The sequence below is a fragment of the Chlorocebus sabaeus genome, chromosome 26 (assembly GCF_047675955.1).
Source record: "Chlorocebus sabaeus isolate Y175 chromosome 26, mChlSab1.0.hap1, whole genome shotgun sequence".
Lineage (NCBI taxonomy): Eukaryota > Metazoa > Chordata > Mammalia > Primates > Cercopithecidae > Chlorocebus > Chlorocebus sabaeus.
This window is the reverse complement of record NC_132929.1, coordinates 40,829,485-40,946,062: the sequence shown is the minus strand read 5'-3', so window position 1 is coordinate 40,946,062 and position 116,578 is coordinate 40,829,485. Positions and strand designations below refer to the sequence as shown.

The window sequence follows — 116,578 nt, the reverse complement described above, 5'->3', positions numbered from 1 at the left end:
AATCTGCCGCAACCAAGGCTGCAACCTGTTCCAATCATCTAATGCTCTGCAACAAACAACCCCAAACCTTTTATTTATTTATTTATTTTTCTTTGAGACAGTCTTACTCTGTCACCCAGGCTGTAGTACAGTGGCATGATTTCTGCTCATTGCAACCTCTGCCTCCCGGGTTCAAGCAATTCTCGTGCCTCAGCCTCCCGAGTAACTGGGATTACAGGCCCACGCCACCACACCGGGCTAATTTTTTGTATTTTTAGTAGAGATGGGCTTTTGCTATGTTGCCCAGGCTGGTCTCGAACTTCTGAGCTCAGACGATCTGCCCGCCTCGGCCTTCCAAAATGCTGGGATTACAGGCATAAGCCACCGTGCCCGGCTTTTTTTTTTGACCAAGTCTCACCCTGTCGCCCAGGTTGGAGTGCAGTGGCGTGATCTCCACTCGCTGCAAGCTCCGCCTCCCAGGTTCACGCCATTCTCCTGCCTCAGTCTCCTGAGTAGCTGGGACTACGGGTGCCCGCCACCACACCTGGCTAATTTTTTTGCATTTTTAGTAGAGACGGGGTTTCACTGTGTTAGCCAGGATGGTCTTGATCTCCTGACCTCGTGATCTGCCCACCTTGGCCTCCTAAGGTGCTGGGATTACAGGTGTGAGCCACCGTGCCCAACCTCTTTTTTTTTTTTTTTTTTTTCTTTTTAAGAGACAGGGTCTCACTCTGTTGCCCAGACTGGAGTGCAGTCAAACCTCAGTGGTTTCACATCACATTTATTTGACTTACAAATTTGCAGCCTGGGCAGGGCTCAGGGGCAGCTGTCTCTGCTACACTCTGCATCAGCGTGGGCAGCTTGCAGCCTGGGGGCTGGGATCCTCTGAAGGCTCCCTCCCTCCCGAGTCTGGTGGCTGATGCTGGCTGTGAGCCCAGCATCTCCACGTGGCCTCTCCGTGTGGCCTGGGCTTCCTCACAGCATGGTGGCTGTGTTCCAAGGACAAGCGTCCTGAGAGAGAGAGCCAGGTGGAAACTGCAACATCATTTCTACGCTGGCCCGAGTGACGCATCATCACTTCTGGTATATTCAGTTCTTTAGAACAAGTCGCTAAGGCAAGCCACATTCAGGGAATTTGAGGGGAATTAGAGTCTTCTTTTCAATGGAGGGTCAAAGAATGTATGGACTGTTTTAAAATGACCACAGGGGCAGGGAGCAGTGGCTCACCCGCTGGGGAGAATTGCTTGAGCTCAGGAGGCGGAGGTAGCAGTGAGCCAAGATCATGCCACTGCACTCCAGCTTGGACTACAGAGTGAGCCTCTGCCTCAAATAAATAGGTAGATAAATAAATAAAATGACCACAGGGCCACTCCGGAGGGACAGGTGGGGAACAAATATGAGCCAGGAGGCAGGGAGGGGAGGAAAGCTCTACCCCATGGCCCTGGGACTGTGCGTGAGGTTGGTGGGGACACAGCTGGGGGCGGCAGGAGACAGAGGGTGCCCCCAACTCCTATGGGGACGCTGGGGCTGGACACGGAATGAGTGAGTGGGAGCAGCTAAGGGTGGGGGCCTGCCTTGAATTGAGTTAAGGCTCAAGTCAGGGAGAGGAACAGCTAAACCCAAGGCCCTCCCTCAAAGAGGTATTAGAGGGCTGGGCACAGTAGCTCACTGTGTAATCCCAGCACTTTGGGAGGCCAAGGTGGGAGACAGCTTGAGGCCAGGAATTCGAGACCAGCTGGACAACATGGCAAAATCGTCTCTACACAAAATTTGAAAATTAGCCAGGCATGGTGGCACATGCCTGTAATCCCAGCTACTCAGGAGGATGAGGTGTGAGGATTGCTGGAGCCTGGGAGATCCAGGGTATGAAGGGACTTAAGGGACTGATCTGAGGGCTTTGTTGCTCCCCTGGGCTCCCCCTGTAGCTACCTTGGAACAGGGAGGGAATGGGGAGAATAAGGGGCTAAGAGGAGACCGAGGAGGAGCCTGGTTGGCAGAGAAGGGAAGGGTTCCTTGGGCTCGAGAAGCATGGACACTGGACTCTGAGTTCCCAGAAATGTGAATGACCCCTTGGTCACCGTGCACCACGTGCCACCACCACAAGGCAGGGTTGGCCCTGGCTATTACTCCAAAATAGCCACCCTCTGGCCAGGCTCTGCTCCCCACAGCTTCTCCTCATCGCGGGGTCTCTTCCTGCAGATGTCTCTCCCGCTCTCTGGCAGGGCTTCCTTCCCTAGAGGCCCAGGATTCATACGCTGCGTTTTATCTCATTGCCTCAAAATCTGGCTCCCTGTTATGTGGACTTGTGTTGCCAGCACTTTCTTGGTAAGCACTGAAGGAATCAGAGTGTCTAACTGGGAGTATTGGGGACACTGTCACAAAGCTACCAAGAAAGAACACTTTGGTTCAATCCCTGGCTGCTATAGTAGTGTGTTGGGTCAAGCAATTGGAGAGTTTTGTGCCTGGAAGCTTGGAGTCATCTCTCCTGTGGCCACCAAGTCCCCAGTTATTGGGCTGAGGCTGGGGTGAGGAGAACCGGAGCCTCAGCAGGAGCAGAGAACAGTGAGCTGTCCCCTTCCACACCTAGCTGAGGTGTCACCTTATATAGGGGAACTTTTCCAACTTAGCTGGTGGCTCAGTTGGCCACATGCCTTCAGCCCTTTGCCACCTGGGAGCTACTGCAGAGCTCAGAGCCAGTGCCCTGCTATTGAGAGCAACAAGCTGTCACTGTTCCCTGTCTTCTAGTGAGAAGCATGGCACCCTCTGGAGCTAAGAAGGTGGTGGCCATGGCCCAGGCTGTGGACACTAGAGTCCAACTGATGTGGTTTGAACCCCTGGCTCTGCTATTTCCTAGTTGTGTAAGTGTGAGCAAATGATTTAACTTTTTTTTTTTTTTGAGATGGAGTCTCGCCCTGTCATCCAGGCTGGAGTGCAGTGGTGTGATCTCGGCTCACTGCAAGCTCCACCTCCAGGTTCACACCATTCTCCTGCCTCAGCCTCCCGAGTAGCTGGGACTACAGGCACCCGCCACTGCGCCCGGCTAATTTTTTGTATTTTTAGTAGAGACGGGATTGCACCGTGGTCTTGATCTCCTGACCTCATGATGCACCCACCTCCACCTCCCAAAGTGCTGGGATTACAGGCGTGAGCCACCGTGCCTGGCATGATTTAACTTCTTTACACCTCTGTTTCCTTGCCTGTAATATAGAGATAACATGCCCCTACCTCAAAGGGTTGTCGACCCGGCTGGGTTCTTTGCAGAAACTGATGAGCTGATTCGAAAATTTATATGGAAATGCAAGGGATTCCAAATAGCCAAAACAATCTTGAAAACAAAGAACAAAGTTGGAGGACTCATACTTTCTTGGTTTACTACAAAGCTACAATAATTAAAAAGTGTAGTACTGACATCTGGGTAAACATATATATCAATAAAATAGCACCAAGAGTCCAGAAATAAACTCTCAAATGTATAGTCAATTGGTTTTTGACAAGGGTGCCAAGACAATTCAGTAGAGAAAGAATAGTCTTTTTAACAAATGGTGCTGAGACAACTGGATATTCATATGCAAAGAAATGAATTTGGACCCTTTACACCATACAAAAAAAAAAAAAAAAAAAACAGCTAGCTCAGGCTGGGCGTGGTGGCTCATGCTTGTAGTCCCAGCTACTCAGGAGGCTGAAGCTAGAGGATTACTTGAGCCCAGGAGTTTGAAGTTATAGTGAGCTATGATGGCACCACTGCTCTCCAGCCTGGGTGACAGAGGGAGACCCTGACTCAAAACAAAACAAACAAACAAAACAACAACAATGAAGTCTAAATATGTAGCTACTGGATGACCTAGCAGTTTCATTCCCAGCTATATACTCAGGAGAAATGAAAACATGCTTTCCCGGGCGCAGTGGCTCGGGCCTGTAATCCCAGCACTTTGGGAGGCCGAGGCAGGCAGATCACTTGAGGTCAGGAGTTCAAGACCAGCCTGGCCAACATGGTGAAACCCTGTATCTACTAAAAATACAAAAATTAGTCAGGCATGGTGGTGGGTGCCTGTAGTCCCAGCTACTCAGAAAGCTGAGGCAGGAGAATCGCTTGAACCCAGGAGGCGGAGGTTGCAGTGAACCAAGATCACGCCACTGCAGTCCAGCCTGGGTGATAGAGTGACTCCATCTCAAAAAAAAAAAAAAAAAAAAAAAGGCCGGGCGTGATGGCTCATGCCTGTAATCCCAGTACTTTGGGAGGCCGAGGCGGGCGGATCACAAGGTCAGGAGATCGAGACCATCCTGGCTAACACAGTGAAACCCCATCTCTACTAAAAATACAAAAAATTAGCTGGGCGCGGTGACAGGCACCTGTAGTCCCAGCTACTCGGGAGGCTGAGGCAGGAGAATGGCGGGAACCCGGGAGGCGGAGCTTGCAGTGAGCCGAGATCGCGCCACTGTACTCCAGCCTGGGCGACAGAGCAAGACTCCATCTCAAAAAAAAAAAAAAAAAAAAAAAGGAAAAAAGAAAACAGAAAACATATGCTTGCACAAAAACTTGTACATCAATGTTCACAGCAGCATTAGCCACAGTAGATAAAAGGCAGAAACAACTGTCCATCAGCTGATGAATGCAGAAACAAAATATGGTCAATCCACACAATGAGATATTTAGCAGTTAAAAAAAAAATACTGAAATGAAACGAATATGTGCTGCAACATTGATGAACCTGGAAAACATTACACAGGTGCTAGGTGAAAGAAGCCAGTCTCAAAGGCCCACATATTGTACCATTCCATTTATAGGATATTTCCAGAACTGCAAGTCTATAGACACCGAAAGCAGATTGATGGGGGCTATGGGTTGGGAAAAAATGAGGAGTGACAGCTAATGGGTACAGGGTTTCTTCTGGGGGTGATGAAAATGTCCTAAAATTGTAATGACAGTTGCACAGTCCTGAATATACTGAAAACCATTGAATTGTTCACCTAAACAGCGAATTGCATGGAACATGAATTACACCTTGATAGAGCTGTTATTAAAAAAAAAAAAAAAAAAAAAAGAGTTTGAGAGGATTCACTGAGTTCATGTAAGTGAGGTGCAGAGTTTAAGTGTTCAAAAGATCCCACTGTAATAGGCAGAGAAACTGAAGCAGGCAGGGCAAAGTGACCCTAAGTTGGGGGAAAGTGGGGAGAGGAATGCCAGGGAAAGGGGAGCAGGATAAAAAAGAAAGCGAGCAGCCAGGCGCAGTGACTCACGCCTGTAATCCCAGCACTTTGAGAGGCCGTGGCGGGTGGATCACGAGGTCAGGAGTTTGAGACCAGCTTGGCGAACATGGTGAAAATTCATCTCTATTAAAAATACAAAAATTAGCCGGGCGCAGTGGCGGGCGCCTATAATCCCAGCTACTTGGGAGGCTGAGGCAGAAGAATCGCTTGAACCCAAGAGGCAGAGGTTGCAGTGAGTCGAGATCACGCCACTGTACTCCAGGCTGGGTGACAAGTGCAAAACTCCGTCTCAAAAAAAAGGAGGAGGAGGAGGAAGAAGAGGAGGAGGAAAAGGGGGAGGGAGGAAGAGGAGGAGGAAGAAAGAAGAAAGAAGAAGAAAGAAAGAAAAGTGATCTTGAAGGGCCTCCTGCAGCTGGCCTGACCTCCCTGGAGCCCAGGGAGCCTCTGGTTCAAGCATTGCACCCTGGAAGCTGGGCTCCTGGGAGGGCTGTGACTGGAGGACTTTGCTGCCCCCCAGTGGAATTAACAAAGAATTACAGCCACGGGAACTGAGGCCTGATCCCTGCCAGTGACTAATTGAGCCCAGCAATTAAGATGCGCTGGGCCCCAGAGGAGACAGACAGACCCTCAGTGAGCTGAGAATCTATAGGCTTGAATACAAATAACTGCAATCTATTCAAATACTTACGTGGGTGAGTAGCAGCAGCACACTGTAGAAACGGAAGGAAATGATCCTGAAGTGCTGAATTAAAGAAGGCTTTGAAAAGGAGTGGAAACAGGGAAAGGGCATCCCAGACTGCAGGCACAGCATGAGCAAAGCTTGGGAGGTGCGCAAGTGCACGGGGAACTCACTGAGCAGGCCCAAAGCTTCCATTTGCTGCGTGGGGCCTGCCACCTAACAGATGGTCAATAAATGTATGAATGAATGACCACTAGATTTCTAGGGCATATGCTTTTTGTGGGTTGATGTGTCTGAGGAAAGCCTTACATGGTTTCCAGGTGGACAGGAAGTCATCGAAAGGGTCAGATAGCCTAGAGTTTCCTCAGGGAAGGGAAGGAGCCCCTGTGGAGTCCTCCCAATGATAATGATGCTACTTCTGTTATTACTTTTTTTTTTTGAAACAGGGTCTCCCTCTGTCATGCAGGCTGGAGTGCAGTGGCGCGATCTTGGCTCACTGAAACCTCTGCCCCCACGGCTCAAGCAATTCTCCTACTTCAGCCTCCCAAGTAGCTGGAATTACAGGCGCCCACCAGTATGCCCAGCTAATTTTTATATTTTTAGTAGAGATGGTGTTTCACCATGTTGGCCAGGCTGGTTTCAAACTTCTGACCTCAAGTGATTTGCCCACCTCTCAGAGTGCTGGGATTACAGACGTGAGCCCCTGCAACCGGCCTTTTTTTTTTTTTTTTTTTTTTTGTATTGTACTTTTTTTGTTGTTTTTTTGGTTTTTTCTTCTTTTTTTGGTTTGTTTTGAGATGGAGTCTCACTCCATCTCACAGTACTCAGGCTGGAGTACAGTGGTACAATCTCAGCTCACTGCAACCTCTGCTTTCTGGGTTCAAGCGATTCTCCTGTCTCATCCTCCTGAGTAGCTGGGATTACAGGCACCCACCACCACGCTCGGCTAATTTTTGTATTTTTTTAGTAGAGATGGGGTTTCACCATGTTGGCCAGACTGGTCTCGAACACCTGACCTTAGGTGATCTGCCCACCTCGGCCTTCCAAAGTGCTAGGCTTACAGGCATGAGCCACCGCACCCGGCCTATATTGTATTTTCATTTATTTATTTATTTATTTTTGAGATGGAGTCTTACTCTGTCTCGTCTGGGCTGCAGTGCAGTGGCGCGATCTCAGCTCACTGCATCCTCTGCCTTCCGGGTTCAAGTGATTCTCCTGTCTCAGCCTCCCAAGTAGCTGGAAAAACAGGCATGTGTCACCACACCCGGCTAATTTTGTATTTTTAGTAGAGATGAGGGTTCACCATGTTGGCCAGGCTGGTCTCGAATTCCCAACCTCAGGTGATCCACCCACCTCAGTCTCCCACAGTGCTGCGATTACAGGCATGAGCCACCACGCCTAGACTATTTTATTTTATTTTGAGATAGGGTCTCACTCTGTCACCCAGACTGGGGTGCAGTCGTACAATCTCGGCTCACTGCAACCTCTACCTCCCAGGTTCACACAATTCTTCTGCCTCAGCCTGCTGAGTAGCTGAGACTACAGGTGTGTACCACCACCACACCTGGCTAATTTTGGTATTTTTTGGAATAAATGGAATTTCCCCATGTTGGCCAGGCTGGTCTCAAACTACTGGCCTCGAGTGATCTGCCTGCCTCTGCCTCCCAAAGTTCTGGGATTACAGGCGTGAACCACCGCGCCCAGCCATACTTTTCTGTACTTTTAGTAGAGACGGGATTTCACCATGTTGCCCAGGCTGGTCTCCAACCCCTAAGCTCAAGTGAACCAGCTGCCTTGGCCTCCCAAAATGCTGGGATTACAGGCACAAGTTATGGCATTCAGCTAGTTATTACTTCTTATAGCTTTTGTTTGTTTGTTTGTTTTTAGATGGAGTCTTACCCCATCGCCCAGGCCGGAGTACAATGGTTCAATCTTGGCTCATTGCACCCTCTGCCTCTCGGGTTCAAGCAATTCTCCTGTCTCAGCCTCCTGAGTAGCTGGGACTAGAGGTGCCTGCCACCACACCCAGCTAATTTTTGTATTTTTTGTAGAGACAGAGTTTCTCCTTATTGGTCAGGCCGGTCTCGAACTCCTGACCTCAGATGATCCACCCACCTCAGCCTCCCAAAAGTTCTGGGATTACAGGCATCAGCCACCGTGCCCGGCCTCTTATGGCATTTTGTAGACAGCTCCGTATCACCCCATGTGCATCTCTCATAGCTGTGCAGTGGGCAGAGCTGGGCTTGCAGTCATCCTCCCATCTGAGATAAGGAAACCAAAGCTCCGAGAAGGGAGGTGATGGAGCTGGGGCTCGAACCGCAGACTCCTTGTTCAAAGCCCATGCTGCTAACTTACATCTACGTAGGGAGGAGAAGAGGACGGGGGAGTCCAGTCGGGGGCAGCAGGGGGTGGAGGGGCAGGCAGCGGTCTAAACTAAAAGGGAGATTTTCTTTTTGAAGAGTGAAAAGAGGCCCAGGAATGTCAGGCCCCCTCCCTCCCTGAGTGGGATGGTTGAGGAGGTTGGGTACATCCTAAAATGCAGGCTGCGTCTGTAACCTACCACATCTCCACATTGCTCCCAGAGCAGTCCAGTGCCTTCGGCCTGGCAATCAGGGTCCCCTTACAAGAGGCAGCATAGCCCAGTGGTTAAGAGTGTGGGCTCGGCCAGGCACGGTGGCTCACACCTGTAATCCCAGCACTTTGGGAGGCCGAGGTGGGTGGATCACGAGGTCAGGAGATTGACACCATCCTGGCTAACACGGTGAAACCCCGTCTCTACTAAAAATACAAAAAATTAGCCAGGCGTGGTGGTGGGCGCCTGTAGTCTCAGCTACTCTGGAGGCTGAGGCAGGAGAATGGCGTGAACCCAGGAGGTGGAGCTTGCAGTAAGCCGAAATCGCACCACTGCACTCCAGCCTGGGTGACAGAGCAAGACTCCGTCCCCACCCCCCCAAAAAAAGAAAATAAAAAGAAAACGTAATCCTTGGCTGGGCACAGTGGCTCACGCCTGTAATCCCAGCATTTTGGTAGGCCAAGGTGGGGGAATCACAAGGTCAAGAGATCGAGACCACCCTGGCCAACGTTGTGAAACTCCATCTCTACTAAAAATACAAAAATTAGCTGGGAGTGGTGGCACATGCCTGTAGTCCTAGTTACTTGGGAGGCTGAGGCAGAAGAATCGCTTGAACCTGGGAGGTAGAGGTTGCAGTGAGCCGAGATCGCGCCATTGCACTCCAGCCCGGCGACAAAGTGAGACTCCACCTCAAAAAAAAAAAAAAAAAAAAAGTAATCCTTGGCCCAGTGCACTGGCTCACGCCTGTAATCCCAGCATTTTGGGAGGCTGAGGCGGGTGCATGGCTTGAAACCAGCCTGGGCGACTCTGGTGGGAATTCTCTTATACAGAGCTACTTCCTTCTGCAGCTCATTGTGCATAGTATGTATGTCTGTCACTCTGCTCTGAGAATCTAAGATTATGTTTTATTATTATTATTTTTGAGACAGGGTCTCACTCCATTGTCCAGGCTGGAGTGCCAGGCTACAGTTCACTGCAGCCTCAACCTCCTGGGCTCAAACAGTGTTCCCCACTCAGTCTCCCAAGTCACTGAGATTTCTAACATGCACCACCATGCCGTAATTTTTATATTTTTTTGTAGAGACAGGGTTTCACCATGTTGCCCAGGCTGGTCTGGAACTCCTGAACTCAAATGATCCTCCTGCCTCAGCCTCCCAGGTGTGAGCCTCTGAGCCCTGCCTTGGATTACGTTTTCTAAGGACAGGTGTGGTGTTCTTATGTCTTTATGAACCACAAGTGCTGCCATGGAGTAGCACTAAATTCTCAATAAATATTTGTGGAAAGAAAGCATGAAATCAGGACAGAAAAGAGGAAGACTGAGGCTGGGCACGGTGGCTCACACCTGTAATTCTAGCACTTTGGGAGGCTGAGGCAGGCGGATCTCAAGGTCAAGAGATCAAGACCATCCTGGCCAATATGGCGAAACCCTTCTCTACTAAAAATACAAAAATTAGCTGGGCATGGTGGTGCGCACCTGTAGTCCCAGCTACTTGGGAGGCTGAGGCAGGAGAATCACTTGAAACCAGGAGGCGGAGGTTTTGGTAAGCTGAGATCATGCCATTGCACTCCAGCCTGGCGACAGAGAATCCGTCTCAAAGGAAAAAAAAAAAAAGAAGAGTGAAAGAAGGAAGGAGAAAGAGAAGATGAAGGGAAAGGACAGAAATAGATGAAAGGTGAATAAAGCCAAGGGAGACTTGAAGAGACACCAGCCTGGCACCACTTACCTTCTCACAACTTGAGGGAAAAGAACATGAAGATGGGACCTCTGGAAATGCGCAGCTCTTCCTTGAGCCACGGTATTGAAATGGACTTTGAAAAACCTCAGAGTTGGCTGGGCGCGGTGGCTCACACCTGAAATACCAGCACTTTGGGAGACCAAGGCGGGTGGATTATATGAGGTCAGGAGTTTGAGACCAGCCTGTATAACATGGTGAAACCCTGTCTCCCTGTGTCTGCTAAAAATACAAAAATTAGCTGGACGTGGTGGCAGGCACCTATAACCTCAGCTACTCAGGAGACTGAGGCAGGAGAATCGCTCGAACCCAGGAAGCGGAGGTTACAGTGAGCCAAGATGACACCACTGTACTCCAGCCTGGACAATGGAGTGAGACGCTGCCTAAAAAAAAAAAAAAAAAAAAAAAAAAGAGGGAAAACCTCAGAGTGGCTCTGGATCTTCAGCCACATTTTCTTCGTTGGTAATAGAGATAATAATGGTACTTATCTAATTGGGTTTGTTATGAGGATCAAATGAAAAAATAACTGGAGGCCGGGTGCGGTGGCTCACGCCTGTAATCCCAGCACTTTGGGAGGCCGAGGCAGGCAGATCACAAGGTCAGGAGATCGAGACCATCCTGGCTAACACGGTGAAACCCTGTCTCTACTAAAAATACAAAAAATTAGCCGGGTGTGGTGGCGGGCACCTGTAGTCCCAGCTACTCGGGAGGCTGAGGCAAGAGAATGGCGGGAACCCGGGAGGCGGAGCTTGCAGTGAGCCGAGACTGTGCCACTGCACTCCAGCCTGGGCGACAGAGCGAGACTCCATCTCCAAAAATAAATAAATAAATAACTGGAAAATCCTTCGTACCTGGTGCAAAGTAAGCACTCAATAAATGCTGTGTATTGTGATGGTGATGGCTGGGTGATTCTGAGAATTCCAGACGTCCAGTAAATGACTGCACACTGCTACTGGAGGGAGGTGCTCCCTAGGCTTGAAGAGAAGCCTGTTGTCCTGGAGCCTGGCCCAGTGGTCACTTGGAGGTCACAATGCTGTCTCCAGGCCTCACCCCAACCCCCACAAGATACACAATAAAGACTCCTGATTGCCTGATTAAAGGAAGCGGATACACAATTAATTTCAATTTTAGACCTAAAGCCCCCTCCCACCTTTAAAAAAGCATTGCATAGCCTATTTCAATTTACACACTGAGCCAACATGGAATTTTCCAGCATGTTCTGTGGCCTTTGAAGTGACCAGACCAGACTATTGATTTATTTCCAACTAGCCTCTCTCTTTGAACCCAGAAGGGTCAAGGTTAATTATATAATAAAACATACTGTGCCCAGCTGCCCCTCTAAGGGTGCAGGGAGCCCCCTGACCTTTTTGTGCCGGCGAGTGGTGGATCGTATTTCTGATCCCTTCCCCGCATTAATTTCCTTCATCAGGGCCCATTAAGGAGGAGAAAGGAAAAAAGAAAAAGAAAAAAAAACCCGGCCCCTCATTTCCTCTCTAACAGATAAATTTTATTTTGCTGGAAACCAACAAAGGTGATCTAAGCCATGTTTCCAGGCTGCCCCCTTGGGCTGGAAAATCTTGTGGAGAGCATCTACTCTGGAGCCACTGGGAAATAGGGTGAGCGTGGTAGGGGGCAACAAAGGAGTGCAGATGTCTGCATCTCCCACGAAGGGGAAGTCCCGAGTCCACAGTCAGGTTGCCACTAAGTCTTCCTTGCCTGCTGAGGTGACAGTTAACCAACCGGCCAGGCTTCTCAGGTATGTTATCTCAGTCAGTCCCCAACAGCCACCCGCATGGGCACCAGCACAATCCCTGCTTTCCCTGATGATGAAATAGGCTCTGAGTGGCACCAAAACTGGTTCCAGGTGTCACAGGGAGGAGGTGAAAGTCCCATGGCTTTTTTTCTGCTTTTTAAAATAATGGATTTTCTTCTCCCACAGCCTCCCACCCTAGGGAAACAACATCACACTTTCTTTCCATGGTTAAAAAAAGAGAAAAATGGTTGGATGCAGTGGATCACACCTTCAATCCCAGCACTTTGGGAGGCTGAGGTGGAAGGATCGCTTGAGCCCAGAAGTTTGAGACCAGCCTGGGCAACATAGTGAGACCTCCTTTTCTTTTATTCTTTTCTTTCCTTTTCTTTCCTTTTCCTCCTCCTCCTCCTCCTTCTTCTTCTTCTTCTTCCTCCTCTTCCTCTTCTTCTTTTTTTTGAGACAGGGACTCACTCCATCACCTGGAGTGCAGTGGTGCGAACACGGCTAACTGCAGCCTCAACCTCCCCAGGCTCAGGTGATCTCCCACCTCAGCCTCCTGAGTAGCTGGGACTATAGGGATGCACCATCACATCTGGCTAATTTTTTTTTTTTCTGTTTTGTAGAGACAGGGTTTTGCCATATAGGCTAGTCTCAAACTCCTGGGCTCAGTGATCTGACCACCTTGGGCTCCCAGAGTGCTGAGATTACAGGCGTGAGCCACTTCTTTTCTTTTCTTTTCTTTTTTTCTTTTTTATTTTTTTGAGACAAAGTCTCGCTCTGTCGTCCAGGCTGGAGTACAGTGGCACAGTCTCGGCTCACTGCAACCTCCGCCTCCCAGGTTCAAGCGATTCTCCTGTCTCAGCCTCCTGAGTAGCTGGGATTACAGGCAGGCGCCACCTCGCCTGGCTAATTTTTGTATTTTTAGTAGAGACGGGGTTTCACCATGTTGGGCAGGCTGGTCTCGAACTCCTGACCTCATGATCTGCCTGCCTTAGCCTCCCAGCCTCCCAAAGTGCTGGGATTACAGGCATGAATGAGCCACTGCACCCGACCTAATTTCTTTTTTTCTTTTTTTTTTTTTTTTGAGACAGGTCTCCCTCTGTCACCCAGGCTGGAGTGCAGTGGCATGATCTCAGCTTACTGCAACCTCCACCTCCAGGGCTCCAGCAATCCTCGCGCCTAAGCCTCCCGAGTAACTGGGATTATAGGCACCTGCCACCACGCCTGGCTAATTTTTTATAGAGACAGGGTTTCACCAGGTTACCCAAGCTGGGTCTTGAACTTCTGGACTCAAGAGATCCTCCAGCCTCGATCAGCCTTCCAAAGTGCTGGGGTTACAGGTGCCTGCCACCACCCCGAGCTAATTTTTATACTTTTAGAAGAGACAGGGTTACACCATGTTGGCCTCAGGCTGGGTGCAGTGGGTCACACCTGTAATCCCAGCACTTTGGGAGGCCAAAGTAGGCAGATTACTTGAGGTCAGGATTTTGAAACCAGCATGGCCAACATGGTGAAAACTCGTCTCTACTAAAATACAAAAATTACCCCCAGTATGGAGGGAAGAAGAAGGGAAGGAGTGTGCATAGCTCCTAGGAGAATTAGTGTTAGCCATGGGAGGATGGTGGCCCATGCCTGTGATCCCAGCTACTTGGGAGGCTGAAACACGAGAATTGCTTGAACCGGGGAGGCGAAGGTTGCAGTGAGCCAATGCACTCCAGCCTGGGCGACAGAGTGAGACTCTGCCTCAAAAAGGAAAAAGAAAAGAGAAGAGAAGAGAGAAAAGAAAAGAAAAAGATTAAATACTATTATCTCATATATAACTCATTATCATTTATTGCCAGTTGTCCCAACACTGTCCTCCCCAGCTGTGTTTCCCCGATCTAAGATCCAGCCACAACTCATGCACCTTGGTTGTCACTTCTCTTTGCCCTCCCTTTTCCAGAGCAGGCCCAGCTGCTCTTGTTTCCCATGGTGCTGACGCTTCTGAAAGGGATAAGGCCAGTTATCCTGCAGAGTAAGCCACAGTGTGGATTTGTCTCATGTTTCCTCCCGACTACTTAGTCAGATATGTTTGGTGTAAACAGCTCAGAGTCCACGCTGTGTCCTTTTCAGTGCATTACATCTGGAGGCCCCTGATGCTGGCCTGCCCTGATTTTGGTGAGGGACCTGGATTTTCAGCTGGAAGGCCAGTGCATGTTCTCACCTCCTGCAGGCACCCCCAGCATGGAGGGAAGAAGGGAAGGAGTATGTATAGCTCCTCGGTGAATTAGTGTTAGCCACGAGAGGAGTAGTCTCTGGGACTCATCGATCCCCACAGACGACAACCAGAAAGCTCAGAAGGAAGTCCGTCCATCACAGCTGAGGCGCACTCACCCAGTGCCTCTCCTTGGACCATTTCTCAGTGTGTCAAGGCCTCTGTCATCTCCATGAAGTCTTCATGATTCTCTTGGGCAGAAGCAGTTGCTCCCTCCTCTCTCCTTCTGCAACGCTTTGTCTCATTTGCCTGCTTGCTGCAATGTGTTAGAGTTCACTGTGGGGCTCTTACTGCCCCTGTATATCCAGGCCCAGTAGAAAAGCCCAGGCCCAGGGCCCAGCAGAGAAGCTTCTCCATAAATATTTGTCAAATAAATCGTAATTCAAATGAAATCAGTCTGCCTTGTGGTCAATTTTACATTTTATTTTTTTATTTATTTACAGATGGAGTCTCACTCCGTCGCCAGGCTGGAGTGCAGTGGCAAGATCTCGGCTCACTACAACCTCCGACTCCCTAGTTCAAGCAATTCTCCTGCCTCAGCCTCCCAAGAAGCTGGGACTACAGGCATGTGCCACCACACCCAGCTAATTTTTGTATTTTCAGTAGAGATGGGGTTTTACCATGTTGGCCAGGCTGGTCTTGATCTCCTGACCTCATGATCTGCCCGCCTTGGCTTCCTAAAGTTCTGGGATTACAGGCATGAGCCACCACACTTGGGCTTTTTTTGGTTTTTGAAACAGAGTTTTGCTCTTGTTGCCCAGGTTGGAGTGCAATAGCACGATCTCTGCTCACCACAACCTCCACCTCCCGGGTTCAAGTGATTCTCCTGCCTCAGCCTCCTGAGTAGCTGGGATTACAGGCATGCACCACCACACCTGGCTAATTTTGTATTTTTAGTAGAGATGGGGTTTCTCCATGTCGGTCAGGCTCATCTAGGACTCCTGACCTCAGGCGATCCGCTCACCTTGGCCTCCCAAAGTGCTGGAATTACAGGTGTGAGCCACGGTGCCTGGCCTTATTTATTTATTTATTTATTTATTTATTTATTTATTTATGAGACAGAGCCTCGCTCTGTCACCTAGGTTGGAGTGCAGTGGTGCGATCTTGGCTCACTGCAACCTCTGCATCCCGGGTTCAAGCGATTGTCCTGCCTTAGCCCCTGGAGTAGCTGGGACTACAGGTGCTCACCACCACACCCGGCTACTTTTTGTATTTTTAGTAGAGATGGAGTTTTACCACGTTGGTCAGGCTGGTCTCGAACTACTTTTTTTTTTTTTTTTTTTTTGAGACAGAGTCTCCCTCTGTCACCCAGGCTGGAGTAGAGTGGCACAATATCAGCTCACTGCAACCTCCACCTCCCAATTCTCCCACCTCAGCCTCCCAAGTGGCTGGGATTACAAGCACACACCATCATGCCCAGCTAATTTTTGTATTTTAGTAGAGACAGGATTTCACCATGTTCACTAGGCTGGTCTCAAACTCCTGACCATAAGCAATCCATGTGCCTCAGCCTCCCAAAGTATTGGGATTACAGGTGTGAGCCATCGCACCTGGCCAATTTTGCCATTTTTTAAAGTTATTCTTTTAGAGGCAGGTTCTCACTATTACACCCAGGCTGGTCTCGAACTCCCAGCCTCAAGTGATCCTCTCAATTTGGCCCCCTAACTAGCTGGGATTACAGCCACCACTCCTGGCTCAGTTTCACATGTGAAAGAAAAGTCCAGGTGGGGTATGATGGCTCACGCCTGTAATGCCAGCACTTTGGGAGGCTGAGTCAGTGGGATCGCTTGAGTCCAGGTATTTGAGACCAACCTGTGCAACATGGTGAGACTTCATCTCTACAAAAAACTTCAAAAATAGCTGGGCACGGTGGCACATGCCTGTAGTCCCAGCTACTCAGGGAGCTGAAGTAGGAGAATCACTTGAGCCTGATAGGTAGAAGCTGCAGTCAGCCATGATTACACCACTGTACTCCAGCCTGATTGATAGAGGGAGACCCTGTCTTAAGAAAAAAAAAGGAGGCCGGGCGCGGTGGCTCAAGCCTGTAATCCCAGCACTTTGGGAGGCCGAGACGGGCGGATCACGAGGTCAGGAGATCGAGACCATCCTGGCGAACACGGTGAAACCCCGTCTCTACTAAAAAAAAATACAAAAAATTAGCCGGGCGAGGTGGCGGGCGCCTGTAGTCCCAGCTACTCGGGAGGCTGAGGCAGGAGAATGGCGTAAACCCGGGAGGCGGAGCTTGCAGTGAGCTGAGATCCGGCCACTGCACTCCAGCCTGGGAGACAGAGCGAGACTCCGTCTCAAAAAAAAAAAAAAAAAAAAAAGAAAAAAAAGGAAAAGTCCTACATCAAAAAATGAATTGAGGCTGGGCACGGGGGCTCATGCCTGTAATCCCAACACTTTGGGAGGCTGAAGTAGGCAGATCACTTGAGGTCAGGACTTTGAGACCAGCCTGGTCAACATGGTGAAACCCCGTTTCTACCAAAATACAAAAATTTGTTGGGTGTGATGGGGTGCACCTGTAATCCCAGCTACTCCAGAGTCTGAGGCACGAGAATCCTTGAACCCGGGAGGTGGAGGTTGCATAAGCCGAGATCGCGTCATTGCACTGCAGCCTGGATGACAGAGCAAGACTTCTTCTCAAAATAAATAAATAAATTAATTAATTAATTAAATAAAATTATAAATATTAGAAAGGAAAAATTGAAAAATATCCCCAGATAATAAGGTTATATAGGTAGAAAACTGAAAATAATCTACATATAGAGTTCATAAATCAAGTAAGGTTGCCAGATATAAGATCCCATACAGGTTCACTGAATTTCTATACAACAGCAACGTACAGTTAGGAGAAGTAGTTTTAGAAATTAATAAAAAGTGTGAGATTTTTAGTAGAAAAATTATCACACTTTACTGAAAGATAATGAAGACCTGGGCACGGTGGCTCACGCCTGTAATCCCAGTACTTTGGGAGGCCAAGGCGGGCGAATCACAAGGTCAAGAGTTCGATATCATCGTGGTCAACATGGTGAAACCCCGTTTCTACTAAAAATACAAAAATTAGCTAGGCATGGTGGCAGGCGCCTGTAATCCCAGCTACTTGGGAGGCTGAGGCAGGAGAGTCACTTGAACCCGGGAGGCGGAGGTTGCAGTGAGCCGAGATTGCACCACTGTACTCCAGCCTGGGCGACAGAGTGAGACTCTGCCTCAAAAAAAAAAAAAAAAAAGGAAAAATAATGAATACTCAAACATATGGAGAGACAAATCATGTCCACTAATAAGATAAAGATTCAATTCTCCCTAATCATCTATAGATTTAATTCAGATGCAATAGGGATTTTCATGGAAATTGACAAGAGAATTCTAAACATTTTTGGAAGAAGAAAGAATAGCCAAGTTACTATTAAAAAGAAAACCAAGTAGAGAGATGACACCCACCAGATTTCAAGTCTTATTATAAACTCATAGTAATTAGGATGTGCAATATTGGCTCAAGGTTTAGACAAACAGATCCATGGACACATGTCACTGCATATCCCTAGGGAAAGGAGGTACCAAGTCAATACACAGTGCTGGACAATTGCCAATCATTTCCAGGGGAAAAATAAAACTAGATTCACACTTCACACTATGCATAAAAATTCAATTCCAGAGGAATCAAGGACTTAAATATGAAAGACATCACTTAAAAAGATGTAGAGGCCGGGCGTGGTGGCTCGCACCTGTAATCCCAGCACTTACGGAGGCCGAGGCAGGTGGATCACGAGATCAGGAGTTCAAGACCAGCCTGGCCTACATGGTGAAATCCCATCTCTACTAAAATTACAAAAATTAGCCAGGCGTGGTGGCCCATGCCTGTAATCCCAGCTACTCGGGAAGCTGAGACAGGAGAATCGCTTAAGCCCGGGAGGCCAAGGTTGCAGTGAGCCGAGATCGCACCACTGCACTCCTGGGCGACAAAAGCCAGACTCCGTCTCAAAAAATAATATTAAAATAAAATAAAAAATAACAATAAAAAGAGAATTTATTTAATAATTTGAGGTGGTGAGTTGTTTATTAAACAAAACACACAAAAGTACAAATGAGAATGAAGAAAATAAACCAGATCAATCTGACATTAAAACCAGTCATCAAGAGACTCTGTAAGAGCAAAAAGAGAAGCTGCAAACTGGGAGAAGGTCGTTGCACCATATAACCAACAAAGAATTACTCTTTAAAGTTTCTGAAGTCTAGAAGCTGTGTAAAAAACTACTATATCCACTAAGAAAAAGATTCACCATCTAAGAAAAAAATGGTACAAAAGACATTTTATAGGAGAAACCATGAGTAGCCAAAAAATATTTGAAAAGATGTTCAACCTCATTAGTAATTAGGGAGATGTACATTAAAACTACTATAATGCTGGCAGATTAGACATTTGTAAAGGAAAAAAAAAAAAAAAAAAAGCCAGGCACAATGGCACACATCTGTAATCCCAGCACTTTGAGAGGTCGAGGTGGGAGGATAACCTGAGCTCAAAAGATCCAGAGCAGCCCAGCCTGGGCAACATGGAGAAATTCTGTCTCTACAAAAACATAAAAACAAAATAAAAATTTTAAAAAATCAGCCAGTGTGGTGGTGCACACCTGCAGTCCCAGCTGCCTGGGAGACTGAGGTGGGATCACTCGAACTCAGGAAGTTGAGGCTGCAGTGAGAGGTTATTATGCCACTTCACTCCAGCGTGTGTGATAAAGCAAGACCCTGTCTCAAAAAATAAAATAAAATTTGAAAACCACTATAAGTTACAATTTCATAACTACCAGATGGACAAAGATTAACTTCTGAGCATTTCTTTTTTTCTTTTTTTTTTTGAGACAGAATCTCGCTCCATCACCCAGGCCGGAGTGCAGTGGCGCGATCTCTGCTCACTGCAAGGTCTGTCCCCCGGTTTCATGCTATTCTCCTGCCTCAGCCTCCCGAGTAGTGGGTACTACAGGCACCCGCCACCACATACGGCTATATTTTTTTCTTTTTTAGTAGAGAAGGGGTTTCAGCATGTTGGCCAGAATGGTCTCGATCTCCTGACCTCGTGATCCACCTGCCTCGGCCTCCCAAAGTGCTGGGATTACAGGTGTGAGCCACTGCGCCTGACCACATTTCTTTTTTTCTCTCTTTTTTTTTTTTTTGAGATGGAGTGTCACTCTTGTTGCCCAGGCTGGAGTGCAATGGCACGATCTCGGCTCACTGCAACCTCCGCCTCCCAGGTTCAAGCGACTCTCCTGCCTCAGCCTCCCGAGTAGCTGGGATTACAGGCACCCGCCACCACGCCAGGCTAATTTTTTGTATTTTTAGTAGAGACGGGGTTTTGCCCATGTTGAGCAGGCTGGTCTCGAACTCCTGACCTCAGGTGATCCGCCTGCCTTGGCCTCCCGAAGTGCTGGGATTACAGGGGTGAGCCACCATGCCCGGCAACTTCTGAGCATTTCAAGGCCAGTAAGGGTGAGAAGCAATGGGAATATAATAGGCCATTTGTGGAACTGCAAATAAGTACATAATTTGGGGGAAAACTATTATGCAGTTACCTACCTGCCCTAAGACCCAGCCATTCCATTCCACACTTTAAGGAAATAAAATCTTGCACAGGTTCAAGGAGTTCCAGTGGCCAAAATCTGGCAAAACCCCAAAACCTATAGGAAGGGAGAACGGATCTATACACTGTGCTCTGTTCAAACGTTTTATACCTAACAGAGGTGGCAGGGCAATTATTAGTCATTGGCCACGTGTCCCACGTGCGCTGATTGAGCACTTGAAATGCAGCTAGTCCTAATTGAAATGTGCTAAATGCAAAATATACACAGGACTCAGAAGACTAAGAAAGCAGTGTAGAATCCTTGTTTTTTTGTTTTTTGTTTTTTGGTTTTTTGGTTTTTTTTTTTTAAGATGGAGTCTAGCTCTGTGGCCCAGGGTGGAGTGCAGTGGCACAATCTCGGCTCACTGCAAACTCCAACTCTCGGGTTCAAGCAATTATCCTGTCTCAGCCTCTCGAATAGCTGGGATTACAGGCGCCCGCCACAACGCCCGGCTAGTTTTTGTATTTTTAGTAGAGACGGGGTTTCACCATGTTGGCCCAGGCTGGTCTCGAACTCCTAACCTAAAGTGATTCGCCCACCTCGACCTCCCAATGAGCTGGAATTACCGGTATAAGCCTCCACACCCAGCCAAAACACTTTCTTAAGAATCTTCCGCATTAATGACATTGAAGTAAATACTTCGGAGTTGTAGGAAAGAACTTCACTAGAAAACGACCCTTAACCTTAACACAAACTTCAAAAGCATGAAAGATCAAAGCAGTATCAGAAACGACATAACACCTACAACAGCCAACACCACTTCTAACATTCAGACAATCGTATGTAGCCTTGCCGAAACAAGGCCTCAAAAAATTGGTTTAAGACTCAGAGTTGTTCCTCTCCACGGAAATCTTTAGTAAAAGGCGAAAGATTTATACGATCTGAAGAGAAACCAGAGTATACTGCCCACTTCCACAACCCGCCTCTCGGGTAACAGAAACTCCTAGTTAATTGATGGTGACTAGTCAATGCCAAGGTTCTATATTTAGGAAAAAATTTTCAGAGTACTGTTTAAACAAAAGTCTGATTTTCACAGAATATGCTTAGAATAAAAATGTTTGATTTTGCCGTTTTAAATTTGTACTGTGACCAGTGCATTATGGGTATGCAAATAATCGGATCAATCTTTCGATTCCGGAACGGAGCATTTCACAGAGTGCCTTATGTCACCGTTAGGGGGCGAAGCCGAAGACTGGCTGACTGGAAAATAACGCTTTCCTGGTCAGAGACTCAGGTTTTATCTGTTTTGTGCATTGGTACGTCTGAGTTTGATTTATTTTAAATAAAGACTGCTATTAAATTGAAAGAGAAAAAATTGGCAAGTAAATGATTGAGACAATTCAGGATAGTAGTTCCTCCCTTCGGTGAGGAGCTAGAGGTGTGACTGGGTAAGGGCACACAGGGGTTTGTTTAAAAAGTTTGACAATTTCCGTTTTTTTAAACTGTGTGGTGGGCACAGGGGCGTTCTGATGTTATTTTTAACTGTGCACTCCGGGGATATACTGAATTTTGTATGCCATTTGAGAATTCCTGGCAATGTCCTGTTTAAAATTGGAGCTTGAGTGCTCTGTTTCAGGTTTCCTGCCCCACCGGACGCTGCTGTTGGGGATGCAATCTTGCTATTCCTGTTTCAGACCTCATGTCTCCTTATCCTAGGCGGGAGGATCGCCTGAGGCCCAGAGTTCGAGACCTGCCATCTTTACAAAAAATAATAAGTAAAAAAAAATAGTGCTGTCCTCACGCTACAGCGTGGGCTCTGACCAGCCTACAGGGAATTCCTTTCTAAGGAACGTGCTCACTGGGCAACCAGTGAAAGGAAAGCAGTACAGGCTGGTCTGGAATTCCTGGCCACAAGCAATCCTCTCATTTTAGCCTCCCAAAGAACTGGGATTACAGGCCTGAGCCACCACACCCAGCCAGCTCTAAGACTTTTACAGCCGCTGGTGTGAACATTTCATTTCCCGACTTTCACACCTTCTCTGTACCAACACTTTTTTTTTCACTTTGCTGCTCCTTTGCTAGCAAGTCAATCATATTTGACATGCATGTAATTTAAATTTGCCTAATACATTTAAAAAATAGATTTACTGGATATAATTTAAAAGCCAAGCAATCCATCCATTTAAAGTATACAATTCGGCCGGGCACAGTGGCTCACACCTGTAATCCCAGCACTTTGGGAGGCTGAGGCGGGCGGATCACAAGGTCAGGAGATCAAGACCATCCTGGCTAACACAGTGAAACCCCGTCTCTACTAAAAATACAAAAAGTTAGCCAGGTGTGGTGGCGGGCACCTGTAGTCCCAGCTACTCAGGAGGCTGAGGCAGGAGAATGGCGTGAACCCGGGAGGCGGAGCTTGCGTGAGCCGAGATTGTGCCACTGCACTCCAGCCTGGGCGACAGAGCGAGACTCTGTCTCAAAATAAATAAATAAATAAATAAATAAATAAATAAAGTATACAATTCAATGGTTTTTAGTATATTCACAGTTGTAGGATCATCCCCACAATATAATTTTAGAATTTTTTGTTTGTTTTGGGTCTTTTTGTTATTGTTTTTCTTTTTTTTTTTTTTTGAGACCGAGTCTTGCTCTGCTCCCCAGGCTAGAGTGCTGTGGTGCAATCTTGGCTCACTGCAACCTCTGTCTCCCAGGTTCAAGAGATTCTCCCGCCTCAGCCTCCCGAGTAGTTGGGACTATAGGCATCTGCCACCATGCCCAGATAATTTTTGTATTTTTAGTAGAGACAGGGATTCACCATGTTGGCCAGGCTGGTCATGAACTCCTGGCCTCAAGTGATCTCCCCACCTTGACCTCCCAAAGTGCTGAGATTACAGGTGAGCCACCATGCCCGGTCAGAATGTTTTTGCCACTCAGAAAAATAAAATAGTGCCCATTAGAAGTTACTTCCCACCCGCTCCTTCACCCAGCCTCTGGCAACCACTAATCTACTTTCTGTCTCTAGTAGGCCCATTCTAGACATTTCATATAAAAGGAAGCATACAACATGTGGCCTTTTGTACCGGCTTCTTTTGATATGGCTCTTTGGTGAGCAAACATCCATCTGGTTTTGTTTGTTTGTTTGCTCAGTTTTTCCCTCCCACAACAAGGAAAACGTGATTTAATTCTACAAATTTACACAAAACGAAATGTGGAACACAAAATAAAGATGAGGAGTTCTGAGACTCAAGGCAGCTCAGCTGCAGCAGCTGGCCCCATGGTCCGGGCTGAGTCCTCCCCATGACTTGGATTTGGCTCTGACCTTCAGAACTTGAGGCTGAAGCTGGGCCCGCGACCGAGGCGCCGTGGTTTGTGATGGTGAAGTGGAAGCCAGTCTCCTTCAGGTGGCCATCACCCAGCTGGCTGGCTCCCTGGTGGGGCGCGGGTCGGGTGGGAGTGTGCCGGTGCTTCACTTCACACACTGCTGCTCACTCTTTGCGGGCCACGTGGGGAACATCGAGGGGTCAGTAGGGGAGGGGGCAATCTCGCAGAAATACTCGTGCTTGAGGGGTCAGTAGGGGAGGGGGCAATCTCGCAGAAATACTCGTGCTTGAGGCCATCCTCCGTGCTCCTCCCGGGGAAGTAGGTCAGGAACTTGTTCATACGATCAAAGCCCTGTTTTGAGAGCAAGGCCCCCAAGCCCTTGCAGAGGTTGCTATAGAGGTACTGGCTGAAGGTCACCTTCTTGACTGCTGGAAGGTTATTGTAGCCAGGGCTGTTTGTTTTCGTTTTTATTTTTGTTTTTGTTTTTTTGAGACGGAGCCTCATTCTATTGCCCGGGCTGGAGTGTGGCACGATCTCAGCTCATTGCAAGCTGTGCCTCCCGGGTTCACCCCATTCTCCTGCCTCAGCCTTCCACCATGCCCGGCTAATTTTTTGTATTTTTTTTTTTTTTTTTTTTTTAGAGATGGAGTCTCGCTCCACGCCATTCTCCTGCTTCAGCCTCCCGAGTAGCTGGGACTACAGGCACCCGCCACCACACCCAGCTAATTTTTTTGTATTTTTGGTAGAGACGGGGTTTCACACATGTTAGCCAGGATGGTCTCGATTTCCTGACCTCGTGATCCACCCGCCTCGGCCTCCCGAAGTGCTGGGATTACAAGCGTGAGCCACCGCGCCCGGCCTGTTTTTGTTTTGATACAGGTTCTGTCACCCAGGCTGGAGGGCAGGGTGGCAGTCATAGCTCACTGCAGCCTCAAACTGCTGGGCTTAAGCACTTGCTGCTTCAGCTTTAGCAATCCTCCTGCCTCAGTCACCCGAGTATCTGGGACTATAGTCAGCGAGCCACCACATCGGGCTAATTTTATTTTATTTTTTAATTTTTTGCAGAGATGGGTGGGTCTCCCTATGTTGAAAGACATGTTGCCCATGCTGGTCTCAAATTGGTGGGCTCAGGGGATCCTCCCACCTCTGCCTCTCAAAGTGTTGGGATTAAAGGTGTGAGCCACTGCGCCAGGCAGCATACATCTGTTTTGATAGTCTTGCATGCTTGCTATATTCATAATGTAATAAGAAGTTAAAGAGACCCGTGGAGATGCAAAGTTCTCACCATATGATAATAGCTACACTTCATAGGACTTAGCCAGGGGCTAAGGGGACAGGCTAAGGGGTGGGTTCTCTGAACACTGAGCTCTGCCCTCATTGAGCCTTGGGAGAGAATGTTTCCTTACTCCTGGGTTTTAGGGGACATTCAACTGCTGGCCTTTGCTCCGCTTCACTCTGGAAGGGTCCTGGATAGCTTTCACTGTTTAGAGAACTGAAAGGAAAGTTAACTTGTTTTTAGCCATACCAGTTTCCATAAAGGGTCATGGAGTTTCTAGAACTTGTGAATCCAAAGCCTGGACTCACCCCGATCCATTATTTATGGTGTGGCTTGCACTTCCATTTCCAGCAACAATTCACGCTAATTTAATTTAAGAAATAACTGGCCAGGCACGGCGGCTCACACCTGTAATCCCAGCAGTTTGAAAGGCTGAGGTGGTTGGATCACCTGAGGTCAGGAGTTCAAGACCAGCCTGGCCAACATGGCAAAACCCTGCCTCTACTAAAAATATAAAAATCAGCGGGGTGCAGTGGCATGTGCCTGTAGTCCCAGCTACTCGGGAGGTTGAGGCAGGAGAATTGTTTGAACCCGGGAGGCAGAGGTTGCAGTGAGCCAAGATCGTGCTGCTGTACTCCAGCCTGGGTGACACAGCGAGACTCCGTCTCAAAAAAAAAAAAAAAAAAAAAAAAAATTCCATTGTGTATTTTATACTTACAATATATCTGAATTCAGACTGGCCACATTTCAAATGCTCAATAGCCAGTGGTTACCATATTGAATAATATACTTCCAAATCCTTTTGGATCTTCTATGAATATAATCATATGGACTGAGAATAACAATAATTGTGTTTTTCTTTTTTCATTCCTTATACTTTTCCCTCCCCCTGACTTTTCTTGTTTTACTTTCCTGGCAAGGCCCTTAGTGAAAAATTGAATGGAAGCAGTGATACTGTTATTTTTGTCTTCTTCCAGACTCTAAAAAGTTCACAATACTTTCGGTTATGTGTGATGTTTTTGGTTGTTATTCTACTTTAAGCAGATTCCCATCTATTCCTATTGTAATAAGATTAAGACATAGCTGGGCTTGGTGGCTCATGCCTGTAATCCCAGCACTTTGGGAGGCCAAGGCTGAAGGATGGCTTGAGCCGAGGAGTTCGAGGCCAGCCTGTGGGTGAAATGGCGGAACCCTGTTCCTACAAAGAAATACAAAAATTAGCCAGGTGGGGTGGTGCGAGCCTGTAGTCTCTACTACTTGGGAGGATGAGGTGGTAGGATCACTTGAGCCCGGGAGGTTGAGGTTGCAGTAAACCTAGATTGCACCACTGCACTCCAGCCTGGATGACAGAGCGAGACTCTGTATCAAAAGTAAAATAATATAATATAATATAATATAATATAATATAAATATATTAAATGTATATGTATATGCTATATATAAAATGGATAGATTTTATACTATATATAAATTTTATCAGTATGCTTATGCATTCATAGGATTACCAAATGATTTTGCTTTAATCTCATATAGTGTTGATCAATCTACACTAACAGATTAATGGGGCTTTTGTTTATTTGTTTAATTTAATTTATTTTATATATATATTTTTAGATAGAATTTTGCTCTTGTCACCCAGGCTGGAGTGCAGTGGCATGATCTGGGCTCACAACCTCCGCCTCCTGGGTTCATGCGATTCTCCTGTTTTTTTTTAGATAGAGGCTCACTCTGTCACCCAGGCTGGAGTGCAGTGGTACAATCTCAGCTCACTGCAACCTCTGCCTCCCAGGTTCAAGCGATGCTCCTGACTCACCCTCCTGAGTAGCTGGGATTATTACAGGCGCGCCCCACCACTCCTGGCTAATTTTTGTATTTTTAGTAAAGAAGGGGTTTCACTATGTTGGCCAGGCTGGTCTTGAACTCCTGGCCTCAACTGATCTTCCCGCGTCGCCCTCCCAAAGTGCTGGGATTACAGGCGTGAGCCACTGTGTCCAGGCTACAGTAACAGATTAACATTAAATCATTCTTGTAGATTGTTTTCTGGTTTCTATTTGTTGTGACCAGATGCCCACAGTTACAAGAAGTAGGTTCTCTTGTAGAAGCAACATTCAATCTTTTCAAATTTTTCAGTAAAGAGAGACTCTCCCTATAGGGAAGGTAGTGGGGGGCCTCTAGGTCTTAGCTCCTATTACCAGAGTTACCTCCGTTCTGGAGCTCCTTGCTCATTTCTGCTGCAGCCTCCGCGATGGCCACAAGAGGGCGCAGCTTCCATTTAGTGCTCAGTTCTGACCACACCGCCCACCCGTTATGGTCGTGGGGTCAAATATCTTCTTCCCTTAAATCCGAAAAGAATTTTGAAAATTTATGTTCCTCTTGCACATTTTAAAGATCATGTCTACAGCTTTCTCGTGATAAATTACAATATGTTTAAATAGATGTAAAGGATGAGTATTTTGTGCATTTTAATATTAACATTCAAAACTGTTACATCACTAAAAATTTAGGCCGGTGCTGCTGCCTGTAATCCCAGCACTTTTGGAGGCTGAGGCGGGTGGATCACTTGAGGCCAGGAGTTCAAGACTAGCCTAGCCAACATGGTGAAAACCCGTCTCTACTAAAAATTCAAAAATTAGCCAGGTGTGGTGGCACACGCCTGTAGTCCCAGCTATTCGGGAGGCTTGCTTGAACCCGGGAGGCGGAGGTTGCAGTGAGCCATGATCGCGCCACTGCACCCCAGCCTGAGCAACAGAACAAGGCCCTGTCTTAAAAAAAAAAGGGGGATACCCCAAAAGTCAGGTTAGTGTCTGGCTCTATGGGCTAGAGAAAGGATTGCAGCCAGGAAGGGGCAGGAGTGCATGTGTTGGCAATATCCTGGAGTTTGGTTACCCACAGGCGTTTCGTAAGGGCACTGCATATACAGAACGCTTTAGATGTGGAAAATTTTAAAACATTCTCCAAAATAAGTAGCATAAAAAGCTGAAGATTCATACTAAGCAAAGCAAAGAAACTTCTGGAACAGAAGAGTGATTCCAACAAATAATGGCTTGCAGAAAGGAAACAGCTGATAAGACAAGTGCATCGCTACTAAAAATACAAAAAGTTTGCCGGGCATGGTGGTGGGCGCCTGTAATCCCAGCTACTCGGGAGGCTGAGGCAGGAGAATCACTTGAACCCGGGAGACAGAAGTTGCAGTGAGCCGAGATCGCCCTACTGCACTCCAGCCCGGGAAACAAGAGTGAAACTCCGTCTCAAAAAATAAAAAAAAAAGATTAGCCCGACTTACCAAAGCAAGGACTACAGTATGGGCAAAAAATAATGTAAACTATCTCAATAATTATTATAATTATTACATATGCAAATGATAGTATTTTGGATTACTGGATTTTTCCATTATTTTTAGTTGTTTAATGTGGCTTATTAAAATTAAAAATTCCACCTCTACCTTGCATTGTATTTCAACCGGACAATGCTGCAAAGAAAATGAACTGAATACTGTATATTACAGGTAACAAAAAACATGCATCTACCAAACAGCCTCGAGTAAGAGAAGACCCCAGAGGAGGTACTACTTGTGTGTCAACTGCCTATCACATAAAGTTGAAAAGCATGAATATACAAGACGCATTTCCTTGGAACATAGGTGAGTACACATAGAAATAATTACAAGCAAGATAGAAAAAAAACTAAGTAGATTTCAATGCTTCTACCCTGCAGGATCAGCCAGCCAGTGTTTCAATACACATCACAGCACCCATAAACTCTGTGATAGAAAGCAACAAACACAATAAACTTCCATCCAAAACACTTCTAATATTGAACAACTACATATAGCCTTGTAAAACACAAGGCCTCAAAAAATTGGGTTAAGACTCAGAGTTGTTCCTCTCCACGGAAATCTTTAGTAAAAGGCGAAAGATTTATGCGATCTGAAGAGAAACCAGAGTATACTCCATGATCCTGTAACTCAAGTCTCGGGTAACTGCAATTCCTAGTACACTAATGGTGTCTACTCATCCCAAGAATTACTACCACAGAAAGTTCATACAAAAAAATTCTGCATGTACAATTCTCATACTCGAAATGTCAAGCAATATAGAATTTTTTTTCAGAAAAAAACTGTTTGCAATGTATTATGGGTATGCAAATGACCCTGAATAATCATCTTTAGACTCCGGAAATACCTTAGTAGTCACACGGTGCTCTTGGGGCAACCTTTAGGGGGCAAAGCCGGGGCCTTGCTGCCCAGGATTTTTTTTTTTTTTTTTTTGAGACATGGTCTTTATCATCCAGGCTGGAGTGCGTGGCGCGATCTCGGCTCACTGCAGCCTCTGCCTCCCGGGTTTAAGCGATTCTCCTGCCTCAGCCTCCCAAGTAGGTGGGATTTCAGGCGCAAGACACTGAGCCCAGCTAATTGCCCAGGACTTTTAAGCCCTGACTCTAAAATAAAAATAGAAACATCTTAAAGATTTTTAAGTATATCTCGCACATAATGCATATAGTCTATGTGCATACATAATTCAAAGAAATGTAATAAAACACTGATGTCTCCCATCCAGTTCAAAAAGTATATTGTTAACATCTTTGAAGCCCTCGTTGGCCCATTTCCCCATCATACCCCTCACTCACTATATGGGTAGTCACTATCTGGAATTTGTATTAACCACTCCTTTGCTCTTAACTGCCCCTCCTCGCCCCAACTATTAGAAAACTCCCTCCTAGCAATCCTCCCACCTCAGCCTCTCAGCTGGCTTGGGACCACAGGCACTCGCCACCACACCTGGCTAATTTTTGTATTTTTTGTAGAGACGGGTTCTGGCTTTCTTGCCCAGCCTGATCTCAAACTTCTGGCCTCAAGCAAGCCTCCTGCCTCAGCTTCCGGAGTTGCTGGATTACAGGCGTGAGACACAGCCGTCAGCTCTTCTTTCACTTTCTCTACGAGATTTTGCATCTATATAATATATAAAATAATGTATTACATATAATATATATTACATATATTATATAATTTATAATATATATTATATATTTTATATAGTATATATAATATATAATATATATTATATATAATGTATTTTATATATACACTATATATAGTGTATATATAATATAATATATATTATATATAGTGTATTTTAACATGTTTTCTAGCCTGCATTTAAATTTTTAAAGTTTTTTTTCTTTTTTTAATGGTGATAAAATATACATAAAATTTACCATTTTAACCATTTTTAAGTGTACAGTTCAGTGGCATTAAATATATTCACTGTTCTGCAACCATCATTACTTTTCATTTTTAGAACTTTTCATCATCCCAAAACGCATTAAATAATGACGCCCCATTCTCACTCTCTCAGCCCCTAGCAACCACTATTTTACTTTCTGTCTCTATGATATTGCCTTTTCTGGGTGCCTCATATAAGTGGAATCTGGAATATTCGTCCATTTGTCCTTTTGTCTCTGGTTTATTTCATTTAGCATAATGTCTTTAAGGTTCATCCATGTTGTAGCATGCATTGGAATTTTATTCTTTTTTTTTTTTTTTTTTTTGAGATGGAGTTTTGCTTTTGTTGCCCAGGCTAGAGTGCAATGGTGTGATCTCAGCTCACTGCAACCTCCGCTTCCTGAGTTCAAGTGATTCTTCTGCCTCACCCTCCTGAGTAACTAGGATTACAGGCATGCACCACCACACCTGGCTAATTTTGTATTTTTAGCAGAGATGGGGTTTCACCATGTTGTTCAGGCTGATCTCGAACCCCTGACCTCAGGTGATCTGCCCGCCTTAGCCTCCCAAAGTGCTGGGATTACAGGCGTGAACCACCGTGCCCGCCCAGAATTTTATTCCTTTTTAAGGATGAATAATATTCCATTATATGGGTACACCACATTTTGTTTACCCATTCATTTGTTGATGGACATGTGTTGTTTACACCTCTTGGTTATTGTAAATAATGCTTCCATGCAATTATTTTTAAATTTAAATTAACTATCAGTAAAATTGAATTCTTCAGGTATACAGATCTATGATTTCTTTTTTTTTGTCTTAAAAACAATTTTTTTTTTTTTTTTTTTTTGAGACGGGATCTCACTCTATCACCCAGGCTGGAATGCAGTGGTGCAATCTCGGCTCACTGTAATCTCTACCTCCCTGGCTCAAGCGATCCCACCTCAGCCTCCAGAGTAGCTGGGGCTACAGTTGTGGCCACCATGCCAGGCTAATTTTTGTATTTTTAGTAGAGACAGGGTTTCACCACATTGCCCAGGCTGGTCTAGAACTTCTGGACTCAATGCCATCCGACCATCTCCGCCTTCCAAAGTGCTAGGATTACGGGCTTGAGCCACTGCCTGTTTTGTTTTGTTTCTTTTAGAGACCGGGTTTCCTATGTTGCCCAGGTTGGTCTCGAAATCCTGGCCTTAAGCAATCCCACAACCTCATCCTCCCAAAGTGCTGAGATTACAGGCATGAGCCACTGTAAGAGACACGGTCTCTCTGTTGCCCAGGTCTCAGCCTCCCAAGTAGCTGGGACTCCAGGCGCAAGCCACCATGTCCTGCTACTTTTTGTATTTTCTTTACAGGCGTGACCCACCACCACACCTGACCAGATTTATGATTTTAAATTTATTATTTTTTAATCATAAATTTGATTTGCATAATCACCACCACAATCAAGATACAAAATAGTTGCATCACTCCAAAATTTCCTCATGCTGCTCTTTGTGGTCACACCTTCCTCTACTTGTAATCCTTTACAAACACTGATCTGTCCTCCATCACTTGTTTTGCCATTTCCGACATTTTTTTTTTTTTTTTTGAGACGGAGTCTTGCTCTGTAGCCCGGGCTGGACTGCAGTGGCCGGATCTCAGCTCACTGCAAGCTCCGCCTCCCGGGTTTACGCCATTCTCCTGCCTCAGCCTCCGGAGTAGCTGGGACTACAGGCGCCCGCCACCTCGCCCGGCTAGTTTTTTTGTATTTTTAGTAGAGACGGGGTTTCACCGTGTTAGCCAGGATGGTCTCGATCTCCTGACCTCGTGATCCGCCCGTCTCGGCCTCCCAAAGTGCTGGGATTACAGGCTTGAGCCACCGCGCCCGGCCCATTTCCGACATTTAAATGAAACATTCAGTACATACCCTTTTGAACTGGCTTCTTGTGCTCAGCATGATGCCTTGAGATTCACTCATGTTGTTGCATTCCTTTCTGTTCCTGTATGGCTGTACCATGAGTTGTTTACCCATCCACCTGTCATTTCCAGTTTTTAGTGACTGCTAACAGAGCTGCTGTAAACATTTTTGTACAGATTTTTGTCTGAGCAAGAGTTTTCGCTTCTCTAAACACCTAGAAGTGGGTATTGCTAAGTCTTATGGTAGGTGGATGTTTAACTTTATAAGAACTGTTTTTACAGAGTAGTTAGCAGTTTATATTCCCACCATCAATGTATAAGAGTTTCAGTTACTCCACATCCTCTCCAACATGTAGAATTGTTCGTTTTATTTTTTAAACCACTTCAGCTGAGCGTGGTGGCTCACGCCTGTAATCCCAGCACTTGGGGAGGCCGAGGCGGGCGGATCATGAGGTCAGGAGATCGAGAGCATCCTGGCCAACATGGTGAAACCCAGTCTCTACTAAAAATAGAAAAATTAGCTGGGCCTGGTGGTGTGTGCCTGTAGTCTGAGGCAAGAGAATCACTTGAACCTGGGAGGCAGAGGTTGCAGTGAGCAGAGATCGTGCCATTGCACTTCAGCCTGGCGACAGAGGGAGACTCTGTCTCAAATAAATAAATAAATAAACCACTTCACTGGGTGTGTAGTGGTATCTCTGTGGTTTAATTTGCATTTTCCTAATGACTAATGATGTTGAGCATCTTCTCAAGCGCTTGTCATCCATGTATCTTCTTTGGGAAGTGCCTGTTTAAGGAGCATAAAATATATAAGACACGCATAAAACATAAAGAAAAACACACATAAAACATAAAGAAAAACATTTAAAAAAAACGGGCATGGTGGCTCACGCCGGAAATCCCAGCACTTAGGGAGGCCAAGGTGGAAGATTGAGGCCAGGAGTTCAAGACCAGCCTGGCCAACATGGCAAAACTCCATCTCCACTAAAAATACAAAAATCAGCCAGGCGTGGCAGAGGGCGCCGGTAATCCCAGCAACTCGGGAGCCTGAGGCATGAGAATTGCTTGAACCTGGGAAATGGAGGTTGCAGTGAGCCAACATTACCCCACTGCAATCCAGCCTGGGCAACAGAGAGAGACTCTGTCTCAAAAAGAAAAAAAGGCCAGGCATGGTGCCTCATGCTTGTAATCCCAGCACTTTGGGAAGCTGAGGCGGGCGAATCACGAGGTCAGGAGTTCAAGACCAGCCTGGTCAACACAGTGAAACCGGGTCTCTACTAAAAATACAAAAATTAGCTGGGCATGGCGGTGTGTGCTTGTAATCCCAGCTACTCGGGAGCTGAGGCAGAAGAGTCACTTGAACCCAGGAGGCAGAGGTTGCAGTGAGCCGAGATGACACCACGGCACTCCCACCTGGGCAACAGAGCTAGACTCCGAAGAAAGGGAAGAGGAGGGAAGGGGAGGGAAGGAGAGGGGAGGGGAGGGAAGGGGAGGAAAGGAGAGGGGAGGGGAAGGGGAGGGGAGGGGAAGGGGAGGGGAAGGGGAGGGGAGGGGAAGGGGAGGGGAAAAAAGAAAGGAAGAAGGAAGGAAGGAAAGAAAGGAAGGAAAGAAAGGAAGGAAAGGAAGGAAAGGAAGGGAGGAAGGAAGGGAAGGGAAAGAAAGGCGCTGGGCGCAGTGGCTCACGCCTGTAATCCCAGCACTTTCGGAGGTCAAGGCATGTGGATCACGAGGTCAGGAAATTAAGACCACCCTGACTAACATGGTGAAACCCCGTCTCTACTAAAACTACAATAATTAGCTGGGTGTGGTGGCACACACCTGTAGTCCCAGCTACTCGGGAGGCTGAGGCAGAAAAATGCTTGAACCCGGGAGGCAGAGGTTGCAGTGAGCCAAGATCATGCCACTGCTCTCCAGCCTGGCAACAGAGCGAGACTCCATCTCAAAAAAGAAAAAAAGGCAGGGCGCGGTGGCTCAAGCCTGTAATCTCAGCACTTTGGGAGGCCGAGACGGGTGGATCATGAGGTCAGGAGATCAAGACCAGCCTGGCTAACACGGTGAAACCCCATCTCTACTAAAAAATACAAAAAAAAAAACTAGCCGGGTGAGGTGGTGGGCGCCTGTAGTCCCAGCTACTCGGGAGGCTGAGGCAGGAGAATGGCGTGAACCTGGGAGGCGGAGCTTGCAGTGAGCTGAGAGTGATCCGGCCACTGCACTCCAGCTTGGGTGACAGAGCGAGACTCCGTCTCAAAAAAAAAAAAAAAAAGAAAAGAAAAAAAAAGAAAAACAACATATATACAGTAGACCCTTGAACAACATGGGGGGTTAGAGTTGCTGACCCCTCTCGCAGTTGAAAATTTGCATATAACTTTTTTTTGGTAGGGAGATGGGGTCTCACTGTGGTCCAAGCTGGAATGCAGTGGCTTGATCTCAGCTCACTGCAACCTCCACCTCCTGGGCTCAAGCGATTCTCCTGTCTCAGCCTCCTGAGTAGCTGGGGCTACAGGCATGTGCCACCATGCCCAGCTAATTTTTCTATCTTTAGTAGACGGGGTTTTGCCATGTTGGCCAGGCTGGTCTAGAACTCCTGGCCACAAGTGATCCGCCCGCCTCGGCCTCCCAAAGTGCTGGGATTACAGGTGTGAGCCACCTCGCTGATGCATATAACTTCTGACTCCCCCTAAACTTAACTACAAATAGTCTACTGTTGACTGAAAGCCTTACAGATAATAGTCGATTAACACATATTATGTATGTTAAACATATTATATACTGTATTCTTACTACAAAATGAGGTAGAGGAAGGAAAATGTTATTAAAGAAGAAGAGAAAATAGGCTGGGCATGGTGACTTTCGCCTGTAAACCCAGCACTTTGGGAGGCCAAGGCAGAAGGATCACTTGGGGCCAGGAGTTCAACACCAGCCTGTTCGAGATTTTGTCTCTACTAAAAAAAAAAAAAAAAGAGAGAAAAAGAAAGAAAAAGAAGAAAGGAAAAAAAATTGCCAGAGATGGCATCATGCATCTATATATATAGTCCTAGCTACTCAAGAGGCTGAGACACGAGAATTGCTTGAACCTGGGAGGCACAGGTTGCAGTGAGATCACACCACTGTACTCCAGCCTGGCAACAGAGTGAGACCTTGTCTCAAAAAAAAAAAAAAAAAAAAAAAAGAGAGAGAGAGAAAATATATTTAAATATATTTACTATTTTAAAAAAGCCCACTAAATAAACAAAAAGAACATATATTTACTGTTCATCAAGTGGAAGTGGGTCATCATAAAGATCTTCTTCCTCATTGTCTTCATGTTTGGTACATTGAGGAGGGGGAGGAGAGGTTGGTTTTACTGTCTGAAGAGTGGCAGAGGAGGAAGAGGTAGAGGTAGAAGGGAGGCAGGAGAGGCAGGCATACTCGCTTTAGTTTCAGTGCCCATACCACAGAAGGGTCCATGTTGTAAAAGCGGTCTTGAATACTAGGAACACTTCTACCAGATTGTTTAATGTCAGTTGTTCTCTGGCACTGCATCTTCTACATCTTCTTCATCGTCTTGCACTAGTTTGAAGGCACTCATCTCCACCAACTCATCTTCTATTCGTTCCTCTAGTGTGATATCTATTAGCTCTTGGATTTCTCCAAGATTCGTACCTTGAACCCTTCACCCCACACACACCCCACACAACTCTTCACCCCACACATACCTCTTTCCCACAATGTCTTTCGTGATTTCCTTGACAGTCTCTGTCATAAATCCTGTGAAGTCATGCACAACATCTGGACACAATTTTTCTCCAGTAGGAATTTATTGTTTCAGGTTTGATGGCCTTCACGAGTTTTTCTACAACATCTTCAATGGTGTAATCCTTCTAGACGTTCATGATATTCTCTTGGTCGAGGTCCTCTTCCATAGTGTTGACAATCCCTTCCATAGAGTATGGGGTGTAATAAGCGTTAAAGGTTCTTATGACCCCTTGATCTAGAGGATGAATTACAGAGATCATATTTAGGGGCAAGTAGACCACTTGCACCTTCGGTGTTGAACTCAAGGGTTCCAGGTGGCCAAGATCATTGTCCAATATCAAAAGAACTTGAAAAGGAAGCTCCTGCTGGCCGGGCATGGTGGCTCACACCTGTAATCCCAGCACTTTGGGAGGTTGAGGCAGGTGGATCACTTGAGGTTGGGAGTTCGAGACCAGCCTGGCCGACATGGTGAAACCCCATCTCTACTAAAAATACAAAAATTAGCCAAGCATGGTGGCACACACCTGTAATCCCAGCTACTCGGGAGGCTGAGGCAGGAGAATTGCTTGAACCTGGGAAGCGGAGGTTGCAGTGAGCCAAGATCAAGATCACGCCACTGCACTCCAGCCTGAGCGACAGAGCAAGATTCCGTCTAAAAAAAGAATGAATGAATGAATGAATAAATAAATAAATGGCAGCTCCTTACTGGCAAGATATAATACTTCCTGACTTCAAGGACAAAGCATTCAACCAATCCAGAAAAAGGGTTCTTGTTGTTCAGGCCTTCTTGTTGTACAAAGAGTGGCAGCTTTTGTTTATCTTTTCTCTTCAAAGCTTGGGGGTTAGCAGCTTTACAGATAAGGGAAGTTCTGATAATAAACCTGACCAAATTTGCACAAAACAATAGTTAGACTATCCCTTTCAGCCTTAAATCTTGGTGCTTGATTTTCTTCCTTACTAATAAACATCTTTTGTGGCATATTCTTCCAGAATAGGGCACGTTCATCTGCATTAAAAACCTGTTCAGGTGGATATCTTTGTTGTCAGTGATTTTTTTTTTTTTTTTTTGGAGATGAAGTCTCACTCTGTTACCCAGGCTAGAGTGCAGTGGCATGATCTCCGCTCACTGCAACCTCCACCTCCCGGGTTCAAGCGATTCTTGGGCTTTAGCCTCCTGAGTAGCTGGGGCAACAGGCACGTGCCACTGTGCCTGGCTAATTTTTGCATCTTTATTAGAGACAGGGTTTAACCATATTTGCCAGGCTGGTCTCGAACTCCTGACCTCAGGTGATCCACCCGCTTCGGCCTCCCAAAGTGCTGGGATTACAGGTGTGAGCCACATGCCCGGTCCCCATTTTCAATAATGAATAGAAGAAACAGAAGATCAACAAGAAAATCTAAGATTTGAAAACAATATAAATCAACTAGACCTAACAGACATCCATAGAGCACTTGACCTAACAACAGCAGAATATATATTCACATGAAACATTCTCCAGGATAGGCCTTATGCTAGGAGACAGACAAACCTCAATGAATTTCAAAGGACAGGAGTAAACAAAATGTGTTCTCTAAGCCAGGTGTGGTGGTGTGAGCCTGTAGTCTGAGGTACTCAGGAGGCTGAGCCAGGAGGATCACTTGAGGCCAGAAGTTCTAGGCTGCAATGTGCTATGATCATGCTTGTGAATAGCCACTGTGCTCTAGCTGAGGTAACATAGTAAGGCCCAGTCTCTTAACAAACAAAAAACAAGTATGTTAGTGATTGCTTAGGAGTGGGCGACATGGTGGTGTGGGTAGAGCAGTGATAGCCTAAGTGTAGAGAGTTTCTTTTTGAGGTGATAAAAAGGTTGTAAAATTGATCGTGGTGACAGTTGCACATATCTGTGAATGTACTAAAAACTATTAAATTGTACACTTTAAATGGGTGAATTGTATGGTCTGTGGATTATATCAAATGTATATAAGCAGAGCTGAAACCCCTCCACAAGAAATGTGGTTCTGAGACCACCTTAGCAAATTCTGATAAAATCTAGGTGAATGAAGTAAACATAAAAACATTTAATGTCACTATCAATTAAGTAAATGCAAATTAAAACGATAATGAAATTCAACTTTGTGTCTATGGAATTGACAAGACTTAAAAAGAATTCTAATATTCTGCATGAGGTAAGTCATGAGAATGCTGGCCATCAGAGGCCCTTCCACACCACCCTGTGATGTGAATATTATCACTATGATTCTCATACCATATGTGAGAAATAGCTTCAGATAAGCATATTTTATATATCCACCCAACAAACAATTCTTGAGGCCAAGGAGGTATCAGAGGGTGGCTTTTGTCTAACGGCTGCAATGAAGAAGAGGTGGAATGAGAGATGGTTCCCTGGTCTCCTGCCCCACTCCAAGCTCTCCCTTCCTGGGGTCTGAGCTTCAGAAGCCACCTTAGAGTTCCTGGGTCCCATGAGAACCCCCAGGGCTTTTGAAGCACTAGGGGCCTTGTGGTTCTAGGCCTCAGCGCAAACAGAGATTTGATGTGGGCTCCTGGGAGCAGCCCCCAACCTTTACGGGGCAAAAAAAGATGGGAAGTTCTGTGGTGTCTGGGGGACCAGTCTTCGCCCTACCTCCCGAAGTCATATATGCAATCCAATGGCATGGGACAACCTCTCCTCTGAGCCCAGGGCCCAGTGCAGCCTGGATGCAGAAGGAGAAGTTTCTTCCTCAGAAGATCCTGCAGGGGAGGAGTGTGTGCAGTGTTGGTCTAAGCACAATGGTCTGTGTTTAGATTTGCACGTGACCATGAGGTCACACTTTGGGGTTTTCTTCTAATGAAGGTTCTGAGTAGGGAGTTAAGTCAATGCCCCTCTGCTCTTCCCCAAGCTCCCTGTCAGAGAGGCCTCCCAAGGAGGATCTTGGGGCATTTGAGGCCAGAGACTTAAGCAATTCAGAGAATTCTGGAGGCTGAAAAGCAGAGGAAGTCTTTTGTTTTTCCAAAGACCTCGGTGCGAATCCCAGATTCACCCCTCTGACTGTGGGATCTTGGGCAAGCATTGCAGCACTCGAAGTCTCAGTTTCCCTGGGTGTTAAATGGCTCCTTCTGTTTAGTTTTTGAGGGAAACGATTCAAGAGAGAGACAACAGGTAGCATTAATTCCCCAAGGAAGAGAAGTAGGCTCAGCCCGCCGAGCTGGGACAAAGACAAGTACAGGGGCGGGTCGAGAGGGTGCCCAAATCAGTTTCTGCCAGGCGCTGCTGTGAGGATGGGTAGCAGGGGCGTGGGCGACGTCGCCCGGCACACACTGGCGGCGGCACCTCTCGCAGCTGCGGGTGATTGGGGTCTGGGCGGGGCGGGCACAACCCATACAGAGCAGCTGGCTGGCGCGGGAAGGGGCGGGCCCTCGGCTGGGCCGGGCGGAGCGCTAAGCAGCGTGGGAGCGCGGCGGCGGGAGGGGAGGTAGGCCGGGCTAGGCAAGCGGACGTGCGCTGCAGGCGGAAGACAGGTGGCGCCGAGGGCAGCCGGGCGAGAGGCGGGGCTTCGGCGGCGCGGCTGGAGGCGGGGCAGGAAAGCGCGCGCGGCGCAGAAGCCTCGGCAGTCGCGGAGAGTGGGCTCTGCGCGCCGTCCCCCGGGGGCTGCTTCCCGCCCCAGGCCTCCGCGGAGGACACGTGTCAGCACGTTCCCGCGGTTGTCAGTCCATTGTCATAGCCCCTCCCCCAGGCCGGGAACCCCTCCCAGCCACCAACCCCGGCCCCATTATCCCTGGGCCCAACCTCCCCGCGGACCCGCGGTCTAGGCCTCGGTCTCTCTCCTCGGCAGCGAGCCGCGGCCCAGACCCTGGCAGAGGACCCTCGTCGGCACGTTCTCACCCCTGTCATCTCAGCCCCCTGCCTAGCTCCACCCCAGGCTTGGGAACCCGGCCCCTGACGGCCCATTGTCCGCGGGCCCAGCCCCCGCGCTGAACGCACGCTCGCCCTTGCCCCTAACCAGCGCGTCTCCCCCGGCAACGCGCAGTGATCTGGGATGCAGCCCTCAGGCTGGGCGGCCGCCAGGGAGGCGGCGGGCCGCGACATGCTGGCTGCCGACCTCCGGTGCAGTCTCTTCGCCTCGGCCCTGCAGAGCTACAAGCGCGACTCGGTGCTGCGGCCCTTCCCCGCGTCCTACGCCCGCGGCGACTGTAAGGACTTTGAAGCCCTGGTGAGTGTGCTTTGTCCTGGCGCTGCCCACTGCGTCCTGGACCAAGTGCCCTGTGGAACCAGAGGTAGAGGCAGTTCCATCCGCGTTAGTAAACATGACAGCCCCCAGACTTTTCATTCCCAGCTTGGCATGGCCTTGCCTTGGGGAAGGTTTCCATTAGCTAAGAACACTCCTAACACCCTCATGTCAACTCTCACTCCCAAGGCACTTGGTGGCTGCTTCTCTCCTGTCAATGACAAGTGACTCCGGGGACTGAAGTGAGGAATCAGGACTCGTTGCATAGTCCTCCACAGATTTTCTAGCCTGGCCAGAAATAGGGTTGATGTGAATCAGCTGTTTTGCTTAGCTAGAAAGTTATCCATCCTTTTGCAAATAGACACCAAAAAGTCACCAAAGCCACCCAGACCTTGGTTTTCCGATGAGGTGATCTATGGGCAGTGCTTTTATAAACTGTAACATCCAGTACGTATGTCAGCTGTTATTTCTCTGATTCACCAGGCACTTTTTTTTTTTTTTTTTTGCAGAGTTCACCTCTGGGTCAGCATTCAAGATATCAGTTATCCTTATCCAAATGTTTCGAATTGCCTAGAAAAATATAACTTACCAAAATCGATTCAGTAAAAAGCAGAATATTGAAATAGCCAATAGCTGATATTCATTAAAGATACCAAACTCCATGTATCTTTGGGAACTGTCAAGTGTGGCAGTCTCCCTTCCTAGCCATGGAAGAGCATATTCTTGTTCATCAGCAAAGCTGTCACCATTTAATTGGTGTCAGATTCTGACTTGCACAAGTAACATTCTTCACTGTTAAAAACTTGGAGGGGCCGGGCTTGGTGGGTCATGTCTGTAATCCTAGCACTTTGGGAGGCCAAGGCAGGGGCGGATCACCTGAGGTCTGGAGTTTGAGACCAGCCTCACCAACATGGAGAAACCCCGCCTCTATTAAAAATACAAAAATTCACTGGGCATGGTGGCACATGCCTGTAATCCCAGCTACTTTGGAGGCTGAAACAGGAGAATCGCTTGAACCCAGGAGGCAGACGTTGCGGTGAGCCAAGATTGCGCCATTGCAATCCAGCCTGGGCAACAAGAATGAAACTCCATTTAAAAAAACAAAACAAAACAAAACAAAAAACCTGGAGGGTGCCAGGTTATTGGGCGAACTTTTCTAAACTATTGTAGAAAAAGAAGAAAAAGGCTGGGTGGCTCACGCCTATAATCCCAGGACTTTGGGAAGGCAAAGCAGGAGGATCGTTTGAGACCAGCCTAGGCAGCATGGTGAAACCCTGTCTCTACAAAAAAATAAATTTAAGAATTAGCTGGGTGTGGTGGTGTGTGCCTATAGTCCCAGCTACTTGGGAGGCTGAAGCGGGAGGATGGCTTGAGTCCAAGAGGTTGAGGCTGCGGTGAGCCGTGATCACACCACTGCACTCCAGCCTGGGCAACAGAGCAAGTCTCTCTCCCTCAAACAAAAACAAACAAAACAAAAAACCATTGAATTAGTAGTCAGAGATTTTCCCTCAAAGAAAACTCTGGACGTAACTGGTGTCATTGGTGAGTTCTAGCAATCACTGAGGGGATAAGTAATTCCCAGTGTTACACAGAATATTAAAAAAGAGGCTAGCAAACCTTGACCCTAAATCTAATAAGGTTGATGGAAAAAAAGAAAATTATAGGCTGAGTGTGGTGGCTCACACCTGTAATCCCAACACTTTGGGAGGTTGAGGCGGGTGGAGCACAAGGTCAGGAGTTCAAGATCAGCCTGGCCAATATGGTGAAACCCCATCTCCCCATTATGGTGGCATGTGCCAGTAATCCCAGCTACTTGGGAGACTGAGGCAGGAGAATTGCTTGAACCAGGACTTGGGAGGCAGAGGTAGCAGTGAGCCGAGATTATGCCACTGCACTCCAGCCTGGGCAACACAGCGAGACTCTGTCTTAAAAAAAAAAAAAAGGAAAGAAAATTATAGGCCAATGTCATGAGTATAAATGCAAAAATTATCTTCAAGGTATTAGGATCTTAAAGCTAACAATTTATAAAAAAGGGTAATTCCTTATGACCAGGTTGGGTTCATCCCAGGAATGCAAAATTAGTTCAACATTAGGCAATCAATTAATGACAGGCACCACATTGCTAGATTAAAGGAGGTATTTATAATCAACACGTGTTTAGCGTTATCTCTGATGAAATCATCAGTGTTTGGTTCCTCCTTTGCTATCATTCCTAGGAGGTTGAGGGACAAACAAAGGCTGAGCCTCCTGGCCCCGCCTGGTCCTGGTAGCCCACCTAATGATGTGTTGAGGGCATCTCAAGTGGTGACCATGGTGCACAGGCGTTTCTGGGTACTGGAAGTGTGAGGTTAGAGAAAGGCAAGTTCACTGACTTCCCTTGAGGTTTGTTCTTGCAGGTTCAGATACTCAGTTTTCTGAGTGTGCTATATCTGAGCCTTGGGAACGAAACTTCCTTCGGTTTTGGCAACAGATACTTATGGAGTGTTTGCTATGGGCCAGGTGCTAAGGGTACAGGATTGAACCTTGAAGAGGTTAACAGTGTGCTCAGCTATACTAGGTAAGCGCGGTACAACATGGAAGCCTACAGCAAGGACACCCCCAAGCTCTCAGCTGTGGGCCAGGCTCTGGGAACACCAACTAGGGGTGGAGGCTGATGCTTTGCTGAGTCCCAAGGCAGAACTTCAAGAGCAGAAAAGAGGGAAAGAGTATTCCAGGAGGAGCAGCAGGATGGTCAGAAAGCCAGGAGGTGTGAGCTTACAGAGAAGGACTAGACTGCTTTAGTGTAACTGTTGTGGGGAACAGGAAGAAATGAGGCCAGCCTATGGAGCATGCAGGGCTACACATGTCCTGCTAAGTTGTGGAGATTTTTATCCTTGGGCAGGGGAGGGTATTGGGGTGAGATCCAGAAAGACACCCGTGGTGGCAGGTGAGAGAGGGACCTGTTTGGGAGGAGTGTTTCGGGTCAGAGGGATCAAACTCACAATGCAGCTTTTTAAAAAAATTAGGATGGGGTCTCGCTATGTTGTCCAGGCTGGTCTTGAACTTCTGGGTGCAAGCAGTTCTCCCACCTCATCCTTCCAAAGTGCTGGGATTACAGGCGTGAGCCACTGCACTTGACTGCAGTGCAACTTTAATTTTCACCAAGAAACATACCTCCAAGTGGGACTAGAATGCTCAACTTATTTTCTTTCTGCTGGAAGGTCTTGGCCAACGGAACCAGGTTTGTTTGGTGAATATGGGATACATGCAAAGGGACCTGTGGAGTTGTTTTGATCATGCTTTTTAAAATTTATTTTTAATTTTGAAAGTAATGTTTGAATATATTCTCATTATAAAAAAGTTCAAACGATACCAGTAAAGTAAACGTGCCCCTAATAGATCTGACTCTATCCCTTAGTCCTCTGCAAAGGTATCAATTGCTCTGTTTAGGGCACATCCTCCCCCCTCTCCCCCGCCCCACTTGTAATCCCTTAAGAGAGCATCAGTTGGGCGGGTGCGGTGGCTCATGCCTGTAATCCCAGCACTTTGGGAGGCCGAGGCGGGCGGATCACAAGGTCAGGAGATCGAGACCATCCTGGCTAACATGGTGAAACCCCGTCTCTACTAAAAATACAAAAAAATTAGCCAGGCATGGTGGCAGGCACCTGTAGTCCCAGCTACTCGGGAGGCTGAAGCAGGAGAATGGCATGAACCCTGGAGGTGGAGCTTGCAGTGAGCAGAGATTGTGCCACTGCACTCCAGCCTGGGCGACAGAGTGAGACTCCGTCTCAAAAAAAAAAAAAAAAAAAAGAGCATCAGCAATGTAGGTTACCCCAAAAAGCCACCTCCTCTAAAGAGACAGACTGTCCCTCCCATGGGGCTTATTGTACCAGTCCCAGACAGTTACCCTTTCTCTTGAGGGCTACTGGAGAAACACAGATTCTTACCATCCAGTTCTGTTGCCATATTCCTTATTGGGCACCCACTGTTGAGGAAAATAGCCCAGACCACATAGATTCTTGGCTGGCTGTAGGCATGGCCGTCAGCAGCAAGGCTGCTCACTGGTGGGGCCCGGCACCATCTCTGGGGACATACATACATTCTTAGATAAACACACTTTAGGGCTCCTTTTGCCACATGTTGCATGAGTTACTGAAATGATGCAGAGAAGTGGGCATCTGGACCTGTATCTGAATCAAAGTCTAACTTTTAAAGAAAAGGGAATCAGGTCTGGACTTGACTGACTAGATCATTTTGTAGTTACCTGAAGAAGAAAAGTGTGGAGCTGTTAAAAAATCTCTTGGCCGGGCACGGTGGTTCACACCTGTAATCCCAGCCCTCTGGGATTGGGCGGGTCGGTCATTTGAGTACAGGAGTTCGAAAGTAGCCTGGGCAACATGGCAAAACCCTGTCTATATAAAAAGATTTAAAAAATTAGCCTGTGTGGTGGTGCATGCCTGTAGTCCCAGCTACTCAGGAGGCTGAGGTGGGAGGTTCACCTGAGCCAGGAGGTCAAGGCCGTAGTGGGCCGTGATTGTGCCCCTGCACTCCATTCTGGGTGACAGAGTGGTACCCTGTCTCAAAAAAAGTCTCTCACTTTCATTTGTTTAGTTAAAAGCACTAGGAAGTAATGTGAAAGTTTGCCATTTTCAGTCATTTAAATCTTTCTCCACATGTGAGGTGTTATTACACACCTATAACACAAGGGTTGCAGTTTCCAAAAATTAGAGCAGTGACTTAAATTACTTTATTGATTGGTGATTTCCTGAGAACTCCCCACTGCTGAACCAAGCTCTTGGCTTTAGGTCTGATCTAGTATTATCTTGTCACTGTCCCCAAAGTCCCGGATTATCTCTGAGGTGTCTTGTTTTGAGACCATTTCCGTGCCAATAAGCTCTCTGATTTATTATTATTATTTTTCAGATAGAGTTTCCCTCTTGTTGCCCAGGCTGGAGTGGTGCAATGGTGCAATCTCGGCTTACTGCAACCTCTGCCTCCTGGATTCAAGCGATTCTCCGGCCTGTCTCCCTAGTAGTTGGGATTACAGGCAGATGCCATGATGCCCAGCTAATTTTTTTTTGTAGTTTTAGTAGAGATGGGGTTTCACCATGTTGGTCAAGGCTGGTTTTGAAGTCCTGACCTCAGGTGATTCGCCCTCCTCGGCCTCCCAGACTGCTGGGATTACAGGGATGAGTGACCGCGCCTGGCAAGCTCTCTGATTTTACACTGGGAGCTCTTGGTATTTCCAGTGCCTGGCTTGGGGAGTACTTATCAAACGTTTGAGGAATCACATTGTGTGTGTGCTGAATACCCGGTCTCAGGATTTCTCACCTTGTTTTTTGGGACCGGGGTTGGATGAAAGAACCCATACGTAGCATTCTTGGGATTCCCTGTACCCCTTGACCATTGGCCCCCAAACTTCAGGTTTGTCACTTGACACAGTCGCAGCTGTAAAGTTTTTTGTTTTGTTTCCCCCCCGCCCCCCAAAATAGCATGTTCTGGTTCTCCATTAGCCTGTAGACCCTTTCTGGGGGTGGGAAGTGGGTGGGAAGGGCTTCTTTGTGTTAGCTCCAGGCCCTCGCTGCTTAATGTGGTTGAGGACCAGCAACATGAGCCTCACCTGGGTGCTCATTAGAAAAGTAGGCCTTGGCCGGGTGGAGTGGCTCACGCCTGTAATCCCAGCACTTTGGGAGGCTGAGGCAGGTGGATCACGAGGTCAGGAGATCAAGAGCATCCTGGCTAACATGGTGAAACCCTGTCTCTACTAAATATACAAAAAATTAGCCGAGTGAGGTGGCGGTCGCATGTAGTCCCAGCTACTCAGGAGGCTGAGCCAGGAGAATGGCATGAACCCAGGAGGCAGAGCTTGCAGTGAGCCGAGATCACGCCACTGGACTTCAGCCTGGGTGACAGAGCGAGACTGTCTCAAAAAAAAAAAAAAAAAGAAAAGAAAAGCAGGCCCTGCCCCAGACCTATCCAGTCAGGATCTACATTTTAACAAATCTGGGCAATTTGTACACTTAGTGAAGTCTGAAAAGCACTGCATTAAGCTTACCCTGTTCTTATTTGGGGTGCCAGACTGCTCTAATTGGGTCTCCTGGTCCTGGGGGAGTAAGAAGTCTTTCTCTTTTTTTTTTCCTTCTTCTTTCTGGTTTCTGGCTTGCACTGTCTAGACACAGTGACTCCCCAGTGTCTGGGTTAAAGCACATATAAGCTTGTCTCTGTCCTGACCCCTCCTGATGCCATTCCCATCTTTGTTGAAGCAAACTCCCTCTCGTCCTTTAAGATGCACCTGAAATTTCCACCTTATTCTGTGCCTCCACTCCCTAGCAGTGAGGAGTCCTTCCTTTGGGTTTTTACAATTTAAAAATTTTGCTTTTATAAATAATACTTTGACAAGCATCCTTCTACATTAATCATTGTTTATATCTGTTGTTGTCTTTTTGAGATACATTCTGAGAGGTGAAATTGCTGGTTCATGGCTTTTTCTTTTTTTTTTTTTTTCTGAGACGTGGTCTTGCTCTGTTGCCCAATTTGGAGTGCAGTGGCGTGATCTTGGCTCACTGCAACCTCTGTCTCCTGGTCTCAAGCGATCCTCCCACCTCAGCCTCCCGTGTAGCTGGGACTCCAGGCACATACCAGTATGCCTGGCTAATTTTTGTATTTTTATTTTTATTTATTTTATTTATTTATTTATTTATTTTTTGAGACAGAGTCGCTCTGTCGCCCAGGCTGGAGTGCAGTGGCGCGATCTCCGCTCACTGCAAGCTCCGCCGCCTCCCGGGTTCACGCCATTCTCCTGCCTCAGCCTCCCTAGAAGCTGGGACTACAGGCGCCCGCCACCATGCCCAGCTAATTTTTTTTGCGTTTTTAGTAGAGACGGGGTTTCACCGTGTTCGCCAGGATGGTCTTGATCTCCTGACCTCGTGATCCGCCCGCGTTGGCCTCCCAAAGTGCTGGGATTACAGGTGTGAGCCACTGCGCCTGGCCAATTTTTGTATTTTTAGTAGAGATGGGTTTTCACCACGTTGCCCAGGCTGGTCTCAAACTCCTGGACTCAAGCAATCCGCCTGTCTCAGCCTTCCAGAGTGCTGGGATTACAGGTGTGAGCCACCGCAGCTGGCTTATGGGTAACCTTTCTAAGGAAGGCTTTCAATGTTTATTTCCGTATTGGAAGTTGAATATTGACATTAACTGGCGAAGATCATTATTATTATTATTGTTGTTGGATTAAAAGAAAAAAGGCAGGAGTCTTGCTATGTTGCCTAGGCTGTTCTACAAACTCCTGGTCTCAAGCAGAAGTTGTGTCACTGAGCCCAGTTTGGAAAGATCATTCTTTACAAGCCTCAACCTTGGCTGTCATTGAAATCACGTGGGAAACTAAGGAAAAAAACCCTGACATCCGAGCCCCATCCTCAGAGATTCTGATTTGATTGGTTTGAAGTGCAGCCTGGACATTGAGATTTTTTGTTTGTTTACTTACAGATATTATGTAGCTTTTCTATTTTTCTATTAACTGATTTGATCATTTTAATGAGCACCCATACCTGCTGGATGGTGAGGAAATGATAACAATTAGATTTGTTAATAATAAAAGTGCCTGTTAGGTCTATACTTGATATCTCAAGGTAAGATTCTTGGTCCCTCAGATTACCTTTTTATTTCTCTGCTCCTCTCAAAGATGGCATCTGAAGAGTGGAGGAGAAAAAGTACGCAGGTCTGAAAATATATGAATACAGACATAGATACATGTAATATGATGTGACTGTCAGTGGGTAGGTATGTGTCTAGAAAGATATCAGCTAATGGGATGGTGATATGGAGGATGAAGGGGATCCATCCCTCCAGGACGAGCCATCTCTTTCTTTCCCAACTATCCCAGAAATGCAGACCTTTCCTCAGCAGATCGGTGAGCAGCAGAGAGGGGGCATTTGATTGATAATATAGCAACCAACACCTGTACCCCACTAATAGCACTTACTGTTTGTGTGGCACTGTCCTGAGCTGTTTCTACACATAGCTCATTTAGTCCTCCTAACAACTCAGGGTTGTAGGTTTTATTATTATCTTCATCACCGTCAGCTAATCACTGGATGTGGTGATGGCACACCACTCTTGCTCCCAGGCACTGGGACTTTTAAAAGTTCCTAGGAGAATCCTTTAGGGTCCCCATGCTGGCTTCTCCTGTGAAGAGTTCTTTTGTAGACTGTGTTGCCTAATCTGTTTTGGCAAATCTGCCCTTTCATACTGTAGGTTTGTGCAAAGCAAATTGTACCTGCGGTGTCCACCTCTTCAGCCTTCATCTCATCAGCCTCCCCCCTCCAGTCATCGCACCTGCCCCACTGTTCTGGGTGTCACCGTGGTCCCGAAAATGGTGACCTTGGCAGACTTTTGGTTCATTTCCTTCGCAGCACCTCCACCCACATCTAGTAACTATGGCCTCTGACACTTTCCTAGACAAGTATGTTTTTCAGATGTTTATTCTTTCCTGCTGCCACAACTTTCTTTTCTTTTTTTTTTTTTTTGAGACGGAGTCTTGCTCTGTCGCCCAGGCTGGAGTGCAGTGGCTGGATCTCAGCTCACTGCAAGCTCCGCCTCCCGGGTTTATGCCATTCTCCTGCCTCAGCCTCCCTAGTAGCTGGGACTACAGGCGCCTGCCACCTCGCCCGGCTAGTTTTTTTTGTGTTAGCCAGGATGGTCTCGATCTCCTGACCTCGTGATCCGCCCGTCTCGGCCTCTCAAAGTGCCGGGATTACAGGCTTGAGCCACTGTGCCTGGCCTACCACAACTTTCTAGGACAACATTGTCTAAGATCTAAACCTGAGTATCTCCAGCTTTTCCTGATAAGAATCACTTATACCCACATCTGTAAACACAGATTCCTAGGCCACCTCCTCCCCAGGAGCTTGTGATCGAGGTGATTGCTCCTGCTCAAAGCAAGGAGGTTGAGTTGCCTCTTTGTGGCTCATTGGGCCTCTCTTTCCTCCGTGAGGCCTATTCACCCAAACTACCTCTTTCCTAAGAGGCTTCTCTTCCCAAACCCCTGAAACTCTCAGCTCTGCTCACCATTCAGATTCCCCCAACTATCTCTCCAGCTATATCCTTCCTTATTCCCCATAGCAGAGGCTGCAGATGTGTTGCCTGTGAGCTGATGGGTTTTGTTTGTCCTCTATTTTTTTAGAAATTGGGAAATTAAAAAGACAGCTTGTTGATTTCTTTTTGAAACAAAAATCGGAGGCCTTGCCGCCTTTGGTGGAGGTTGCCCCAGGGCAGGAAGAAGTTGGAGCTGAGGGTTGGTTGGCCTTAGCTATTAATGGAGCCCAGAGTCACGAGTTCAACAGTCTTCACAACTCTTTCCCGGACTCCCCTGTTAACTCATTTTCTTTACCTCTCAGGCCCTGGGGGACATTTGAGCCTAGGAGCACTTTTTGGGACACACTGCTCACTTCTCTGCCCATCTGCCGTGCTCTTTCCCACCTGGAGTGGGAAACCCTCCCCATCCCTGGAAATGCCTGCCTTCCTCTTCAACAGTTATTCTCCTGGACCAGTTGGCAAATGACTTCCACTGCCATGTACTGATGTGTGATTCAGAATGCTTGCCTAGATGGTGATTTCTTCCACATACCCCTATACTACATATCACATACATCTTTCTCCCTACCTTTGGTTTAGGCACAGCCACTAGCTGTCTCAGTTGTATTATTTTGGGATTGGGAGGAATTCCAATATCATATCTGATTAGCTTCCCAAAGCAGCCTCTTAAAAGTTCTGCCGGAATTGTTCCTTTGGGCTAAAATATTCAGTCCACCACTAAATTTCTCCATTCGTTTGGTAGAAGGGTATGGCAGGAGAATAGACTCTAGAGTTGGGCCCCCTGGCTTCATATCCCTGCCCTGCCACTGAATAGCTGTGTGCCACTAGGCAAGGTGCTTAGCGTCTCCAAGCCTCAGTTTCCTCATCTTCAAAATAGGTTGTGAGAATAACATGAGATAACAGAATAAATTCATGCAAAGCATTTATTCTGGTGGCTGGCACCTGTAAGGGTTCAAATAAATAGTTGCTATTACTCTTTGTTCTTAACTTCATGCCAGGTTCCAGGCTGGCATGGGGCTCCAGGGTAAGTAAGATGTGGTTGGCCTCAGGGAGTGTTTGTCCCAATCAGATTTGAGTTGGCCCCAGAGGGTCAGGTACCAACATGGGGCTCTGCTGTAATTGCTGAACATAGAACACAGTTGTTGAGTACAGAGGTTGTAGGTGGTCAGGGAAGGCTTCACATGGGAGGTGATTGCTGGCCTTGAAGACTCAATGGGATGTCATGCTAGGCAGCCACAGAAGCACAGAGGAAGAATGCCATAGGTCACTTGGAATAGCACTGGGGTTGGGGAGGGAGCTGGTGGCAGGAGGTACTATTAGGCTAAGAGGCCAGACTGGATTCCTAAGGGCCTTATTAAGGGTAAGAGTACTAGATTTAGCAAATAAAAATATAGGCCACCTAGTTAAATTTGAATTTCAGCTGAGCAACCACTAAGTTTTTTTTGTTTTTTTTTTTTTAAATGAAGTTTCACTCTTATTGCCCAGGCTGGAGTGCAGTGGCGTGATCTTGGCTCACTGCAACATCCACCTCCCTGGTTCAAGCGATTCTCCTGCCTCAGCCTCCTAAGTAGCTGGGATTAAAGGTGCCCGCCACTACGCCAGGCTAATTTTTTGTATTTTTAGTAGAGACAGGGTTTCACGATGTTGACCAGGCTGGTCTTAAAGTCCTGATCTTAGGTAATCCACCTGCCTCGACTTCCCAAAGTGCTGGGATTTTAAGTATAAATATATCCCAAATATTGCATGGGTTATTTACACTAAAAAAAATTTGTTGACTGAACACAGTGGCTCATGCCTGTAATCCCAGCACTTTGTGAGGCTGAGGCTGGTGGATTGCATGAGCCCAGGAGTTTTGAGACCAGCCTGGGCAACATGATGGAACCCTGTCTCTACAAAAAATTAGCTGGGCATGATGTCACATACCTTTAGTCCCAGCTACTCTGGAGGCTGAGGTGGGAGGATTGCTTGAGCCTGGAAGGTCAACGCTGCTGTGAGCTGTGATCTTGCCACTGCAGTCCAGCCTGGGTGACAATGAGACCCTGTCCCCTGTCTTTTTTTAAAAAAGGAGCTTTTGTTGTTATTGTTGTTGTTTATCTGAAATTCAAATTTAACCGGGCACAGCGTATTTTAAATGGCAACCCTACTTGTGTGCCTGGTTCCCAAAAGGCCCTGCTAAAATGCAGACAGGTTTTGGTCACAAGAGGAAGAATCCTATTAAATTGTTAAAGCAGATTGATTTTTCAGAGTAACATGAAAAGTGAAATGGAACATAAAGAAGGTCAGTTGAGGAGTTAAAGAGTGTGGATTAAAGATAGTGGGGAGCCAGGAGGGCAGGATGCAGCAGGGACCCTGTCTGGGCAGATGCAGTGGGAGGACCTGGAAGAGGCCTGGGTCCAGCTTGAAGCTGGGAGGTGTCTCTCCCCTTTGTCCAGACTGAGTCCCTGAAAGGCGCCTGGCTAGCTGACTGTCCTTTTGTGGGGCTCTCTGGGCCCAGATATGGACTGTTGACAAGGGCTGTGGCTCACAGGTGGGATGTGAAGACAGGAGTGATGGGAATAGTAGTAATCCTGGGAGAGAAGATGACTCAGCTCTGGCTCTGATAACAAGGAATCGAAAAGAAGGAAGGGGGATGAGTGCCCTTTGGACTGTGCAGGCAGCAGTCCTGTATGGGTAGCTAGCTACCTGAGGGTACACCGTTTGGGATGTGTCTTCAGTGACTCCGTATATAACCTACAGAACAAAGCTCGGGGTTCCCAAGTGGAATGCAAGGTCCTTCACAGGATCATTTGAGATGACCTCACTTGAGGTCACCTTCCCACTGTTCCTCTTGGCAACCACTTCCTCACACTCTAGGTTCTAGCCACACAGAATCACCTGTTGTTAATGATGGCAGTCATTGCAGTCACAGTAACTTTAGAGTACGTAACACTTTCCTGTTGGTTTGAGCACTTGTTTAACTTGATTAATCTCCACCGGGACCCTATGAAGTAGCTACTAATATTATCCCAATTATGTATTTGAGAAAACTGAGACACAGGAAGTCAAACATCTCACTCAAGGTCACGCAGCTAGTAGAGGAATAGAGCCCCAGATGCCTGGGAGAACTGCACAATTAACCATATGCCAACACCCATTTCCCCAGCTACACGCTGCGTTTTCATACTTCTGTGGTTTTGTATAGCAAACCCAGATCATACAGTACCTCCTCGGTGAAGCTGGTCCCAACCCCACCCACTTTCCTTTAGCCCCTACCCAACAGAAGTCCCACCTTGTCCTCTTAGTAGTTTGTATCCAACTTTGTTATGACAGTGAATTCTTTTTGTTTTTTTGAGACAGGGTCTCGCTCTGTCACCCAGGCTGGAGTGCAGTGGTGGCTCACTGGCTCACTGCAACCTCTGCCTCCTGAGTTCAAGAGATTCTCCTGCCTCAGTCTCCAGAGTAGCTGGAATTACAGGCGCCTGCCAGCACGCCCATCTAATTTTTATATTTTTAGTAGAGATGGGGTTTTGCCATGTTGGCCAGGCTAGTCTTGAACTCCTGAGCTCAGATGATCCGCCTGCCTCAGCCTCCCGAAGTGCTGGGATTACAGGCGAGAGCCGCCATGCCCGGCGACAATGAATACTTTTAAGTCATGATTATTTACCTTTCTGCCTCCCCACTTGATTAAGGGGCCCATTTTAAATCTAATGTTCCCTCCTAAAAGCACAGGGCCTGGCCCAAAGTAGATGCTTAGTAAATGCTCCCTGAATAATGCAAGGCCATGCAGCCTGGGGGTGAAGCAGGCGGGGTGGAACAGTAAGCAAGGCATAGAAATAGTACCAATACTCATGGAGCATTTACACTCCACACATCCTTTTTTTTTTTTTTTTTTTTGAGACAGGGTTTCACTCTGTCACCCTGGCTGGAGTGCAGTAGGACAATCATGGCTCACTGCATCTGCTACCTCCCAGGCTCTAGCGATCCCCCCACCTCAGCCCAAACAGCCGGGACTACAGGCGTATACCACCATGCCTGGCTAATTATTTTGTTTTGTTTTGTGCAGATGCGGTTTCGCCATGTTGCCCATGCTGGTCTTGAGCTCCTGAGCTGGAGAGTTCTGCCTGCCTCAGCTTCCCAAAGTGCTGGGATTACAGGCGTAAAGCACCATGCCTGGGCTCACACATACATTTAAAAAAAAAAAAAAAAAAAAGGTAGGCTGGGCTTGGTAGCTCATGCCTGTAATCCCAGCACTTTGAGAGGTTGAGGCAGGAGGATCACTTGACATGAGTTTGAGACCAGCCTGGGCAGCATTGCAAGACCTCATCTCTACTAAAAATAAAAAAAATTAGCTGGGCATGGTGGCATGTGCCTATAGTCCCAGCTATGCGGGAGAATCACTTCTGGTGGGGGTGGGATGGATCCTGCAGTGAGCCGTGTTTGTGCCACTGCACTCCAGCCTGGGCAACAGAGCATGACCCTGTCTCCAAAAAATTTTTTTCTTTTAATAAATATTAGATTTTCAATGATACCTCATGAGGCCTATAGAGATAGTTTGTTGTTGTTGTTGTTGTTTTCTTTTTTGGAACTGACTTTTGCTCTTGTTGCCCAGGCTGGAGTGCAATGGCGTGGTCTCGGATCACCACAACCTCCACCTCCTGGGTTCAAGCGACTTTCCTGCCTCAGCCTCCCAAGTAACTGGAATTACAGGCATATGCCACTACGCCCGGCTAATTTTGTATCGTTAGTAGAGACGGGGTTTCTCATGTTGGTCAGGCTGGTTTGAACTCCCGACCTCAGGTGATCCACCCACCCCAGCCTCCCAAAGTGCTGGGATTACAGGCATTAGCCACCGCACCTGACCTGAGATAGTTTCATTACAATATATGAGGCTATTGATTGAATCTTTGGAAACAGAAATAAAGTGGTCCTAAGACGTTTTTAATTTTCTTTTTTTTTATTTATTTTTGGAGCCATCTCACTGTGTTTCCCTGGCTGGTCTCTAACTCCTGGCCTTAAGAAATCCACCCCAGCCTCCTGAATAGCTGAGATTATAGGCATGAGCCCCCACTCCTGGCTCTGCTTCTAGTTTTCAACTGCAGAGCTAAGAAAAACTCCCAAAGTCAGTAACAATTTTCTAGAAAAATGGAAAAGAACCACAGGTATTCTTTTTTTCTTTCTTTCTTTCTTTTTTTTTTTGAGACAGTGTCTCCCTCTGTCACCAGGCTGGAGTGCAGTGGGGCCATCTTGGCTCACTGCTACCTCTGCCTCCCGGGTTCAAGCGATTCTCCTGCCTCAGCCTCCTGAGTAGCTGAGACTACAGGCACCCACCACCACGCCTAGCTAATTTTTGTATTTTTAGTAGAGACGGGGTTTCACCATGTTGGTCAGGATGGTCTCAATCTCTTGACCTTGTGACCCGCACCCCCAAGCCTCCCAAAGTGCTAGGATTACGGGTGTGAGCCACCACGCCTGGCCACCACGGGTATTCTTGAAGTGCCAACTACATCCCTAGCAAAGCAGAAGGAAAGGTTGCCAGGGTTTGGGAGGACTGTGTTGTCTGGGGAGAAATGTAAATGGAAAGAAAAGAAATGGACATATATAGACCAAGCCCTGAGATTCTGTGACCTTCTTCAATTTCCTGACAACCCCATGGGGAGGTAGTGAGGTTCCCTTGTTGGAGAGGAGATAGAAGCTCAACAGAGATTCTAACTGAGATCTGATTCCAGAGTTCATGCTCTTTCCTCTGCATCCAGGAAAGAGGAGAATTGGAAATATATAAGACAGTTCTTGACCTCCAGGAGTCTGGGCATACTCGGAAGGGAGTACTGGGGCAATGGGCTTTAGGGACTTAGAGGAGATAATGGTCTCTTGGGCCAGAAGCGCCCGGGTAGTAGAGGTGGGGGAAGGGATATTCTTGGAACAAGACATGTTCCTGGATAGCACCAGTCTGTGACGGAGGGGATGGTAAGGGGTTGAGATTAGGCTAGAGGTGTTTAAATGTCATGCTGGAGAGGTTTGACCTCTAGTCAGTCATAACTTCTGAGCAAAAGCTATAGATACTTTGTTGCTATCTGTTAGTCCAGGTCCCCAGTCCCTTATCAGAAATCCTGGCACTGAATATGTTTCAGGATTCCGATTCTTCCTGATTTTAGAATGGTAAATAATGTGCTGCAATGACAACTAGGCTGAGTCCTATCACAGGTCCCATGAGGCATCAGCCTAAATCTGAAGGCTCTAAGACTAGTGACAGCTTTCAGCAGACAGCATCAGCCATTCTGTTTCTGTGGAAGTCCTTGCAGCGGTCCACATAGAGGTCCAAGAGCTAGTCTTTGCCCCAGAAGTGAAAACTTGGGAGTAAAGAGATGAAATCTGTCATGCGCATCCGTGTGAAGAGACCACCAAACAGGCTTTGTGTGAGCAACATGGCTGTTTATTTCACCTGGGTGCAGGCAGGCTGAGTCCGAAAAGAGAGTCAGCGAAGGGAGATAAGGGTGGGGCCGTTTTATAGGATTTGGGTAGGTAAAGGAAAATTACAGTCAAAGGGGGGTTGTTCTCTGGCAGGCAGGAGTGGGGGTCACAAGGTGCTCAGTGGGGGAGATTTTTGAGCCTGGATGAGCCAGGAAAATGAATTTCACAAGATAATATCATTGCTTAAGGCAAGGACCGGCCATTTTCACTTCTTTAGTGGTGGAATGTCATCAGTTAAGGCGAGGCAGGGCATTTGCACTTCTTTTGTGATTCTTCAGTTACTTCAGGCCATTGGGGCATATACGTGCAAGTCACAGGGGATGCTTGCAAGTCACAGGGGATGTGATGGCTTGGCTTGGGCTCAGAGGCCTGACAAAATCCACATGGGGTGTGTGCAGGAACTGCTCTGGCCTAAGTGAAGCTCCATTTTCCTCAGAGGCTGGTCTCACTCATGAGAATGTCATCAACAAAGCTGCCAGGGTTCCAACAAAACATTGTCACACTCTGGGAAACCCAAAGTTGTGCATTCCCCATTTACAGTTCCTCCCAGGCCAGATGCCGTGTACCATGCTGGGTCATTTTCATCTTAAGCAGTGTTGCCTGGTTATGTATGTAGTTGTCATACTACCTTTATCCCGACTCCAGGGGGACAAGTTAACAGAAGTTAACTAATTCTCACACAGAAGAGAAAAGGCTTTGTATTGTAGCGCTTTACCCACATGTGCGTATATCATGTATTCAGTCATACCTGCAGTGGGTGGCATGCCATACTCATGGCATGTTAATATTCCTGCAGCAGAATGCATCTATCCTAACAGGAAGGGGATAGGTAAAGATTAAACCTCCATCAGCTCAGGTCAGGTTTGGTACCCAAAGAGTTTTAAAAAAAAAAACCCACCACCACCAAGGCTGGGCATGGTGGTTCAGGCCTGTAATCCCAGCACTTTGGGAGGCCGAGGCAGGCAGATCACTTGAAGTCAGGAGCTCGAGACCCGGCTGGCCAACATGGTGAAACCTCATCTCTACCAAAAAAATATGAAAAGTAGCAGGGCGTGGTGGCACACGCTTGTAGTCCCAGCTACTCAGGAGGCTGAGGTGGGAGAATTGCTTGAACCCAGGAGGTAGAGGCTGCAATGAGCCAAGATCATGCCACTGCTCTCCAGCCTGGGTGACAGAGTGAGACCCTGTCTCAAAAACAAAACAAAACCCCACCAAAAAAAAAAAAAAAACCTTTCAGATTTTAGAGCTTGTAAAGTTTAGTATTATTTGGAAAGGGGATTGTAGACCTGTGAATTTCCTCTCAGGAGATCCCTTGAGATGTGCAACGAGTGAACGTTGCCTGCCTTCCCACTAGAGGGCCCCTGACTATCACTGTGTCTGGGATCCTTGCTAATGGAAGTTCTTCTGTTGCTTCAGCTCGCAGATGCCAGCAAGTTACCTAACCTGAAAGAACTTCTCCAGTCCTCTGGAGACAACCACAAACGGGCCTGGGACCTGGTGAGCTGGATTTTATCCTCAAAGATCCTGACAATCCACAGTGCAGGGAAGGCAGAGGTGAGACTTTGTTTCTGTTAGGATCACAGACTTTAGGGGCCTAAGGGCTCTAGGACAGCACTGAATCCAGTGGCTCTGAGACTTCCCTGTGTACCAGTGACCTGGGCAGCTTGAGAATGCAGATTCCTGGTCCTCACCTTTAGACTTTCTATTTCTGTGTCTGGAGTCAGGCCCAGGAACTTTCCCACTGGCTGTACAAAGCTGAGTTCTGTCTCATCTCAGCTGTGTGACCTTGAGTAGGTACCAGGTGCATTTCAGTACCTCCGCTTCCTCATCTGTAAAATCAGGATGATAATAGTATACTTCCCTCAGGGCACTGACTATGAGAATTGAATGAGTTTTCACACTTTGAATAATGCCTAAGGGCACATACTAAGGGCTTGGTTTGTGTTGGAATTCACTTTATTTAACAAGCACCGCTGGTAATTCTGATAAGGGTGACCCTGACCATACCTTAAGAAACACTGACCTGGGTCAGTTGTCAGGAGACGGTAGAGGCAGAGCTCAAAGGAGTGGAAAACCTCATGCTCTGGGTTCAAATGCCATTTCTATCAAAAAGAGCCTCCTTTTTCCCATTTGTTAATTGAGATACTGATAGTTACCTCCAAGTGGGGCAATGATAAAATGTGTGTCACTGCCCCCGCCAGCAGTTTCTGTCACGAGTCAGACATTCCATAATTTGGTTTACCTTGCCTGGCTGGGGTCTCCCAGGGACAGGCTGGATGACAAGGACCAGGGTGTAGGACTTGATTCCTGCTCTGGTGCTCTTCCCTTACCCATACCGTTCATCACTTAATTCATTTCAATTTAAGAGTATTCAGTTTTACAAGCTCCTGCCAAAGAGACAAATCATCCATATGTGGCGTAGAATTTGGTACCTTGGATTCTGGTATCTAAGGGACATTCTTCTGTGTTAGATGTTAAAATACCATAAAGAGCCCTGGAGTAGGAGTCAGGAGATCTGTATTCAGGTCCAGGCTGGGTGGCTAATTCCTAGTGAATCTCTGGGTTTCACTGTTGTCATCTGTTGAATTCAAATTTATTCTTTCATTTATTCTTACCTCACTCATAATATGGGCATTAAGCACCTACTAGATGTTGGGTGCTAAAGTAGATAAGGCAGTAAATAGCTCCTAGACTTTTGATTGTGGACCGGTTAAATTTCTGTTAAAATGTGGGATATTGGGACCCAGGATTGTCAACTTTTTGTATTGCCCAAGTATGTTAGCCTACCATGTATCATCATTTTATAAAAGGATATTATAGTACTAAGAAAGGAGGATGGCCTTGACTTCAGAATAAAGAACTGTTCTTCAAAAGAAAGATACATGGCAACCTTACATCAATATATCTGTTATATTGCCCTTATTTTGCTCATTCAGTCATAATCCAGAGAAAACTTTGCCATAGACTGGCTTTGGTCTGTGACCTATTTGAAAACCACTGGTGGGCGCGGTGGCTCATGCCTGTAAATCCCTGCACTTTGGGAGGCCGAGGCAGGCGGGTCATGAGGTCAGGAGTTTGAGGCCAGCCTGGCCAACATAGTGGAACCCCATCTCTACTAAAAATACAAAAAATGAGCTGGGCATGGTGGCGGGCGCCTGTAATCCCAGCTACTTGGGAGGCTGAGGCAGGAGAATCGCTTGAAGCCGGGAGGTGGAGGTTGCAGTGAGTCGAGATCGTGCCACTGCACTCCAGCCTGGGTGACAGTGCAAGACTCTATCTCAAAAAAAAAAAAAAAAGAAAAGAAAAGAAAAAAAGAAAACCACTAAAATGGGCCAGGTGTGGCCCATTGTCCTGGCTTGTCTTGAGTAACTGGGACTATAGGTGTAAGCACTATGGAGAGGAAATTCACAGGTCTACAGTCCCCATTCCAAATAATACTAAACTCTACAAGATCACGCCTGTAATTCCAGCACTTTGGGAGGCCGAGGCAGGTGGATCACTTGAGGCCAGGAGTTCGAGACCAGCCTGGCCAACATGTTGAAACCTCGTCTCTAATAAAAATACAAAAATTAGCCAGGCATTGTGGCACATGCCTGTAATTCCAGCTACTTGGGAGGCTGAGGCAGGAGAATCGCTTGAACCTGGGAGGTGGAGGCTGCAGTGAGCCGAGATGGCGCCACTGCACTCTAGGCTGAGAGATAGACTGAGACTCCATCTCAAAAAAAAAAAAAAGAAAAAAACCACTTAAATAGACTAGGGGCAGTGGCTTGCGCCTGTAATCCTAGTACTTTGGGAGGCTGAGGTGGGAGTATTGCTTGAACCTGGGAGTTCAAGACCAGCCTGGGCAACATAGCAAGACCCTCTCTCTATGAAAAAATTAAGAATTAGTTGCACATAATTGTTGTACCTATAGTCCCAGCTACTCAAGAAACTGAAGATAGAGGATTGCTCGAACCCAGGAGTTCAAGGCTACAATGAGCTTTGATCGCACCGCTGCACTCCAGCCTGGGTGACAGAGCCAGATCCTGTCTCAAAAACAACAACAACAAATGCTGATTGCTTCTCATGATTTTGTGGGTTGGTTGGGTGGTTCTGGGCTTGGCTGGATGAGCTAGGGTGGCCTCACTTAGATTTCTGGGGCTTCAGCTGGGATGGCCACCATGCTGGAAGCCTTCCTCTGTGACGCTCATACGCCATAGGAGACAAGCCAGGACAATGGTGAGGGGTTCTCAGCAGCAAACAAGGAAGGACAAGCCCTTCTCAAGTCTGTGTTTGCCATATATATGTTAATGTTCCATTGGCCAAAGCAAGTCACATGGCCAAGCACAGTTTCAAGTGTGGAGAAGTAAGTTCCATCTCTTGATGGGATCTTGATAGAATCCCACCTGCAAAATCACATTGCAGAGGGGTGCATGGACAACGATGAGAGGGAATTTTTACAATAATCATGAGATTATTGTAAAAATGGAATGCAGGAAATAGATGTAAAATTGTTAGGAAAATTAGAAGTGATCTCCACTTAGAAGGAGCAATTCATGCTTCTCAGCCTCCTGTAGGGGAAAATGTTATTATTTATTATTATTTTTTTAGATGGAGTTTCACTTTTGTTGCCCAGTCTGGAGTGCAGTGACGTGATCTCGGCTCACTGCAACCTCCACCTCCTGGGTTCAAGTGATTCTTGTGCCTCAGCCTCCCAAGTAGCTGGCACAAAGGGCTGGGATTAAATAGCTGGGACTATTTGGGACTATAAAGTCCCAAGTAGCTGGGACTAAAATTAGCCACCACACCTGGCTAATTTTGTATTTTTAGCAGAGATGGGGTTCACTATGTTGGTCAGGCTGGTCTCAGACTCCTGACCTCAGATGATCCACCCGCCTCGGCCTCCCAAAGTGTTGGGATTACAGGCATGAGCCACCGCACCCGGCCGAGAAAAATGTTATTAAAGGAAAGCAGTCTTGTGCTATAAGCTCTGAGTTTGCTTATGTCTCTATCCTCATGAAACCTGTTGTTCTCATGAGCAGAGTCTATGGGAGTTAAGCCTGAGGGTTTAGGGGGCTATTTTTGCAGCACATTTACCAGCTCCCCAAATAAAATTTTGACCCTCTTCATGTCTTCAAGTTTGAAAAGATCCAAAAGCTGACTGGGGCTCCTCACACGCCTGTTCCCGCACCGGACTTCCTGTTTGAAATTGAGTACTTTGACCCAGCCAACGCCAAATTTTATGAGACCAAAGGAGAACGAGACCTAATCTATGCCTTTCATGGTAGTCGCCTAGAAAACTTCCATTCCATTATCCACAATGGCCTGCACTGCCATCTGAACAAGGTGGGGCCTAAGGGACACCCTGCTGATGTGGGGAAGTAGGGATGGAGGTGGGAGAGTGGGGAGGGGGAGATTCAGAACCCTAGGAGTTTGCAGGTGGGGTGTAGAGGTGGGGGGATGGGTAGGTTTACTAACACCTTCTGGCTCAAAATGTGGTCTGCAGACCAGCAGTAGCAGCATCACCTGGAAGCCTGTGAAAATGCAAAATCTTGGGCACACTCTAGACCTTCTGAATCAGAACCTGCATTTTAACAAGATCTCTAGGTGATTCCTGCACTGGTTATAGTTTGAGAAGCACCGATTTAAAGATAGTTCCCGACCTTGGCTGCATATTTAGAATCACTCGGGGAGCTTTTAAAAATCCCAGATGCCAGGCTGGGCTTGGTGGCTCACGCCTGTAATCCCAGCACTTTGGGAGGCTGAGGGAGTTCAAGACTAGCCTGGCCAACGTGGTGAAACCCCATCTCTAATAAAAATACAAAAGTTAGCCAGGCATGGTGGTGAGTGCCTGTAGTCCCAGCTACTAAGGAGGCTGAGGCAGGAGAATCACTTGAACCTGAGAGGCAGAGGTGGCAGTGAACTGAGATCGTGGCATTGCATTCCAGCCTAGGTGACAGAGCGAAACTCCATCTCAAAAAAAAATAAAAAATAAAAAATCCCAGATGCCTGGCTGCATCCCAGACTGATTAAATCAGAATCTCCAAGTGGAGCACAGGCATCAGTTGCTTCAAAAGCTCTCCAGGTGATCCCAATGTGTAGCCAACCCTAGCTCCTCTGTGTGTTCCCTGGACTAGCAGCGTCTTCATCACCTGGTAGCTTGTTGGAAATGCAAATCTCAAGCCCCAGACCACCTGAACGGAATCCACACTTTAACAAGGTCCCCAGGTGATTTGTATGCACACTGAAGTTTGAGAAGCACTTTCCTTGGGGGCCACACTCCAGGAAATCAGCCCTTGGAGAAACTGAAGGATATGCCAAGATACACTGAGCAGAGGTCCTTTCCCTCCCGGCTTGAGCTTCTTTTGTCCCATTTTTATGAGTCAAAACAGAGTCACCTACCCACTTCTCTGCAGGCATTTATTTTACCCTTCAGGTATAGGAGGAGCATTACCGACAGACCCTGGAGCTACAGAGACTTATTTAGCAACTCAATGGCCCTGAGGTAAATTAAACTCTCTGAGCCTCAGGTTCTTCATCTGTGAAAAAAGACACCATTACCCTCCTTCTCATATGTCAGAGGATTGAAACAGTTCATGTATGCAAAGGGCTGTTTGTGTACTAAGTACCAAGGAAGAGGTTGCTGCTTTTATATGCTGATGGATGGGCACCTAGGGTAGTTGGAGGAGCTTCAGGCCTTTCCCCTAGTCATGGCAGTATCTGCCTTGTCTGTGATGAGTTGGCTCCATGAGCCATGGGCTCAGTTGTGGCTGCTGCCGCCCTGAGACTGGAGACATTTCCCTGTTGTATCTGATTAATGTCGTTGGGTTTTGCTAAGGATGACGGGCTTGTTAGTGTAAAAGGATGACAGTTAGTCACTGTCTCTCAGTCCACCACTGGCTCTCAGCGTACCATTATGTCCAGGGTACTGGAATCCAGGGGGCTTCCCCTTTACACTGGTGCTGGCCTGGAGAAGTTGCCTGTGGATTACACTCTTGTACACTAAACCTTCATTTCAGTGCCCCAAGGAGTTTGCTGCTTACAGGCATCTTATAAAAATGCTTTGGTAAAACATATCAATCCTCTTATGGCCTCCTCTGCCTGGGTTTTCAATGAAGGGCTTACTTGAGGGAGTCCATCTGCCAGTTGATACTGATACTGTTTTCATGGCAGAGATACACCGAGCTTCCCACTCTTGTGCACCACTGCTCATGGCAGCCTTGCATGGGGTTCTCAAGGAAGGGTGAACACATGATGGCATAAGCAGAGAATGGATGTGGGGTCAGATCAGAGGGCATCCAGTGTCATTGGAGAAGGTCTGTGTCAGCTTTTGAGAGATGGATACCCTGTCTAACTTGGCAAAGAGCTTCCCAAAGGCCAAGCAAAGGTTTGTTTCATTTCTCCTAAGCTTCATTTAACAGATTTAGGATTTTGGAAGCCTGGTGCCACTGAAAAGAACATTTCTCAATTCCAGAGCATAAGATATTCTTCTGTGAGTTATTCAAGTCCGCTTATCATCTTGAGATACTGATCGTGTGGCCCAGGGATAGCAATTGAACTTCAACTTGAGTGTCAGTGTCCATTCATTGGTAGCAGCTACCTGGAATGTTCAGTTGAGGATTCTGGATCATTAGGAATAAGTGCCATGCTTGATATTACTGTGTTGGAGATTGTGGTTGATTACTGGTCATCTACTATGGGCAAAGATGTGTTCACTATGCCTGCTGTAGCCTTAACTTACAGGTCCTTCACCTGGCATGCTTCCTCATGGAGGGCACCACTAGGGAGATGCTGCCTAGATTTTTAGATGTTTTCTTGGTCAATACTAATACAAAGAATAAGACATACCTTGCCCTGCATGTAGGTCTCCCTCATTTGGTTATAGTTTCTGGTCTAAGAGACTAATTTCTTTCTTTTTTTTTTTTTGAGACGGAGCCTTGCTCTGCTGCCTAGGCTGGAGTGCTGTGGCCGGATCTCAGCTCACTGCAAGCTCCGCCTCCCAGGTTTATGCCATTCTCCTGCCTCAGCCTCCCGAGTAGCTGGGACTATAGGCACCCGCCACCTCGCCCGGCTAGTTTTTTGTATTGTTTTAGCAGAGACGGGGTTTCACCATGTTAGCCAGGATGGTCTCGATCTCCTGACCTCGTGATCCACCTGTCTCGGCCTCCCAAAGTGCTGGGATTACAGGCTTGAGCCACCGTGCCCAGCCTGAGACTAATTTCTAATTTATTTATTTTTAATTTTTGTTTTTCTTTATTTGTGAGAGACTCATTTATTTTCCAAGTAATGACTCACATTACCTCCCTTCTCAGGTGGGACCCCTTCCCTGTACCTAAGGGTGTGACTTTGCATTTCAAGCCCATTAGAGTAACCATGCTTACTGCATTCATGTAACAGGAATTACTTTATATACTAGAACATAAAAGCCTGCAATGGAGTACTGGCCCCTCATTTATTTACATGTGCCAGGTATCCCACTCTTTTATGTATATTGCCTCATTTAATCCTCACTGGCAACCTTGTAAAGGAGTTACTAGTAACATTATTTTGTAGATCTAGAAACTGAGACACAAAGAGTTTATATAACTTGCCACTTGCTGGAGGATTCAAACTGAGGTCGGTTTGGATGCTTATACCTATGCTTTTCTCACTCAGCCTTGACCACAAGGAACTGCTAGTTTGCCAGGCCAGATGGCCAAATCCACAATCAGTTAAACTGTTGTCAGGCAGGAATGTGTTTAGTAATAACCCTAAGATGATATCACAGGATTATTTGATCCTGTGTCTTGTTGGGGGACAAAGGGGGGGTTATAAATTCTGTGTTTACAACTCTTGAAGACCTGTGTCGTCTTGCCGTGCCGCTGTACATTCACCCATCTGTGTTTCTTTTCCATTGGCCTTGCTATTGCAGACATCCTTGTTCGGAGAGGGGACCTACCTCACCAGTGACTTGAGCCTGGCCCTCATATACAGCCCCCACGGCCACGGGTGGCAGCACAGCCTCCTTGGCCCCATCCTTAGCTGTGTGGCCGTGTGTGAGGTCATTGACCATCCGGACGTCAAGTGCCAAACCAAGAAGAAGGGTGAGTGAGCACTTGGCCCAGACCTGGGTTACAGGCTTTTGTTGGGTGTGCAGGCTCTTGCTGGCCCAGCTGTTGGGTAGAGCACCCGTTGCATGCCCAAGGGTTGGACTGGATCCAGGGCAGTGCCAGACAGGGTCCTGCCCAGGGAGTGAGCAGTTTTCTTAGAGATTGAACACACAATGGAGACCATTTGCTACAAGGGGGTAGGTAGGGGGTACCACGTAAGGAGGCTGATGAGGTCCACAGAGATAGCTCAGAGGAAGTAGTAATCATGGTGGGTCCAAACAGCCAGGGAAAGCTTTGCGGGAGGAGGAGAGATTTTATGTTTTTAAAAAAGTGAATGATGAGGCCAGAGCATGGGCCCCTTGAAGGTAGGAATGAGGTCTCATTCATTTTTGGACACCTGGTATCAGCAGAAAGCCTTGGTACGTACTTGATATTCAATAAATATTTTGCTAAATGAAGCAAAGGACGCTGGGTCCAGACCCTCTGATCTACACTGGCGCGTGCCAGAGCCCTCCAGGATGTGAAGGGCAGCCAAGGCGCTGGGGAGTCCTGGGCTCTCCAGAGTGATGACTAGCCAGCTACCTCCTCCCGCTCCCCTACTGTGTCCCTGAGACTGTTCGCCTTGTCTCCCCCCCCACTGTATGGCTCTCCTCAAAGGCAGAAGAGTTACAGAACTGTCATTCCAGTCTCCGGAGCTGGCTTGTTGGGGCCGGGCACGGTGGCTCACGCCTGTAATCCCAGCACTTTGAGAGGCCAAGTCGGGCGAATCACCTGAGGTCAGAAGTTCGTGACCAACCTGGCCAACGTGGTGAAACACCCTCTCTACTAAAATAAAAACATGAGCCGGGTGTAGTGGCATGTGCCTGTGGTCCCAGCTACTTGGGAGACTGAGGCATGAGACTCACTTGATCCCAGGAGGCAGAGGTTGCAGTGAGCCAAGATCGTGCCACTGCACTCTAGCCTGGGCAACAGAGCAAGACTTCAAAAAAAAAAAAGAGAAAGATCTGGCTTGTTGGTTCCAAGAGAATTCAGAAAACTGTTCTGGCCTCTAATGTAAAACAACTGGAATTCTGAGATGCAGGCCCAGGTCTGACACCACCCTCCAAACCAGACGGCATGGATATTTGCATTTATAATTCTTAGGAAGTTTGCAAACCGTGACATTAAACAACAAAATCTTCCAACCTCTGCTGTCACGCAGCTTTGGTCTTCTTTGTTTTTTGTAGAGCTTTTTTGTGTTATTAAAACAAAAGGGTTATTTGTTTGTTTTAAAACAAGTCTTGGTACGAAGAGTGGAAGATAAATGTTCTAAGAACCTCAAATCCAGAATGGTTCATTTAAAATGCCTGTTAAGGCCGGGTGCAGTGGCTCACGCCTGTAATCCCAGCACTTTGGGAGGCTGAGGCAGGCCAATCACCTGAGATGTCAGGAGTTTGAGACCAGCCTGGCCAACATGGTGAAACCCCGTTTCTACTGAAAATACAAAAATTAGCCGGGAGTGGTGGCAGGTGCCTGTAATCCCAGCTACTTGGGAGGCTGAGGCACAAGAATTGCTTGAACCTGGGAGGTGGAGGTTGTAGTAAGCCGAGACTGCGATGTTGCACTCCAGCCTGGACAACAAAAGCGAGACTCCATCTCAAAAAGAAAAAAAAAAGATACATATATATATATATATATGTATGTATGTATAAAATGCCTGTTAAGAAGCGTGTTCAGATCAAGTCCTGTTCCTAGCTCCCAGTCCCAGTGTATTTCTTTGCTATGGCCATCAATTTGCTTCTTCCTTCTGCTCTCCCCGCTCAGTTGAGTTTTGTTTTTTCTTCCTTCTTTCTCTTATATTTTCCTACTCCTTTTTTCCGCCTCCTATTTGCCTGCCTGCCAGATTCTCTAGTTTTTTCAGTGCTGCTTTATGCACACACAGATCTGTTCCTCAGCCTGCCAGGCCTTCTTCCCCCTCAGCACCAGGAGGCTTGACTTACTTCTATTCATAATGTGCTTCCTTAGTTCCATTTCCCCCTAGTGAAGGTGTGTTTTACTCTCCTTATTCAGATTCCAAGGAGATAGATCGCAGACGAGCAAGAATCAAACATAGTGAAGGGGGAGACATCCCTCCCAAGTACTTTGTGGTCACCAATAACCAGCTCCTGCGAGTGAAGTATCTCCTGGTGTATTCACAGAAGCCACCCAAGAGGTAAGGTCCAGGAGAACAACTAATGGCTGTATTCAGAGTGCTGACTTTCTTAGTTTTTGTAGGTATCAACCTCCCTTCCCCCAGCCTTAGACTTCTGCTAGGGGTCAAGTTTGTAAAGCACCGTGCTGGACACAGTGAGGGGTGAGAGATAAGAGCTGAAGAAGATGTGGTCTCGACCCTAAGAGGACTATATTCCAGTGAGAAGAGAGAAAGACTGGTAAACACAAATAGCATGAGGGACTGACTGAGTCCAAATTAGCTGCCCTAAACAGTGTGGCCCCTTAGCCACTAGGCCCATGATTGCAGTCTGAGACCCACCGATGAGGTTAAGCTGAGAGGCAGGGCAGTAACTGGACACTGGGTGGGATTGTGCACAGGCTGGCTCAGTAGCTTCCCACAGTGGCTGCTGAACCACCGACTGCCCCTCTCTGGACCTGAGATGCTTCATCTTTATCTCTAAAATGAGAGCATTGAACTCAATAGCAGATGTGGGCCTTCAGACCTTATCAGCTTTGGCGGATGCCTAGTTCCATCTCTGCAGTGTGGGAGTATGTGTGGGGCTCACCAGGGTTTGGGGCCACTCTTGAGATTTTGTTGCATTGTTGGAATCCATGCTGGTGCTTCTTGCAGGGGCTAGCAGCAGGTGAGTAGATATGACAGGAGAAGGGGTCACTTTAAATAATCCCCACTCCTGCTTGTACACACCAGTGGTTTCCATACTTCCAGACTTCATAAACCAGTAAAGTCTCCTCTAGACCCCTGCCCAAATTTGGGAAATCGACATAAGTTGCCTGGGTCCGGATGACATCATGCTTTGGTTTAAAATCATCTGACTTTTTATCCTTGAAAATTCCATTCCTTTCCCACTTCTCCCTGGAGCCTCTCTTTAGTGCACACTTGGGTGGTTTAGATCATCTCCTAGTGGGCCAAAGAGGATTTCCCCAGCTTGGATTTATATCTGCATGTGTCTAAAAGTGAAAAGACTTTAGCTAAATAACCTGCCACCTGCCATCATCTGGGCAGACACCCTGAGCTAGGTCATTGTTATAGATATCAAGATGGGTTGTAAATGGTAAAAAAGGAGCTGCAAACGGGAAGATCAGGATGAGCTCATTGCATAGCTGTCTTTGCGCATTTAGAAAATATCCTGTTGAAAGGCGTGTCAGTGCCCGGGCAAACAGCCCCAGGTTTCTTGAGCAAGGAAGCACGAAGCTTCATTTCATGGCTCAGGCAGAGGATGAAATTCATCATTTTGTCTTCTTTGAGCCAGACTTGTTGTACACACTTAAAAAAAAAAAATGTTTTTCTCTTTTTGCCAACACCACTCTTTTTTCCCTCTTAAACAGGGCTTCGAGCCAGCTCTCCTGGTTTTCTAGCCATTGGTTTACCGTCATGATATCCCTGTATCTGCTGCTGCTGCTCATAGTGAGTGTCATCAACTCCTCTGCTTTCCAACACTTTTGGAATCGTGCAAAAAGATAATCTTTCTGGGCCTGGTGTGGGGGCTACCTCAACTATGTGCCTTATGGTAACTTGTTTTGTACCTCCTATGCCTCATGTCCAGCTGGGTTGAGCCTAGGGGCCAACAGTTGGGGAACCACAGGAGAATTTTCGTATGTCCTAAATGTATCGATTGCCTTTGATGATGTTCCTAGCCACACTCCAGTCAACGGGGACTACTAGTCCCTCACTCTTAGGTTTTAGGGGAGCGCTTCCATCTGCTCCTTCTTAAACTGTCTTAGGGAGTTGGCTTTTCAGCCAGGGCCAAAGGAAAAAGCCCTGCTGCATTTAAAAACAAAGTGTCCAAGCTGTCAGTGGTGTGTTTACAATCTCTGCTGGCGGAGGTTGGCCCTTTCTCTAATGCCTTCTGGAAGGCGGAAAATGTGGGAACTATAAATCACTAGGCGGTTGCCTTGTTTTGACTTGAGACACCCAAGAGGAACAGTCATGTTTCTCATAAAAATCAGTGGGATCATTTTTGAATTCCATCAGCCTTTGTATGTGAGTGCAAAACATTTTAACAGTTTTCTCAAATCAACAAACAACCTTCTCCTAGAGCTGTACCTCCCCGCCTCCCCAAAAAACTATGGATGGGAAAGAAAGGAGTTAGGGGCCTGACAAAAAATACAGACTGAATGAGCAACTCAAGTCATCTTTTTCTAAAAATTACCAACTGCTGATTACAGCTGAAATGGAACCAAATGTTTGTTTTCTGATTTTTTTTTTTTAATAGCTGTTTGACAAATTAGTCTTTGTGAGCTGAGTAAAAGGGGAAATTTCTAAACCTAGTGCACTGTTTGGCCAGTGTCCACAGCCTCTTTCCTGGCTGTGTTTTAGAGAAAGGGATTTGAACTATAGGCTTGCCTCCTGTTCTCACTCTCACAAAGCTGCCTTGACTGTGGCCTGCAACCACGAGTGCCATGCTTTCAGGCCTTCTGTGGCCTACTGGCCTTCAAGATAGAGGCCTGCCTCAGTGTGCCACAGAACCATGTGAATGGAGCCTCCTTCGGAGGGGGTCACAGGTCTTTGGGACTCAACCTGGGCTTTAATGTGTAGGAAAAGCCTTCTGGCCACCCAGAGAGCCAGAGCCCTGCTTGCTGTATTCTCTGCTCCCTTCTTCCTGCTGGGTTTTAGCCATAATAGAGCCCTGTACAATTTGGGAGTGAGATTTCTGCAAAGAAGGTAAAAAATAATTTTTCTATAATTTGTAAAGTTGTAAAAGAGCCACTACCACAGTTTTTACATTGATTATTGGAACATTTCAAAATAAATAAAGATATTTTCTTAATGATTTAAGTTGCCTTTGTGAATGCTTTCAGCCTCAGCATGAGTCTGCCCTGTATGCCTTGTCATTAAAAACCTTATCTTCCATCCTTCCTTGTTCAAACTAGCTTTTTGCTGGAGAGCATATATCACCAGGATATGATATCTAGGAGGTGTTGGATTTCTAGTTAACGACTTAACAAACGTGAGTACCTACTGTATGCTAGGCACTAGGAATATAAGCAGGATCAAAGTCAGAAAGCCCCTGCTTTCACAGAGCTGCCAGCCTGGCAAGGTGGGCAGATGGACAAACATTTCAAGAGTGAAGTTGGGAGTTTATGGTATTATAAAGTTGAGGGAAATACTTGGCAAGAAGTCCTAACATGGGCTAGGGTCAGAAAATACTCAGGTGACACATGTAACATTGCAAGGCACCTTACTATACTGATTAATTTTCACAATAGGCCTTATCCACTTTTTTTTTTTTTTTTTTTTTTTTTTGAGACGGAGTCTCGCTCTGTCACCCAGGCTGAAGTGCAGTGGTGCAATCTTGGCTCACTGCAACCTCTGCCTCCCGGGTTCAAGCAGTTTAGCCTCCCTGTAGCTGGGATTACAGGCACACGCCACCATGCCTGGCTAATTTTTGTATTTTTATTTTCTTTCTTTCTTTCTTTTTTTTTTTTTGAGATGGAATCTCACTCTGTCGCCCAGGCTAGAGTGCAGTGGTGCAATCTCAGCTCACTGCAACCTCCAGCTCACTACAACCTCTGCCTCCTGGGTTCAAGTGATCTCCTGCCTTAGCCTCCTGAGTAGCTGGGATTATAGGCACATGCCACTGCACCCAGCTAATTTTTGTGTTTTTAGTAGAGATAGGGTTTTACCATGTTGGCCAGGCTGGTCATGACCTCCTGGCCTCAAGTGATCTGCTCACCTTGGCCTCCCAAAGTACTGGGATTACAGGTGTGAGCCACCATGCCTGGCCATTTTTATATTTTTAGTAGAGACATGGTTTTGCCTTGTTGACCAGGCTGGTCTCGAACTTCTGACCTCAAGTGATCCACCCTCCTCAGCCTCCCAATTACAGGTGTGAGCTACCATGTCCAGCCAGTCCCAGAGAATTTAATAGCTTGCCCAAGGTTTTATTGCTAGGATGTGGCAGAGCTGGGAGTTGAACCTGGCAGACTGATTTCAGTGTCAATCACATAACCAGTCTCCTTCCCCCAGAGGAATTGGTTCTAGGCTAAACAGTGGAGGAAAAATGTTTCAGGCAGTAGGAACAGCACATGCAAAGACCTGAAATTCTTGGAGAAGCTAAAAGCAGGTGGGTTGTAAAGGAAGAGGCAGTGATGAGAAATCAGGCTGAAGATGTAGGCAGGGACCAGATCTTGAAAGACTTTAAAAACTGTGGGCAGAGGAAAGCCATTAGAAGGTTCTAAGCAAGGAAATGATGAGATACGGTTTTTAGAAGAATCACTGTAGCTGGTGGTTGGAGAACAGATCTAGGATTACTTTGAGGATTAAAAGGATTGATGCTTTTGTAGTGCCCAGTGCAGAGTAAATCACTGATAAGTATCAGTTGCTGCTATTATTATTACTTATTTTTAAGGGCCCAACAGAGCAGAGAGCCTGCAAAGGAGACAGTAGTAGTGACTAGAGAAATAGGAGGAGACTGAGATAGCAAAGTGTCATGGAAGCCAAAGAGGAGGGCTAGATGAGTAGTGTCAAAAGGTGCTGAGAAACCAGGGTTATACCTGAGAAGTGTCTGTTGGATTTACTGGATTGGAGATACTGGCAAACTCAGCAGGAACAGTTTCAGTGGAGTTCAGTATAGGGGATGTGGACAAAGTCAGACTGCATAGATGGGAAGTTTTTGCAGTTTCCAGGAATTCTCTGCTCCCCGAGACCTGGCCATATGTCTCAAGTGAAGAACCCCTGCTTTGGCTTGACTCTGCTGTCACATTGGCTTACTTCTAGAGAGCAGGGCTGAGGAGTGGGCCTCTCATTCTGGCAATATTTGTTTCAAACCTAGCCTTGTCTTTTTTTTTCTGAGTTTTCTGCTCCACCCCATATATCCCACCTCCAACCCTCCTCCCCGCAAAAAGAAGAAATGGTAACGCAATACCTGATATGACTGTGGGCACAGAGGTTACATAATTGTCTTGCCCTCCAGGAGCTCCAGGGTTAGTGGAGGGACACGAGGTAGCAGGTACGTTTTGATATGGGGGAAGGAAAACTCTGGAGTCTAGAGGGTTTGAGTGGGCAGGAGGGAAGACTAGGGCAGGGCCACATTATGATTTCCATGGGCCCTGGGCACTTTTGCCTTTCTGGGCCCCCTTTCCTCCATAAAAAACTCTTTAAAATTATATTTTTCTGCATTGATATAAAGATGAATATATTAATATGTACTAAACCATTTTCTTCCACTTAAAAGTTTTTTTCTTCTAATTTTAAAAGAAGTCAAAACATTTTTGCAATGTGGGCCTTAGGCACTGTGCCTCCTATGTCTAATGGATGAGTTAGCGCTGGACTAGTGTACTAGGGGATAGTGTGAGACCTCTGGTACCTGGGAATGGAGAAGCAGGAAGGAGACAAGCCCTACACAAGACTGAACATTCTATTTAGCACCAACCCTAAATCTCAGGGAGATCCCATAGGCCAAGCCGCTCTGGGAAAGGTAAAAGTGGTTTAGTTGGAGCCACCTCATAGGGGCCCCCAGCTGCCTTAGGTCTTGTGAAAAGCAACCCCATCTGTCCTCTGTCACTAATGCCATTGTAAGGGGGAACCTCTCACAGGTGAGGTCCTCGCTTCTGAAAATGTGCAGCATCCCATGAGCTGTCAGTTTCTACCAGAAAGGGAAAGAGTTTTGCTCTATGGGAATAAGTGCACGTGTGTAAGAGAGAGAGAGTAGGGGAAGTGGTTCCATGTCATTTCTGTTCATTTCATTAAACACTGATTGCCTACAAAACCAGGAGAGAGGTGGAGAGTTTGTGATTTAAACAGCCCGATTCAGATATTTTTCTTGAGAACGTGGCCCCATCGCATCTGAGCCCATTCCTGCTAAGCCCAGGAGGTTTGTGTTGGCATGGAGTCAGCAGCATTCATCCCATTGCCATGGTGATTCTTAGGCCCTGGGGCTGGATTTAGCTCACACAAAAATAGGACCACACCCCTCTAAGCCCCCTCCACGGCCCCCACTTTTTCTCCCCACTACCCTCCTCTCCACTGTGCCCCACCTCATGAGTTTTCCATCTCTTGGCCTTTGTTTATTTTTGCCTTTGTCAATCTCCTGCCTCTGGATGGGTTTCTGTGTGTTTCCAAACTGTCTGGAGCTGTGCACCATGGAGACAGTGTCCTGGGCTGCCTCTAGCCCTGATCTGGTTAGAATAAGCCCCTGTCCTTTGAATGCATCTCCAACCTGACATTTGGAGCATCCAAAACAAATCATGACATTCCCAAGTAAAGATAGAAACCACCATCTCCACCCACTCTGGCTGGTGCCGTTGTCCACCTGGAAAGGGTTTTTTGAAAATTTCCAGTGTTCTGCTGTAGTGCCCACATACTGCAGCCCTGAAAAGGGGAAGCAACATTTATTGAATACTTACTTTATATCAGCCACTGGGCTAGACTTTGCTTGTGTTAAAAATCTGGAAATTAGGCCGGGCACGGTGGCTCACGCCTGTAATCCCAGCACTTTGGAAGGCCGAGGCGGGTGGATCACCTGAGGTCAGGAGATCGAGACCATCCTGGCCAACATGGTGAAACCCCCTATCTACTAAAAATACAAAAATTAGCTGGGTGTGGTGGTGTGCGCCTGTAGTCCCAGCTACTCAGGAGGCTGAGGCAGGAGAATCACTTGAATCCGGGAGGCAGAGGTTGCAGTGAGCCTAGATTGTGCCACTGCACTCCAGCCTGGTGACAGAGAGAGACTCCATCTCAATAAATAAATAAACAAACAAACAAATAGACAAATAAAAAATTTGGTTCCCTGCATTAAAATTCAACTGCAAGCTCCTTGAGGACATTGACTAGGCAGTCTTTGTATACCCAAGTATTTAAGATATGGTGGGTGCTGGAGAAGAGTTTGTTGAGTGAATAAAGGGGTACAAGGATACAAGAAACTTCCCTATCACAGTAGAGGGTAATAGTTGAATGTCAGCAAAAAGAGAATGAAATTAGACTTGAGGAAAAAAAAATGCATTGACAAGACATTGTGGATGAGTGGGGGTTTCAAAGAAGGTTGTGGACATTTGTTGCTTGAATTCAGGGAGTCCCATTTGCTGTTTCCCCAGAAATACCTTTTGAGGTTAGTGGGGTAGAAAGGACAGTGCCTTGCATTGTTGTTGGTTTTTTTTTTTTTTTTTTTGAGACAGAGTTTCGCTCTTGTCTCCCAGGCTGAGGTTCTGTGGTGCAATCTCGGCTCACCGCTACTACATCCACCTCCCAGGTTCAAGTGATTCTCCTGCCTCAGCCTCCCGAGTAGCTGGGATTACAGGCACGCACCACCATGTCCAGCTAATATTTTTGTATTAGTAGTAGAGACAGGGTTTCACCATGTTGGCCAGGCTGGTCTCAAACTCCTGACCTCAGGTGATCCGCCCACCTTGATCTCCCAAAGTGCTAGGATTACAGGTGTGAGCCATCGCGCCCAGCTGCCTTGCGTTTTATTTAAAGTGCAGATGATCCTGAGAGAGTCTAAACTTGAAACTTATTCATACCTATGTGCAAATGACTGATAACAAAGCCTCCCTAAGAGCAGGTTTTAGTAATGAGTTAGGGGAGGGTGGTGAAAGAGAAATCACTAGGGATTCAAGGGCAGGAGCTTTGACCATGTCAAGGGGTGGGGCCACTGGAATCAAACTTTGCTCTAACCCCGTTTGGCCAAAGGAGGACCCCAGTGAAAACAGCATGTGGTGCTGCCAGGCTTTCCAGCCATCGCTGGTGACATTGGTTAGTTTAGTCAAACTGCCCACTGGTGGGTCAGGAAGGCCAGTCTCAATTTATTGTTTATTTTATTTTATTTTTTTTTTGAGACGGAGTCTTGCTCTGTCGCCCAGGCTGGAGTGCAGTGGCGGGATCTCGGCTCACTGCAAGCTCCGCCTCCCGGGTTCACGCCATTCTCCTGCCTCAGCCTCCCGAGTAGCTGGGACTACAGGCGCCTGCCACCTCGCCCGGCTAGTTTTTTTGTATTTTTTTAGTAGAGACGGGGTTTCACCGTGTTAGCCAGGATGGTCTTGATCTGACCTCGTGATCCGTCCGTCTCGGCCTCCGAAAGTGCTGGGATTACAGGCTTGAGCCACCGCGCCCGGCCGCAGTTTTATTCTTGAGCAAGTACAGGCTATCCCAAATGAGCCCATAATATATTGCCTATCAGAGGTCTGTAGGGATTTAAAACTAGCACATCAATTATATTTTTAAAGGGCTAGAAAAATATTTGTCCTATTAGTTCTTTGGCCATCGATTTCCTTTGGATAAGGCCATCTGTTGTTCTTGTCACCCAGGGTTCATTCACCCTCCTGGTACCATACCTCAATTTCCTCTCTGGGGAACCAACTCCCTTTCCCACTCTCATTGGTCTTGGAAAGCTGACTGACTGCCACCCACACACTCTACAAGTAGAGCATTGACTCAGGCCCAAGCCAATTAGTGAGTTACCTTCTCCCAGCCTCAGTGATTGCTTCAGACCTAGGCCTGTGACCCAACTAGTATCTCATCAAAATGAGCCATGAGTTTTGAGATAATAGTATCTCATTTTGATATAATAATAGTATCTCATATATTTTAATGAGATAATAGTATCTCATCAAAATGAACCATAAGTTTTGCTGGGGCTCCTGGAAAAGAGACTTGCATCTCTAGTGGTCCTGAATGTGAGAGGCTGCCATCTTGCTGCCATGCAAAGTCTCAGACTGATGCCAACACAGTGGAAAGCAGAGCTGCTGCCCTGATGATGTTGAGTTCTGAATCTAGTTGTGCTTAAAGCCAGAATTTTCACTTAGGTGACCAATACATTCCTTTTTATTTAACAGAGTAAGTTGGGTCTTAGAGGGAATAAACGTGGGTAGATCTTAACTGACACCCTTTGCCATCCTGGAGCATCATTATTTCTAATGTAAATCCTTTGTTAACTATAGAAAGGTATGAATTCCAAACTTGTGAGTCTGGATTGATGAAGTTTGACTGTCCTGACCCCTGGACTATTCCCACAACGCACTCAAACCTGTGCAAAATAAAAGATGGGAGGCGGGGGCATGGTGACTCACGCCTGTAATCCCAGCACTTGGGGAGGCCGAAGCCTGTGGATCACTTGAGGTCAGGAGTTTGAGACCAGCCTGGGCAACATGGTGAAACCCCGTCTCTACTAAAAATACAAAAATTAGCCAGGCATGGTGGTGCACGTCTGTAATCCCAGCTACTCAGGAGGCTGAGGCACGAGAATCGCTTGAACCTGGGAGGCAGAGGTTGCAGTGAGGCGGAGGTTGAGTGAGCCAAGATCGCACCACTGTACTCCAGCCTGGGCAGCAGAGTGAGACTCCATCTCTAAATAAATAAATAAGAGATGGGAAAAACACACACACAAAAGCCACTGTGTTTTGGGGCCTTCTGCAGCCTCAGTCTCAAGGTGCCTCCTTCGGTCAGCTTGGACTGGCTTCTGGCCTCGGAAACCCCAGGGCACATCAAAGTCCGGAAGCAGCAATGGGTTGGTCTGACCAGGCCTGTGGCTATAAACTACATTGGAGTGACCTGACCCTCAGGAATACCAGAGATGCAGTCTGCAACAGTAGGAGAAGGGAGGAGGGAAAAGGACACTACCGTGTATCAAGTGCCTCCTGCATGATGTGCATATTAAAAGAATTATTTAATCTTCACAATATCCCTGCAAGGCAGATACTATTCTGTTTATTTTACAGAAGAAACAGGTTTGGAGGTGACTCGTGCAAGGTGAAAAGAGGCAGAACCAGGGCTGACTCTAGAGCAGGAATAAGAAAGACAGGCATGGCCAGGTGCAGTAGGTCACGCCTGTAATCCTAGCACTTTGGGAGGCTGAGGTGGGCGGATCACTTGAGGTCAGGAGTTCGAGACCAGCCCGGCCAACATGGTGAAACCCCATCTGTACTAAAAACACAAAAATCGGCCGGGCACAGTGGCTCACGCCTGTAATCCCAGCACTTTGGGAGGCCGAGGTGGGCGGATCACAAGGTCAGGAGATCGAGACCATCCTGGCTAACACGGTGAAACTCTGTCTCTACTAAAAATACAAAAAATTGAGCCAGGAGAATGGTGTGAACCCGGGAGGCGGAGTTTACAGTGAGCCAACATCGTGCCACTGCACTCCAGCCTGGGCGATAGAGCGAGACTCTGTCGCAAAAAAAAAAAAAAAAAACACAAAAATCAGCTGGACATGGTGTGCACCTATAATCCCAGCTACTGGACAGGCTGAGACAGGAGAATCGCTTGAACCTGGGAGGCGGGGGTTCAACCTCAGCGAGTTGAGATCGCGCCATTGCACTCCAGCCTGGGTAACAGAGAGAGACTCTGTCTCAAAAAAAAAAAAAAAAAAAAGGGCAAGCAGGTGCAAGACTGCAGCTAGAGGGGCTGTCTGAGCAAAGACCTAGGCTGGTGGCATAGGAAGACAAGAGTGCTGACACCAGGCCTAGTGAATAGAAAATGAGTTCTCTTTCCAGCCTGGGGTTGTGAGCTCTGCTCCGTTTTGTGAGCAAAAGGCACCTGCAATGTCAGAAGTGGATACCATGGGAAGTCCCCTGACACCCACTCAATCAGAGCTCTGCGCTCATCTCCTGTAACCTTCCCAGCCCCATCATTGCAGACCCAGGAGGTGAGCCCAGAGGCACACATGGCACTGAATGTGGGGCAGGAAGGGGATGGCCCCTCCCTTCCACCCCCACTGCCTGCTCAAGCCATCAGCCTGCTCTGATTAAGTTGAAATTTTTGAGACCTTGCATCCAGGGGCTGCTGGCAGCCAAATCCCCCTGATTGCCTGAGATGTTCCTCACATCAGGGAATAAACAGTCACCCCTGTCTGGCCAGCTGGGCTAAGCAGCATTCCTGTCTCCGGGCCTGCCTGGCTGGGTGGGGCTGCAGCCCTTCGTCCACCTCCAGCAAAGGCCTGGAGACAGGAGGGGGAAGGAGGCAGACAGTGTGGGAGCCAGGGCCAGCCCAGGGATCTCTGTGGACAAATGTCTCACTCCCAGTCTGTTTCGGGCCTACAGCTTTGCCTTTGTCTAGCTGAGCAGATCAGTGTAGGTTTGTGTGACTTCTGGGTTTGTGTGTGAAGGCGGCCGCATTGCTAGTTGCAGCTGGTTCCTCGGTAGAAAGCATGTACTTGTGTGTTTCCCTGTATGTAAGTATTCACATCTGTGTCAGCCCATGTATATGAGTATCTTTGAGTATCTGGTGAGTGGGTACGAGGGAGAAGGAAGGTAGGTGTCTATCTCCAGTTTGAACGGGACATTTCTCCTGAGTCCCCATTTTGCCCCAGTACTGGGCACCTCAGCCTCAAGCCACTCCAGGCACAAGTCCTGTGTTTGTAATATGACTGTCACTTAAGAGGATGCCCCCACTGGGCCACTGTCCCTGAGGTGGGAGCCCCTTAACCCCTGCCCAGGGGTTGCCTGGGGAATTAGATTCCTACACCATTCCAGCTAGATCTGAAGTCATCACACTGAAATGGCTCATTTTACAAAAGTGGATACAGTCCACAGAGTTGAGACAGAAGCAGGACTAGAACCTCAGCCTTTAATTCCTACAGCCTTGAGATGCTGTGGTTAGGATGACACTAGGGGCTTTGAGCAAGAGGAGCTGCCCATGTTTTTGCAGAGAAGCGGTAGTGTTTTCATCCTAGGCCTGTTTTGAAGATCAGGCTGGTGGCCGAGCTGTTTCCTGAGGAAGCAAGGCTTCTGGAAAAGCGCTGTTCACTAGATGCTCCTAAATCATCTATTCGGCAGTAGAGCTGGGGCAGTGCAACCTGAGTGTGCTCTGCCACCGTCCAGAGTCCAGCGTCCAGCAACCAGCCTGGCCTCAGCCAGGCTTTGGGAAGCAACTGGGGACCAAGGGCAGAGTCCTTGGGAAGGCGGAGTTCCCCCCAACATATAACATCTGCTTCCCTGACCTAGGACTCTGGCCTGGGTCTGTGGGGGAGGAGGAAGAGCCGCTTTTTTAGCCAGTCTGCAAAAGGAATTCCTCTAGGAACCCCCTCTGGCCGCAGACAGGAAGGGGAAGGAGGCAGACAGTGTGGGAACCAGGGGCAGCCCAGGGATCTCTGTGGACAAATGTCTCACTCCCACTCTGTTTCGGGCCTACAGCTTTGCGTTTGTCTAGCTGAGCAGATCAGTGTAGGTTTGTGTGACTTCTGGGTTTGTGTGTGAAGGCGGCTGCATTGCTGGTTGCAGCTGGTTCCCCGGTAGAAAGCATGTACTTGTGTGTTTCCCTGTGTGTAAGTATTCACATCTGTGCAAGCCCATGAATGTGAGTATCTCTGAGGGAAGTGTGGGCCTCTGCTGCTTGCATAGTTGAATTGGTTTACCACCTGCCTACGTGTGTTTGTGGGGGTACTCAAGTGAGATTATTTTGGTATAAATAATATGTCAGTGAGCCTCGAAAAGCACATATGCCTATTTGTGCAGAAGCATTCATTCACTCATTCTGGATTTATGATTTACTAATTTACTCAACAAATATTTTTAAAGTGCTTATTCTGGCCGGGCGCGGTGGCTCAAGCCTGTAATCCCAGCACTTTGGGAGGCCGAGACGGGCGGATCACGAGGTCAGGAGATCGAGACCATCCTGGCTAACACGGTGAAACCCCGTCTCTACTAAAAAATACAAAAAACTAGCCGGGCGAGGTGGCGGGCGCCTGTAGTCCCAGCTACTCGGGAGGCTGAGGCAGGAGAATGGCGTGAACCCAGGAGGCGGAGCTTGCAGTGAGCTGAGATCTGGCCACAGCACTCCAGCCTGGGCGACAGAGCGAGACTCTGTCTCAAAAAAAAAAAAAAAAAAAAAAAAAAAAAAAAAAAAAAAAAAAAATAAAGTGCTTATTCTATGACTGTCCCCACACTAGGCACTGGGAATTTGAAGAGGTGTCTGTGGCCAGAGTAGAGCCAGAGTGTGGCCATCTAAAGGGTGGGCCCAGGACAAGGGCCTCATGGAAAGGAACTGTGGAAAGTAGAGAGGTAAGAACGATCCACTGGTCTAAGTGCCTGTGTGTGTTATCGCCTGTGTATACATGTCTCTGTGTGTCTGCGTGATTGTTCATGTGTGTGTTTCCGTAGAACTCACAGCTTTCCAGCCATCCATTCCCTTGCCTGGGTAGACAGGCTGGGGTGGTGAGAGGGCAGTGACCTAAGAGTCCAAGACACTAGCTTATGCTCAGCTTAGACTCACTGTGAGCTGGCCTCAGTTTCCTCATCTGTAGAATGAAAGGGTTAGAGTACCTCATCATTAACTGTATAGGCCTTGTTTGGTTTACAGGAGTATGATTGATTCCTGAGTTAATTAATTACTTTTTAGAGGTCAAATTGGGAGATGCCTAATTGTAGAAGCTCTGAGTTCAGACAGAACTCAGTTTGAATCGCAGCTCTGCCATATGTATTTTGTGTCCTTTGGAGTTCTTTAACCTCATCAGGATTGTTGTGAGGATTAAATAAAATAACGTGTGTAAAGTGTTGAGCATGGGCCAGGCATGGTGGTTCATGCCTGTAATCCCAGCATTTCGGGAGGCCCAGTCAGGAGGATTACTTGAGGTCAGGAGTTCGAGACCAGCCTGGGCAACATAGCCAGACCCCTGTCTCTACAACAAATTTTTTAAAAATTAGCCCAGCATGGTGGCCTGTGCTGGTAGTCCTGGCTACTCAGGAGGCTAAGGCTGGAAGATCACTTGAGCCCAGGAGGTCGAGGCTGCAGTTAGCCATGATCACATCACTGCACTCCAGCCTGGGCAATGGAGCAAGACCCTGTCTTGGAGAAAAAAAAATCGTTGAGCATGATGCCAGGCACACACTAGATGTTCAATAAATAATAGCTTCTATTCTTATCTACAGACTTTCCAGCTTTCATATCTTACAAATGTTGGATTCAGTAGACACATTGACACATTGAATTCATGTAAACCACATGTTTAGGGAATTCTGGCCCTATGGTGGTTGGGAGTGGGGACAGTGGGGGAGAAAATCTGGCCCTTTCTTCGGTACCTTCTAAGAAGTTGCCAGCTGAGATCTGTGTGAGCCACTCCCTCCACCCCATTCTCTGATGTGGATCCTTGACATCTTCTCAGTCTTATGTACAGATAAGTACGATGAAACACAGGTTCAACACCCTCTTCCGACCTGATTCTGCCCCGAGCCCCTACCCAGTGAGGCAGGATGCTGAGCTAAATCAGATCAGGCCACAGGGCAGAGCTGGGTCAGTTAAGTCTTCAAGCTCCCTGACATGTCTGTGCCTGCCTGCCCAGCCCCAGGATGGGCACATCCAGACAGGCGGAGGGCATCTGCCTCCCATGATTGATATTTCTGGGAGGGCATCGCTCTGGTCCTGGCTCAGGTGGCTGAGAATCATAGAACACCTGGCAGACCAAGGAGACCTCCATGACCCCTGTACCCTCAAGGCCTCTGGAATGACTGAGTTCCAGCAGGTACAAGGAGAGTTGGGGGTGGTCTGGAGATAGTGCCTCTCAACCAGCGTTGCTGGGGGTGACTATCTCGGGAATCCCCTAGAGCCTGTTAAAACTGGCAGCTCTTGTGCTCTCTCAAAATATCCCTGACCTGGAGGGACTGAGGGAGGGGTTTAGGGTGCAGCCAGGGTTGCTGAGTTGGGAAATTCTCTGGAAGTGAGCTCAGGGTGGCCGAGGCCCTGAGGGAAGCAGCGAGAGGGTCTGCCTGGAGGTCATGCTGACCACCCCAATGACCGTCCCCAACGTGGGTCACAGAGAGTTGGTTTGATGGTCTCTGAGCTCTAGGGATTACCCTAGAGATGGGAGTAGCTTAAACCGCAAAATGCACCCTGGGGGTCATTGTGATGGCCCCCCACCATATCTGGCTGCTCTGTTTGGGGCCAGAACTAGGAATTTTCCTCTTGAAAAAAATTGAAAGCAAGAGAGCAAGCAATGGGTTGTGGCCAAAGTAATGTGTTTAAGGAAATTTCTGCTTCATGCTGGCCAGGACAGGGAATGTCTGGTCAAATAGCTGTTGATGGCCAGGGTCCCTGTAAGTAAACAGGCTGCCTCTGATGGCTGCCCTGAGCTCATTTCCCTCAGCAGCGTGCGAGGGGATGAGGTCACCATGAGTGGGGCCTCCTGGTCATGCAGTTTGTCAGTGAGCAGGATGGAAGCTCGGTGATTGCTGGCGGCCTGGGTGCTGCAACCCAGTTATTGCAAACAGCTGCTTCCATACAAGCAGCTCTGACACCCTCCTACACATACTCCATGGGACTCTAGCCACATCCATGACCCCACAGCAGGGGTGTTCCTGGCGAGATCTGGGCTTAACTGTCCCATATCCAGCTTCTATCCAAAGCCTCTCCCTCAGCCAGACAGCTGGGCTTCCCCTGGTCTATGAAGGGCACATAGGGTGGGTTCAGTTGTAAGGACTGGCCCCTAGAGGTACAGGCTCATGTTCTGCCCCTGCAGAGAGCAGATAGTGGCAACGTGCCCTACAGCCTGTCTCCTGGGGCTAGGCAGCCAGGTCCAGAGGGGGACTTTCCATGAGCAGAGAGCCCAGGTCAGGGGAGGTAGGAGCTGGGGTGGGGAGGAAGCCACAAAGCCCTCTCTGTGCCTCCTCCACAGGCTCTTCCTGAGCCTTGCAGCCATGAGGTGAGGTTCATGGGGTTTGAAAGCCCTGCAGCAGAATTACTGAGTAGCAGCTGCCAGTTTGGGACAGGCTCTATAGCCTCCTCACTCCCCCAGGCCATCCCCATGTCACCTCCTGGCCAGGGAATGGGAAGCAGTAAGACTCTAAATAGAGAGGTGGGCAAGAATCTTCTTGGGGGTAGGTCTGGGCCTTTTCCTTCTTGTATCCCCCCAGCATCCTGGCCTGGCTTTGCAGTTGACCTGTCAGTCACACAGACCAACCCCACAGAGTAAGTGGCCCACTCCACGGCTGCCTGACCTACTCCAGGCTGACCAAATCCTCAGACCAACCAACAGGCTCACAGGAGACTCACTGCTTCTGTGATGTACAGCCTGATTGACCAATAGGCCATCCTGTTAGTCTATTTATTCCACAAATAGTCATTGAACACTTAGTTTGTGCCAGATCTTGTGCTGGGTGCAAGGGATACAGCCAAAAACAAGACAGACAAGATCCGTGCTCTTAAGGTACTGAGAGTAAGCCATATGGCTTGGCTGTGTCCCCACCCAAATCTCCTCTTGAATTGTAGTTCCCATAATTCCAACGTGTTGTGGGAGGGACCCAGTGGGAGATCACTGAGTCATGGGGGTGGGTCTTTCCTGTGCTGTTCTCATGATAGGAATAAGTCTCACGAGATCTGATGGTTTTATAAAGGGGAGTTCTCCTGCACACGCTCTCTTGCCTGCTGCCATGTAAGATGTGACTTTGCTCTTCCTTCGTCTTACACCATGATTGTAAGGCCTCCAAGCCATGCAGAACTGTGAGTCCATTAAACCTCTTTCCTTTTTAAATTACCCAGTCTTGGGTATGTCTTTATTAGCAGTGTGAGAACAGACTAATATAGTAAGTAAACAATGATAGAGTGTGATCTGTATATTATATATTATGAAGGAAGTAAATGAGATTCTGTGGGAGACAGTATCCAGCAGGCCCTCCCCTGGATATAACCAAAGTCAGGGAAGACCTTCCTGACACGTTATCTGAGACCTAGGGATTAAGAATGAGAAATGACCATGCAAAAAGCCTGTGGAAGAGCTTTCCACATGGAGAAAGGCAATGCCAAGGGCTTGAGGTGGGGAAGAGCTTGGCATAGTCTTGGGATAGCCAGAAGACCCATGTTACTGGAACACGGTGAGGGGAAGGCAGTAAGTATAGAGGTGGGCAAGAAGCTTCTTGGTGGTTCTTGCCTAAGGGGAAGGCAGCATGTGGAAGGGCTACAGAGGAGGGCAGGAGCCTACCAAACAGGAGACGGGGCCTTGGGATCCATAGTAAGGACTTAGGGAGGAGTGAGGGGAAGGCCCTGAGGGTTTATGCAAAAGTGTGACACACATTCAAGAATAAATATATAATGGAATTTATGTAATAGTTAAAAACCTTCCCACAAAAAAATAAAATGAAACCCTCCAGGCCGAAATGCCTTCACTAGTGAACTCTACTAAACATTTAAGGAAGAAATAATACCAACTTTATATAAAATCTTCCAGAATATTGAAAACGAGGGAATACTTACCAACTCATTCTGAGGCCAGCTTTACCCTGATACCAAAACTAGACAGAGATATTCCAAGAAGGCATGGCCGCTCATGTCTATAATCCCAGGACTTTGGGAGGTCAAGGAGAGTGGATCACTTGAGCTCAAGATTTCGAGGCCAGCCTGGGCAACATGGTGAAACCTCATCTCTACAAAAAAGACAAAAATTAGACAGGTATGGTGGTGCATACCTGTAGTCCTGGTGACTTGGGAGGCTGAGGTGGGAGGACCACTTGAACCTGGGGAGGCAGAGGTTGCAGAGCTGAGATCGCGCCACTGCACTCCAGCCTGGGCAATAGAGCCAGACCTACTCTCTAAAAACAACAACAAAATCGTACTTAATGGTTAAAGATTGAATGCTTTCACTCTAAGATTGAGAATGAGGTAGAAAATATCTGTTCTTATCATTTCTATTCTAGATTATACTGGGGGTTCTAGTCAATGCAATATAGGAAGAAAAATATAAACCATATAGTTTGGAAAGAAAAAAGTAAAACTGTCTTTATTTATAAATGGCACCTATATGGAAAATCTTAAGTAATCTGGGAAACCTAAAATGAGTAAGTGAGGGGCCAGGCGCAGTGGCTCACGCCTGTAATCCCAGCACTTTGGGAGGCTGAGGTGGACAGATCACCTGAGGTCAGGAGTTCGAGACCAGCCTGGCCAACATGGTGAAACCCCGTCTCTACTAAAAATACAAAAATTAGCTGGGAGTGGTGGCAGGCACCTGTAATCCCAGCTACTTGGGAGGCTGAGGCAGGAGAATCGCTTGAACCCAGGAGGCAGAGGTTGCAGTGAGCCAAGATCATGCCACTACACTCCAGCCTGGCCAACAGAGCAAGCCTCCATCTCAAAAAATAAATAAATAAATAAAATGAACAAGTGAGGTTAGCAAAGTTGCAGGATGCACAATTAATATATGAAAAGTAATTGTGTTTCTCTATAGGAGCAACAAACACTTGGAAATTGACATTATAAAAACAATCTATAATACCATCAGAACTCCAAAATATTTAGGGATAAATCTGACAAAACATGTGCAAGCAGTTAAAGAAGATCTAAATAAGTGGTGAGAGATACTCTGTTTATGGATCAGAAGACCTGATATTTTCTTTTTTCTTTTCTCTTTTTTTTTTTTTTTTTGAGATGGAGTCTTGCTCTGTTGCCCAGGCTGGAGTGCAGTGGCACAATCTCTGCTCACTGCAAGCTCCGCCTCCCAGGTTCACGCCATTCTCCTGCCTCAGCCTCCTGAGTAGCTGGTACTACAGGCGCCTGCCACCGCGACCGACTACTTTTTTTGTATTTTTTAGTAGAGATGGGGTTTCACCATGTTAGCCAGGATGGTCTCGATCTCCTGACCTTGTGATCTGCCTGCCTCAGCCTCCCAGAGTGCTGGGATTACAAGCGTGAGCCACTGCGCCCGGCCAAACGTGATATTTTCAAGATTACAATTTTCCGAAATTGGCATATAGATTCAAAATAATTCCTATCAAAATTGCAGCAATCTTTTGTGTTTTTTGTAGTAAACAAGAAGCCAATTCTAAATGTATGTGGAAATGCAAAGGACCTTGAATAGCCAAAACAATTTTTTAAAGAATTATAAAATTAGATTACTGGCTCTAATTGACTTCAAGACTACAGATAAAGCTACAATAATCAAGACAGTTGGTATTGATGTAAAGATAAACATATAGATCACTGAAAAAGAAAAGACCATCCAGAAATAGAGATATACACATATGGTCAATTGATTTTTTGTGAAGGTGACAGGGTACTTTGGGGAAAAGATAGTATTTTCAACAAATGGTGCTAGAACAACTGGATATCTTGTGGCAAAAAAAAAAAAATGAACCTCTATCCTTACTTCACACCATACACAAAAATTAATCCAAATAGGCCACAAATCTAAATACAAGAGCAAAAACTATACAACTCCTAGAAGAAGACGTAGGAGAAAATCTTTATAACCTTAGGTTGGGCAAAACACTAATAATCAGTGACAAAGTTTATAAACTTCACTAAAATTTAAAACTTTTGCTCTCTAATGATACCACTAGAAAAATGAAAAGACAGCTATCAGTGGGAGAAAATATATATCCAACAAAGGACTCGTATCTAGAATATATTTTCTAAAAAGCTTCCTTATATACTTAGTATATATGAAGAATAAATGATTTGTATCTAGAATACATAAAAATATACACACTCAATACAAAAGACAAATGTGAAAAAATGAACAAAAGTTTTCAACGGACACTTTGCTAAAGAAGACACACAAATTGCAAATAAACACATGAAAGGATCCTCTTCGGTTATAAGAAATGTAAACTAAAACACAATGAAATACCACTGCACACCCACTTAAAAAGCTAAAATTAAAAGACTGACCATATGAAGTGTTGGCAAGAATGTGAAACAACTATAACCAGTTCTACACTAGTAGTAGGAATGTGTAAGCACTTTAGAAAACTGGCCGGGCATGGTGGCTCATGCTTGTAATCCCAGCACTTTGGGAGGCCAAGGTGGGTGGATCACCTGAGGTCAGGAGTTCGAGACCAGCCTGGCCAACATGGCAAAACCCTGTCTCTACTAAAAACACAAAAATTAGCTGGGTGTGGTGACACATACCTGTAATCCCAGCTACTCAGGAGGCTGAGGCAGGAGAATCACTTGAACCTGGAAGGCGGAGGTTGCAGTGAGCTGAGATCGTGACACCACTGCACTCCAGCCTGGGCAACAGAGCAAGACTCCATCTCAAAAAAAAAAAAAAGTTTGGATGGGCATAATGGTTCATGCCTGTAATCCCAGCACTTTGGAAGGCTGAGGAAGGTAGATCACTTGAGGTCAGGAGTTCAAGACCAGCCTGGCCAACATGGCAAAACCCCATCTCTACTAAAAATATACAAAAATTATCCAGGCGTGGTGGTGTGCACCTGCAGTCCCAGCTACTCGGGAGGCTGAGGCACGAGAATTGCTTGAACCCAGGAGGCTGAAGTTGCAGTGAGCCGAGATTGCACCACTGCACTCCAGGCTGGGCAACAGAGTGAGACTCTGTCTCAAAAAAATAAAAATAGAGGCCGGGCGTGGTGGCTCACACCTGTAAGCACTTTGGGAGGCTGAGGTGGGTGGATCACGAGGTCAGGAGACCAAGACCATTCTGGCTAACATGGTGAAACCCTGTCTCTACTAAAAATACAAAAAAAATTAGCCGGGCATGGTGGCGGGTGCCTGTAGTCCCAGCTACTCAGGAGGCTGAGGCAGGAGAATGTCTTGAACCTGGGAAGCAGAGCTTTCAGTGACCCAAGATGGTGCCACTGCACTCCAGCCTGGGCGAAGAGCGAGACTCCCTCTCAAAAAAAAAAAAAAAAAAAAAAAAATTTGGCAATTTCTCAAAAAAAAACAAAAAACAAAAAAACAAAAAAACACCTACCACATGATCCAGTCACTCCTCTCCTAAGTATTTACCCAAGAAAAACGACAGCAGAAGCTCATACAAAGACCTATACATGAATGGTTACAGCAGCCTTGCATATAATAGCTAAAAACTGGACAGCCCAAATGTTCGTCATCAAGTGAATGGGTAAAAACTTGTGGTACATTCATACAATGAAATACTTAGCACTCAGCAATAAAAAAATACTGATACAATGAACATGGAAGCATTTCAAAATCATTAAGCCATATAAAAAAGAGTACATAGGCCAGGCACAGTGGCTTGCGCCTGTACTTTCAGCACTTTCAGAGATTGAGGTGGGCGATTGCTTGAGTCCAGGAATTTGAGACCAGCCTGGGCAACATGGTGAAACCCCATCCTACAAAACATACAAAAAAATTGGCCAGGCACGGTGGCTCATGCTTGTAATCCCAGCACTTTGGGAGGCGGAGGCAGGTGGATCACAAGGTCAGGAGATCGAGACAATCCTGGCTAACATGGTGAAACTCCATCTCTACTAAAAATATGAAAAAAAAAAAAAAAAAGGCCCAGGCGTGGTAGTGGGCACCTGTACTCCCAGCTACTTGAGAGGCTGAGGCAGGAGAATGACTTGAACCCAGGAGGCAGAGCTTGCAGTGAGCCGAGATCGTGCCACTGTACTTCAGCCTGGGCAACAGAGCAAGACTCTGTCTCAAAAAACAAAAGAAAAAAAAAAATTAGCCGGGCACGTTGTGGTGCATGCCTGTAGTCCCAGCTACCTGGGAGGCAGAGGTGGGAGGATTGCTTGAGCCCAGGTCAAGGCTGCAGTGAGCTGTGATCATGCCATTGCATGCCAGCCTGGGTGATGGAGTGAGACCCTGTATTAAAAAAAAAAGAAGGCCAGGCATGGTGGCTCACACCTGTAATCCCAGCACTTTGGGAGGCCGAGGTGGACAGATCCCGAGATCAGGAGATGGAGACCATCCTGCCTAACACGGTGAAACCCTGTCTCTACTAAAAATACAAAAAATTAGCCGGACGTGGTGGTGGGTGCCTGTAATCCCAGCTACTCAGGAGGCTGAGACAGGAGAATGGCGTGAACCCAGGAGGCAGAGCTTGCAGTGAGCCAAGATCGCACCACTGCGCTCCAGCCGGGGCGACAGAGCAAGACTGTCTCAAAAAAAACAAAAAGTACATACTGTTTTCTCTCACATAAAATTCAGAAGATGCAAACTAGTCTGTAATGACAGAAAGCATATCAGTGATGGCCTGGGGATGGGAGGTGGGGAAGGGAAGTTGGATTTCAAAGGAGCATGAGAAAACTTTTGGAGGTCATAGGTATAGTGCTTTTTCATTTTTTCTTTCTTTTACTTTTTTTCCTTTCCTTTTTCTTTTTCTTTTCTTTTTTTTTTCTTTCTTTCTTTCTTTTTTTTTTTTTGAGGCAGAATCTCGCTCTGTTGCCAGGCTGGAGGGCAGTGGCGTGATCTTGGCTCACTGCAACTTCCACCTCCCGGGTTCAAGCGAATCTCCTGCCTCAGCCTCCTGAATTGCTGGGACTACAGGCACAAGCCTCCACGCCCAGCTAATTTTTGTATTTTTAGTAGAGACACAGTTTCACCATGTTGGCCAGGCTGGTCTCGATCTCTTGACCTCGTGATCCGCCCACCTCAGCCTTCCAAAGTGCTAGGATTACAGGCATGAGCCACCACGCCGGCCTTCATTTTTTTCTTTGAGTCAAGATCTCACTCTGTCACCCAGGCTGGTGTGCAGTAGTGCCATCACAGTTCACTGCAGCCTCAAACTCCCAGGCTCAGAGAATCCTCCTGCCTCAGCCTCCTAAGTAGCTGGGACTACAGGCACATGCCACCACACCTGGCTAACTGGTTTTTATTTTTTGTTGAAATGGGGTCTCACTATTTTGCCTAGGCTGGTCTCAAACTCATGGCCTTAAGCAATGCTGCTGCCTCTGCCTCCTGAGTTGCTTGGATTACAGGCAAGAGCCACTGCACATGGATATGGTTGTTATCTTTATTATACTGATGCTTTCATGGGTATGTCAAAACTTAGCAAATTGTACACTTTAAGTGTGCAATTAATTGTATGTCAACTATACCTCAATAAAGGTATTCAAAATACTGCAACCTGATCTAATTTGTTTCTTAAGAAATCACCCTGGCTGTAGTGAGAAGGGATGGAGGGGATAAGAGTCAACATGGGAGTCACCAGGCAGCTGGCACAGTCACCTGAGGGAGAGATGCTGTGGCTGCAGTGATGGCCGTGTGGAGGCGAGCGGACAGATTTGAGAGAGATTATAAGACCTAAACAACAAGACAAGACTTGCTAGCAGTTTGGATAAACTGCATGAGGGAAATGGAGAAATCCAGGATAGCTATGACATTCCAACTGGAGCATGGAGTGGCTGGAGCAGCCTGGGCCAGGGATGGGTGTGGTGGTGAGCTTGGAACAAGAGTTCTCTTTTCATCTACCTCTGGGGATGGCTGGACTCCAGGAGAAGGGTCTGGGTGGAGATAAAATTTGAAGATATTAGCAAATAAATGGTATTTTTTTTTTTCTTTTGAGACAGAGATTTTGCTTTTGTTGCCCAGGCTGGAGTGCTGTGGCACCATCTCAGCTCACTGCAACCTCTGCCTCCCGGGTTCAAGCGATTCTCATGCCTCAGTCTCCCAAGTAGCTGGGATTACAGGCCCCACCACGCCCGGCTAATTTTTTTGTACTTTTAGTAGATACGGGGTTTCACCATGTTGGCCAGGCTGGTCTCAAACTCCTGACCTCAGGTGATCCACCTGCCTCGGCCTCCCAAAGTGCTGGGATTACAGGCATGAGCCACCGCGTCTAGCCAATAAATGGTATTTTAAAGCCAAGTGAATGGAAGAGATAATGTAGGGACAGAGAATAGAGAAAAAAGTAGTCTGAGAACTGAGCCTGGGGCACCCCAACACTTAGAGGTCCCCTGAAGGAGAGGGAGCCTGTACAGCTCATCAGGAAGGAGCAGCTGGAGAAGCACCCAACTGCATTAATTTCCTGTGACTGCTGTAACAAATTACCACAGACTGGGCAGCTTAGAACAACCAGAGATTTATTCTCTTACAGTTCTGGAGGCCAGAAGTCCAAGATCAGACCACTGGGCCAAAATCAAGGTGTTGGCAGGGCTGTACTCCCTCTGGAGGCTCTAGGGGAGATGTTGTTCTTTGACTCTTCCAGCTCTGGCAGCTGTTGGCCTTCCTTGACTTATAGCCACATCACTCCAATCTCCCTCTCTGTGGTCACATTACTTCCTCCTCTTCTGTTCTAATCAAATCTCCCTTGTGCCTCACTCCTTATAAGACCCTAAGGACACATAGAATTTAGGGTCTATCCAGATAATCCAGGATGTCCTCCTCTTCTCAAAATCCTTAATCACATCCATGATGACCCTTTTTCCAAATTTGGTTACATTCACAGGTTCTGGGAATTAGGATGTAGACACGTCTTTTGGGACCACCTTTTAATCCATTACACCCACTGACTGACAAATAAGGGGTGACTCACCAAGTAAGGCAAAATGGCAGGACTTCCTGTGTCTGGGAGGAGGGACTGAGTAGGTTAAGCGTAGGGTGCTCAGCCTGAAATCTCAGGCAAGGAAGTATAGGGCCAAGGTTGCAGCTGGCTTCAGCCTGTGTGGGAGAGTCTCATGGGGAGGGGAGGAACTGCAGATAAGAGGTTCTCAGCCCTCCCAGGCCTGACTCAGCATCTGGCTGGGGCCATCTACACAGCAGCCAAAGTGATCTTTAAGTTGTAAATCTGTTCATATCACTCTCCAGTATGTGACCCTTCAAAAGCTTTCCATACCTTTTTTTTTGAGATGGAATCTTGCTCTGTTGCCCAGGTTGGAGTGCAGTGGCGCAATCTCGGCTCACTGCAACCTCTGCCTCCGGGATTCAAGTGATTCTCCTGCCTCAGCCTCCCGAGTAGCTGGGACTACAGGCGCCCGCCACCATGCCTGGCTAATTTTTTGTATTTTCAGTAGAGACGGGGTTTCACCATGTTGGCCAGGATGGTCTCGATCCTTGTGATCTGCCCACCTCAGCCTCCCAAAGTGCTGGGATTACAGGCATAAGCCACCGCACCCAACCAGCTTCCCACAACTTTTATGCAGAAGATCAGTACCGTTACCCAGCCTACAGTGCCCAGGGGCCTGGCCCTAGCCCACCACTGCAGTCTTGTTTCATACTTCCTGTCCCTGCTAGCTGTCTCAAGACATACTAGCTGCCTCTCAGGCTGCTGTCTCTCCTACCCTAGAGCCTTGGCCTGGTGTCCCCTCAGCCTGGAAGGCTCTTGTTCAACCCACTTCACTGAGTTAGCATCCAGTGGTGTTCCAGATCTCAATCCAAATGTCTCTTGTGCAGAGAATTCTCTCTTGGTTCCCGGGTCCAGGTCATAAAGTGTGTGATATAAATTCTCATGGATCCCTGGACTCATCTTCCATAGCACCATCAAAGTTCATAATTGTGTACATATTTGTAATGTTATTTTATTAATGTTTAGCTCTACCACTAGACTGTAAGCACCACGGGGCATGGTTTGTAGTATTCCCTGTTCTAGTCTAAGTGCCTTGTCCAGTGCTTGACAAACAGAAAAGGGATGTGGTGGGTTTAAAACATGTCTGCAGGGCTGGGCCCAGTGGCTCATGCCTGTAATCCCAGCACTTTGGGTGGCCAAGGTGGGTGAATCACCTGAGGTCAGGAGTTTGAGACCAGCTTGGCCAACATGGTGAAACCCTGTCTCTACTAAAAATACAAAAAAGGTAGCTGGGCATGATGGTGCATGCCTGTAATCCCAGCTACTCAGGAGGCTGAGGCCGAAGAATCACTTGAACCTGGGAGGCGGAGGTTGAAGTGAGCCAAGATCGTGCCACTTCACTCCAGCCTGGGCAACGGAGTGAGACCCCGTCTCAAAAACAAAACAAAACAAAACAAAACCAAAAAAAAAAAAAACAACCATGTCTGCATTTTTTTTTTTTTTTTTTAAAGACAGGGTCTCACTCTGTCGCCCAGGCTGGAGTACAGTGACACCATCATGAATCAAAGGTAAGTTGAGCAATGAAATGGCTCACTGCCCCCTCAACTCCAGGCTCAGGTGATCCTCCCACCTCAGCCTCCCAAGTAGCTGGGTCTACAGGCACATACCACCATGCCCAGCTAGTTTTTGTGTGTGTGTGTGTGTGTGTATGTATATATATATATATATATTTTTTTTTTTTTTGGTAGAGAGAGGATTTCATCATGTTGCCTGGGCTGGTGTTGAACTCCTGGGCTCAAACAAACCTCCCACCTCATCCTCCCAAAGTGCTGGGATTACAGGTATGAGTCACCATGCCTGACCAGCAAATTTTTTGACATCCTTTCCATCAAGAGGTAGAATCTAACTGACTTTCCTTTAAATACGGGCTGGTCTAATGACTTGTATCTAATTAACAGAATGTGGCAGAAATGCTGTGTGACATCCGTGGCTAGGTTCTAAGAGGTAATATGGCTTCCTTCTGGCTCACCCTCTTTTTAAATTTTAATTTAATTTAATTTTTTGGGGGGGATGGAGTCTCATTCTGTCGCCCAGGTTGGAGTGCAGTGGCTCGATCTCCGCTCACTGAAAGCTCCGCCTCTCAGGTTCACACTGTTCTCCTGCCTCGGTCTCCTGAGTAGCTGGGATTACAGGCGCCCACCACCATTTTTTTTTTTTTTTTTTTTTTTGTATTTTTAGTAGAGATGGGGTTTCACCGTGTTAGCCAGGATGGTCTCGATCTCCTGACCTCATGATCCGCCCACCTGGGCCTCCCAAAGTGCTGGGATTACAGGCGTGAGCCACTGCACCTGGCCCCTTTTTAAGTTTTTTTAAACTCTTTTTGGATGCTCCCTTTCAGAACCCACCTGCCATGCTATGAGGACACCCAGGCCACATACACAGAGTAAGGCCACATGTAGGTGTTGCAGCCAAAAGCCCCACTGAAAACCAAACCTGCAACCAGCATCAACTGCCAAACATGTACTGAAGAGGCTGAGAAGATTCCAGCACTTGTGGCTGACTGCAACTACAAGAGAGACCCGGAGCAAAAGCCACCTAGCTGGGCCCAGTTACTCCCAGAATCATGAGAGAAATATGTAATTGATCGTTATTACTCTATAAGCCACTAAGTTTACATATGATGTGTTATGCAGCAGTAGATAGCTGGAACAGGAGCCAATAAACACTGAATGAACAAATGTGGATAGGTCTGGTTGAAGGAACATTGCATGCGTTTTAGCTTTGTGAAAGGTTTAATTGACAACTCTCAGCTTCTCCCCCAAGAAGTCTTGGAGATTCTGGAAGGCCCAATTCAGAAACTCAGGCTCACCCAAGGAGAGACTCCCAGAAACTCTCAACTCAGGACAGGAAACATGGCGAGGCTGTCAGAAGTTAGCTCTGAGCCTGATGCAGTGGCTCACACCTACCGGTAATCAGTGCTTTGGAGGCAGATGTGGGAGGATCTCTTGAGGCCAGTTGTTCAAGACCAACCTGGGCAACATTTTTATTCTTGGGCCCATGGATAGTTTCAGGGAGTAAAAACATACAACATTTTGTCTGTGTATATGTGCTTTTTCCCGAGGAGACGTTACCCAAGCTCTGTTATCAGATTCTCGAGTCTGTGTCCAAAAAATGTTAAGAACTGCTGATCTAGTCCAACTATCTCAATATCTATGTTAAGATACTAAGATATTTTATGTACTAAAGTGGACTAAGTACCCTGAATAAACTTCTGAAAACAATTATGGATAATATAAAAATGTATTTATTTTTTGATGCACTGATGAGCTGGCAAGAAAGTAAGGAATACTCAGGCCAAACAAGTCACGAATTCAAAGGCAAGTTGAGCAATGAAACTGACTTTTGCCTTTTGGACATTTTTATTTTATTTTTATTTTTTATCATCTAACCTAGTCACAATTTTAATTTTTTTTTAATTTTTGTGATATAGTCTTGCTCTGTCACCCAGGCTGGAGTGCAGTGGTACAGTCTCGGCTCACTGCAACCTCCACCTCCCAGGCTCAAGCGATTCTCGTGCCTCAGCCACCTGAGTAACTGGGACTATGGGCACGTGCCACCATGTCCCACTCATTTTTGTATTTTTTGTAGAGATGGAGTTTTGCCATGTTGGCCACGTTGGTCTTGAACTGGCCTCAAGTGATCTGCCTGCCCTGGCCTCCCAAAGTACTGGGATTACAGGCATGAGCCACCGTGCCCAGCTCCTCTTAACAAGTTTTTACGTGTACAGTTCAGTATTAACTATATGCACAATACTGTACAGCAGATCTCTAGAACTTATTCATCTTGCATGACTGAAACTTTATCATTTTAATTTTTGTAAATTTTAAACTTAAAAAATTTTTTTTGTTTGAGACAAGGTTTTGCTCTGTTGCCCAGGCTGGAGTGCAGTGGCACCACCATGCCCAACTGTTTTTTTGTTTTTGTTTTTGCTTTTGTAGAGACAAAAAAACCCCAGATAGGTAGCTCTTGCTCCGGGTCTCTCTTGTGGTTGCAGTCATCCACAAGTGCTGGAATCATCTCAACCTCTTCAGTACATGTTTGGCAGTTGATGCTGGTTGCAGGCTTGGTTTTCAGTGGGCTTTTGGCTGCAACACCTACATGTGGCCTTACTCTCTCTATGTGGCCTGGGTGTCCTCACAGCATGGCAGGTGGGTTTCCCCATCTTACTATGTTGGCTAGGCTGGTCTTGAACTTCTGGTTCTCATGTGATCTTCCCTCCTCAGCCTTCCAAAGTGCTGTAGTTACAGGTGTGACCCATTGCACCCAGCCCATTATTTATTTATTTATTTATTTATCTGTTTGTGTTTTCTTTTTGTGGAGAATGGGGTCTTGCTATGTTGTCTAGGCAGTTCTCTAACTCTTGGGCTCAAGCTAACCTTCTGCCTCTGCCTCCCTAAGTGTAGGGATTATAGGTGTGAGCCACTGAACCTGGTCCGGTGAGTAACTTCTAACTCAGTAAACTTGAACTTGAATTTTCATGGTCTCATGGGAGTGAGTGATTGGAGAGAACCAGTGGTGTGACAGTAACTGGCTCTACAACAAAACAAAGCACTGTTTCGTGTACGGTTCAGTATTAACTATAAGCACAATATTGTACACATATTTTTTAGTGTTTTAGTTTTTGTTGATTTCCGTTAAGTAAATGTTCCCACCGTAGATTTCAAGCCATTAGTGGTACGAAGAACAGGCACGAAAAATACTTGGTTCTTGTGAGCTGATAGGAGCAAACTCCAACACATGCTACTGAGAGAAACTCAGGGCTCCTCTAAGGTGGGAAGTCTAAAAAACCTAAAATTGGGACTCCAGTGAATGTGTGAGCTACATATAAACACCATTACCTGCTAACAGACTGAAAAGAAAAATGCCTATCTCAGTTTCCCTATTCTTCAGAGAAAAATGTCACTCCCAAAGTGCTGGGATTACCAGTGTTGAGCCACTATGCCCATCCGCCTTGCCCTCTTTTGCTATGTACTTTAGGAGGTAGGTGATGGTGTAGTCTAAACTGGCACAGCAGCTGGAGGATACAAATGTAGGTACAAACAATAAGTAAGAATTCATTGGCACTAAAATTTGTTTAAGAGAATTCTAAAATCAGTGAAAAGATATCTTAAGAGTAAGAAAAAATAATGACATGATACAAACAAAAACTGTATTCGCCCACCAGCAGACAGAAATAAAAAGTGATCCTAGATGGAAAAAATGAGAGACAAGAAGGAACATAGAACAAAGTGGTACATGCGTGGGTAAGTCTAAACAAATGTTATATTAACATTAATAACAATGTTTATGGGCTTAAAAACACAGACCAGGTGTGGTGGCTCACGCCTGTAATCCCAGCACTTTGGGAGGCTGAGATGGGCAAATCACTTGAGGTTAGGAGTTTGAGACCAGCCTGGCCAACATGGTGAAATTCCGTCTCTAATAAAAATACAAGTATTAGCTGGGAGTGGTGGTGGGCCTGTAGTCCCAGCTACTTGGGAGGGCGAGGCACAAGAATCACTTGAACCCAGGAGGCAGAGGTTGCAGTGAGCCAAGATCATGCCAATGCACTTTAGCCTGGGTGACTCAGTGAAACGCTGTCTCAAAAAAAAAAAAAAAGTAATTCTCCTGCCTCAGCATCCTGAGTAGCTGGGATTATAGGCACATGCCACCATGCCCGGCTAATTTTGTGTATTTTTAGTAGAGATTGGATTTTGCCACGTTGGCCAGGCTGGTCTAGAACTCCTGACCTCAGGTGATCCGTTTGCCTCGGCCTCCCAAAGTGCTGTAATTATAGGTGTGAGCCACTGTGCCTGGCCTGTTTTTCTTATTAAAATATGGAATGTTTCACAAATTTGTATGTCATGCTTGTGCAGAGGCCATGCTAATCTCTGTGTCATACCAGTTTTAGTGTCTGTACTGCCGAAGTGAGCACTGCCATTCGTTTTTTGAAACTCAAATGATTATACCTCTTCCAGGAAGCCTTCTCTGAGAGCCGCCCTCAGAACGATGCCCCAGAGGGGGTCCAAAACAGGTACTCCACACTAACCCATGCTTGTTATTGTCCCTACATTTACCTTAGTGTTCTATAGTGACCATTCCATCTCCCCAGTGATGGGGTAAGTTCCTCAAAGGTACTTTGTTCTTTTTGTTTTTTGTTTTTTGGTTTTTTTTGAAACGGAGTTTTGCTCTTGTTGCCCAGGCTGGAGTGCAATGCCACAATCTTGGCTCACCGCAACCTCTGCCTCCCAGGTTCAAGTGATTCTCCTACCTCAGCCTCCGAGTAGCTGGGATTACAGGCATGTGCCACCATGCTTGGCTAATTTTGTATTTTTAGTAGAGACGGGATTTATCCATGTTGGTCAGGTTGGTCTCGAACTCCCGACCTCAGGTGATCCTCCCACCTTGGCCTCCCAAAGTACTGGGATTACAGGCGTGAGCTACCACGCCCAGCCTACTTCGTTCTTTTCTGTACCCCCAGAACCTAGCTCAGGGCCTGGCACATAGCAGAAGCTAAAAATATTTGTTTACTAACACAAAGAAGATGAGGGAGAAAGCAAAACAAAACAAATTTGTAGGGGGCTGGGCACAGCAGCTCCGGCTTGTAATCCCAGCATTTTGGGAGGCTGAGACAGGGGGATTGCTTGAGCCCAGGAGTTTGAGACCAGCTTAGGTGAAGTAGCAAGACCCTGTCTCTACAAAAAATAAAAAATAAAAAATTAGCTAGGCATGGTGGTGTGCTTGTGGTCCCAGCTACTCTGGAGGCTAAGGTGGGAGGACTGCTTGGGCCTAGGAGGTTGAGGCTGCAGTGAACCATGATCACACCACTGCACTCCAGGCTGGATGACAGAGCCAGATCCTTTCTCAAAAACAAAACAAAAAAAATTTTTTTAACTGTAGGATGAATGAGTGAATGCAGCTTACATGTGGTAGAGGCAGGTTGAATCCGCACTTGGCTGCAAAGCCTGAGTGTTACCTGGGACTGGGGGCAGACTTGATGAGACTGAAGTTGTTTTCAGGCTCAGTAGTTCCCTGTTCCTGGCCTTGCTGAGGCTGTAGGTGCTTCTATAGAGGCCACAGCCCAGCCCAGGGGACCTGAGTTCCCCTGTGCCCATAGTTTTCAATGTACCCTCCTTTCAGTATGCCCTCTGAGCCTGGGTGGCACCGGGACTACCCCAAGGTGGTGGGTTGTGCGAGCCTTGTCTCCTGGACTCCCCCTCATTTGGGGCTCGGTCTGGTGGCACTGCTGACCTTCCCCTCCTTCCTGCCTTCTGTGCGGTGCCCTGCACCATGCTCCCCATCACTCCTTCCCTCTCCTTTCCACCTCTGGCCAGGAGCCTGGGACACAGGGCTGTGAGAAACCCTTTGAAAATAGTGTCTCCAGAAAGCTCCTGTTTCTCAACCATAGTTTTCCTGAGGAAGACAGCCATTTCCTCTGGGGCCGAAGTCTCCCACGGGAGTCTCTAGCCCCCATGTCTGTTAAATAACCTTATTGAAGAACCTTGGGCCTGGGACACCGAGAGTTCTGGCCCTCTCCTGGGGGCCTGGCCTTTGGGTGAAGCTCCCCGAGACAGGGGCTGTGCCTCCCGTGGACAGAGGCTGTTCTTTCCTCTGTGTAAGAGCATGATAACTCTGGGATATGGCACCGGGGCAGGTGGACACACTGGTCATGGTGAGAGACTGAGCATCTTCAGCCAGTGGGGCTCTCTGCTGCCTTTTCCGAAGGCGCCTGGCTCTCAGCTGTTTTCCTCCCTCTGGGCTGTGGAACTGTCTGCAGTTCCTCTCTCTTCAAGAGGAGGAAAGGAGATGTTGACTCTCTCCACGAGGCACCCAAACACCCTCTCCTCCCCCAGCACAGACAACTGGTTCTCTCCACTTTGAGAGATTCTTTGGTTTTTGTTTTTTGAGACGGAGTCTCACTTTGTAGCCCAAGCAATTCTCCTGCCTCAGCCTCCCAAGTAGCTGGGAATACAGGTGCCCACTACCATGCCTGGCTAATTTTTTGTATTTTAGTAGAGACGGGGTTTCACCATGTTGGCCAGGCTGGTCTCGAACTCCTGACCTCAGGTGATCCACCTGCCTCGGTCTCCCAAAATGCAGGGATTATAGGCATGAGCCATGGCTCCCAGCCCACATTTAATTCTTTAGTGACTGCTGCCCTTTACCTCCAAGTGCAGTGAAGGAGATAAAAAAGAGAACAGAGTGACCTTGACCCCACAACCCACTCTCCAGGATCTGGGGAGAGTGGCTGTGGAGAGCAGGCTGTTGGTCAGCTGCAAGCCCGGATGCTCTTTGGAGAGGACCTAGCCTGCCCAGCAGAAGGGGTTGGCAGGGTAGGTGTGTCGGGTCCTGGCCTGGTGGCTCTGAGACACCTGCTTGTGTGCTGGTGGGAATCCTGAAGTCACAGAATTCACCTGGAGGACCCCTCACTTCCCTTCAAAGTGCTTTCCCTCCACCACATTTCAGTGGGATTTCGGGCATCCCTGGGGTCATATTTTTGGGAAAATGAGTGGTGTGACACCCTTGATCATCAAAGCAGCAGCTGGCACCTGTACAGGTCACTTTAGAAAGTGCTTTCCCAGGCCGGGCACAGTAGCTCATGCCTGTAATCCCAGCTCTTTGGGAGGCCGAGGCAGGCACATCACCTGAGGTCAGTTCACGAGACCAGCCTGGCCAACATGGTGAAACCCCCGTCTGTACTAAAAATACAAAAATTAGCTGGGCGTGGTGGTGCATGCCTGTAATCCCAGCTACTTGGGAGGCTGAGGCAGGAGAATCGCTTGAACCTAGGAGGCGGGAGTTGTAGGGAGCCAAGACTCTGCCACTGCACTCCAGTCTGGGCAACAGAGAGAGACTCCAAAAAAAAAAAAGAAAAGAAAGTTCTTTCCCATCGAAGCACTAGTTGTCAACTGTGACTGTGAGTGAGAATCACCTGGAGGGTTTTTTGAAATATACCAACATCCAAGCCCTATCCCAGAGCAATTAAATCAGAATCTCTGAGCGGGGCATGGGTGTGTTTTAAAGCTCCTCAGATGACCTGAATGTGCAGCATTAGAGCCCCACAAGGACCTTGAAAGCTAGACACTGTCATTATTCCCACTGTTCAGATGGGCCATGGGGGCTCAGAGAGGTGAAGCCACTTGGCCAAGGTCAGAGGGCAAGTGGAGGGCAGGGGCTGAGTCTCACATGGAAGTAAGCAGGTGGCCCCCTGCTTTGTCACTGAGGATCCAGGCTTCCTGTGGGTCCAGGAGGCCTCAGGCAGGCCTGGGAACTCACTTCATTGGCTGGGAAGACATTTCTGCCACCTCTTTCTCCAGGGCTGGACTGTGGCTCCTCCAAGCCCGAGAATACGGGTGGGTCCAGAACCTCCACATCGAGCCTCCGGTTCCTCTCACTGGAAAGACACACCCTTTGGTGAGGGGGAGGAAGCATTTTTGAGGTGAAATGTTGTATCCCAGCCAGGAATGGAAAATATTAAAAGCCCATTGGCGCCAACAAGGTTCGCGCCAGGGCCAGAAAGTACGGAAAAGAGGAGGGACGTCCCTGCGGTGGAGGGTGCAGTGGGGGTCAGCCAGGGGGCTGCCCACACCCTGTATCCCAGGCTGCCTCCATCTTCAGGGTTAGAGCAAGCTTCTGCCGGCCAGAGGAGGGTCCTTGGGTGATGACCCCAAGAGAAAAGCCCCTTAGTGTATGAGTTGGTTTACCCCACATTCCAGAGAAGGTGGTGGGCATAGGGATGTGTAACCACTGAGAGTGACATATCTTACTGGGAGTGTGTGAAGCCAGGCCAGCCCAGTCCACACACAGATTCTGTACATTATGGGTGCTGGGATGCTGAGAGAAGGTCAGCCATGGTCCCTGTCTTCTAGGAGTTTCACCATAGAGATGGGGCAGGCAAAAAAACAGACGATGTCAGTAGAGTATGACAGACACTCTGCTGGAGGGGTATACAGGGACTGCGCAAGACAGAAAAGGGATAATTCGTTCAGCCCAAGACTAGGAGGAAGGGTTCCCAGAGTGGGTGGCACCTGGACTGAGTCTTGCTACAAACAGACATTTCAAGAACTTGCACAAAGCTGGTATTTGGGTACACGCTCTTGGGAGTTAACTCTGTATTTGGAAAAAGAGACACAGAGACACAAAACAAAAGCCCCCCATGGGGGCTTCCTTTCCCACTGCCCACATCACATCTGCAGCAAGGTACAAACATACTTATAAGGTAGTGGATAATGTCTCAGAATTATTTTCCATCTACTCCTCTCCCACTGCCCGTCACAAACACACTGGGGTACAGGCACACCTGTAGTCATAAACAATTACACACATACATATATCACATATGTACAAAGTAGTGGAGAATGCACCAGAATTCTCAGTGAAAGAGCTGTTCTCATGAGTGAAATGCTTTAATAAGTACTGGGGTTGAAGATGAGGCCCCCGGTGGTTGGGGGTCTGCAGAGATGAGGCTTCAGAGCCTGGCAAAGCTGCTCCGCTCAAAAGAGGAAGAAGGGTCTAGAAAGAGGTGCAAGGAGCAGTGGTCGGAGAGGAAGAGGAGGGAGGAAGCCAGTGTCCCTTGGTCAAGTCTACCAACCCCACAAAAGCTCAGTGAATATGACTGCTTGTTGTGAGAACTAAAGGGCATGAGCTTCATACTGACGTTGTGGAATGGGATAGAAAACCTGAGCCTGGAGGCCAGGCGAGGTGGCTCACACCTGCAATCCCAGCACGTTGGGAGGCCGAGGCGGGCGAATCTCTTGAGGTTGGGAGTTTGAGACCAGCCTGACTAATACGGTGAAACCCCACTTCTACTAAAAATACAAAAAAATAACCAGGCATGGTGGCACATGCCTGCGGTCCCAGCCACTCAGGAGGCTGAGGCAGGAGAATCGCTTGAACCCAGAAGGCAGAGGTTGCAGTGAGCCGAGATCATGCCACTGCACTCCAGCCTGGGTGACTGAGTGAGAGTCCATCTCAAAAAAAAAGAAAAAAGGCCAGGTGCCGTGGCTCATGCCTGTAATCCTAGCACTTTGGGAGGCTGAGACGGGCCAATCACAAGGTCAGGAAATTGAGACCATCCTGGCTAACATGGTGAAACCCCATCTCTACTAAAAAATACAAAAAAATTAGTCAAGCATGGTGGAGGGCACCTGTAGTGCCAGCTACTTGGGAGGTTGAGGCAGGAGAATGGCGTGAACCCGGGAGGCGGAGCTTGCAGGGAGCCAAGATCACGCCACTGCACTCCAGCCTGGGTGACAGAGCGAGACTCTGTCTCAGAAAAAAAAAAAAAGAAAAAAAAGAAAACCTGAGCCCGAAGTGAATGAGGCTGAGAAGCAGATGAGGCTTCCTGGGATTGATACAATCTTTGAGGGCTTTGGTGTCCACTGGCCATGGGACAGTGGGGTTCAAAGCAATTTCATCCGGATTTCAAGGGGCAGAGAGGCTCCCAGTTGACGTTACGTAGACTCTGTCATGGGCTTTCTCGCCCACCAAATCTCCTCATTTTACTGTGGAGGAAACTGAAGTCCAGACAGGGAATGTGAAATGCCTAAGGTCACACTGCATTTGGGGATCAGAGCTGCTGGGCATATATGAGCTGTGACACACCCCACCAGGCTTGCATGTTCTTGTGCAGCCACTCACAAATACATACACTCAGAGTTCTGTACAACAAAACCCCTTTTCCTCAGGATGGCCTGGGTGAGTCATCATCCTTCCAGAGTGCGGAGCCTCAGCATCTCCCTGGCATCCTGGAGGGAATATCCAGGTCCACCAAATACAGAGAGCAACCAACTCTCCCTACCATCCTGTATGAGAGGCTGCTGTGATAAAACAGGAAGATCAGAGGACTGAAAATCAGACCTCGCCTGGGTCTGAGCCTGACTCAAATTCCTAAGCATCTCTAGGACCCAGGTCTTGGTAGAATTCTGGCATACCTCGCACTATGTGCTTTCCCCACTAATTATGAACAGGCTCAGGCTGAAATGAAAATCAGCAGCAGCTTTTGTTTTGTTTTGTTTTAAACAGAGATGAGGTCTCACTATATCACCCAGGCTGGTCTCAAACTCCTGGGCTTAAACAATCCTCTCATCTTGGCCTCCCAAAGTGCTGGGATTACAGGCATGCGCCACTGCGCCTGGTTTCAACAACAGCTTTGATGGGTGAAGTAGCAGAAAGGTGAAGGCAGCTGATGCACTCTCGGGGCATTTTCCCTCTGTTTGATGGAGGCTGGTTAATTAATTGAGTGCAGAGGATTTAAAACCTACCTGGCCCAGGCCAGATGCGATAGCTCACTCCTGTCATCTCAACACTTTAGGAGGCCGAGGCGGGCAGATCACTTGAGGTCAGGCGTTCAAGACCAGCCTGGCTAACATGGTGAAACCCTGTCTCTACTAAAAATACAAAAATTAGCCAGGCGTGGTGGCACATGCCTGTAGTCCCAGCTACTCAAGAGGCTGAGGCAGGGGAATCACTTGAACACAGGAGGTGGAGGTTGCAGTGGGCCGAGATCACGCCACTGCACTGCAGGCTGGTCAACAGAGCCAGACTCCATCTGAAAAACAAAACAAAACAAAACAAAACGAAAAAAACACTATCTGGCTCAGGAGGCTTCTTGGAAATAGGAAAGTCACTGGAGGGAAGGGGCAGTTTTTTAGACCCAGCCATGTCCTTGGCAATCATAGTGGTCTTCTGGTGCTATTCTCAGGACTCAGACGTGAGTCCTGGGGAGAGCAGAGGGGCTGTCAGTAAGAGCCCAAAGAGCTGTTCCACTGAACAGTCTGTGTCTTATCTGAGCATAAGCAGTCCTGTTCTGAGATGAGGTAAGAAAGGCATTTGTCCTCACTACTGACCTTCGTACATTGAGAAAGCTGTAGGGTGCTGTGCTGAGGTCAATGCCTTAAAAAACTATAGTGTTAAAATAATAATAATAATAATAATAATAATAATAATAATAATAAAGGACCTGGTCAATGGAGAAAGGATAGTCCTTTCAACAAATTATACTGGAACAACTGAACATCCCCCATATAAAAAAATGAACCCTGACCCATACTTCTTTTTTAATTTTTATTTACTCATTGATTTGTTATGTTTTTGAGACAGGGTCTTGCTCTGTTGCCCAGGCAGGAGTGCACTGGTATGATCATGGCTTACTGCAGCCCTGATCTCCCAGGCTCAAACAATTTTCCCACCTCAGCCTCCTGAGTAGCTGGGATCATAGGCATGTGATCCCAGCCCAGTTGATCTTTTTTATTTTTTGTAAAGATGGGGTCTCACTATGTTGTCCAGGCTGTTCTTGAATTCCTGAACTCAAGTGATTCTTCCAATTTGGCCTCCCAAAGTAGTGGGATTACAGGGGTGAGCCATTGCACCCGGCCTTGACCCATACTTCACATCATATATGAAAACTAGTTCAAAATGAATCATAGACCTGAAGGTAGAACCTAAAACTGAAAAACTCCCAGAGAAAACATAGGAGAGCTGAGTGGGGTGGCTCATGCCTGCAATCTTAGCACTGTGGGAGCCCAGGGTGGGAGGATCGCTTGAGCCCAGGAATTTGAGACAGCAGTGAGCTATGATCGCACCACTTGTACTCCAGCCTGGACAATAAAGCAGGACCCTGTCTCTAAAAACAAAAACATAGAAGAAAAAAATCTTTGTAACTGTGGATTTGGCAATTATTTCTTAGATGCAACACCAAAAACACAATCCATAAAATAAAATATTGATCAATTGGAAAAGATAAGCCATAGACTGGGAAAAAGTATTTTCAAAACATATATCTGATAAAGATATCCAGAATCTATAAAATACACATAAAACTCAATAGTAAGAAAATAAATGGGCTGTAATCCCAGCACTTTGGAAGGCCGAAGCAGGAGGATCACTTGAGCCCAGGAGTTTGAAACCAGCCTGGGCAACATGAAATCCCATTTCTACAAAAAATAAAACCCAATTAGCAAGGTGTGGTGGCGTGCACCTGTAGTCACAGCTACTTGGGAGGCTGAGGCAGGAAGATCTCTTGAGTCTGGGAGGTAGAGGTTGCAGTAAGCCATCATGATGCCATTGCACTCCAGCCTGTGCAAAACAGTGAGACCCTGTCTCCAAAAAAGAAAAAAGAAAAGAAATGACTCAATTACAAAATGGGCAACATGTTTGTACAGATACTTCATCAAAGATATACGAATGACAAATAAGATGCCTAACATCATCGGTCACTAGGGAAATGCAAATTAAAATCACAATGAGATCACACTGTACACCCATTAGAATCGCTAAAAACAAACAATCATAAAACCTTGACAATATCAGGTGCTGATGTGTATGCTGAGCAACTAGAACTCATACCTTGCTGGTGGGAATGTAAGAGGTACAACCACTTTGGAAAACAGTCTAGTAGTTTCTTATAAAGTTGAACATACACTTACTGTATAGCCTACTTGTAGGTATTTACCCAAAAGAAATGAAAAACATGTTTACACAAAAGCCTGCATACAAATTATAGCTAAAATGTACTTGCTAAAAACTAAAGGACTGGGCCAGGTGCGGTGGCTCACGCTTGTAATCCCAGCACTTTGGGAGGCTGGTGGATCACCTGAGGTCAGGAATTCGAGACCAGCCTGGCCAATATGGTGAAACTCCATCTCCTAAAAAAAATACAAAAATTAGCCAGGCGTGGTGGTGCATGTAGTCCCAGCTACTCAGAAGGCTGAGGCAGGAGAGGAGGAGAGGGGAGGCGGAGCTTGCAGTGAGGTAAGATCGTGCCACTGCACACCAGCCTGGGCGACAGAGCGAGACTCTGTCTCAGAAAAATAAGAATAAACAATTTTTCAAAAAACTGAAGAACTGGCCAGATGTGGTGGCTCACACCTGTAATCCTAGCACTTTGGGAAACCAAGGCAACAGATCACCTGAGGTGAGGAGTTCGAGACCAGCCTGGCCAACATGGTGAAACTCTGTCTCTACTAAAGATACAAAAAAATTAGCCAGGCACGGTGGTGGGAACCTGTAATCCCAGCTACACAGGAGGCTGAGGGAGGAGAATCACTTAAACCCGGAGGCAGAGGTGGCAGTGAGCTGAGATCGCACCACTGCACTCCAGCCTGGGCAACAGAGCGAGACCTCGTCTCAAAAAAAGCAAAAACAAAAAACAAAACAAAACAAAAAACTGAAGAACTGTAGACAATCTATGTGTCCTTCAACTGGGAAATGGAGAAACAAATTGTGCTACATACATGCAATGAATGCTACTCAGCAATAAAAAGGAATGAACTGTTGATATACACAACACCATGGATGATTATACTAAATGAAAGAAACCAATTTAAAAGGCTCCTACCATATAGCTCCATTTATATGACATTCTCAAAATGGCAAAGCCATAGTGAAAGAAAGATTCGTGGTTGCCAGCAACTGGGGATGGGGAGAAGGGTTGACTACAAAGGAAACTTATGAGGTTTTGGAAATATTTTTTATCTTGATTGTGATGGTGGTTACATGATTGTATTTGTCAAAAATCACAGAATTGTAGATCCAAAAGACTGAAGTTTACAATATAAAAATTTCAACTTTTAAAAATTGGGGGTGGGATTCAAATTCCTTCTCCCTTTTGTTTGTCTTCCTTGTCACTGCCCAACATCCTGCCCTTGAAGCTCTTGTTCTCCTATAGAAAAAATTGCCCTGATTCGGCCACACTGAAGACTACCTTGCTTCTGGGGGAAAAAAAGGGAAACCACTAAGAATGGTCTCTGCAGGGCCACATGTCTGTCTCTGTCCCACCCCATTAGTGTAGGCCCAGTCATTAAGAGCGACCCAGCCTTTCTAACCTCCATTTCACCTTCCCTGGGCTAGAGTCCTGGTGGCGACCTGGGCAGGGACTAAACCCTTACGGCCCAGGTGCTGTGTGGGCGAAGATTTTGCTTGAAAAGAGGGCAGCTCCTCACACTCAACTTCTCACAGCTGTGTTTTCTAACCAATTAAAATACCCACATGTCCGGAGAACATATAGCCAGAGAGGGCATCTACCCAGCATCCACCTCACTTCATCCCTTACCAAGGTCGCCCCTGTGCTGCTGCAGGCTTTTCTGGGCTGCCAGCATCTTGGCCAGAGCTGAAGCCACACCACACCCAGAGCCATCTGGGACCTCTCGAGGGAGTCATGAAGAGGCCTTGGGTCATGGGAAGGAGAGCAGCAGAGTCTGGTGGGTGCATGGGTGAGCTTATGCCCTGGAACACCCAGGGCACACCCATGGTGAGTGTGAATAGCCAGGGGGAGGGTGAACACTCTTGAGATGACACCTGGGTGAGTGTGCACCCCCTAATCATCTACAAAATTGTGAATGTGGATGTTCGTGGGAAATACAGGGGGCGCTGTGTGAACACTATGATGTCCACATATAGAATAGGAACTCAGCTGGTTCATGCAGTGAACACTACAATGTCACTAGATGTGAGCAAACTATAAAAGTGTGGTGAAGACACTATGGACTGTGAACATACTATGGTAAGTTTGTTGAATGTCATGGTGACATTGCATGAATTCTGTAGTCAGTGGTGAAAACGCTGGGGCCTCTAGGGTGTGTGTGAACATACTGTGATAAGTGTGGTGGATGCTATAGATGCTACGTGTGAACATAAGGCCCTGACTGGGCTGAATCCATCATAGGAACACTGAGGTGACTCTGCTTTAAGCTCGAGAAGCATTCTGGGGTGACCACAGCGAGCATGTTATGCAGAGGGCAAAGAGCTCTACTGAGCACGTTTTGGAGTATCTGCTATGATCATAGCCCATTCTCTGGGAATCTTCTCCCACCTACGGCTGCTGAGTAAGCACACGCTTACAAGACTGGGTGCTGACCAGTAGGCTGCAGTATTCGCAGCAACCAGTGTGGCATGTGCGGTGCTGAAGGTTTCTTTCTTTTTCTCCTGTTTCCTAAGTTGGAGTTGTTATTATGGTTGCTCAGTTTTGCTCAACTGTTCTGCAGTGTGTTGCTATGGTTACAAGATGGCAAGGGTTACACAGGTGGGTTTGGAACAGAACAAATGGTGGGTAAACTCTGAGGTTGACAGCTATTAAAGTGGTTTCTTCATATCATGACTCTTGACCTTTTTTTTTTTTTTTTTTTTTTGAGATGGAGTCTAGCTCTGTCACCCAGTCTGGAGTGCAGTAGCACAATCTCAACCCACTGCAACCTCTGCCTCCTGGGTTCATGTGCTTCTCCTGCTTCAGCTTCCCAAGTAGCTGGGATTATAGTTGCCCACCACCACGCCTGGCTAAGTAAGACTGTCTCAAAAAAAAAAAAAAAAACAGGCTGGGCGCGGTGGCTCACACCTGTAATCCCAGCAATTTGGGAGGCCAAGGCGGGCGGATAACCTGAGGTCGGAAGTTCAAGACCAGCCTGACCAACATGTAGAAAACTGTCTCTACAGGCCGGGCGCGGTGGCTCAAGCCTGTAATCCCAGCACTTTGGGAGGCCGAGACGGGCAGATCACGAGGTCAGGAGATCGAGACCAGCCTGGCTAACATGGTGAAACCCCGTCTCTACTAAAAAAAACACAAAAAACTAGCCGAGCGAGGTGGCGGGCACCTGTAGTCCCAGCTACTCGGGAGGCTAAGGCAGGAGAATGGCGTGAACCTGGGAGGCGGAGCTTGCAGTGAGCCAAGATTGTGCCAGTGCACTCCAGCCTGGGCGACAGAGCGAGACTCCGTCTCAAAAAAAAAAAAAAAAAGAAAACTGTCTCTACTAAAAATACAAAATTAGCCAGCCATGGTGGCACACGTCTGTAATCCCAGCTACTCGGGAGGCTGAGGCAGGAGAATTGCTTTAACCCGGGAGGCAGAGGTAGTGGTGAGCTGAGATCACACCATTGCACTCCAGCCTGGGCAACAAGAGCGAAACTCCACCTCAAAAAAAAAAAAAAAAAAAAAAAAGTAGACCTTATCCTATTGGTTACAAGCAAGTCATGAGGCCAGCTCAGATTCAAGGGGAGGAAAATTAGATTCTACCTCCTGATGGTGTGATGGTGGATTAGTGTAGTTACATTGTACGAGAACATAAGGAATGGGAAATACCATCGTAGCCATCTTTGGAAAATACAGATTGCTATAGCCTCCTTGAGAATAAAGCCATCCCAGAGGAAGCAGTTGAGATATGGAAAAAGAAAAGTTCTAATGATGTTGTCTGAGTACCTAGATCCAACTTTTACAAGACTGCCATCATCAGAACCATCAGATTCTTTTTCTGCTTAAACCATTTTGAGTTCGGGCGTGGTGGCTCACTCCTGTGATTCCAGCACTTTGGGAGGTCAAGGCATGCGGATCACCTGAGGTCAGGAGTTTGAGACCAGCCTGGCCAACATGGCGAAACCCCGTCTCTACTAAAAATATAAAAATTAGCTGGGCGTGGTGGCATGCACCTGTAATCCCAGCTACTTGGGAGGCTGAGGCAGGAAACTCACTTGAACCCGGGAGGTGGAGGTTGCAGTGAGACAAGATTATGCCACTGCACTCCAGCCTGGGCAACAGAGTGAGACTCTATCTCAAACAAACAAACAAACAAAAAACACAAACAACAACAACAACAAAAAATTTTGAGTTGTGCTTTTGTCACTTGCAACTGAAAGAGCTTTTACTCTTAGTGTATCAGTTATCTATTGCAGCATAACAAACCACTCCAAAATTCTGTGGCTTAAAACAATGATTTATTATTTCTCATGATTCTGTGGGTTGGCTGGACAGAATCACAGTCCAGACCATTCCTCTGTTGGTCTCATCTGGACTCTCTCAGGCAACTGCATGGATGGAAAATTTAAGATGGCCTCATTCACCTGTCTGGCCACTGGCTCAGGGTCTCATTTCTTATCCATGTGGTCTCTCATCCTCCAGTAGGAGAGACTGACTTCCTTAGATGGTAGACAATGTTCCGAGAGAGCGATGGTGGAAACTGTAAGGTCTCTTGAGGCCTAAACTCCAGAACTTATGCAACATCACTTCTGTTCTATTCCTTTATTCAAAGCAAGTCACAAAGTCAGTCCAGGTCAAAGGAATGAATAAATAGGCTCCACCTCATAATGGGAGCGTTGCAAAGAATGTGTGACCATATTTAATCCACCACAATGTGGTAGATAGCTAGATTATGTTAGATGGGAACATCTTTGGAATTAGTATATGTACAGGAAGCAGGGTGTGTCTGCCAGGCAGGTGGGACAGGCTGTTCTGGGCATGTGCCCACTGAGGAGCCTACAGTTGGGGTGTGACTTCGATAGTGGCTCCTCTGAGCTGAGAAACCTATGACAAGGTCTACATTAGACCTCTGGTTCACAGGGGCAACTTGGAGCTGAAGACCTACCATAGCTGAGTGACTTCATGCCTCTTAGCCTCAGTTCATCCTCTGTAAAATGGGCATGCTGATCCCTGCCTCACAGATTGACTGTGAGACTGAAGATGAGATGATCACCACTAATGTGCTTTGTAAATGACAGTGTCATCTACATGTGACTGTGTATTATTATCTGAGATCTGAGGAAGAAATACTCAAGATGGGCCTGGGTAGTCACAGAGGGCAGGAAGGGGGATGCCAAGACAGGGCTTTGAAGAAGGACATTCACGCTGGTGAGGGAGAAGGGCCGTATTTCAAGATGGGAAGCTGGAAAATAAAATTATAAAGGCACAGAGGTAGAACAGTGACAGATGGTACCTAGGAGAGGGAGGAGAACAACTTGGTCAGAGGGTGAGCCCCTCTACCACCCTGGACTCTGGGTTTCTGGGTTCCCTGGCAGTGGGGCAGCAGCCACTGATGGTCACTCAGAACCACAGCCAAGGCTTCTATTCTTCAAGGATCATCAGCTGCTTATCTCCTGGGCAGGTCTCCAAGGCCTCCTCCAGCCACAGGGGCAACGACAGGAGGTGGCGGGCAGGTGGTCAGAGTCAGAGATAGAGCACCCTCCTCTGGAGCCACCAGGATCAGGTTAGACTCCTCCCAGTGTTCCCAAGCTCCTTTCCCCACTACAGGGTGGGGACCCCTGGCTATAGGCTTGGGTTTTAGGTGGCCTAGCTAAGCTGGGCTCCAAGCCCCTTTATCCCCTGGGCAGGGATGGGGGTGACTGATGGGCTTCCAGCATGTTCCAGGCAGAGACTTGGAGTGGTTGCAGAGTAGCCTGGCTTGCAGAAGCCCCAGATGGCCACTAGTGGCTGAGGCTGACCCACCCAGGCCAGGCCTCGGACAGTCTAGACCTATGGCCACCTCTGAAGCCCTCTCTATTCTGGGGTCCTGGCTGAGGGGAGCAATAGCTTCCCCCTCAAAGGAGTCCTGGGAAGAGAGAGTCAGGGCAGGCTCAGATTTCCCCAGTCTAGCCCTGTGCAGCTCACACAGCTCATTCCTACTTGGAGATAGGAAAGGACTCGGATGGGCGTATGGGAGGAGGCAAGATATGAGATAGGGGGGCAGAGATGGCAAGGCTGGAGTTGGAACCTAGCCCTCAGCCCTGTACTTACCATATTAACACCCACTGGCCACTCGGGGCTAGGTAAGTGGGGGCCTTAGTGTTAGTCCTGGGCTAAATGAGGAGACCCAGGCAGGAATCCTGGCCTAAAAGACTCCACTTTACCCAATCCTCACCCATAGAGTACCCTGCCTCCCACTACAGAAAGAGATGGAGGTGACTGGGAGGCTGGGGAGGACTTTCTCACCCACCCTGGAATTCCACAGACTGAAGGCCTTGGAGAGCAGTTGATTACCCTGACCTTGACCTCCGGTTTACCTCCTACTACCTTCCTTTCCTGTGTATCTCTCTTGCTGTCCTTATCCAGCCTTGGTGGTCATATCTGCTTCTCTGACCTTCCTCCTGACCTCGACTCCAGACTGGCTCCTCTGACTTCTGCCAGAGGAGCAGTCGTTCCCTCCACTCTGTCCTCCCAGCTATGTTTGCTGTCAGTACAGATGGTCCCCAACTTAGGATGATTCAAGTTACAATTTTCTGACTTTATGATGGTGCAAAAGTGACACAAATTCAGTAGAAACTGTACTTTCCTGTATAACCATTGTGTTTTTCACTTTCAGTACAATATTCAATATATCACACGAGATATGCAATACTTTATTGTAAAATAGGCTTTTTGTTAGATGATTTTGTCCAACTGTAGGCTAATGTAGGCTAATGGAAGTGTTCTCAACATATTTAAGGTAGGCTAGGCTAAGTTCTGATGTTTAGTAAGTTAGGTGCATTAAGCACATTTTTTTATTTATGATATTTTCAACTTACAGTGGGTTTATTGGGACATTACTGTAAGTCAAAGAGCATCTGTATGTCTCAAACCTTGCAATCTCAGAGCTGGCAGGGGCCTGCAAACTCACTCAGTCCAACTCCTGTTGCACACCTGAGGTCCAAGGTTACTTGGGTTCTTGCTCGTTCATGTTCACATATGAGAATCAGAAACAGTTGGGAGGCTGAGGCAGAAGAATGGCGTAAACCCGGGAGGCAGAGCTTGCAGTGAGCTGAGATCCAGCCACTGCACTCCAGCCTGGGCGACAAGGCGAGACTCCGTCTCAAAAAAAAAAAAAAAAAAAAAAAAAAAGAAAGAAACAGCCAGGACTAGCCTTCTGACTTCCAAATTTCTATTTTTCTCCTGTCCTTTGATCTGGGGATTGTGGCTCAGCCTTTGTCTGTCTGTCTATTCCTTAGGCCATCAGATTTCACTTGAGGTTCACTCAGTTCAGACGTCTGCAGTCAAAGCCATGGCTGAAACTGCGTCATGGCTTGGCCCTGATAAGTTGCACCAGACTGGGGCCAACTACAGGGCTTAGGAACCAAGGGCTGGGGGCTGGCAGGGAGATGGGGCTCCAGGAGATAAAGCAAATGAGATCTATGCCCCAGGTCTACTTGGGAACCATTGCTGCTCAACGTCCTTTTTCTACCCCCACTCTCTTCCCCAGCAGATCTTTTTTTCTCTTTTTCTTTTTTTAGACCAAGTCTCACTCTGTCGCCCAGGCTGGAGTGCACTGGCGCGATCTCGACTCACTGCAACCTCTGCCTCCTGGGTTCAAGACACTCTTCTGCCTCAATCTCCCGAGTAGCTGGGGTGACAGGCACACTCCACCATGCCCGGCTAGTTTTTCTATTTTTAGTTGAGATGGGTTTCACCATATTGGCCAGGCCAGTCTTGAACTCCTGACCTCAAGTGATCCACCTGCCCCTGTCTCCCACAGTGCTGGGATTACAGGCGTGATCTACTGCAACCAGCCTCCCAGCATATCTTGTCAAGGGCAATGCTCAGAGAAAACAGCTCTTACGCACACACACACACACACACACACACACGGAAAGACACATACACACAGGAAAAGGCATAAACACACACACACACGGAGCTCTCTGGCATACGGGTATGCACTGTTGTGCTGTGGGATCATTTCCATGTGAGGCGCTTTCCTCCGAGTGCAAGGATACATCTCTTTTCTTGTGCCTTCCTAGTGCCCAGCCTGGAGCCTGGGAATAAGAGCTCGGTAAAGGTATGTGGAGAGAGTGAGCTGACCCTGGTGTGGACAGCCACAGGACCAGCCCTCCATCTCCAGTTGCCGGCATGAGGCAGGAAGCCCTGCCCAGGCTAGATGAGCCTGCTACATGGGGCAGGACCTGGCACTGTGGTCCTTAGTACACTCACTCTTCATCTTCTTCCTTCACCTGGGGCTCTATCACTGTGACCAGTCAATCTCAAAATGTGATCCATGAACCAACAGCATCAATATCATCCCGGAGCTTGTTAGAAATGCAAAGTCTCAGGCCCCACTGAATCAGAAACTCTGGGTGTGGGGTCCAGAAATCTGCTTTAACGGCCCTCCAGGTGATTCTAACACATGCTAAAATTAGAGAACCAGTGTCTGTGCACACAGATAACCTCATGCTGGGGCCAGAGGCCGGGAGTTGGGGTGTGAAACCCCAAAGCACATGCATCTGCATACGCCCCCTATGGGTAAGACTAGCTGTTCACGTGCTGGTGGATGCCCATACCTGAAGTCAGACACGTACTCATACACATGCACATATATGAGCATCGGGGTCTCAGAAGAGTCCACATGCTGGAGCTCTGGGGTCTCAGTGGGTACCAGCAGGCACTCAGATGGAAGTGGGGAGAAGAAAGGAAGAACTGTTCTCACCAGCTGACAACCTATGCCCCACAATTCTTTTGTCCCTCATCCCTTCTGAGGTTCCCTGAGTGTTCCCTCAGAAGCCAGAGAAGCTGAGTAGTTGCCCAGCTCAGACCAGACACACCCAACTGAGTGGCCAAGGTGGTCTGTGTGCTTAAGAGTGTCTGGAGTATGTGCTAAGACCAGCAAAGTCTTTTCTCTGTGTGGGCGGGCCAGGGCCAGGGGAATGTGGGGCATCAGCAAGCAAGGCTTAGTTAGGCAAGAGCACACCATCTCCTGGGCCATGAAATGCTGCCCAGATGTAGAATTCCCCGTGGCCCCTTCCCAGGGCTGTTTCTAGTGCCCAGCCCACCTCCTGACCCCTCTCTCTCTGCTCTGGACTGTGAAGCCTCAGGCCGCTGCCCACCTGGCCCATCACCAGGTCCTGCGGCATCTCCTCCTTAGGATCTGGACACAAAATCCTGGCCTCTGTGAGCTGCAAGGGGACATGGGGAGGGGAGAGGGAGGCTCATGCTCAGATCTGGTTTCGCTGCTGCTTCCCCTGGCTGGCTGCCACAGGCTGAGCCACCAGCTGTGCTATATAAGGCCGGCGCTGGACTGCTGGAGAGGCGAAGGCTTGGACCCCCAGCTGAGGAGTCCTGCTCAAGACACGGTGAGCTCCACTCCCATTCCCCTCACCCCATCCATGCACCCCACTGCTGGACTCAACTGCTCCTGCCCTCCCCTGACTACCCCATTCCCTTCTCCCCCACCTTCCCCCACTTTTTGCTGTCTAATCCTTCATCTCCCACAGAGAAGACTCCCTTTCTGCTTTGGGAATCTGCTTTCCCCCATTGGCCCAACCTGAGGGCCTGAGGACAATCTCCCTCCCCGACCTGAGGACAGGAACCCCCAAATGGTCCCACTTAGGGTTTCTTTACCTCTGGGTGCCCTGCTTTATTCCCTGCGGTCAGTCAGCCTGCTTTGTCCAAGTGTTCTGAGGAGCGTGGGATGGCGAGCCTAACCAACAGGGCATATGCTGAGGAAACGGCGGGGATACTGAGAAACTTCCGTGAGCTGCCAGATGGGAAATGGTTTTTCCACAAGGTGTCTCAGGCCACCTCAGCCTCCAGACATCCTTGGCGCAGGCTCAGGCTCAGGCTGAATGCGGTGCAGGTCAGCAGACTGCTCAACTCCCTGCTTGGAGCCCAGAGTGAGACATGTAATGTGGAGGCCTTTGGGACGTCCTGGTGACTCTGCTCCCTCATCCGAGAACCAGGTAGCGGTGGGGCTAGTGGTTTTCGAGCTAGAAGGTCTGCAGCATGGGACTGGTTTGTTCTTCCCCTGGAATATCCAAGTGTTTTCAGATACATATTTTTTTAGAGAGGAGGTCTCTTCCCTTTCCTACCACACCCTGGACTTAGGAGGTTGAAGGGAACCACTTTTGAATCCCCAGAAACGAGTCAGATTCTGGGTTGGCCGGAGCTCTAGGGAGACATAAAAATGTTCTGCTCAGCTGCGGCCTGGGCCACGCACGCCCCATGGTTCCTTGCCCTAGTCCCAGGCCTGCTTTCCTCTTCTGACCCTTGCAGTTCCTCACCCACGCTCAGCAGTTACTGGGGAGCCCTGGCCTCTCACAGTGCATCCCCTCTGCTTTCCCTCAGCTGGCTTCTGGCTGTGTAACTCCCAGCCAGGCCCCAAACAAAAAGGCCAGAAATGTGTTCCAGCTGCAGCCCGTGCACATCTGGGAATGTGTTCATGGAGGTGGTATGTCCGAGGCATCCGCACCCTCCAGCCAGCCTGCCTTATGAGAGGCCACTGTAGTCGGAGCCAAGTCTTCAGGCCTTAATATGTACCTGTCTGTGTGAGAGTGTGAACTCCATCAAAGGATGGCAAAACAAATGCCCCTCAAGCCTGGGTCTTAGAAGTGACTGACGAGTCACCAAGAGGCTGCTGGGGGTGAGCCCTGGGCTCTACTCATTGGCAAGGAACCCCCTTGCCCCTGCGCATCCTTGTGCCCCATCTCCATGTGGGGCCCTGGAGCCTACCCCCAGGGATGGAACCTAGTCTGCCTCCTTTGAACTCAGATTCTGAGCCTCTGTACCTCCCAAGCTACCTGGTTTCACAACTCGGGCAAATGTCACTCTCATATCATTCTGTCCACCTTTCCCTCCTTGACAGGTCAAGAAGTATTTCTGCTTGAACCATAAGCGGTGATTCAGAAATATGGAACCTGACAAGCTTTGTTTCTTTACAGGTCACTGGATCTGAGAAACTTCCCAGGGGACCGCATTCCAGAGTCAGCGACTCTGTGAAGCACCCTCACCTACCTCTTGCCACGTTCCCACGGGGCTTGGGGGAAAGATGGTGGGGACCAAGGCCTGGGTGTTCTCCTTCCTGGTCCTGGAAGTCACATCTGTGTTGGGTATAGGCTAAGTATCTGCTGGCTCCCAAATCTTCCACTTGCCACAGTGAAGTCGTGTCTGGTCTGGAACTGAACTATGCATCTGCCTTAAGACACAGCAAGGCCTTAAGACCTGAGGCCACTTTATGGATTTATTCATAATTTATACCGTTTGTTTTTCTCCAAAACTTGAGATTGTTCCCATTGTTAAAACTCACAAAACAGAACTTTTATATGAGGAGAGGGATGAGCAGTCATTCAGAGGGAGGGAAAAAAGATAAGAGGGTTATTTTTAGCCCCAGAGTACTAAATTGAGCTCCAAGCTTCCTGGCAGCCAAAGTAACAGGGAATCACAGGGGATCAGCGAGTTCTCAGAAGTAGGTTTGGGGTTTGGTCTGTTTTTAGTTTTATGAAAATTCTTTTGGCCCAAAGCTCAATTTCATTTAGACCCTGCAGCCAAATTTCACAGACACACCAGAACCCCTTCCGATCTCCTCACCCTCTAACTGCATCCTCTGGTGATACTGAGCTCTGGAAGGAACTGGTAGACTTCCCAAGGCATCTAAGCATCAGAGCTACTAGCCCTCCCCTGCACACTCTCTTCCACCTCCTCCCCTTCCTCTCCTGATTTCTAAGCACATACTCAGGTAAAGCAAAAAAAAAAAAAAAAAAAAAATTGCTCAAAACCCTGTTTTAAAGCTGTATGCCTTGCAGGATTTGTGGCCACAAATGTAGGAACAAAGGCTGTCTCAGCCTGGAACCAACCCCTGTGTGTG

General features: G+C 47.4%; 2 protein-coding genes and 4 non-coding genes across 9 annotated transcripts in view; 3 read left to right on the top strand and 3 right to left on the bottom strand.

Moving 5' to 3' along the window:
- Positions 1–20,575: 20,575 nt before the first annotated feature.
- On the bottom strand, positions 20,576–20,691 carry LOC119628258 (U5 spliceosomal RNA). Its single transcript, XR_005244547.1, has one exon. It is a non-coding gene; the product is annotated as a U5 spliceosomal RNA (small nuclear RNA).
- A 7,465-nt stretch (positions 20,692–28,156) lies between these two features.
- LOC119628259 (U5 spliceosomal RNA) lies at positions 28,157–28,273 on the bottom strand. Its single transcript, XR_005244548.1, has one exon. It is a non-coding gene; the product is annotated as a U5 spliceosomal RNA (small nuclear RNA).
- A 10,429-nt stretch (positions 28,274–38,702) lies between these two features.
- On the top strand, positions 38,703–93,520 carry PARP16 (poly(ADP-ribose) polymerase family member 16). Of its 4 annotated transcripts, XR_012091513.1 has the most exons (8): positions 38,703–39,364; positions 56,315–56,452; positions 60,017–60,223; positions 63,789–63,960; positions 66,016–66,157; positions 67,504–67,582; positions 78,996–79,107; positions 91,988–93,520. XR_012091513.1 is itself a non-coding variant. In XM_008016247.3 (6 exons), the coding sequence occupies exons 1-6, from the start codon at positions 39,191–39,193 to the stop codon at positions 67,637–67,639; spliced, it is 969 nt and encodes a 322-aa protein (XP_008014438.1). In that variant the 5' UTR covers positions 38,704–39,190; the 3' UTR covers positions 67,640–68,948. The 4 variants fall into 4 exon arrangements, 3 of the variants coding, with proteins under 3 accessions (XP_037866001.1, XP_008014438.1, XP_037866000.1); XM_008016247.3 differs by lacking the exons at positions 78,996–79,107; positions 91,988–93,520 and having other exon boundaries at positions 38,704–39,364; positions 67,504–68,948; XM_038010072.2 differs by lacking the exons at positions 60,017–60,223; positions 78,996–79,107; positions 91,988–93,520 and having other exon boundaries at positions 38,705–39,364; positions 67,504–68,268.
- LOC119628192 (small nucleolar RNA SNORA24) lies at positions 40,037–40,167 on the top strand. Its single transcript, XR_005244496.1, has one exon. It is a non-coding gene; the product is annotated as a small nucleolar RNA SNORA24 (small nucleolar RNA).
- A 2,589-nt stretch (positions 93,521–96,109) lies between the features above and the next one.
- On the bottom strand, positions 96,110–96,213 carry LOC119628153 (U6 spliceosomal RNA). The gene has a single exon (XR_005244466.2). It is a non-coding gene; the product is annotated as a U6 spliceosomal RNA (small nuclear RNA).
- An 11,961-nt stretch (positions 96,214–108,174) lies between these two features.
- CILP (cartilage intermediate layer protein) overlaps positions 108,175–116,578 on the top strand; it is a 21,167-nt gene continuing 12,763 nt past the window's right edge. Inside the window, exons 1-2 of the mRNA XM_008016249.3 lie at positions 108,175–114,071; positions 115,656–115,823. Of these exons, the coding sequence (XP_008014440.3) occupies positions 115,763–115,823 (61 nt within the window). The 5' untranslated portion in view covers positions 108,175–114,071; positions 115,656–115,762. The remainder of the gene's footprint in view (positions 114,072–115,655; positions 115,824–116,578) is intronic.

What these genes read in the sequence shown, in the direction of transcription:
- PARP16 (XM_008016247.3), top strand. Translation starts at nt 39,191, where the DNA reads ATGCAGCCCTCAGGCTGGGCGGCCGCCAGGGAGGCGGCGGGCCGCGAC. An exon ending in ACAGTGCAGGGAAGGCAGAG is followed by an intron (nt 56,453 to 60,016) that starts GTGAGACTTTGT and finishes CATGTCTTCAAG; the next exon opens with TTTGAAAAGATCCAAAAGCT. An exon ending in TCACAGAAGCCACCCAAGAG is followed by an intron (nt 66,158 to 67,503) that starts GTAAGGTCCAGG and finishes CCTCTTAAACAG; the next exon opens with GGCTTCGAGCCAGCTCTCCT.